Source organism: Monodelphis domestica, chromosome 8, assembly GCF_027887165.1.
Source record: "Monodelphis domestica isolate mMonDom1 chromosome 8, mMonDom1.pri, whole genome shotgun sequence".
Lineage (NCBI taxonomy): Eukaryota > Metazoa > Chordata > Mammalia > Didelphimorphia > Didelphidae > Monodelphis > Monodelphis domestica.
The window spans coordinates 81,287,994-81,432,172 of record NC_077234.1 but is presented as its reverse complement, the minus strand read 5'-3'; the positions used below and the strand labels follow the sequence as shown (position 1 = coordinate 81,432,172).

Sequence of the window (144,179 nt, the reverse complement as noted above, 5' to 3'; positions counted from 1 at the left end):
AATACTACTACTGGGTCTTTTCCCCAAAGAGATCAAGGAAAGAGGAAAAGAACTCATATATTCCAAAATATTTATACCATCTCTTTTTTTTGTGTGTGGTGACAAAGAAACTAAACAAATGCCCATCAGTTGAGAAATGCCTGAACAAATTGTGAAGGAATACTACTGTGCCATAAGAAATGATGAACATAATGACTTTTTTAAAAACTTGGAAAGAACTACATGAGATAATGAATAGTGAAATGAGTAGAACCAGGAGAACATTATACACAGTTTTGAAATTAATCCCAGGAAAACAACTTGTGAATGCTACCTTCCAGAAAATGAACAGAAAGGTGAAATAAGAAAGACTTAATTTATATGTATATGTTGGCTGCCTTGAAGATGTCTTTTGTGATGAGCGAGGGTGGAGAGAGACTTGGAAACTAGTGGATATGATTTATTATGTAGATGGAAAAAAAGTGGTATAGACTAGACAATGAGGATTAAATAACTTCCCCAATATCACATAGCTAGGAATTGACTGAGGCACATTTTGAACTCAGGAACTCCCATCTTTAGGCTTGGCTTTCAATCCACTGAGCCACCTAGCTGACCCCAACAGCTTTTTTTAGTATAGCTGAGTTGGGGAGGAAAGACATAGAACAGTGATGGTGAACCTTTTAGAGACAGAGTGCCCAAACTGCAACCTTCACACCACATGTAAGCCTTCCACCTTACCCCAGACAGGGGTAAGAGGGGTGGGTGATGTGAGAAATGTCCTCAGGCACACATGGAGAGGGGAAAGGGAGCAGGCCCCTCTAGCACACTTGCCATAGGTTTGCCAACACAGACCTAGAATGTTCTATTTGTGAACACACTAAGAAGTCAGGATATAGCAAAGGCAGGTAACACATCAAACCACCATAAAAGGCAGAAGCTTTAGGAAGACAGGTTGATACAGACAAATAACTTGGTGAAACTCCCTGTATCTGACTTCTGGATGCAGTGCTGACCTTTGGGGATTGGATCTCTGCTTCTGTACCAACCACTGCTGCCTCAGCCGCTTTAACGCTGGCACTCTTGAAAAACATCAGTTTCTGACCTGGGTTAGCCTCTAGGATTACTTTCACTTGGATATCAATTTAGGTCCTGCCCCACATCTCTAGGACAAGTGATTACTTCAATCACTGGCATATTTTAGTCTTAAAGGGCATATAACAGCAGCTATTTCCTTCTCCCTTTAAAGGTCAGCTATTTTGGCACCAAAGAGAGAAGCAACATACCCTATACATTTGTTTGTTGGAATCAACTTTCTGCGGTCACAGATAGTTGCTTAGACCCAACAAGGATATCTGCCTGACCAACCTGACACCTGGCACAATGCCTTGGACATAGTAGATACTCACTAAATATTTGTTTAATGAATGAGTGAATCAAATGAATCTATTTTATCTAACTGTACATTGTCATAAATTATGAGCTTTATCTACAAAGTTACAGAAGAACATGCCAATTTTAATTCAAAATAATGAAATGTCATGAAGTTTTTCCCTCTATGATCTGAATAGTTGCCTATAAAGTTCAAGTTATATGGTTTCTAATTATCATTTCTTTTACTCTCACTCATGGACAGTTTCATCTTTTCCTTTTTTAATTAATTCTTATTTAAACTGTCTGTATATTTGCATAATCTCCCCTGACATTAAGTTCATTGCCCAATGGATAGAACATTCATTTCGAATTCTCCACATACTTTGCTTGTCAGTCATTATGTCAACTGATACATCGTCAAAGATTCACTACATATTCTATTCTTATGGTTGTTATTACTGTCATTTATATGCGGCTTCTTTTCAAAATTCTTTATAAATTTTTAAATGTTCCGAGTACCAACATACTGACAATTGACGGAATTACTCCTATCTGAAATCTATACATGCCAAATTTCTTTAAACGGTCCATGGTCTCAGTTCCAATTTTAGAAAAGGAGAGTCGTGACATAGTAGATCATAAGAATGTCATTCTGCTTCTCTTGTAACTTATATGGCCAGGGTTTGCTGAAGGAACTTATTGTAGCATGGTTGCAAAGTCTAAATGAAGATCTGAGTTATTCAAAGAACCCTAAGAGTATTTGCTCACAAGGGAGAAGAGCTCAACATACAGGTAAGGATAGAGAATGTGGATTCATCTGAAACTACTATGCACAGTAATATGCTAAAAAAATGGAAAACACCAAATATATATAGTTACCTTTCAAAATATAAGATAATGAAACTAACAGAAGACCAAAGGGAGATCTTAAATAATCTAATCTCAGAAAAAGAAAAAGAACCAACTTTAAAGGGACCAACAAAAGAAAAAACTCTTGGTTCTGTCTGATGGCTTTGTAGGAATGCTCTATCAAACTTTTAAGGAACAACTAATATCAATTCTACACAAATTATTCTCAAAAGTTGAGAAAGAGAATACTGTATCAAAATTCTTTTTAGGAGACAAATGTAATTCTAATAACTAAATCAGGGAAGGATAAAGCACAAAGGAGCTATAAACCAATATCATTTGTGAATATCAAATACAATATTTTAAATCACATCATATAAAGCAGACTATAGTGATTCATCTAAGAAATCATTCATTATTACCAATTTGGATTTACATCAGTGTTGTAGGGATAGCTAAACATTGTCAGCATAATTACAAAACAAAAACATCCAAAACCACATCATTATCTTGACAGAGGCAGAAAAAGCCTTTGAAAAACTCTGGAACTGAAATATGCTAACATGCTACAAAGTATAGTTATGGAGAGATTTTTTTAATATCATAAAAATATCTCTCAAAAATTCATCATAGATACGAGAGAAAAGCAAGGATGTTCATTTTCCTACTATTAATTAATTCTAGAATGTTAGCAATAGCAATTAAAATGGGAGAAAAATTAAAACCATAAAGACTGGCAAAGGAAATAGAACTATTCCTATTTAATGATATATAGGTTTTCTAAGTAAAAAATCCTAGGGAACTAGTAGAGAATCTACTCTACTAGTAGTGAAACAATAGCTTCAACAAAGTTTTAGGTTATAAAATAAACTTACAAAAACAGTAGATATATAATATAACATATTATATAAATATATATAACAATATATAAATATAATAACAAAATCTAAAAGGCAGTTTAGAAAAGGAAATCATATTCAGAATAACCACAGAATACATAAAAATCTGGGGCGCTAATCTACAAAATAGTAAAAATAGCTATATGAAAGAATGTTCCAAATCAGAAATAATAAGAGAAATATAAATGAAAATAACCTTGCAGTTTCCCCTCACAATCAGTAAATTGTTGATGATGATAACATATGAGAATGGTCTGTGTCTGAGGGATCCTGGGCAGATAGGTACACTAGTGCTTTGTTGCTGAATCTATGACAATACAACAGTTTTGGAAAGCAAGTTAGAATTATTCAAATTCATTATTCATTTATAAAACATTCTTACCATTCTGTAACTTAGTCCTGTAGAAAATATTGATTTGTTCGTGTTTTCAGGTTTGTGTCTCCACCATTACTTCTATTTCACTCCTGCTTTCATTCTTGCCTTCTCATGTAAATATTGAAAGAAATAATTTAATGGACTATTATTTTGTTGTTTTTGGTTTCTAAATTTTTTTTGCCCTTCTTGTATTTCTGTTCCCTGGAGTGTTTGAGGGGAAAATAATTTAAGTTCATTTTCTTCATAGAAATGTTTCAAACATCTCTCTCTCTCTCTCTCTCAGATCCATTTTTCTTCATGAATAGTTAGGCTCAGATTTCCAGAATAGGTCACATTGAGCTGCATCTTGAGCAATTATGCTCTTAGCAACTCATTATTCCATTCCCTCCCATGTTTTTTGATGAATGTAGAATAATCTTGTGCTACTGGAGCTTCCTTTCCTTTGTATTTGAACATCTTTCTTCTGATCACTTGTAGAATTTGTCAGTGGAGCTGTTAAATTTAACCTCTATGTATCATGGAGTTTTCATAATTTTGGTGCTCTTGACTGTACCAATATAATGTTTTAAAAATAGTTTTAATGTTACATCTATCATTTCTCAAAGGAATACTTTATAGAACTGAATAAAAGAATAACAAAATGTATTTAAAGAAACAAAAGGTCAAGAAAAGGAAAATAATAAAAAGATAGGAATGAAAGGAGAAGAGAATTTCTAAGCATCAAAGCAGAAGATACTAAGACCATTTGGTATCAGTTTAAAAATAGAGGTAAATCAATTAAACAGACTAGAAAAAAGAGAACTAGAAATAATGAAGCTCAATAAGCTAAAATTTGATAAATTGGGAACCTAAATATTACTTGGGAAAAAACTTACTATTTAATAAGAACTTCTAGGAAAACAAAAACAGTCTGCTGGAAATTAGGCTATCATATTGTATTCCAAAGTAATTTCAAAATGAAGATGTGACTTGATTATTAGAGATCTTACCATTAAAAAATGTGTATTTTTCACCATTATGAGTAGTCAATTCATTCTTACCCAAAGGAGAGAGGCAATTACAAAAAATAAAATAGATAATTTTGATTATAAGAAATTGAAAAGTTTCTGTACAGGTAAAATGAACACATCTAAAATAAGAGAAGCAGTCTAATGGTTAAAACTCTTAGTATCAAGTTCTCATACAAAGGTTTGATATGCCAGTTATATAGATAGCTAAAAGATATGTGTATATTAAAGCCCATAAGTCATTTCCCCAATAGCTAAGTGATCAAAGAATATGAAAAACATTTTTCAAAAGATTAATTTTAAACTATTTAAAGTCATATGAAGGAATGCTCCAAATTACTAATAGCAAGATACATAAAAATTAAAACAACCTTGACATTTCACCTTATATCTTATATATTGCTGCCGTTGACAAAAGGTGAAAATGTCATTGTTCAAGGAATCATGGGCATTTATCAGCACTAGTGAATTGTTTGTGAGTCTATGACAGTACAACCATTTTGGAAAGCAATTTGGAAGCATTTAAATAAATAAATAAAATGCCCATACACTTTGTCCCAGATTCTCCTACTAGGTATATTTTTCAAGGAGGTCATTGATAACAAGAAAACCCCCATATATGTATGCAAAAATATTTATAGTGGCACATTTTGTGGTTGTAAAAAATTGGATACAAAGTAGATACTAATCTATTGGGGAAGGGCTAAATAAATTGTAGTATGTGAATGTAATGGAATATTATGTGGTAAGAAACCATATGGTAAATTCAGAGAAGCAAGGAAAGATCTACATGAAGTGCCATAGAATGAAGTAAGCAGAGGCAAGAAAAAAAATATACAAATATATAGTGACTATAACAATGTAAATGGAAAGAACAACGAAGAAATGGAAAGTGAATGTTACAAAATTACAAATAGCCCCAAAGAAGAGATATGGGAAGGCAACTCCCCCTCATGCTTTGCACTGGTGGCAGATCCATAGGTGGGCATCATTGCATATATTTTCAGATATTTTGTAGATTTCAGTGTTAAGTAAATGAACTTTTATTATGATCATTAATCATGGTGAACACTGATAATAGTTTAAAAGAGAATCAGATGGGCTTAGGGGATCGAGTGATCACTACAGCAAATCTTATGAATAAATCAATCCTACTTATTTTTTTTATAAAAAAGATCACCATTCCCCATCATCAAACAGATGTTTGTACCTTTGAATATCAGATTTTGGTGAATGGTTTGGAACTTCCCCAGTATATCCTCTTGTAAGTTCTGCTCCATAGTTTGAACAACAGTGGATTCTTATTGACAGTCCTAATAGCCTGAAAATAGCCAATCCATTCTGAATCTTATGAATTTAATATATGGAGAAAACAAATAGACCCTTGTACAATAATTCTTGTCTGGACATCAAATTTTTTTTGGCAATTTTATCCATTCAAAACATGGCAGATGTAAAGTAATTATAGGTGTGGAGAGCACTGTGAAGAACTGGGAAGTAAGCAAAAAGTGAAAAGGACAAATGAGCCATAGAAACAGCTGTAGTGTCATACTAAATTTATTTTATAGCAGAGGCCCTCTGACCTTTATTCAGAGTTAGAAACTCTGATTTTACACACAGTTCTAACAATCCTGATTTTCTGAATTCCCAGAACTAAAGCAGATAAAATGTACTAATTTATTTTTAATTTTTAAAATTTTATTTAATTAGATGATTTAGAATATTTTTCCATGGTTATAAGACTCATGTTCTTTCCCTCCCCTCCCCCACCCCTTCCCATATCTGATGCACAATTCCACTGGGTTTAACATGTGTCATTGATCAAGACCTATTTCCATATTATTAATATTTGCACTAGGGTGATCATTTAGTCTACATCCCCAGTCATATCTCCATCAACCCATGTGATCAAGCAGTTGTTTTTCTCCTGTGTTTCTTTTCCCACAGTTCTTCCTCTGGATGTGGATAGCGTTCTTTCTCATGTTTCCTCAGATTAGTTCTGGATCACTGCATTGCTACTAGTAGAGAAGTCCATTACATAAAATGTACTAATTTAGAAGAAAGTTAAGAACCTAATAAACCTTGGGTAAAAAAAAACAAAAACAAAAATCCAGCTGTAAAAAACTCCAATCAGTAAAGGAGAATGAAGTCACAGTCCAATACCATAACTAGTGTTTATAATGTTGATCTGGATCATCCAAAAAAAAAGGTTGAATTATGTTAAATATATTTGACTTAAGAGCTATCATGAAGTGTATAATACATTTTAGTAAGTTTTTCATATATCATCATCATCTTTTTTCTTGTCACACAGCAGTATAAACTTTAGTTGGCTGAACAACTTTTTTTTTTATCATAGAATTTTAGATTCAGAATGGACCTGAGTAGTCATATAGTCCAACCCATACCCATAGAAACAATCCCTGCTATCCTACTTTGGTTACAGCCCTCTATGGAGGGGGCACTTACTATTATCTCTGATACAGTCCATTAGATTTTTGAATAGTTCTAATAGGAAATTTTTACTTTTGTGCTATTAGGAAGAGTTTGGGCAAAATGTTAATATATCATTTTTTTAGCATTATGGTACTTTTGAATGCTAAATCTTGGGGTAGACTTAGTCCTGGGTAGTTTTACAGAAAGAAAGGAGAGATGGTCTTATAAAGACGTATTTATCCATTCCATGCTCACAGCAAGGCAGCATGTAGAATATACCTCTTTTCTCAGCAGTACCAGATGAATGAAAGGAACTTGAAGTAAGAAAATCTCTTTTATATACCCAAATACGTGAGTTGAGACAGAAATAATTAGCAATCATCCCTGATTATTTAGTGGCTGGGAAGTCCCAAAGTACTAAAAGTGGTAGTAGATACTCAATACACTTTTGCTGAATGTAGTCTGTGTGGCTGAACCACAATCAGGGCTCCTATGCATCCTCCAGTCTGATTTTTCTTAGTCTAAGATAGGGAGGGGAAAGGACGATGGCAAAGGATAAATAGGAAGTACCAGCATATAATGGAGATAAATCCTTAGTGGCATATGCTCCAAAGTATTTTTTTTTTTTGAGACTAAGTCTCTCCTTCTTCTCTAGGTTAGATATATGGTGTCACTCATAGCAGAATCCATTGCAGAATGGGAAGTTTGCCTTGCTGTTTCTAAAAGGCACAGGCTGACCCCCTCAGGCAACATGTTGCTCCCCTAGTCCCAAAAGGTTCACCATGTTGGCGTAGGACTTCACGTGGACATTTAGTAGGTTTAATTCTACTGTGCCTCAGAATATCTGAATTCAAGAGATCTACCAGCTTCATCCTCCCCAGAAATAGGTATTACAGGCTTGCACTACTATGTCTAACCTCCAAATTGCCTTTGATTTGGGGTTATTTGTGTGTGGAATAAGTTTTCAGCCCCTCAAAAGAATCTTCCAAGTTTATTTTTCTTGGATACTGAATTTTTTAGCTTCATATGCTTCAACTGAAATGGGAGCCATAGAGAAATTCATATCATATTTTTTCAGGATCCTTTATAACTTTTAATGGTCTTTTGGGATATTAGGGGACCTTCCCAATAATATCTAGAGGGAAAATGTGGCTCATTCCAAAATAGAGAAGCAGAGAGCTTTCTACTTATGTGCCATCCATGCCTTAATATTTGAAGGAGACATATTTTTGTAGTATTTATTTTTCCTTTCTCCTTGAAAAACAAGAGTGAAGGTTCTTTTTCATCCAAGCAATGCTTTAAATAACCCTATCCTCTGTTTGCCTCACAGGAAGGAGAATAAAGATATCTCCTCATGACTCTCCCAGGATAAGAATGTTCCCAATTTACAATATGTAATTAAAAAATTAAGTAGTGCAGGTTGAAGAATATTTTATGATGAGAAGTGTTTTTTCTTTTATATTTCTCAAGTGATTCCCTAAGTTAAATGACTATGAGTTTCTCCTTAGTTTAGAATCCCAAAATGCAAACAATTATCTTTTAATGAATGAAATTTCTGTAGCTATTATTAATCTCTTCCTCAGTTTTGGAAAATACATTCCCCAAATAGTTGTAAACATTTTCAAAAAAACATATGGTTTCTTTTTGTGACAATAGTCATGCCATGTATTGTTTGGTTCCATGTGACACTCTGGGAAAGGAAACTCTTACCAACAGATGAACACCATTTTATGTTGAATAATTTCTTGTCTATTTTCTGAGGACACACAGGAATATGGTGGAATTTCTGCTTCCTGACTTGTTCCACTCATTCAGTAGCAGGGCTAGATTTCCAATTCATTTAACTATATAGAATTACAACAGGGTTCAAGTAAGATGGGTAAGGACTATATGCAATGTCTATTTCTGTATGTTAGAAAGCAAGGGGAAGGGAAGGAAATACGCATTTTTAAAAGCGCCCCTATGTGCTGGACACCATGCATAGTGCTTTTCCAAATGTTTTCTTTTGGGATGCTCAAAACAACCTTGCTATTATAACCATTTTACAGTTGAGGAAACTGAGGCAAAAATGTTGTGATTTGCCTTGGATCACACAGTGTCCAGGACTAGATTTAAACTTAAGTGGTATTGACCTAGGCTTAGGACTCTACACATGGTATTTACCTTGGCTTCCTTACCTGTCAAATGAGTTGGAGAAGGAAATGGCAAACCACTCCAGTGTCTTTGCCAAGAAAACCCTAAATGGGGTCATGGCGAGTTGGACACAACTAAAAAGAACAAACAACAAAGACCATGAAAACCCACCTGTTCACCTCAATAAAACAAATGAGACCTTATTACCTCTAGTGTAAACTCTTCCTTCAGCATTTTTATTTGACTGACGTCAGGATGTAGAACAATGTATATTAGTGTATTATATGTAAATAATCTCTATAAATAATGTATATACTATAATTAGGTGGGTAACAGTGATAGAGTCTAAATATTTAGCATAGCATGTATATAAGTTGTATATAAGATTAGGTTATAGATTAGACTACAGACTTAGATAATAGTTATAATAAGTAGGTAATAGATTAGGAGTAAGTTAAGTTAAACATAGCGTAGACAATTAGTGATATATAGGAATAGACTTAAACTGCATTTGCAGATAGTAAACTTTTAATTGTTTATTGTAAAGCTGATGCTGAAATTGTGTTTAATGGAAATATATATAGATAAGATAGTTTGCAAATAATAATATATATGTAAAATATGAAAACTGTTTTAGTTAACTTAGCAAGAGTAAGTAGTAGTAGTACTAAGATTCAAAATTTCTTTGTAATGGTTTTGTTCAAATATTTATTGTACTGAATTTATTGTAAAACCCTAAAACTACCCTTACCCAAACTTTTCTGCTTAGAATTTCTTAGAGTAGATAAAGTTAGCATAGAATAGTGATAGAATAATTGAGGAAAGTTTATTATTGTGAGGGGAAGTAGTTAGAAATTAGATTTAGTAGATTGGTAACTATAATAAAAATAAGTGACCTTGGGAAGGTCACAACAAAAAAAGGAGGACGATTGTGGAAAGAAAACTAAAACAAGTTCTGAACTTTCTGCCACTGTGTTGGAACAAGCAACAGTAGGAATATTAGAGAGAGAAGAAATTGACAAGACTAACAGTTGGTGGGGGAAGGGACAACTGGGAGTGGGAGTTGGTATTGTGACCAGCACTTCTTTCCTGGCCTGGGAAGTAAGAGGAGCTTTTCTTCCCAGTCTCTGGATAGAAGTGCCTCTATTTTCTTCAGCCTGAAGAGACAGGCCCAACCAGATCTGAAAGTCAGAACTTTTCTTGTTGCTTGATCCCTACTGCTAAGATTTTGAAATTAAGAAAACTAGCACAGATATAGTGTAGACAGGAATAAGAGAAACCCTCCACCAGGCTGTGAGGCCTGGCCTCAGCTTCACTGCTGAGAGAGACTGAAACCTTATCTAGGGAAATCCCTCTTCCCTCTTCCCTGATACCTCTCCAATCCGAACTGGTTATTAACATTTATCTTATTTGAATATCGCAGTCAGATAAGTGGACTATCTTTTCAGGGGGCATAGAGGGAGCTGAACCTCAGTTCAGTCATTCAACTACAAATGGTCCTTATCAGACTCCTGAGTCTGGGAAAGGCTTGTCCCTCAGGAGGGTCCGTGTTTACCTGCTCTGGGGAATCTTTGGCATTAATCCATAGAGAAGACATCCCCGCAGGCTATCACAAATGACCCATTTCTTGAACACCCCATTTTGTTCAAAAATAGCCTCTTGGCAGGGGGAATCTCTCTCCTTTTGCCTCACTGGAAGCCATATTCCCTCTCTCTCTTCAACTCCTCCATTCCCTGCTACAAACCTTCTGTATCCCCTGTTCTTCATATCCACCCATCTTTCCCTATAAATATTACACCTCTAGTGTAAACTCTTCCTTTGACATTTGAAACACTTCATAACCTGGCCCCTTCCTACTTTTCCAGTCTTTGTACACAATAATTCTCTCTAGGGTCTGGCCACATTGGCTGTTGTTTTGCACATGATGTTTCATGTTCAATCTCTTTTTTTCAATCCTTTTTCTTAGACTTTCTCCACCCTTGGATGTTCTCCCTCCTAACATACCTCTTAGAATCTGTGGCTTCCTTTAAGACTCAGTACAAGTACCACCTTCTTCAAGTGGCCTTTTACGCCCCCTCTATTGCTAAAATTCTTAAGGCTCCCCCCTCACTACTCTATTTTTTTTGAATTGATTTATTTCCAGGTTGTCTCCCCCATTAAAATGTAACCTTGTTTTTTTTGTTGTTGTTTTTGTTTTTTTGGTATCCTCAGTACGTAGCCTGGTGCTTGGAACAAACTAAGGGCATAATTAATCTCTGTTTGCTTGCTTGATTCAGTGACATTGCCTTACTGTTTATTTGTAGCATCCAATCATACTCATTATAAAGTTAAGGAGATTTAGGAAAGCTTAATATCCTCACCTCCAGTGCCTTGCACAGTGCTTAATTTGCAGTCTGTTGAACAAGTGAGAGAATGCATTTTATATTGAAAGAAGTGGCTTTAGTATTCATTTGTGAAACTGAACTCTGGGCTCTACCCTTAGTGACTTCTCAGAGAGACAATTGTTATCTTCATTATTATTCCCTTGCCACCCTAGACCTAAATGGTATATTATGTTCAGGAAAGCATCATACAAAAGGCAAGCTATCATTATGAGGATTATTCTGCAATTTTCAGGAGTGACAGTACTCCTGGCACTCATCAGAAGCACTGGATGCCAAATTCTAATACCCAGCTGAGCTCTTCTGTCCTTTCTCCTTTCCAAAACCTCGTCCTTTCTTTCCTTCCAAACTTATCAAGAAGAACCTTTTGCATGATGTCTCTGGATTAGAGTGATCCACAGTAGCTTTCCTGGTTCTTGGCTAGCCAATGTGCCTATTTTATTTTAGCCCAGTTCTGACAACAGGAAACAATGATACATTGCATGCTTTTGGAGGAGCTCGTGGAGAAGCAATTTATAAGTGGAGAGAATTTGAATCAGTGCAGTCCTGTTGAACAGAAAAGCCTTAGCGAAAGTATCTGAGAATCTCTGTTAGGGTGAATTCTCCAGGTTCTTGGAGATAAAACTGTATTTGATCAGAAGTTTTCCCAAGTCAGCTAGGTGGACCAGTAGGGGATAGAGGTCTTACTGAGAATCAGGAAGACCTGAGTTCACTTACTAGCTGGGGGACCCTGAGCAAATCATTTAAAATTTTATTGCTTCATTTCCTCATCTGTAAAATGGAGGTAATAATAAGCATCAGTCTAGGGATATAAGACCAAAAACAAGATAACATCTGTAAATCACTTTACAACCTTAAAATGTTATATAAATGACATCTATTACTATTACAAAAGGTCTTTTTGCAGGGATAGGAAATGAGAACCTTGATACTATTTATATGATAGAATGGAACCCAATAGGAAATAGTTACTGGGGTGAAATTGAGTATAATATCATCTAATAATGTGCAGAGGGGTAAAAAATTGGTCAGGGAGGAACAAGCATTTATATAGCACCAGATACTGTATTTTTTACAGGAAAATACTATTTTCTCCATTTTATAGTTGAGAAAACTGAGTCAAAAGGAAGTTGAGACTTTCCAAGGTTATATAGCTAGAAAATATCTGAAACCAGATTTGAACTTGTGTTCCTGACTAAGCCCAGTGCTTTTTCCACTTTTCCACCAGCTGCCTCTGAAACACACACACACACACACACACACACACACATACACACACACACACACACACACTTTTGCTGTCTAATCAACAGTAGTCATCATTCTGGCTCTGGCTCTGGCTCTTGGTTTCTCTCACTTTTTTGCTCTAGTCATGCTTCTTCCTCTTCTATTCTTTTTGCTGCTGTTCCTCACTTTCAATTCTTTTCTTCTATTTTACTGGTCTTAATTCTATCAAGAACCCAGAGTTAATATTTTTGCTTCATATGTTGCATATTTAAGGTGACCAATAAGTAGTGGCCCCTGCTAAGAAGACTAAGTAGCCCTCATGAAGCTATTGGAAAAAACTTCACAGGCATCAGTTGGGAGAAAGTCAGTCCTATGAGGTCAGATATTTGTTCCTGATTAGAAGGAAAGCTAGAGAATTGTTTAGAACACAGACAGACCTGAAGAACTTCCCTTAGATGGACAGAAGATGGGAAAAGCTGTTGAGATGGGTTGTGATTGATCAGACTGGTTATTGCTAAAAAGCTTTTTATGTGTGTGAGGGCAGAAAGACCTGCTCGAAGGGTTAGCTAGTCCTGGGATGGGTAATTATAAGGAGTGGGACATGGAGGGCTAGAATTGGAACTAGAAAGATTTTGGATTGAATTCTGCCTTGAATCTTGACACTTCCTAGCTATGTGATTGGGAGCACTTATCCTTTCTGAGTGTCAGTTTTGTCACTCATAAAATGGGGATAATAATTGCACTTACCTTAGAGGGTTGTTGTGAATACTAAATAAATAGTAAATCTAAAATACTTAGTAAATCTTAAGTCATAAGTCAGCTATTATAATTGTCTTAATAAATGGAGATAATAATCATAGTAGCTACTTTGCAGTTTGATATGAGGATAAAATGAAACATTGTCAGTAAAGTGACTTGTAAAGTTTATAGCCCTATAAATCCTAGTTGTTAATGGTTTAAAAGTTATAGTGAATGAGCAAGCCCCACATCTTGATGCCTCAAGGAGGGAATTAGTAGTAGTCTATGGGCTCACCATCAAGGACAAGTCTGTGTATTTCTGAATATGAATATAATTTGGAATAATAAGCATGATTCAGTATTTGAATCATGTTAACTATTTTTTTTTTGCAAAGCTGTTAGTCCAGAAAAAAGGCACATATCAATCAGGCACCAAATTATTGTTTTAGACAGTAATAATAAGGTAATGAGTAAGAATTTCTTTTATCTAGTGACAGTGTGTTTATCTTGACTAATAGTAAAATTTCGGAATAGTACAAGATTTTGAAAAGGTTAACATTGCCAGCTTTAACATAGTTTGTGATAAATGATATCAATGAATGATTCAGTTGAGAAGGTTACTTTAGTGTGCCAATAAATCTTTAGGAATTTTTTCCCATATTTAAAAGCAATCGTTCTGCTTTTTGTGTTTCCTAAACTCACAGCATTTGATATAGTGCTTTTCTCTGAGGATTTCAATGTAGTTTTTAGACAATTCTATTAAATAAATATTTATTAAAGCACCTGTTGTGTACAGTGCATTGTGCTAGGAGCTGGAAGAGATAGAAGTTTAGATCTGACATGATTCCTGCATAAGAGAAGCTTATGCTCTGGATGAAAGCTATGACATATTGATAAAGTAGAATATAAAATAATATGAAATTGATGCTTTTGAGTTGGGCAAACAAGGTGCTTTGTGAGATCCAAGATGGGAAAAGATAGTTAATTTCCTAAAGAGGCAGGTATAAAAGGCATCATTTCAGTTAAAGAAATAAAGGCAATAGTTTGAATAACAGGCAGTCCTCAGCAGTGATTTAGAGAGTCAGCTTAGACCCAGGAAGACCTAGGTTTAAGTTTGGTCTCTGCCACCATATCTGGATCATGGTGGGTGTGAGGTTTAACTCTTCTGTGTCCCAGGCAACTCTCAGTCTAAGTTAGAGATGAATTGTCAATCTATGTGAGTGGAGGGAGGAGGGAACTTTCATAATAGGAATTCCTTATACTCAATGAAATCACAGGTCTGAACAAAATATATATTTATGTATAAATCACAAGTCTCTGGTCTTTAAATGAAAACAAATATCCCAAAGTTTACATAGGTTGGTATATATATGAGGAGCAGAATTAATGTTCCATGTACTATATAATGTTAATTCCTTAAATCCTTATTAGACTTGACTCTGTATTTGCTCAATTAACTGCATTTTTGCATAATAATCTCTCTCCTTTCTTCCTTTCTGTTGGGGGTGATTTGGGGGGTAGGAAGCAGATGCATTTCTCTTTTAAGGATATTTTTAGCATATTGCACAGTGCTAGTGAAATGAGATCATTGAAGGTGCTGAATTGAGACCCTTTACAGAGACTGAGAGCATTCTCTTTCTCCTACTGCCTCTGGTTTTTAAAAAAAAATTAATAATTTTACACTTTAGAGAAAAAATTTAGAGTCTCTGCTATAAGATTTCCTTTTCTGAATTCAGCTTTCAAAAAAGTATGCCTGAAGGTCACAGATGATGAATGCCTGGGCATCAGGCTATTAATATTCCCACAGCGTGCTTATGCTAAGTGGCATTATTGTAGTATACACAGGAAACCAATTTTATATCATTTTCCGGTATCCTTAAGTGTTTACAATAAAATTCCATTAAAAAAGAGAGATTAATATCACTGACAACTATTTATATTTCATGTCACCAGAGATGGGGATGGACTAGAGATTAATAAATATCAAATTATTTTCAGGATCATTTATATTTCTCTCCCAAAGAACACCCCCATACTGTTTAGGAACAGACTATACATCTTTTCAAGAATGCCAGCTATAAAATGTATGGGGAAGTGGAGGTAAGGGGGCAGATTGAAGGAGAGGATTGGGAAGGGGAGCCTTTCTATACAGAGTATCTCAAAAATCTTAATGTAGTTTTAAGTTAAAAAAAAACTGCACTAACCTGTACTTTGATGATATTCATTATATTCATTCATTCATTCATTCATTCATTTAATAGACATTTGTTAGAATCCTTCTACATTTAATTCTCTATGCTTGGTGCTAGGAGAGATTAAAATAAAAAAAAAAAAGATGAATAAGAAAGACTTGTTGGCCTGATAAGGGGAGATAAGATATCAACCCTGACAAATAAGTTAAAATGTGACAAACTGAGGAGGTGGTGGATAGAGAAGCTTGGCTTTGGAGAAGGAGGAGTGGACTGACAACTGCTTAGGAAAGCAAATTGTTAAATTTTGAGTCTGAGTGTTTACACCTGGACAGAGCTACAAATCATGGTTTGATTTGTGGTTTTGTTGATTGTCTGGACTTAAAAAAGTGATGAATAAAGTGTTAATAAATGCAGTTTCAATTTAAAAGTATGTTCAGCTTTGGAGATTTGGTTGTTAAGTCTTTAACAGCACCCCACTCACTTCTTTGGCATCTAGAAAAATCTGAGTTCGAGTCCTCTGTCTCTGACATGTATTGATGATCTGATGCTGAGCACTTTCTTTAACATCTTAGCCCCCCAGACAACTCTAAGACTAGAATTAGACTAGAATTTTTAGTATTGTTTTTAGAGGCAATGTCTTGGAATAGATACAATCCCTTATTTGGAGGTAGAAAGACTGGGGTTCAAATTATGCTTTAAATGCTTATTATTGGTTGTGAGATCATGGGCAAGTCATTTCTCCTGTTGGAGTCTGTTTCCTCTTTTCTAAAATTGTAGTAATATTCTTGTTCTTGCCGTGAACGCCTTTGATGAAGCTTACATGAGATAATGTATATAAAGTGCTTTGGTTATTTCAAAGTGCTACATAAATAATAGTTATACCATTGTTCTAATTTGAACAGAAGTCTATTTATAAGTATGTTTTTTCCCTTTGGTCATTTAAATTTATTTAGTATATTTCCCCAGATTCATGTGAGTAACTCTGAATGAAAGTTAATTTGCATCTCTATTCATTGAAATATTTTAATGATAATAACATCCACAAATTCTTTCTTTTAAAAATTATATTCAATGAGAAAGATTTGCTAAGTTCTGATGGCCTCTTTGGAAGCATTAATGTTGAATATGCAGTAGGAAGCTTCTCCTGACATGCATATTCTCTTTCCAGCCTTAGCTTTTGAAATGGCAGAAAGCCCTGTCCAAAATTCAGTATCATTACATTTAATGGAAAGCCATTATGTAATACAATGGAGCTTAAGCTGGTATTTGTCTAATTAGTTCTAAAAGCGCATCTTGCTGATTGTAGGATCTCTTCAAAGGGAAAAGGGACAAAAGCTTCTGCCAGGGAATTAAGTCGAAACCAGCTGAATATTTCTGCACTCTGATTTCTGAGTCTATTTATTCTCTGTTCTCAGGGATAATGCAAGCAATGTTCTTTCCTCTACAGAAGCAAAGGGTGAAATGAATGAAGGGAAGAGTCAAAGAGAATGATGGTGGGTAACTCTTAGGGTAATAAGACATCTGTCAGGAAGACATTTCCACTAGAAATCTTGCTTCCTCTCTGCTCTGGAGTATTATGTTTTTCCCTCTTAAATATACTTTCAATTGAGAAAATATTAACCACTTGGTTTCTGTGGTATTAATTCAGTGAAAACATTCTCATTTGTTTAATCACTTCTCAAAAATAGGATGGTGAAACAATTTCAGGTTTTGTCCTTTTATGTTCTAGATCTGCTAGAGCTGGAAGGAAATCTTAGAGACCATGACATCTAACTCTTTCAATTTACATTTGGGGAAATGAGGTTAAGTAGCTTGTCTAAGGTCACACAAGAGTATCATATGTCCCGATGAGAGCTTTTATTTTAATCTTGTCAGCATGCTTGGCCATTCAGCTTTTCTTCTGCTATTCTATCAGCTCTTAGAAGGCAGATTTTGCATTTTTATTGAAGTTAAATAATTACCTTTATCAACAAGATGCTCCAGATATAGGACAGTACTATAGGAAAGACTAGCTAGTAAATAAGAATACTAAAAATACTTTGTCACCTCAAAGGATTTTATCATGAAGTGAAAGTGATCATTGTACGCATGGTAAGATGTTCATGGGGCAGGATGCCAAGGACAGCAGTGACCAAAGTCAAGTGGGATTCACTAGAAAAGGCTCTCTGGACCACTTGAGTTTTGAGCTTGATTCTTTGACAGCTTCTTACAATGGGTTTGAGGGGATCAGAATTGTATGTAAAAGCACTTCATGAATATTAAAGTTTTGTGTAAATATCAGCTGTTATTATTATAATATACAATATATAATTATGATGATAATTATATTGTTATAATATGTTACGATTGATGGACAGTTCAAATATGCTATCACACAATGTCCAGAGAATATGAGGAAAGAATCTGGTACATTAGGTGGACTCCATCTAGAACAGATTTGGGGATATTTTGATATCAGAAGGCATGGATAAGAGTTGTGCATGAAAGGATGACACTGATGGGTGGGACAGCCTATGCACATCTACACTGATGAAGAGAGGGCTACATTCATGAGATCATACCCTAAGCTGTGTATTCTACATGGTCTAAGTACCATGTATTCTGCTGCCATGAGGTGATTCTTGGCTTAGTTGCTTTGTGAATTTTCTAGAATAGCTGCTCCATAAAGAATTGTGCCAAGATTTTTTTCTTAAAATGAGAGATCTTATTCACAGTAACAGCAATAATGTATGATGCTCAACTGTGAATGACTTAACTATTATCAGCAATTCAAAGATCCAGGAAAACTCCAAGGGACTCATGTTGAAAAAGGCTATCCTTTACCATAGAAAGAACTGATGGAGTCTAAATGCAGACTGAAGCATGCCATTCTTCACTTTATTTCCTCCATGAATTTTTCTCTAGAGTAAGTGTGTCTTCTTTCACAATATGAAGAACATGGAAATATGTATTGCATGATAGCATATATATAATCAATATCATATTGCCTGCCATCTTGGGAAGGGGGAGGGAAGGAGCAGAGGGAAAGAATATGGATCACAAAATGTCAGAAATGATTATTAAAAATTATATCTACATATAATTGGGGAAACATAATAAAATTATATAAAAATAAAATATATATGTCATATAAAAAACAAATGCACACAGACTTGGGGGAACTCTTATTCATTCCTGTGGAAAAATAACTGAAGAGCCTGAATATTGGAAAGTGTAGGATTAATATTTTAAATCAGGGAAAAGATGAGTGTTTAATAAAATCATATTAACTAGTTATCTTAACTAAGTTTAGATATTGAAGTACATTAATCAATTCATCAGTCATTCTCTAAGACTGTCCCCTCCACCCAAATTATCAGGGTACCTTCTGAAGATGTTCCTTTTGGTATCTATAAACTGATCATTTATTTATTGCCTACTATGTATCATGTTTTGTGTCAGGCACTGAATGGTAAAACTCTAAGCAGGAATTGTCCAGATGGAGTTGGGGTAATATTCCTTAGCTCTCTGATTCATATTGGAGAAGGAAAAGAGGCCATAGCTGACAAAGTCAATATTGAGGTTCAGGATGAAACCAGGGAATGGGGCTACTTTGTTTGATTCAGAAAGGAAGGGGATGGTAGTCAAAGTCTGAAGGCAAATAGAAAATGGAAGGAAAGGTGCGTGAGGAAACAGAGTTGTAAAAAATAGAAAACCAGTTTGCATCCAAAGAATAGACATGAAAACATAATTCTCTCTGTGCCTTTGTAGCATTTGGGATCCCCGGGTGAGGAACACTGCATGTGATATCAAATTTCTTTGTTGTGTTGATCAGTTTTATGAATTTTCTTTCCTTTTCAGAAAATTTTCTTATTATAAGGATGGCTTTCTGGGGATGGAGAGGGAATACTACAGAGGAAGATTAAATATTTTCACTAGGAGAGTTAAACATTTAAAAATCTACAGACTCTATTTAGACATTATAAGATGCATCATGGATATGTATAAATATCCTCTAGGTTTCTTCTGGGGCTTGAAGGACAAGTCATCCAGCTTCCTCTCCCAAGGGGAACTTGAAATAAGAGTTGGAAACTGTATTAAGGCTAGAAATGGAGAGGAGTGGAGTTAGCCAATAAACACTTTTTAAGTACCTACTATGAACCAGGAAATATTCTAAGTGTTCTATAAAGGTCAAAGACAGTCCTTATACTCAAGAAACTCACAGCCTAATGGATGAGACAACATGCAAACTACATTTAAACAAACCTGCATACAAGATAAATCAAAGGAAAACAGTATCATGAAAGAAAATTGGATGGCGGGAGTGGGGAGAACATCGATACACTGGAAGGGTAAAGAGGTTGGAGATAGGAAATACTCAACTCTTATGTACTTTGAAACTGACCCAAAGAGGGAAGAACAATCCAACCCATTGGGGAAGAGAATAGATTTGCTCCCTATAGGGGAGTAGAAGGGTAAAAAACAGACTGGTGGGGAGGGAAGCAGTACAAGGGAGGGAGAGTGAATTTTAAAAAGACTACAGGGGAAAATAAGGGAGGGAATAAGAAGGGAGGGGGGTAGAAAGGGAAGTACAAGGGGGACTGATTTAAAGTAAATCACTGGACTAAAAGGTAGAGCTGAAGAAGAAAGGTTAGAATTAGGGAAGGATATCAAAATGCCAGGGAGTCCACAAGTGACAGTCATAACTTTGAACGTGAATGGGATGAACTCACCCATAAAACGTAGACGAATAGCAGAATGGATTAGAATCCAAAACCCTACCATATGTTGTCTTCAAGAAATACACATGAGGCAGGTAGACACCCACAAGGTCAGAATTAAAGGATGGAGTAAGATCTTTTGGGCCTCAACTGACAAAAAGAAGGCAGGAGTGGAAATCATGATATCTGATAAAGCCAAAGCAAAAATAGACCTGATCAAAAGGGATAGGGAAGGTAATTATATTTTGTTAAAAGGGACTTTAGATAATGAGGAAATATCACTAATCAACTGTATGCACCAACTAATATAGCACCCAAATTTCTAATGGAGAAACTAGGAGAATTGAAGGAAGAAATAGATAGTAAAACCATATTAGTGGGAGACTTGAACCAACCATTATCAAATTTAGATAAATAAAATCAAACAATAAATAAGAAAGAGGTAAAAGAAGTGAATGAAATCTTAGAAAAATTAGTATTAATAGACATATGGAGAAAAATAAATAGGGATAAAAAGGAATACACCTTCTTCTCAGTACCACATGGCACATTCACAAAGATTGACCATACATTAGGTCACAGAAACATGGCACACAAATGCAGAAAAGCAGAAATAATAAATGCAGCCTTTTCAGATCACAAGGCAATAAAAATAATGATCAGTAATGGTACATGGAAAAACAAATAAAAAACTAATTAGAAATTAAACAATATGATACTCCAAAATCGTTTAGTTAGAGAAGAAATCATAGAAACAATTAATAATTTCATCAAGGAAAATGACAATGGTGAGACATCCTTTCAAACCTTTTGGGATGCAGCCAAAGCAGTAATCAGAGGTAAATTCATATCCCTGAGTGCATATATTAACAAACTAGGGAGAGCAGAGATCAATCAATTGGAAATGCAAATAAAAAACTTGAAAGCGATCAAATTAAAAACCCCCAGCAGAAAACCAAACTAGAAATCCTAAAAATTAAGGGAGAAATTAATAAAATCGAAAGTGATAGAACTATTGATTTAATAAATAAGACAAGAAGCTGGTACTTTGAAAAAACAAACAAAATAGACAAAGTACTGGTCAATCTAATTAAAAAAAGGAAGGAAGAAAAGCAAATTAACAGCATCAAAGATGAAAAGGGGGACATCACCTCTGATGAAGAGGAAATTAAGGCAATCATTAAAAATTACTTTGCCCAATTATATGGCAATAAATACACCAATTTAGGTGATATGGATGAATATATACAAAAATACAAACTGCCTAGACTAACAGAAGAAGAAATAGAATTCTTAAATAATCCCATATCAGAAAATGAAATCCAACAAGCCATCAAAGAACTTCCTAAGAAAAAGTCCCCAGGGCCTGATGGATTCACCAGTGAATTCTATCAAACATTCAGAGAACAGTTAATCCCAATACTATATAAAGTATTTGACATAATAAGCAAAGAGGGAGTTCTACCAAACTCATTTTATGACACAAACATGGTACTGATTCCAAAACCAGGCAGGTCAAAAACAGAGAAAGAAAACTATAGACCAATATCCCTAATGAATATAGATGCAAAAATCTTAAATAGGATGCTAGCAAAAAGACTCCAGCAAATGATCAGAAGGGTCATCCACCATGATCAAGTAGGATTTATACCAGGGATGCAGGGCTGGTTCAATATTAGGAAAACCATCCACATAATTGACCACATCAACAAGCAAACCAAGAAGAACTACATGATTATCTCAATAGATGCAGAAAAAGCCTTTGATAAAATACAACACCCATTCCTATTAAAAACACTAGAAAGCATAGGAATAGAAGGGTCTTTCCTAAAAATAATAAACAGTATATATCTAAAATCATCAGCAAACATAATCTGCAAAGGGGATAAATTAGATGTATTCCCAATAAGATCAGGAGTGAAACAAGGATGCCCATTATCACCTCTACTATTTGACATTGTACTAAAAACACTAGCAGTAGCAATTAGAGAAGAAAAAGAAATTGAAGGGATCAAAATAGGCAAGGAGGAGACCAAGTTATCACTCTTTGCAGATGACATGATGGTCTACTTAAAGAATCCTAGAGATTCAACCAAAAAGCTAATTGAAATAATCAACAACTTTAGCAAAGTTGCAGGATACAAAATAAATCCACATAAGTCATCAGCATTTCTATATATCTCCAACACAACTCAGCAGCAAAAACTAGAAAGAGAAATCCCATTCAAAATCACCTTAGACAAAATAAAATACCTAGTAATTTATCTCCCGAGACAAACACAGGAACTATATGAACACAACTACAAAACACTCGCCACACAACTAAAACTAGACTTGAGGAATTGGAAAAACATTAACTGTTCATGGATAGGATGAGCCAATATAATAAAAATGACCATCCTACCCAAACTTATTTATCTATTTAGTGCCATACCCATTGAACTCCCAAAAATTTTCTTTACTGATTTAGAAAAAACCATAACAAAGTTCATTTGGAATAACAAAAGATCAAGGATATCCAGGGAAATCATGGAAAAAAAAACACAAATGATGGGGGCCTTGCAGTCCCAGACCTCAAACTATATTACAAAGCAGCAGTCATCAAAAAAATTTGGTACTGGCTAAGAGATAGAAAGGAGGATCAGTGGAATAGACTGGGAGCAAGTGACCTCAGCAAGACAGTATACGATAAACCCAAAGATCCCAGCTTTTGGGACAAAAATCCACTATTCGATAAAAACTGCTGGGAAAATTGGAAGACAGTGTGGGAGAGATTAGGAATAGATCAACACCTGACACCCTACACTAAGATAAATTCAAAATGTGTGAATGACTTAAACATAAAGAAGGAAACCATAATTAAATTGGGTAAACACAGAATAGTATACATGTCAGACCTTGGGGAGGGGAAAGACTTTAAAACCAACAAGACATAGAAAGAATCACAAAATGTAAAATAAATAATTTCGACTACATCAAATTAAAAAGCTTTTGTACAAACAAAACCAATGTAACTAAAATCAGAAGGGAAACAACAAATTGGGAAAAAATCTTCATAAAAACCTCTGACAAAGGTTTAATTACTCAAATTTATAAAGAGCTAAATCAATTGTACAAAAAACCAAGCCATTCTCCAATTGATAAATGGGCAAGGGACATGGATAGGCAGTTTTCAGATAAAGAAATCAAAACTATTAATAAGCACATGAAGAAGCATTCTAAATCTCTTATAATCAGAGAGATGCAAATCAAAACAACTCTGAGGTATCACCTCACACCCAGCAGATTGGCTAACATGATAGCAAAGGAAAGTAATGAATGCTGGAGGGGATGTGGCAAAGTAGGGACATTAATTCATTACTGGTGGAGTTGTGAACTGATCCAACCATTCTGGAGGGCAATTTGGAACTATGCCAAAAGGGCGATTAAAGAAAGTCTGCCCTTTAATCCAGCCATAGCACTGCTGGGTCTGTACCCCAAAGAGATAATGGAGAAAAAGACTTGTACAAGAATATTCATAGCTGCGCTCTTTGTGGTGGCCAAAAATTGGAAAACGAGGGGATGCCCTTCAATTGGGGAATGGCTGAGCAAATTGTGGTATATATTGGTGATGGAATACTATTGTGCTAAAAGGAATAATAAAGTGGAGGAATTCCATGGAGACTGGAACGACCTCCAGGAAGTGATGCAGAGCGAGAGGAGCAGAACCAGGAGAACATTGTACACAGAGACAAACACACTGTGGTATAATCGAACGTAATGGACTTCTCCATTAGTGGCGGTGTAATGTCCCTGAACAATCTGCAGGGATCTAGGAGAAAAAATACTATCCATAAGCAGAGGACAAACTGTGGGAGTAGAAACACCGATGAAAAGCAACTGCCCAACTACAGCGGTTGAGGGGACATGACAGAGGAGAGACTCTAAATGAACACTCATAGCAATGGGTTCAAATCAAGAACACATGTGATACCCAGTGGAATCACGTGTTGGCTAAGGGAGGTGGTGGGGGGAGGAAAAGAAAATGATCTTTGTCTTTAATGAAGATTGCATGGAAATGATCAAATAAAATATTATAAAATTTAAAAAAAAGAAAGAAAATTGGAAAGGTGTCTTGTAGAAAGGATTTTAGTAGAGACTTGAAAGAAACCAGGAGGCAGGGATGATAAGAGAGAGTATTCCTGGCATGGAGAATGATCATTAGAAATGCTCAGATATGAAAGAATGCTAGCCACATCCAGAGGAAGAATTGTGGGAAAAGAAACACAGAAGAAAAACAACTGCTTGATCACATGGGTTGATGGGTCTATGACTGGGGAAGTAGACTCTAAATGATCACCCTAGTGCAAATATTAATAATATGGAAATAGGTCTTGATCAATGACACATGTTAAACCCAGTGGAATTGCACATCAGATATGGGAGGGGAGGGGGAGGAAGAGGAGGGAAAGAATATGAGTCTTGTAACCATGGAAAAATATTCTAAATCATCTAATTAAATAAAATTAAAAAAAAAAAGAAATGCTCAGATATGAAAGACTGGGTATCTCTTTATAAGCAAGAAGCCAATGAGATCACCAAGTAAAATAGGATAAGAGAAGAGAAGAAAGCCTAGGATAGAGTCCCATGGGACACCCAACTTTAGATGCTATAATCTGGATGAAGATCCAGCATAGGAGGCTCTAAAGGAGTAATTAGACAGGTGAGAGGAGAATTGGAATGTAGAATGGAAATTTAGAAAAGGAGAAGAGGGTAATCCACAGTGTGAATAAACTGAAGAGAAGTCAAGTGAGGATGAAGGTATAAAAAATGACTATTAGAGTTGGGAAATAAGAGATCATTGGAGGCACCCATTGAAGACAAAGTGCTTGGTCACAAAAGAGTGGAGAGATATGAGGCAATAGCTGGTAGGAATGAACAGATCAAGTGAAGGTTTTAAGTTGGACAGCACCATGTTTCTAGGCTGGGGGAAGCAACCTATAGGAAGGCAGATAATGAAAATCATTGTTTTATTAGAAAAAATCACAATTATGCATTTTTACAAAGGAAAAAAGGCTAATTGAAATACAAGTTCATTCAGAGATAGTTATCCTTTTACTTCTTTGTGTTCTTTCCAGTTTCAACAGCTGATTAACTTTGCCAATCTTCATTCATTTATATGACAATTTGGAAGTATATTCCCTAAGTATAAGATGTAAATATTTCACTTAATTGTTTTATCTCTAAAACTGCCCTATACTAGGACAACACACAGATTCGTGGCTTGGTTACTTCTGCTATCTGGGTGTTTAGGAATAGGAGGAAACACCTGGACAGGGATGTTAAAAGAATTTCCCCAACTTTGAACTCATGGGGTGATGGAATATGGTAGAATATGGTGTCCTTTATGCTAATTATGTATTGTCTTTGGATAAATAGCTATATTAGGTTTTATATTGCTCATAACCTGGCATTTGCTGTCATCATTGAATTCTGTTTAATTCTGTTTTAATACAGAAATTATTTTAGCTTTTCCATGATCTAAAGAGCTTTTGACAGATTAATCACTGGTGAAAATACTTGGTTGGCACAGGCATTCTCAAATCAGTGATATTTGTTTATGGATCACAGCTGGCTAGGCAGCTATGAAAAGGAAGGAACAAAACCAACCTCAGTCAGCATATTCCTCTTTCTCCTCTTTTTCTTTATTCTTTACCCTCCTGTACATCTCAGTCAATTCAACAGTAAATTTAAAATACATCTTAAAACAGATTCTATAATCCCAGTCACTGTACTAAACTCTGGGGACATCTACATTCTTATCCACAAGGAGAATACACTCTCCTTTTTTCCCTCTCTAATTTTTGAGAGGTTGAGGGGAGTTACTATTTGAATCAAGACTTGATATTTCAATAGAAGATATTTCAGGGTAGAAGTAAACTCAATGAGATTTTTTAATGGAGAAGATTGCTAATGATGGTAGGCTAAGATAATTAGATGCCATCATCCTAATTTAGTGCCTTCAACTACCAGAGATCCTTGATCTACCCAGACAAGAGTAAAAGGTATAATTCTAGGATCTCAGATATGGAGTTGGAAAGGATTGTTATCTAGTTGAACTGCCTCATTTTATAGAAGAGGAAACAAGTCTCCAGAGAGGTTGAATGACAAAGTCATGGTCACACAATGGTAGAAGAGTTGGGATTTGAATTGAGGTTCTATGACTCCAAACCCATCAACTTTTCTTTTGTACCACCCTGTCCTTAGTATTTGATATTGGTAAATAGATAAAGAACAAAGAAGGCTTCAACATGGCAACCTTGTTGGTATAAAACCACTCTGGACAAAAACCATACTTTAGAGGAAAAAATGCTATAGCCTTTAATAATAGAGACGAAATCCTAAAAGAACAATCACATATCACACAACTCTGACTAATTTCTTTGATAACTAACTTATGCATCAAGGCAGCACTCATCTTTAACAAGATTATGTCTCTGCATTACTCTTGTAGGTGTAGAAATACCAGGTAATGCCACTTCAGAAATTTGGGCCATGAAACTTGACTGCATTTTACTCTTGGTTTATGGTTTACCCCATGAGAAGAAAGTCATGGAAGGACTATATTGATTATTGGTGAGTAACTATTAAAACAAGACTATTAGAATGGGGAAGAAACCTTAGAGGATACCTAGAATAACTGATACCACATAAATGATTGTCTCACCTTTGATGAAAATTTTTTACTATAGGGCAGGAGTCAGGAAGGGAAAGGACTTTTAGGACTTTAGAACTTGAATTATTAGGAAGTCTGTCCTTACAACAAATATAAATTTGTCTCTTTGAGAGTCTAACCAAATGGTTTCTTTTTCTTTCTTTTTTAATTTAAAGTTATTAGTTTTTAAATTTTATTTTACTTTAAGATATTTTATTTTCCCAAATACACATAATAATAATAATAATAATAATTATAATAAAAATTATAATATCAAAATTGTCTCTGTCTCTTCCCCCTCTCAGAAATGGTAAGCAATTTGATCTGGGTTATACATGAATTATCATGCCAAACATACTTCCATATTCAACGAGGTGTTTTCTAATTTTGTCCCCCAGGGTCCTAATAAAATATGTTAACTTCTTTACCATGAGTTTCTCAAATACTTAAAAATCATTTTTTATGTTGCCATGAATTCTGTTCTCCAGACTGAATACACCAGTTTTTTCCAAGCAGTACTCATATAGCGTAGATTCTTGGTATCTTCCTATCCCGAATGGCTTCCTTAGGATGTTTTCCAGTATACCAGTGTCCCAAAACAACAAAACACTCATTGCTAAATACAAGATTTCAGTTATGATCTGATAAGGGCAAAGAAAATGCTGCTTGAGATTGCATGGCATTTCTTGTTGGTCATATCAAACTCTTGACTCATATTAAACTCAAGAAAACTGTCACATCTTTTTTCAGACAAATTGCTGCTTTAGACATATATCTCTCAATTTGTGCTCATGAAGTTGATTTTTTAGACCCAAGTAAGACTTTATATTTATTGTAAAAAATTTAGATCCAGCCCAAATGTTCTGTTAAGATCTTTTTGGATCCTGATTGTCAACTAATGTATTAATTATCCTTCTAAAATATTATGTCATTTGCAAATTTGATAACTATGATGCATCTTTATCCAAACCACTGACTATGTTAAGTAGCAAGCATAAAGTGAAGCACAGATCACTGGGGCATTCCAATTGTGACTTATTTCCATGTTGATTCCATGCCAGTACTCTAAAAGATCTGTGATCTCCTTTGTGTGACTGTCCTTCCAACAATGTCGATGTTAGTCTATATATTTCTCTTCATCGTAGTTGACTCTGGCTCATAAGCTCACTAATGGGGTCCATCCAAAAAAATTGCTTAAATTCTCCTAACATTATGAGGACACCATTGAAACATACGAACTATTCCTTGGCTATATACTTTATTCTTTTCACATGAACACTATCTCTTTTACCATTATGCATTTTGTTGTTGGCAAAACACAGCTTCTCTTTCTCTTAGTTTCTTCAACTGTAAAATGGGGATATAACCACAACTATCTTGTAAGACTGTTGTGATGATCAAAGGAGGCATTTATTTTTAAAACATTTAGCATGGTGCCTGGCACCTAGAACACACCATATAAATGTTTATTCCTTTATTAATGACTACCACTTGATCTCACCATTGAAATAATCACAAATCCTGCTAACTACTATTTTCTTAACCATATTTCTACATTTTTCCATAAAACTAATTTGAATGACTTTGTCAAATGTTCCACTTGAAGCAAGCTACATTTATAGCATTATCCTGATCTCTCAATCTAGTATAACTGTCAAAATGTAAGTAATATTAATCTGGTGCAACCCTATTGAGATGAAACCCTTCTGGTTCTTTGTGATTACTTCATTTTCAAGGTGTTCCTAACACTCCTTGTAATATTATTTTAATAGTCAATCTTGCTGGCCTATCGATTTTATTCTCTCTTTTCCTGAAAATTGAGATATTTGCACTTCTCCAGTCCTGAGACATTTTGCCCATTTTACTTTTTAAAGATCGCAAATTGTGGCTCAGCAATCATGTTTACTATTTCTTTAAAGGCAGGAAATAACTTCCATCTTATATCCCTGGTCATTTCTGAGTAATTGTGGCAAATACTGCAGTGTTCTGAACCTTCTTGGTATCAGCTTTTGGAAAATGATGAAATTTTAAAGTCTCTAAATCAAGTCTATTGCTGAAACTATAAACTGATCCAACTATTTTGGAGAATGATCTAGAATTATACCCAAAGAGTTATAAAACTGTTTATTCCTTTTGACCCAGAAATACTACTATTACATTTGTTTCCTAAGGTGATCAGGTTAAAAAAAGAATCTATGTGTGTGTTTTTAAACCCTTATTTTATATCTTAAAATCAATACTGTGTATTAGTTCCAAAGTAGAAGAGTAGTAAGGGCTGGGCAATGGGGGATAAGTGACTTGCCCAGGATCACACAGCTAGGAAGTGTCCAAATTCAGATTTGAACCCAGGACCCCCTGCCTTTAAAATATTTATAGCTCTCTATGTTATATTAAAGAACTGGAAACTGAGGGGATGCCCTTCAGTTGGGGAATGGCTAAATACTTGGTGGCATATGATTGTGATGCAATATTACTGCTCCATAAGAAATGGTAAGCAGGTTAATTTAAAAAAAAATTTTAGAAAGTCCTAAATGAAATTATGAAGAGTGAAACAAGCAGAATCTAAAGAACATTATATACAGCAACACAAGTATTGTCTGAAGAATAACTTGTATAGGTCCATCTCCAGAAAAAGAACTGATAAATAGAAATAAGTAAAACATAGTTTTATATATACACATGTCATTTTGCCAAATGATGCCTTCTCTAGTGCTGGAAATGGAGGAAGGAAGGGAGGGAGTTACCTGAGAGTTTAAATGTAATAAAAAAATAGATTTAAAATTTTCAAGATAAATCAAGTCACAGGAAGGAGTGGTGGGAGGGGAGGGAAAGAATATGATTCTTGTAACCAAGGAAAAATGTTCTAAATTGACTAATAAAATAAAAAAAGATAAATAAAGCCAGTAAGCATACATGAACACTTCTTATGTACCAGGCACTGTGGTAAGAGCTGGAGATGCAAGGAAAGGAAAAACCATCCTCTGACCTCAAGGAGCTCCCATTCTGGTGAGGGAGACCACAGGAAAACAACTATGTTAGGTAACATGAATGGCCGTGTCAGTTCCTGGGCTTGTTTCAAATCCACTCCAACCAACGTTTATTAAAGCGTCAAGTGTGTGGAAAGTACTTTTCTAGATGCTGGAGTGAGATAAAGTGAGAGTGAGCTAATAAAGGGAAAAACCATTCCACTGATAATAATCCTAGAATAGCATTCTTCTTTGACATGACCTTTCTTGTGGAATCTATTTTCCATATCCTCCAATCTATGAGCAGTTCTGGAATAATCCTCCATAGCCTGAACAGAAGTGGTGATGCGCGAATAGCCCAAAGAGTGGCACGTGCATCATTTCCTCTGTTCTACTGACCCTGTTGGCAAGAGTTTTCTGACTGTGTTGAAGGAAGCATTTCTATGAAAGAGGCTGTTCCTTTAATTTCTGTGATGTGCAGTGATGCAGTCTTACTCTAAAGCTTCGCCTTCAGACTTTAAACGATCTAAATTTTAGTTAATAAAGAGGGACTATTAGAGAGCTTCATTGTGGATTCGCTATGCAAGGTGATTCTGAAAAAGCAGTGTTAGAAATCCCTCAATTTGCAGTTTTGAGGCAGATCACACAGCTCACTAAGTGATAGAAGCCCTCATCAAGGCTTGATGAGGCTTCACAAATTTAAATTCATGTAATTCAATTTAACTTGGTTCCACAAAATACCTATTTACTCTGTGCTAGGCTTTATGCTAATACAAATAACAGGGAAACAATCCCTGACCTCAAGGAGCTCAAGTTATGTTGGGCAATGACGGATGATACTGGTAAGAAAAGAGATGTCAATAACTTAAAATCATTTAAAGTCTTAGTCTTTTCTGACGTGGGGGTGGGAGGAGAAGTGAGGAGGGGATGCTTAATTATATTATGGATCATACTTGGATGCTGTCAATAGCATAGTATAAACTTATTTGAGATCCTCCATTTTGTTTAAAATAGACACAAAGTCACTCTAGATAAGAATTTGAGTTAGTGGATTGACACCCTCCAACCCTTTGATATTCATCTAAAGCAACAATTTTAAATATAGGTCTATACAGGGTTGAGGGCTGCATCCACTGGCTTATTGGGATGTTAGAAAAAGGAGTTAATTTGCCACTGATTTTTCCAGATCTCAACCTCATCAGGTAACATTAAATAGCTAAGGGACAAGCAAATCTTCAGTTTGACTAAATTTAACTGCTGTAAAATTACTCTAATCCTAGGGTAAAAAATACTGAAGTGCCTGCCTAAAAGGGAAAAAAGTATCAGGAACTCATAATGAATATGAATACTATACTACTGGACATATATATGTATATATATATGTTTACATATCAGAGAGTTGAAGCAATTATTTGAATTAAAAAATCATGCTATTAAGGAATCAATGACTCTGGGATCTTTTTTTTTTAAACCTTTACCTTCTGTCTTGGAGTCAATACTGTGTATTGGCTCCAAGGCAGAAGAGTGGTAAGGGCTAGGCAGTGGGGGTCAAGTGACTTGCCCAGGGTCACGACTCAGGGATCTTAATACTAACCCGTTACAATAATTAAATTATCTAAATGATTGCATAGTTCTCTATTGCCCTCTGCCCATGTAAATTAATCTAGCATATTTATCAAATATCGTGTGTCCTGATCAGTATTTTGAATAAATTAGTTATTCTTGAAAATAACTTGATAAATTCTCCCAAGGATCCCTCAATTATTTTATTTTTAATCAGGGATGAGTTTAAGAAAGTTGAGATAGACAGCTCTGTGATCAGTTGCAGAACAGCTGCACCACTGGTTTGTTGGATGGTGGGGGTCTCTAAGGGATGATACTGTCCCATGGTACTTCTCCTTGAGGAAGCCGCATTGAGTGATATGGTAGTATCCCCTTCACCAATGGGCAAGTGCCAGGATATAAAATGGGAGGAATGGACCTCTGGGACTAAAATAAAACTGAACCAAATGGTGGAAACATGTTTGACTCCTTAATTTATCTAATCAGAGATGACAGCCGCCATGTAGAACATTTGCTCCCATTCTGCATGCCATTACTGATTGCTGTAGAGCTATTTCTAGGCGCCACTCCAAATTTATGGGAGATGAACTAACAGAGGATTTGGTTACAGCCTGGAGTCACTGCATGAACTGTGCTAGACTGCAACCACTGCAAAACTGTCCTGGCAAAATGTACCTCATGAGTACCCCAAGCATTTCAAAATCATAATATTTAGGGTTAAATAGTGCTCTCTCTCTCTCACTGTTCTCTCTTCTCCTCTCCAGCTCATTCTTTCCCTCTTTTTCTTTATATTCTACTTTGCTAAGAAAGGAAAGTTACTAGCACAAAAATTGGAATTCCTGATTCAAGATTGTTTAGAAAAATGTTGAACCAATGCTAATAAACAAATAATTGAGTTTTTAAAAAAAAAAAAGCCACTTTTATTCATCATAACCAAGCAAATATGTGTTTCTCAAAATACAGTGTTAAATAATGAGTTCATAAAACTTGATGCCTATTTGCTAATGGAAGAAATAATAAGAAATATAAGTAATAGTTTCTTTTCACAAAAGATAATCTACATAGTCTTAGGAGAAGATCACAGTTCTAGTCTATAGCTCTGGATTGCAGGTCTAATCGCAACTAGTAATGTGACTAACCACTTAACTTATCTGTACCTCAGTTTCTTTGTCTGTCAAATGAGAATTAAATAATATTTGTTTTGTGTTTGGTAAGTAGAGATTTGTAATTGTGAAATGAGTTATTTGATGTGGAAATTCTTTTAAAACCCTTATAAATACTTCCACCAAAGCTATGAAAGTTTTACTTATGTGTTTCTGTATGTCACAGAGGAGATGAGATGTGAGATTCTTGAAGATCATATCAGAAGAGGGTAAGCTCCGTTAGGATATGTTAAACTAGAAAAGCTTTGACTATGGACCTAAAAAGAATATGTCATTTCTTTAAAGCCAGGGTTTCTAACTGTTTTTGTGTCATGGGACCGTTTGGCAATCTGCTGAAAGCTATGGATCCTTTTTCAGAATAATGTTTTTATGAACAAAGAATAGTAATACAGAAGATTGCAAAGAAAATCTATTATGTGGAAATGTAGGTATTAAATTAAAAAAAGTGCACAGATGCTTGGCTCTGTTTTAAGAACTAGCCTTACTAAATTAAAAAAAAGTTATATTAATGTCTTGTTTTAACACCAAATTAATTTCCCACTATAAACCTACTTCCCCCTACATTTTAACAGAGAAAAACAACAAAACAAAAACGACTGACAAAACAGTTGTGTTTGCCATCAAAGGCAATATTTTGCACTGATACTTCCCCATCTCTCTGGCAATTGGAGAGAAATGTGTTTTATCATTTGTTCCCTGGTACCAGGATTGCTTGCTGCAGCAAACCAGAGTTCAGCTGGTGTTTTTTTTTAATGTCATTTTAAATTATATTATAATAATTACTGTGTAGGTTGTTTTCTTCTTACTTTGATCTATATTATTTGATTTGTGTCTTCCCATGTTTCTCTGTATTCCTTGTGTTTGTTGCTTGTTGTGGCACAAACATATTGTATTACTTACAAGAAAGAGGCGGTGAGATTTCAGGAAAAGTAGGAGTATGGAGGTGCAAAAGGATAGACTAAAATGTAAAGGGAGAAAGTCTTGCCTATCTTATGTATAATTGAAAATCTGTTACCCTAAAAAAGAACTACCTTTCTGGGAACCCACTGACTTCCTGTCCTTAGTACTTCCTGTAGAGGATATTAGCCAGTAGGTAGTCTTCTTGGGTCTCCTTCTTGGGCTTGCAGCCAGCATAGTGGTGGTGGTAAACTAAGCTCGGGGATTTTAAATGGGCTAATCAGCCATGGGCACATGGTCTTTTATTTTGTATCTTCCTTATTCCTTGATTTCTAATGATCATTAATAAATCTCCTAAATTATAATATTTTGTTATTGAGACCAATTTTAATTTTTATACTTAAATAGTTCAGTTTCATATGAAGAGATAATGGGAGACAATGAACTTGCAAATAGGGAACAGACTATATTCTTTTCTTTTTTTAATTATTTTTTCCTCAATTACACATGAATACAATTTTAAATCATTATTTTCTTACGTTTTGTGATCCATATCCTCTCCCTCTTCCACCCGTGGGCCTCCCCAAGACAGCAGACATTATTTCATAGGCTATACATGTACTATCGTGCAATAGGTATTTCCATGTTGATTATGTCATGAAAGAGGACACATTGCTTATACCAGAAAGAAAAAACTCATGAAGCAAATGAAGTCAAAAATAGTATTCATTGATCTGCATTCAGATTCCATCCATTCCTTCTATGGTGTTGCTAGCCTCTTTCATCAGGAGTCTCTTGGAGTTGTTTTGGGTCCTTGCGTTGCCAATAATCATTAAGTGAAATGAGCAATAACAGCAATAATGTACAATGATCAACTATCTGTGAATGACTTAAATATGAACAGCTTGTTTCTTTTTTTTAATATATTTTATTTGATCATTTCCAAGCATTATTCGTTAAAGACATAGATCATTTTCTTTTCCTCCCCCCACCCCCCATAGCCGACACGTAAGTCCACTGGGCATTAGATGTTTTCTTGATTTGAACCCATTTGTTGATAGTATTTGCATTAGAGTGTTCGTTTAGAGTCTATCCTCTGTCATGTCCCCTCAACCTCTGTATTCAGGCAGTTGCTTTTCCTAGGTGTTTCCACTCCCATAGTTTATCCTTTGCTTATGAATGGTGTTTTTTTCTCCTGGATCCCTGCAAGTTGTTCAGGGACATTACACCGCCACTAATGGAGAAGTCCATTACGTTCGATTATACCACAGTGTATTAGTCTCTGTGTACAATGTTCTCCTGGTTCTGCTCCTCTCGCTCTGCATCACTTCCTGGAGGTTGTTCCAGTCTCCATGGAACTTCTCCACTTTATTATTCCTTTTAGCACAATAGTATTCCATCACCAACATATACCACAGTTTGTTCAGCCATTCCCCAATTGATGGGCATCCCCTCATTTTCCAGTTTTGGGCCACCACAAAGAGCGCAGCTATGAATATTTTTGTACAAGTCTTTGTGTCCATTATCTCTTTGGGGTACAGACCCAGCAGTGCTATGGCTGGGTCAAAGGGTAGATATTCTTTTAGCACCCTTTGGGCATAGTTCCAAATTGCCCTCCAGAATGGTTGGATCAGTTCACAGCTCCACCAGCAATGAATTAATGTCCCTATTTTGCCACATCCCCTCCAGCATTCATTACTTTCCTTTGCTGTTATGTTAGCCAATCTGCTAGGTGTGAGGTGATACCTCAGAGTTGTTTTGATTTGCATCTCTCTGATTATAAGAGATGTAGAGCACTTCTTCATGTGCTTGTTAATAGTTTTGATTTCTTTATCTGAGAACTGCCTATCCATGTGCCTTGCCCATTTATCAATTGGAGAATGGCTTGATTTTTTGTACAATTGATTTAGCTCATTATAAATATGAGTAATTAAACCTTTGTCAGAGGTTTCTATGAAGATTTTTTCCCAATTTGTTGTTTCCCTTCTGATTTTAGTTATATTGGTTTTGTTTGTACAAAAGCTTTTTAGATTGATGTAGTCAAAATTATTTATTTTACATTTTGTGATTCTTTCTATGTCTTGCTTGGTTTTAAAGCCTTTCCCCTCCCAAAGGTCTGACATGTATACTATTCTGTGTTTACCCAATTTACTTATGGTTTCCTTCTTTATGTTTAAGTCACTCACCCATTTTGAATTTATCTTGGTGTAGGGTGTGAGGTGTTGATCTATTCCTAGTCTCTCCCACACTGTCTTCCAATTTTCCCAGCAGTTTTTATCGAATAGTGGATTTTTGTCCCAAAAGCTGGAATCTTTGGGTTTATCGTATACTGTCTTGCTGAGGTCGCTTTCCCCCAGTCTATTCCACTGATCTTCCTTTCTGTTTCTTAGCCAGTACCAAATTGTTTTGATGACTGCTGCTTTGTAATATAGTTTTAGGTCAGGGACTGCAAGGCCCCCATCGTATGTGTTTTTTTTTCATTATTTCCCTGGATATCCTTGATCTTTTGTTCTTCCAAATGAACTTTGTTATGGTTTTTTCTAAATCAGTGAAGAAGTATTTTGGTAGTTCAATGGGTATGGCACTAAATAGATAAATAAGTTTGGGTAGGATGGTCATTTTTATTATATTGGCTCGTCCTATCCATAAGCAGTTAATGTTTTTCCATTTGTTCAAGTCTAGTTTTAGTTGTGTGGCGAGTGTTTTGTAGTTGTGTTCATATAGTTCCTGTGTTTGTCTTGGGAGGTAGATTCCTAGGTATTTTATTTTGTCTAAGGTGATTTTGAATGGGATTTCTCTTTCTAGTTCTTGCTGCTGAGCTGTGTTGGAGATATATAGAAAAGCTGATGATTTATGTGGGTTTATTTTGTATCCTGCAACTTTGCTAAAGTTGTTGATTATTTCAATTAGCTTTTTGGTTGAATCTCTAGGATTCTTTAAGTAGACCATCGTGTCATCTGCAAAGAGTGATAACTTGGTCTCCTCCTTGCCTATTTTGATGCCTTCAATTCCTTTATCTTCTCTAATTGCTACTGCTAGTGTTTCTAGTACAATGTCAAATAGTAGAGGTGATAATGGGCATCCTTGTTTCACTCCTGATCTTATTGGGAATGCATCCAGTTTATCCCCATTGCAGATGATATTAGCTGTTGGTTTTAGATATATACTGTTTATTATTTTTAGGAATGACCCTTCTATTCCTATGCTTTCTAGTGTTTTTAATAGGAATGGGTGTTGTATTTTATCAAAGGCTTTTTCTGCATCTATTGAGATAATCATGTGGTTCTTGCTAGTTTGCTTGTTGATGTGGTCAATTATGTGGATGGTTTTCCTAATGTTGAACCAGCCCTGCATCCCTGGTATGAATCCTACTTGATCATGGTGAATGATCCTTCTGATCACTTGCTGGAGTCTTTTTGCTAGTATCCTATTTAAGATTTTTGCATCTATATTCATTAGGGAGATTGGCCTATAGTTTTCTTTCTCTGTTTTTGACCTGCCTGGTTTTGGAATCAGTACCATGTTTGTGTCGTAAAAGGAGTTTGGTAGAACTCCCTCTTTGCTTATTATGTCGAATAGTTTATATAGTATTGGGATTAACTGTTCTCTGAATGTTTGATAGAATTCACAGGTGAATCCATCAGGCCCTGGGGATTTTTTCTTTGGAAGTTCTTTGATGGCTTGATGGATTTCAATTTCTGATATGGGATTATTTAAGAATTCTATTTCCTCTTCTGTTAGTCTAGGCAGTTTGTATTTTTGTATATATTCATCCATATCACCTAAATTGGTGTATTTATTGCCATATAATTGGGCAAAGTAATTTTTAATGATTGCCTTAATTTCCTCTTCATCAGAGGTGATGTCCCCCTTTTCATCTTTGATGCTGTGAATTTGCTTTTCTTCCTTCCTTTTTTTAATTAGATTGACCAGTACTTTGTCTATTTTGTTTGTTTTTTCAAAGTACCAGCTTCTTGTCTTATTTATTAAATCAATAGTTCTATCACTTTCGATTTTATTAATTTCTCCCTTAATTTTTAGGATTTCTAGTTTGGTTTTCTGCTGGGGGTTTTTAATTTGATCGCTTTCAAGTTTTTTATTTGCATTTCCAATTGATTGATCTCTGCTCTCCCTTGTTTGTTAATATAAGCATTCAGGGATATGAATTTACCTCTGATTACTGCTTTGGCTGCATCCCAAAAGGTTTGAAAGGATGTTTCGCCATTATCATTTTCCTTGATGAAATTATTAATTGTTTCTATGATTTCTTCTTTAACTAAACGGTTTTGGAGTATCATATTGTTTAATTTCCAATTGGTTTTAGATTTGGTTTTCCATGTACCATTACTAATCATTATTTTTATTGCCTTGTGATCTGAAAAGGCTGCATTCATTATTTCTGCTTTTTTGCATTTGTGTGCTATGTTTCTGTGACCTAATGTATGGTCAATTTTTGTGAATGTGCCATGTGGTGCTGAGAAGAAGGTGTATTCCTTTTTATCCCTATTTATTTTTCTCCATATGTCTATTAATACTAATTTTTCTAAGATTTCATTCACTTCTTTTACCTCTTTCTTATTTATTTTTTGATTTGATTTATCTAAATTTGATAATGGTTGGTTTAAGTCTCCCACTAGTATGGTTTTATTGTCTATTTCTTCCTTCAATTCTCCTAGTTTCTCCATTAGAAATTTGGGTGCTATATTATTTGGTGCATACATGTTGATTAATGATATTTCCTCATTGTCTAGAGTCCCTTTTAACAAAATATAATTACCTTCCCTATCCCTTTTGATCAGGTCTATTTTTGCATTGGCTTTATCAGATATCATGATTACCACTCCTGCCTTCTTTCTATCAGTTGAGGCCCAGAAGGTCTTACTCCATCCTTTAATTCTGACCTTGTGGGTGTCAACCCGCCTCATGTGTGTTTCTTGAAGACAACATATGGTAGGGTTTTGGATTCTAATCCATTCTGCTATTCGTCTACGTTTTATGGGTGAGTTCATCCCATTCACGTTCAAAGTTATGATTGTCATTTGTGGACTCCCTGGCATTTTGATTGCCTTCCCTAATTCTAACCTTTTCTTCTTCGGCTCTACCTTTTAGTCCAGTGATTTACTTTGAATCAGTCCCCCTTGTCCCTTCCCTTGATGTTTCCCTTTTTAGTTCCTCCCTTTTTCTTCCCTCCCCCTCCCCCCCTCTCTTTCCCTCCCTTTTTGTTCTCCCCCTCCCCCTCCCCCCCTTGGTTTTCCCTTCTCCTTACCCTTGTTGGGTAAGATAGAATTCAAGATCCCAATGGATCTGGATGTTTTTCCCTCTCAGAGTTGATTTCCCTGAGATTGAGGTTTAAGTAACCCCCCCCCTCTTCCTCTCCTTCTTATAGGAGTTTTCTTCCCCTCCCCTTCCCATGTGAATCTTTGTGTGAGAACGATTATTCTATTTGGTCTTTCTTTACCCCCTATTTATACATTACATTTTCCCCACATATTAGTATACATAGATTGATAGAAATGTAGTCCTTATAGAAGAGAGTTTGAGTAAAAGAAGAAGATAACATTTTTCCCCTTTCCTTAATATTTACCTTTTCAGGTATTCCTTGCTCTTTGATTTTCGGTACCAAACTTTCCACAGAGCTCTGGTCTTTTCTTTGCAAAAAGTTGGAAGTCTTCTATTTTGTTGAATGCCCATACTTTCCCTTGGAAGTATATAGTCAGTTTTGCTGGGTAGCTGATTCTTGGTTGGAGACCCAGCTCTCTTGCCTTTCTGAAGATCATGTTCCATGCCTTACGATCATTCAGAGTAGAACTTGCAAGGTCTTGTGTGACCCTGATTGGCATTCCTTTATATCTAAATTGTCTTTTTCTGGCTTCCTGTAGGATTTTTTCTTTTGTTTGATAGCTTTGGAATTTGGCAATTACATTCCTGGGAGTTGTCTTTTGGGGGTTTAGTGTAGAAGGTGTTCTGTGAGCTCTGTCAGTGGCTGTATTGCCCCCTTGTTCTAGGATCTCTGGGCAATTTTCTTTGATTATATCTTGTATCACCATGTCCAGTTTGGTGTTTATTTCTGGCTTTTCTGGGAGTCCAATTATTCTTAAATTTTCTCTTCTCCCTCTATTTTCCAGATCTATCACCTTGTTGGTGAGATATTTTATGTTCTCTTCTAATTTCTTGGTGTTTTGGCTTTGCTTTATTAATTCTTGCTCTTTTACACGATCGTTGTCTTCCAGCTGCCTGATTCTGGCCTTTAAAGCCTGGTTTTCCTTTTCAGTTTCATCATACCGGTTTTGTAGATGCGTGAATTTCTTTTGCATTATTTCCCACTTTTCCTCCCAGAAGGCTTCCATCTTTTTGGTCATTTCTGATTCAAATTCTTCATAGGTTTGTGGAGAGTTTCCATTTCCTTTGGAAGGTTTTGGAGCATTTTCTTGTATATTATCTTCTATCTGCTCTGTATTTTGTATTTTGGCTCCATAGAATGTGTCCAAAGTCGCCCCTTTCTTCTTATTTTTCTTGGTATTTTGGGGCTTCTGTGCTTCTGTGGAGTTTGCCATCTCTGAATGTGGAGGATTAGCTTTTCTTGTCTCTGTCTGGTGTTCAGAGGCTTTAGTCCTGGGCAGATGGTTCTATGAGCTTTCCCTGGGTTAAACTGAATATGCCTCACTGGAACTGGAATGGAAGGGTCGGACCACGTTGCTTTCCGGAAGTTGCCTTCAGAATCGCTGGTGAGGCTGTTTCGTTGGCCTGCGGGGGGATGGGCTGCAGTTTCCCCAAGCTCAGAGGGCAGGGACTTTCACTGAGACTTGGATAGCAGGATCCAGCCCGTGAGGCTGTCTTGCTCCAGGCAGTGACTTTCACTGGGGCTCGGATAGAAGGCCCTGAGGGTTGTTGTTCCGAGGACCCTGCTCTCTGAGCCCGGCCGGGCTGCGGCTTCCAGGAGCCTTGGACTCTGCGCTCCTACCCCTTAGGTCCGAGTGATCTCGGGTTCTGGCTTTTGAGGGGAGCCATACCTTTTGAACCGGGTCCAGGTCCAGGAGGAGGGTTCCCAGGGTCTGTGCTGTTGATCGTTTTGAATTTCGGCGCCTTAGGAGCTTACAGTTTGAGATCGGTCGGGAAGGGTTTTCCGGAGATCTGAACTTTAGCTTTCTCTAAGCCGCCATCTTAACCGGAAGTCTCAACAGCTTGTATTCTTAACTGTGTTGGGTCACTCATCTGCATGAGATCTTAAATGGAATATCAGAAAGGGGAGTCAAATTAGGAGGGATCACCCCAAGGCAAGGAAGAGTGTCTTGTTGAGGAAAGGAGCTTTTAAACTAATAAGGATGATCTAACAGGAGAGTTTAGACTTCCCCAGGTCAGCAGGGTGATGCAGTGGATAGAAAGCTCCTGGGTCCACTGAGCAGTAGAGCAATTGCCCATTACTGATGCCACATCCCAGAGCAAACTTCAGGGGGACTTTCTTGAGTCAGAAAGGACACAGAGGTTCTGCAGCTCTGGAAGGGAATTGTTAGGAGGAGTGTGTTCTCTTCACTGGTGCCTTATTACCATTGTACTTTATTAATTAATTAATTATTTAATTCATTCATTCGTTTATTTTTTTGCTTATTCATTCATTTATTAATTAATTAATTCATTTATCTATTTGTTCATTCATTGATTATTCATTAATTTGTTTATTTGTTTTTATATATATATATATATACATTTTTTTTTTTTAGCGTGGTAGAATGTCCCCAAATACCATTGTACTTTGAATTAATTGTGTGGCTACTCTTTCTTCTTTGGACTCTGTACATTTACGGGAGAGTGTCCCTTTGTTTTGCAGTGGGGGGATTTGCTCTGTGATGTGTGAGAAAATGTCTTTGCTAAAGAACTGATTCTCTTGGATGAATGTTATGGGAAAGCAAATTGGGGGGCTATAAACTAGTATTAGAAGGATAGCCACCCACAGCATTTTCCATAGGATGCTCAAAGCAGGAACAGCTTATATTTGTGTAACTTGGAGAGTGAGTCCAAACAAGCATTGTGATTTGATCCTATACAATTTGCTGGCCAGTGAGTATTTATTGAGCCAGCTGGCTCTAAGTCAAACACTGGCATATGAGACAGAACATACTCATGCCTTGACCTTGACTTGCAATATTGCTGCATTTCAGAAATGATTTTCTTCTGTGGTAACCAAAACCAAGATTTTCTAGTTTCTGCCTAATTTCCTCTTCACCCCTTTCCATAAATAAGGTCCTCACATACTATTTGGCCTAATTCTGCCTAAAGCTGTGGGGTCAAGAGCATGGGAATCTTTCCAATCTCTTTTAAAATTTTCATGTCACTTTTTATGTTTTGGTCTGTTTATTGAATATTAGGATCAGATCTATTTGTATCAATGTCTGCCTGTTTCCTGTTTGAGATGATGGATGGTACCTATATTAATTAGAAGTAGCAAAATGTGTTGGTTTATGTGCCTGGATGGATGAATACTTAGAACAAAGAGGAAATGATAGACTCTTCCTAACTGTCCCAATGATTTTTAATATGTTGGACATAAGTCTAATAGAATCAGTATGTGCACAGCTCAAGGTTGAGACTTCTTAAAGGCTAACAAATCTGTACTTTTAAAAATGATCTAGCCCAGTGGGTGATATCCTACGGTTGCTGCAGGGACACTGTAAGAGGAGTAGGCAATAAAAAGAAGTAGGGCAACGTGGGGAAGCATCCTACCTTTTGACAGGCATGTTGGATACTGGTGGAGCTACACAGAAAATCTTAGAATTTAAGAAGCTGAAACTTGGGGATGGATGAAGATCTGTTCGATAATGGAGTTGCCATGACTGCACCAGCAGAAATATAACCCCAGGCTGTTGATCCTGCCTGCCACTCAATAAGTACCTCTGGCCTGGTAAGCCTTTCTTGTGTAGCCATTTTCAGTGCTTTGTCATTTGAATGCCACATTTTGATCAGGTGGTCCTATCAGTTTGAGACTGTTAAGGGTAAAATTAGGGTTGTTGACTGAATATATTATACTAGTGGTCACCAGGGAATGAAATTCAATCCCAATAAAATATTCAAGTCAGTTTGGGATTTTTATGGTGGTTTAATTACAATAGAGGGAAGAAATTAAGAAGAAGAAAAGAGAGAAAAGGGAATTGGACTGCTCTGGCAAGCCAGATAGGAGTTGGACATCAAGGAAAGGAGGAATGGAGGAATCAGTCACCTCACCTCCAAGCCTCAAACACCAAAACCTGCCAAGACGCCAAGAATGCCGCCACGAGCTCCCAACGCAGGAAAAACCCAACATCTCCAAGAGAGAGCCCAAGTGAGAGAGGAAGTGACACGATGGTAGCTTAAGCTTTACTTAGGACAGCCCAGGGGGTCTGTCAGTTGTTTTTGATTTGTCACTTGCTAGCATGTTGGTCATAGGCTATCCTCCTCAACACTTAATCCTTAAGTAGGGGTATATACATTCATAGTTGCTAGAATTCTAAGACTAAGCAAGGTGGAGTAATTTAAATTCACACACAAATGGCCAATGAATTTTGCTGCTCTCCTTCCAGCAGGTTTTCAAAGGATGGTTTGGAGTAGTTGCAATCTTTGCAGAGAAAATGTTAAGTTGGTATTGTTTCTATTCTGAAGAAGATGGTCATGATGTTGAATGGCTTACAAAGGCCATTTCAGGACTTATAACTATTAGGTTCCAGGAAAAGGGATATTTTTAATAAGATTTACCCTCAGATTAGTCATTAGACAGCACACTGATTATATGCACACTTGCGGCTAGTTGTCTAACTCAAAGCTAATCAGAATCATTATTCTCTCCAACAAATCTGGATGAGTGCTAACAGAATAGATAACATAAGAAGGAACAAAATAGATCTCTGGTATTTATACAAGACAGCAAAGCCAGATAATTTGGTCCACCAAATCTGGTCTGGTGGTCTTTGTTAGTTTATTCAAGTTGGAGAACTGCCAAAACTACTTCATCTTGTATCATGCTCCATATATCCAGCCTGTGTCTCTAGCTCTATAACTCCTGCTAAGATCTTTCAAGCCACATCTGGCTACTTAATTTTAGAAATTGATGGAGGAGTTAGACTATATGAAAAATCATTGATTTATGTTGCAGTGTAAGTTTAGTTGCTGGCCAGAAAAAGCAAGGGGAAAAAAAATTAAGGCTCATTCCAGCTGATCAACCCTTAAGAATTAATCAAATAATGAAATGGTTAATGAGTTGTATAGCAGAACATTTTCTTCTATTATTGTGTACAAAATGGAAGGCAAGCATTCTTGGATTGATTTCCTGACATGAATCTGTGGTGCGAAACAGTTAAAAATTAATTTCTAATATAGTTCTACTCCTTATAGATCTATGCTATAATCACTTTCAATTTTAAAACAAGCTTCAGGCAAGATTTAAATACTTAGGTATTCTGGTTTATACAAAACTTTTAGATTCATTCAAATTAAACTTCCTTTGCCTAAATGACCCTAATCATTCTAATTTAACTAGATGGAGCTTATTTCCTTATAACTGTGCTTGTCATATTGAATCTTATCTGAGGAGATGAGCTGCATGCCAAATTGATAATATCTATTCCAGATGTTGCCTTGCCACTTTTCAGTCAAGTTATTAATAAAAATTGCAGTAACTCCTTGTCTCTTTTTCTTCTCTTATATTCACTAAGAATCAAAAATTTCGATTAAGGAACTGAAACTCTTCAGGGCTACGTTGGTGGTTATAGAAGAGGAAGATGATTTTATGAATTCTGATGGTGGGCTGTTAACCATATTATGAATAATGGCACACTAGGGGTCTGAGGCATAGAATCTCCAACAATCTTCACTCCTACAGCTTCACTACCACACAGATTTATGTCATTCCTAAGAACCTGAATTCCAAGATTCCATTTTCTAACTACCAGCTCCTATTCTTTGACTGATTTCTCCCATCCCCTCACTCATACTAAACCACTCTTTGCTCTCACCAATATCTGTAGTCCTTTAGGTCTTTCCTAGTCTTAAATCCATCATCTTCATTCTGGTTTCATCTAGTCATTTAAGTTCCTTTTTGGGGGCCCCTTTCCAAAAAGGATTTCTTTCAGTCTCTTCATTATGCATCCTTTCTGTCTGCTCTAGACCCCTATTCTCTAAATCATGAACTCTAATTATCTGTTCTCTCTTTTCTCTGTAGTCCTTATGCAATCAGAATGTCCAAGGTATCCTTTCTAAGGTCTCCCCTTTGACAAATTTTAATCACTTCTTTGTAAAATTTACTTGATAGATTCCCTGTTTCTATTATGCATCATTCCTAGAACAATGCCAGTTACTCCAGGTGTGCCATTGTTGTTTCCATTTGCATTATTTTAATTACTATGTATATTATTTTTATGGCTTTGCTTACTTTACTTTATATTGGTTCAGACAGATTTTTCCATTCTTCTCTGTAGTCATCATATGCCTTTATTTCTTATTGTATAATATCCCATTATATTCATGTACCATAATTTGTTTAACCCTAACTGATGGGCATCTACTTTTTTCCTCCATTCATTTCTTAGCTATCATGAAAAGTACTGCTATAAATATTTTGGAATTTGGGTTTTTTTTTTTTTAGAGTCTATGATTCAAATCTTTGTCAGAGAAGTTTGACATAAAGATTAAGTTGCTAAATTCTAGCCACCATATTGGAAAATATGGTGGTCTAGCCACATGGCAAGGAGGGAAGGGTATGTAGGTGTCCTCAAGACCCAAATCTTTCTGTGATAAAGTAATGAGGGAAGAGTTGGAGACTAACTCCATCTCCTCCATGGCTATTTATGAATTAGAGATGTCTTGGGATATCCAAAGAAGGGACTGAATGATGAGATAACAAGGGATATATAAGATAATGGGTCAGAGGAATTCTTTCTCTTTGGCCCTGCTTGTTCTCATTGGTACCTGTTCAGACTGGGGAGGGAAGTTCAGATTATCATGAGTATTTAACTTAAAATTAAGAAATATTGCCTCTCAAGAATTTCAATCATTACAATACTGTTCTTTAAAAATTTGATAGAATTTGATACAATTCTCCTGTCAGTCCATTAGATCATGGGTTATTTTCTTTGGTATATTCCTTGCAGGTAGGTCTTTTTCCATTTCTTAGATAATAGACTATTTAAGATTTCTATCTGGTCTTCTGAAAGTTTGGATATTTTATATTATTGAGTGTATTCCTCTATTTCTTTTGTGTTCAGTGTTGTTAGCATATAAGGATGCAAAATGTTATGATTATTCTTTTTATTTCTTCTGGTTTTGCTGATTTCATTTTGCTCATTTGCTTTTAAAGATTTGAGTTTCTGTTCTCATTTTTAATCTGATAGCTAAAGGATATCATCAGTTTTATAAATCTTTTCAAAAGACTAGCTTTTAGTTTTATTATTTGTATGGATTTTTTTTTTGCTTCCAATTTTTTCTATTTCCCCTCAAATTTTTATTCTCTCTTCTTCTGTGTTTATTTTAGGCTTATTTGTTGACTAATTTTTAAATGCACATTCATATTAATAATCCTTTTCTATTTTACATTGTGAGAATGATTTCCCCTCTGATAAATGCTTTATCTTCATCTCAGAAATTTTGGTATGCTTTTTCATCATCATCATTTTTTCCATAGTAATTAAAGGCGACATATGAATTCATTCATTTGGCATATATTTTCTATTGTAAAAATGGAGAATTGAACCCTAGACTTCAATTCCCAGAAGTCCTTGGTATTTCCCAGAATTCCCTATAATCTCACCTGAGTCTTCACCTGGGCAAGATCACAATTAGTATTTAACTGGCAATAACGCCTCCCTTGCTCTCTCTCTTCTCAGCCATTGAAATGAGATAGTGAGTAAACTTTGAATGGGCTAATCAGCCCTGGGCATGTGGTTTATTATCTTGTATCTTTGATTTCTAATAATCCTTAATAAACCTCATAAAATATAATATCTTTATTATTAGATACATAATTTAATTTTTATAGTTAACCACTTGAATGAGAACTCATTCTTTTTTAAAGATAGCCTAGATAATTTTTTTACACCACATTTCTCCTGTGCAAGCATCTCTTGAGTCAGCTCACTCCTCCTGACCTTCTTGACCAAGATCAATGACCTGGTCCTGGCCCTGCCCATCAGGCTCCTGCTCCTGGCCTCTAGCCATCTTGTTCACCTGGCCCAGCCCCAGCCCCAGCCCCAGCAACTCTGGCCTCTGACCCAGATCACTCATCACCCCAGGCCCAGCCCCAGGATCCAGGCTGCTGGTAGCTGCTCCTGTGTCTTCAGAATCACAAACCAACTGGTAAGAACTGGGGTGTTCTTTCCTTAGGCAACAATTAGCCTCCATGTGGCAGGGGACCACGAGGAGAAGGAAGAGACTTTTCCAAATAGGAAGTATTGCGTATTCTATGAGAGAGCAGTGCATTTCCTATTTCAAAGGATATTTTTTGAGTGCACTGATACTTTTACTTATCTTACCTGAAATTTAGGGGAGAAATTCATCTCCCTGCAACTCTTTGCCATTTGGGCCTGCCCAATTTGAGATTCCTAAAACCCTCCAGAGTTCTGACAAAAGGCATTTCAATGGATAAAAAACAAAACAAAACAAAACAAAACAAAAAAAATCCCCCAAACTTTAAAGAGACTGGAGGTTATATTTTTCAGACTTTTCAGATTCCAATGTTTTATAAAAATCTCTGTATTTTATTGCATTTTTTGATTGTTTTGTTTAAGATTTAATTTTGTTGGTTTTAAGTTCATATAGGAATGTATTCAATACTATTCTGTTACACTGAATCATTTTAATGTACTGGATTTTAACTACTGTTATATTCTGTTGCTTTTCCCCTATAACTGTACTGAACAAATATTATTGAATAAGCCCACATATAAAAACAGCCTTTTTTCTATTTTGACTTTGTAAATTGTCACATAGAGGATGGATCTACTTAATAAAAAACTGGTTACAATTGTATAACAACCTTTGGAAAATTTAATGAGCTAAATGTCTCAAATTGATTTTAAGGGGTCTTTAGACAGGATTTTTAGATTTTTTTTCAACAACTCTGATCATTTTGCCTGCCTTTAACAGAAGGGAAGGTCCATTTTATTAGCTGAAGTGAAATACAATTATAATTCCCACCTCCCACATTTATAAAAATGTGAATAGATGGGACATCACAGTCTCATATCAAAGGAGCTGGGAAGTTATTCCCAGGGCATGGTACCCCTGGATGGTTCCCCAAAAGGGAGCATTTCTCATTTATAACTCTTCAGCTCACTTTACTTCCACCAGAACAATCTAGATTTCTTGATGATGTTCTAGACCCAAATAAGTTTTACTTTGTTTAAAAATGTATTTGCCAAGGTTTAAATACTGCTACACCTGAAAAACATGTGACAAGTAAGTATCCATTTTCTTTTTCTTTAAATGTCATACAGCAACTTATGTGAAATATGATAATAGGTTTGTTTGCTATTGTAATTAATTGGGTTGTTGTGAATTTGGGGGATTTTGGTACTTTTTAAATTTGCATTACATGTTGTACCACTGTTCTTTATAAAAAACTATTACTTTGTGAAATTCATTTGCTTGGACTCACAGTGGAACATGGCCAGGTATGAAGAGGAAATGGATCTCAGTTTTGGTGAGAAACCTTGTATTCTACATTTCCTTAGCTGACAGTGTGTCAATGATTATAAGCCATATTTTTGAATTTTAAAACTCTTTTATTATTATATTTTTCTTGCATGTGCAATATACTATTTCAGGTTTTTTAAATTTTTTCTCTCCTTTATTATATTTGAAGCACATGCTACCAGTATTAAGATTTTCTTTAACTTTTTTGATTTAGCAGTAATATAGGTTCAAAATATATTTGCTATGTGAATGCATACCCCAAAGCTTGAGACTATAAAAATGATGCCACTGATTGTTTAAAAAAAAATTATGGGACTTTGCTTAATGACTCTGTCTGATTCCAGGACAATAGAATACAAAAAAGAGCCATTGCACAGTGCCAAAGAAGCACAAAACTAAACTGCATAGTGCTAATTGAGCACAAGGTCAAAGAGACCAACCAATCTGGATGGAGTTGATGAAAATTTTGAGCCATGACAAGAGGACTTGAACATATTTGTTTGGGGTTCGAGGTTGCGGCAGTTTAACATGTGTTAAAGGCAGGTCTTCCTTGTTCCACATTCAACCAAGTATCTCAAATTTGGCTCTTACCTGACTCCTATAATCTAGTCCCTTTTCTGTCTTTCATAGTGTGGCAAACTTTCTGTAGTCCTGGCTACTGATTGGGTAAATGTTTAAATCATTTTAACTGGGCCCTGATTCAAGGACCTGTTACAGATTTATTTTTCCGTTTCTTAGAATTTTTACACATAAGATTTTGATAGTCTATATTTCATCCAGAAATTATCTTTTTTATTTGGATTTTTAAAATATTTTTTATTTCTCTTGCCAATTGATTCATATACCTCATAACTCAACCATGCATCCCTAAGTGATCCCTGTGTTTTTCAATCACCCTCTTGGGGGGGGGGGAAATGTATAAATCTTATTATTATTTTAAATTACAAAGTTTAAATTCCTTTTGAGAGAGAAATTTTAGGTTAAAAAACATACTACCTCTCCAAACCCAGAAAGTGAACTGTTTGGAGAATTCACCATGAATAGATGCCTCCACAGGCAACATGCTGCACCAGAAGTTCCAGAGTGAACTTTGGGATGTGGTGATTTGAACTGGGTGGGGTTGAATGCATTTATTTTGTATGTATACTCTAATGCCAAAGGGTACTGCCCCCTAACTGGCTTTTTGTCAATGTGCCTAGCAATTATTGGTTTTGTTCTCTTTTCCTCTTATTCTCAAATTATTGTAATTTCAAAGTTTGTATGTTTACAAGACCCATCTGAGAGACTAGTCTTCCTTAGGCCTCAGGGGAGAATAATGTAAAAATGGAGATTTGAACCCTAGACTTCAATTCCCAGAAGTCCTTGGTATTTCCCAGAATTCCCTATAATCTCACCTGAGTCTCCACCTGGGCAAGATCACAATTAGTATTTAACTGGCAGTAACGCCTCCCTCACTCTATCTCTCTTCTCAGCCATTGCAATGATGTAGTAAGTAAGCTTTGAATGGGCTAATCAGCCCTGGGCATGTGGTTTATTATTTTGTATCCTTGATTTCTAATAATCCTTAATAAACCTCACAAAATATAATGTTTTTATTAATAGATACATAATTTAATTTTTACACTATGTGCATAAGTTCTGGGTAGTTCTCTTCATTTCTCACATCATAGTATTGATTTTTGTCCTGTCTTCTTCTTCTTGGAGACCTATAATCCTTAGGTTGTCTCTGCATCTTGTCTTTGAGATCACTATGTTAAGCTTGCAACATGAGCATTTTTAATATTTTTATTTAGTGGTGTTTTTGTTTTTTTGCTTTTCTTCTTTTATATTCTTACACATCTATATTTTTGTTTTCTAATATACTGTTCTTTTTGCCATTGTAGATTACATTTTTTCTATTCTGCCCATTATTATTGCTATGCAGATCATAAATTCTGCTCTCATGAGTCTCATTTCTCTTTTGAACCACTCTGGAGCATCAGACTGAGGTTCCATGCTCCTTCACATTCCATGGCATCCTCTGTCTTTTCAAGTGTTGGATAATTTTCCTTTGAGTCTATTCATACTTAAACTTGTAGATATTTTGGGGCCATCTTTCCTACTTTTTTTTCCTCTTTGTTTTGCTGATTTCTCTGCATACTTTTAAGGTCTTTCAGGTTTTTTTTTTCTTCCAGAGATCTTTGGTAATTTCAGTACTTTTCTTTTTTCCTGATTTTCTCTGATTCAATTTCTGAGTGATTCCTTTGAAGATGGTTTCCTTGTGGTCTTTATCTCAAAGCATCTCAGTCTCCTCACACCCTAGGCAATTCATGGTTCATCAGCCTAGGTCTTTGCTTTAAGTGATTTTTGGGTGATCAGAAATGGCCTCAGTTTGGTGCTATGCTTGTTTCTTCATGTTTTGTTGAGGGGTGTTTCACCCCCATTCTCATCTCCCCTTTTCCCCAACATACATGGTGTCTTATCCTGGTTCTTCTGTTCCTTAGTTCTCTGGCCTGGCACTGAGAGCTTCCCTGTTGGTGCTCTAAGATTGCATTCTCCATTTTAGGGGCTTGCTGCCTGCTCTGTCAGGACTTAGGCAAACTTCTATAACCTTGAGTTGGGGGTCTCCACAACACTAGATAGAGGGAGGGAAGTAGATTTTGCCATAAGCCTGTGTTGGATTCTTGTTCTGCTAGTGTTGGAAGAGTGAGGCTGAGCAAGCTCAGGTTCAGTGAGTCTATTCATGGGTTTTTAAAAACATCCTTTTGGACTCTCGGTACCTAAACCATGGAGACAGCTGAAGTTCCTTTATCTTTGGTGAATGATTTATGTTTCACAAAGGCTTGAGAAGTCATGGGGATCAAAGAAAATACACAGAACTCCATCCTGTTGCTCACATGGCCTGAAAGCCTCTTTAGCTAGTCTTTCCTTAGTTTAAGTAAGTTATATATGACAACTACACTTATATTACTAAATATATAAATATACACAATAAATATATAAATATATTCTTATATTTTTCTAGTCTTTCTTTATAGTGAACATACATTATAGTTTATTATAATTCTTAAATCTGTTCACTTCACTTTCTACCAGTTTCTGCTATCCAATATTCTCTGAAATAAACCTTTGTAACTTCTTAGAGTGCCTTAATATTATATATATGTATATATTAATATTTCACAATGTGTTCAGCCATTCCCTAATTGTCTAAGAAGCAAATAAAATACTCCTTAAGATTCTAGTTCTTTACTTCCCTTTCCCTTCTCCTTCTTAACAGAAGTTAAATATAGATTGTTTCCTCTCTGGTATATTTCCTTTTAACTCTCTTACACTCCCTACCTCTGATTTTTTTTATTCTGTTGATTTCAGTCTATTTCTACTTCATATTCTTTGTGTGTGTGTGTGTGTGTGTGTGTGTGTGTGTGTGTGTGTGTGTGGTGTGTTCAGCTGTCCCAAGTCTATTTCAGATGAGTGAAGTTCATCCACTACATCCCTCATGCTAGTATATTTTTCTCATATTCCTCATTTTCAATAAATAGTATGTTCTACTTGTTTCCTCCTCTTTTCCATATGTATATTTCTTTTATCCTTACTTCTCTTCCTCCTTCCAATTCTCAAAACAAAACCATTCCACTCTCAAGAACTCTGTTTTTCTTAATTTCCTTAATACCTTTTGAAGACATTGTACTTATGAAGGACACTTAGTTTTTCTCGCCTAATAAGACTGTTAGCACTACATCATATAGCTTCTAATTGCCCAATCAAATTTACCTTTCTAAGTTTCTTTGCATTCTTGTGTTTGTATATCAAAAATCCTACTTTGCTGTGGTCTTTTTATCAGATTTGCTTCAAAGTCATTTATTCTACTTAAATTTTTTTCTTTATAAGACTTTTAGAAGCTTTTCAAGGTAAACTATCCTCGCAAGTCTATCTCTTTTGGCCTTTAGAATATTGTATTCCAAGACCTCCTCTCATTTAACATAGAATCTTACAAGTCTTGTGAGAACCTGATTATTATTCCTTGCTACCTGAACTGCTTCTTAATAGATACTTAAAGCTGTCTTGGATTTCTGGGTTTTGGCTATTATACTCTTGGAACTTTTACTTTTGTGGTTTATTTCAGGTGATCAGTGAATTCTATCTTTACTTTGCTATTTATACTTTGTATCTAATAGATTTGAGCAGCTTCCACTTATGATTCTGTGGCACCTGGACTTCTACCTAATAAGTAAAATAAAATGAGGTTATTTCTCTGAGTATAACATCTTGTATTTATAGGAGCACACAATCTATTCATAAATTCTGCATAGAAAGATAAGGAACAGGAACTTGGCAGAGACTTATAATAGAACAGTGTCTTCCTTCTGATTGACCTGACAGCACATCATTTGGATCTCTTCTAGCACTCCTGATTGGTGGATATTTTAAAAGAGGAAGTGGACTTAAGAGATCTCAGCTCTTTCCCCATTACTTTCATCATAGGGAAGAGAAGAACTACATTTCAGGCTCACTACAACTCATGGAATGTCAGCTAGTTTAATAAAACCCAACTTCTTCTAGCAATCTTGGGTTAGAAAAACACAAGTTGTCTCAATCAGATTTTTTGCTGATTCTTTCCCTTATTGTTGTAAGGATAATTGTAGTGTTTTGACTTAAATCTAAATGATTGATCACCAGGGAAAATTCCCAAATAATAAAATGCCCAAGTCAGCTGGGAATTATGGAGATTTTAATTAATATAGCGAGAAGGAATTAAGGGAGAGAGAGAGAGAGAGAGAGAGAGAGAGAGAGAGAGAGAGAGAGAGAGAGAGAGAGAGAGAGAGAGAGAGAGAGAGAGAGAGAGAATTAATTTAAACTGTTTTGGCTCAGGCTGAGCCAGGCAGTAGTTAAAGGCCTTGGCCAAAGTGGCATCCCTGAGTCTAAGGGTAAGGGACTCAGTCTTATCACTCACCACTAGACCGTCTCCAAGCTGGGTTCCAGTCCTCCACTGAACTCAATCTCCTTAACTGAGTTCAGAATAATCCTATCCTGAACTGACTTTTAGCCTCCTTTTAAAGAGAATTTTTCTCTTATGTCACCTCCCCTAAATTTTACATCTACCAATCACAGTAGACACTTTTTTCCAGGACTGCCCATTCTTAGTTCTCACCACTCTTTAGTTCTCACCTTCTCTGGCTCGATTATATCTTCTGAGATACTTCACACTTCTTTGCTAAGCTTGCCTTTTGTAAGTTACTTGACCTTTTTGTGATTAATTTAACCTTTACAGGTACTTAACACCTTTTTGTATTAGATCTAAAAATAGACAGCTTAAGGTTCTAGCTTCAATATAAGGTATGAGTTAAGTACCTTCATTGTTCAATCAGGAGTTCACAACTTTATCTTCCCCTAAAGTATATCCAAGTATGGGTGGAGTAATGTAAAGTTCCTAAGACATTCCTGATTTTTGTTAGACCAAGTATCTCCATTGTTACAATAAGGAAATAGCTAAATCAAATCTTCTAAAGTACCATCTGAGTAGTTTTTAAGATTCACATTGTAGAGTAGGTCACCTAAATCTAGATGATTTGTCTAGTAAGGACAAAAGGGCAGGAGCATGGGGAATGTGAGGTCAGGGGAGGGTGTATTCTTGTTTCTAGATAAAAAAAGTAGAGGTCTCCACCTTGCCTTAAGAAAAGATAAAAGTCTCTCCCCAGTTAAATGCCTTCAGGACTGTGAGTGAATATCTTTCTGACTCACCTAAGCCCTTTAGAAACTGCCTGAAAGGTTGGTGTTTGAGGGAATGGGTTCATAAAAATATTGCTAATAATATATTAACATTAATTTTCCTCAATATCTTGAAACCTAGCATGTAGGCATCTTAAAAAACAAAGTTTTTAAGTAGTCAGAGATTCTTAAAAGATCTCTCCTTGACCTTTTTTTCCAGGTCAGCTGTCTTGCCATATTTTATATTTTCTTTTTTCAATCTTGATTTTGTTCTAATATTTATATCTCAAGGAATCACAGATTTCTATTTGGACTATTCTAGGTTTGAGTCCATTATTTGGGTAAAGATGATGACTTTCTACTCTAAGCTATTTGATCTTTGAATTCTTTCTTCAAGAGCTTATAATTTTATACTTATTTTCTTTAGCTCTTGCTTCCTACTTCCAGGCATTTATGTAGTCTTTGATGAAAATCCATTTTTCACCCCACTGAATCACCACAGAGTTTTTGTGTGGGAGCTCTTTGCTCTTGTTACCCTGGGACACAAATCCCTGAAAGTTATATATTTTTGTGGCAATCTCTGCTTAGAACTCCCAGAAGTGATTATAATTTCTCATTAGATTTATGTTATGTTGTCTGATATGAACTTAAAGGGTTTTCTGGTGGGCTTGAGAGAGCTGAGTAATCTGCCTCTGTTTTAAACAGCCTTACTTGACTGTAAGTGCACATTCCCTCTTTAACACTCTTTTAACTAAGATCATTGCCAGCATCACAGCCCCACTTACTTTTTCAGTTGTGGAAGATTAGTGATCATGAATGGAAGAGGATAAGGAGGCTGTGGTTCTACTTTCTTTTGTGTGCATCCTTGAGCTTCTTTCTTCTGGGCACTGTTCATTATGACTGCTGGCCCTCTTGTTTTCTTAATGGGTTTCTATTATTTTTCAAAATTGAACAGGGCTTATGAGCATTTGTATTTCTTCTTCTGAAAGCCGAAATGTTATTTTTACTAATACTTCAAGGTATCCAGGGAAACAGTTACAAGGAATAAAGTTCCTTATATCACTTCATAAACTTGTAAAATAGTTGAGAATTAAGTGCTCTGTCTTTACTATTACTGAGCCACATTTAAAAAGATGTTTTTCTTAAATTCTTGGGGGGGGGGTATAAAACATTTCATAGATGCCTTTATCTTAATATTGTAGCCATTTATGGAAGTAATACACCAGGCATTGAACCTTCTCTTGTACCAAGAGTAGTTAAGCCAAAACACCTGAAACAGTGACCACCCAGGACAATGGCTATAACATTCTGCCCTATTAGGTATTTTTCATCAATTTCCTCTTTTAAAAAGGATTGGTTTTTTTTTTTCCCCAGTGGCTTGGACTCTGGCTTCCTTTTAGTGATTTATTCACTTACATTGTTGTAGTCATTGTGTTTTTTTGTTCTGCTCCTACTTTGTGACAATTTGTATCAACTAATTAGATATTCTCATGTTTATCTTGAATTCTTCACATTTTCCATTTATGCACAATATTCCATGATATCTGATGGGCACCCATTTTGTTTCTAGCTCTTTGGTGTCCCCAAAAAATGGACTGGACATTTGTTATCTGCCTTTGACCTCCTTGAGCATATTTATGCATTAGGGGAATCAATGAATCAAAGGGTATGAAGAATTTGGGCTTTTCTTAAATAACTTCATAATTCTATATTAATATGCAGAATGATTGGATCAACTCAAAGTTCTAGTAATAGTCACCTCCACTTCTAAATGTTCCCTTTTGTCTCTTAAGCCAAGGTTAATATCTCATTATAGTTGCCATTTATGCATTCTGTGAAAGGTATATTGACTCATAAATATGAAAACCTTTAGTGAAAGTAAATGTATTTGTTTCCCACATTCCCTAGTCATCCTAGCAGGGACATATCCCACCTTTAGTGGTGCGGTACTCTTAATCGGGAAGGTTTTAGTTTATGGAAATAAAATTCCAGGCTCAAACTCTTACTGGGTGAGTAGAGTCTTCTTGAAAACTTTAAGAAAAAAATCAGTATTTTTGTTCAAATGTGTAAAAGTAAAAAAAAAAGTGGTTTTTCTAAAAGCATAAAATAGATGTGTGAAGTTTGGAATTGAACAGATTTTCATGACCTACTCCAATTAGTGCTATAGTAGAATTTCTTAAGAGACTTATTGCTCATATTCCAACTAACAGAGAGCAATAATTAGTTTCAGTGACTGAGAAAGAAAACAACCATCCCACTAAGAAGTGCTAAATTTCCTTTAAGAAAACACTTATTTTATTTATGGAAACATAAAAGGCAAAAGAGAAGGTTCTATCCTTAGAGAAATTAATTGTGTGCAATGAGCTTAGTAGATGATTCTTATTTAAAGTCACCACGGGAAAAGAAAATTCATACTACAATGGAAATTGATATCCACAAAATGAAAAATCCACTGGAAAACAGTAACAAAAGCCATTGTTAACTGTGCAAATGAAATGCTCCTATGGTTTCTTTCTCCTGCTTTTGGTAAAAAAAAAAACAGCAAAACATGTCCCACCAATATCATCTTGTTCATTTTCCCAATACTAATACATGAATGAGGCCAGTGCTTTTTCCTCTTCTCGTGGGAAATTCTGTTTGTTAAAATGTCATGGTTGGCTCCATTCTTCGGAGGCATCTACCTTATGTGGTACCTAAAGCATCATCTGAGCCAACAAAGGTCTGATCAGTCTTTGGTCATAGGGTAAATTCTCATCACTGTTCTGAAAAGGAGCTATGAAACGGAAGCACCTCTCAGATAGGAAGGAATCAAGAACCTGGACGGGGGAAGAGAGTGAAAGAAAATGGAATCTTTGAAACAGGAGGATATGTAGCCTGAGCTTGGTGTCATTGTGATTCAGTTCAAGGGTCTAAGGAAAGATTGCACCTTTCATCTAGAAGGAACGGTTGTTCAAGAGACTACTTACAAATGAAACATTAGAACAGTAAGAAAAGAGAACAAACTTTATTGAATCTTTTTTAATATAAAATTTTATTTTTTCTCAATTACATGTAATAATTTTTTAACATTCATCTTATAAAAAATTTGAGTTCCAAATTCTCTCCCTCTCTTTGCCCTACCCTATATATATGACCTTACAAAGCACATTTCCACACTGGTATTGTAGAAGAAGATGAATATTAAAAAAATAACATGAAGAAAAATAAGAGTCAAAAATAGTATGCTTCGATTTATATTCTGACTCCATCAGTTCTTTCTCTGGAGGTGGAAAGCATTTTTTCTTGAGTCCCTTGGAATTGTCTTGGATTGCCTTATTGCTGAGGATAGCTCAGCCATTCATAGCTGATCCTCCCACAATATTGCAATTACTGTGATCTTGAGGATCAAGCTTAATAACAAAAAATTGCTTACGTTAATTGTTATGCTTTTAGGATTAAAAAGTACTTTGCATTAGAACATTTCATGTGATCCTTACAACTGCTCTGTAAAGTAGACAGGGCAAGAATGATGACTTCTACTTTACAGATGAAGTCATGGAGGCTGTGATAGGGAAGAGTAACATCCTTAAGGTTATGGGTCTGTTAAGTGTAAATCTGACACTCGTGCCCATATTTGAGAACCAGATTTAGAGCTAGAAGGGATCTTGAAGATGACCTAGCTCCCTTTTAAAAAAATTTTATAGGTGAAGAAATTGGGGCTCACAGACTTTAAGAAATGTTCAAAGTTATTGCTGGTTGTAGGGAGCATTTGAACTCAAGTCTTCAAACTCCAAATCCAGTGATCTTTCCATAGTACCACACTGTGCCTTTTCATGACATTATGCTATAACCTTAGTAATGAGTCATGAATATCTTTAGCAAATGGAAGATCAAAGAAAAACGGGTCAGAGATAAGGCATGAGGATAATTAACTTACAGAATTGCCCCTGGTGGCTAAATATTTGGAATCAAAGAGAAGGAAGTGCCTTCTTTATCCAAGAAGTGTGTCGAGGGGCTTAGGTGGCTATGGGCTAGAAATGGGGTACACAGAGGCCATATCTGGTGAAAAATGGCCAAGAAACAATCTGACTTCACTGTCTAGCATCCAATTTATATACAGAAGTGTGAGGGTAGGGAAGGAAATTGTGGACTTACTGTTTCAAATTTAGCTATTTTAGCCAAACCAGCGTTTGACTCCGTTAAAATTAGGATAGGGAATGTTCATTCTATAAAGGATTGTTTCTATCATTTGTTTATTGTTCTTAGTCACTTGGTAAAAGCTCAATTTCAAGAATCCCAATTTTGTCTGATTTGAATTCAAGGGTCAAAAGGATTTCTTTCCATCCCATACCTCGATCAAGAGAGACGGAAACATTGGTGCGTCGTCCCAAAGGCCAACAAGGGAGGCTTAGTGGACCAGCTCTGAAGATGAAGGGGTTGCTGTGGCAGAAGGAAGGGACAGGATTGGCTGGAGGCAGTGCTACCATCCCACAGATGCGTCACTCCTCTCCACTCTAAGATAGACTGCCATTATGACCTCTGCCTTTTAGTGGAAGCAGATGGACTTATTTTTGGGTTTTCTAGAGTCTTTCAGTGACCTGATAGGAGAGCAAGGCATGAATCCCAGAATTTGAATCTTAAGAGTGGAAGAGAAATCAGCTAATCTCATCTATTTCATAGTTGGAAAATTGAGGTAACTGGGATAAGGGCATCTGAGGTCACACAATTGGTCCATGAATCCATGCTTCCTGACCCTCTAACCAATATGTTTCTTACTGCACAATAATAGTATTTCTGCTCAGGATAACCCATGCTTTTCTTTTTAATTCCTAGTCTTTTTGTATGGATAAAGACTCATGATTTTCTCACTGATTCATGCTATGTTTAGAGATGTTTCCTGTGCTGGTACTAGTTCAATAACCATTTCTAGGAAGCCTGTACAACATCCAACCTGTAGCAAACTTCTACTTATCCTTTGACCTTCTAACTTTTCTATTTAGCTGTATTCTGGAGCAGATGAAACTCCAACTGCTGACTTTGAAACCACAGTTAGCACTCCAATAATAGCCTAAGAGTCATGGAATTAGAATCTTAGCCCTTGAAGGGGCCTTAGAGAGCATCTCTTCCAAGCCTCTCATTTTACAAATGAAGAAATAGCCTACCGAGGTAAAACAAATTTGTAGCATCGCAGCTTTAGTTGGATGGAACATCAGAGGCTGTAGAATCCAACCCTTTAACTTTATGGGTGAGGTATCAGACTCAGAGAGGGAAAGTGTCAAGTCTGTCCACTGGAATTCAAAGCTAGGGCCTCTGACTCCAATTCTAGCCTCTCCCACCCCCAAGGTAATACAGGAAGGACATAGAGAAGACAGGACGACTCGGCTTCCTTTTTGCTGGTTTTCTCTACCATGAGGAATGATGTTCAGACTAGGAAGTATGAGGGGAAATGTCCAACTAAAACCCAAGCAGGAAAGTAAGAGGCCCGACATGTTTTCAATATGGCTGTGATGACGTCTAAACAACTTACATACTGGACGTAGGAAGCCGTTGTTATTACTTCATGATTTTGGAAAAATCATGGAAAATTAGGAAAGGTGTCACCAGACTGAAAACAGCAAATTTGTTCCAATTTTGAGAAAAAGGAAAAAGATGAAGTTTTCAAACCACAGGCCATGGAGCTTTGAATCCCAGAAAATTTCTAGAATGTGTTATTAAAAGATTATTTGCAAGCATTTAGCGGGGAAGCAAGATTCACTGAAAGCTGACATAGATTCATCAGGAGCAGCTTTTGCTAAACCAAACTCATCTCTTTTGCTAGATTCTTGGATTGGATATATAGAGTGATTTAATGGAGTCAAAGATGACACTCAAGTTGCAAGCTGGGTATCTGGGAGGACAGTGGCAACCTGGTCAGGAAACGGGATGTTGAGAAGAGAGGAGGGTTTGGGGGAAGATATTGATTTCTGTGTCATACACGCTGCATTTAAGATGCCGATGGGATGTCCAGTTTGAAGCACAAAAGGCAAATGGCGATGAAGGAGTAGAGTTCAAGAGAGACTAGATAACTGAACCCCTGGGAATGGATGAAATCTTCAAGCAAGAGAGTAAAGAAGGAGAAGAAATGACATTCCAGGTCAGAGCTTGGGGAACTACCCAAGAATAAACCATAGATGCAACTTGGATGATGAACAAGCCGATGAACCTGAAAAGTGGTTGGTTAGATGGGAGAACCAAGAGAGAATGAGGTTCCAAAGACTGTGAGTACTGCCTAGAGGAACACTGCACAGGGGTCAGGAAGGGTCCAGTGAAGAAAAGGTTTGCACACTTTGGAAAGGGCAATTTCAGTTGAACGATGAGGTTGGGAGCCAGATGACAGAGTGGTCAGAGGGGAGAGCTCCTAATGGAGATGGCGTTCTCAAGGATTTTAGCTGGAGGAGAAATATAAGCATTTTCTTAAAAGATGGGGGAGAAGTGGGTGTATTTGTAAGGAATCAGTAGACAGGAAGAAATTGTAGGGGAGGATGAGAGTGGGGACACTTTCCCAGAGAAGTCAGAAAGAGAAGGATTCAAAAGATGTGCATAGAAGGGTGAGTTTTGGCAAGAAGGATCACCTCTTCACCTGAGACCAGAATGAAGGAGATAATGGGAGATGTCTGCGTGGTAAGAGATGGTGAGCAGGGGAAAAGAGGAAGCCTTTTTAAAATGACCTTAAGGCATGTGGCAGAATCAGGACACTAATGCATTGCTGGTGGAATTGTGAATTGATCTGACCATTCTGGAGGGCAATTTGGAACTATGCCCAAAGGGCTATCAAAGAATGCAAACCTTTTGATCCAGTGCTACTAGGTCTACATCCCAAAAAGATTTTTTAAAAATGGGAAAGCACCTGTTTGTACAGAAATATTTATAACTGCCCTTTTTGTGGTGGCAAAAAAACCATAAACTCAAGGGAATGTCCCTCATGTGGAGAATGACTGAACAAATTGTGGTATATATTGGTGATGGAATACTATTGTACTCAAAGGAATAATGAACTGGAGGAATTCCATGAGAACTGGACCGACCTCCAGGAATTGACGTAGAGAGAAAGGAGCAGAACCAGAAGAACACTGTACACAGAGACCAATACACTGTGGCACAATCAAATGTAACAGACTTCTCTACTAGCAGCAATGCAATGATCCAGGACAATTCTGAGGGACTTATGAGAAAGAACACTATGCACATCCAGAGAAAGAACTGTGGGAGCAGAAACACAGAAAACATATGATTTATCACCTGTTTATTTGGGTATATGATTTGGGGTTTTAGTTTTATAAGATTATTCACTTAAAATATGAAAAATATGGAAATGGGTTTTGAGTGATAATACATGTATTGCCCAGACTGGATTGCTTGTCAGCTCCTGGAGGGGAGAGGGAAGAAGGAAGGGAGACAACACGAATCCTATGACTTTGGAAAACTTATGTGGAAACTGGTGATTAAAATAAAGAAAAAACACTTAAAAATAAAATAAAGTGACAAATTCTTGGTGGCAAGGTCCTGAGGGGAGAATGAGAGGAGTGAACTAGGGCTGAGGTAAGACCTGAGCCTTGACAGGACCAGGGGGCAAGGAATGAAATTATCTCTAGGGATTATCTGGTCTTCTGAGAGCAATGACAAATAAACACATAAAATCAGTCAATCAATTATTACTAGTGCATCACCAAAGTCTATATCTTGCAAAGCTCAAGAAGAGACACAATTTTGAACTTAACTCTACTGACATCTACTGGAGATAAGCTAGTTACCATTATAGCCCCAGAGGTAATGCTGGTGTTTTTTACTGGAAAGCATTTTGATTAAAATTAGTCAGGGCAGTGAAGGCCTGCAAAAGGAAATAGCATCAATGGGTGAATCAAAATATAAGTTCCTGAATCACTATGGACCAAATTTAAAGACAGGTTTGTGAAACATGGAGATATGAATTTTACTATTACAGAATCCATTAAAGGGTAAAATAAATGAAAAAAAAAAGGAAAAAAAACCTTTTACCTTCTGTCTTAGAATAGATGCTGTGTATTAGTTCCAAGGCAGAAAAGTGACAAGGGTTAGGCAAAGGGGGGTAAGTGACTTGCCCAGGGTCACATAGCTAGGAAGTGCCTGAATCCAAATTTGAACCCAGGACCTCCCATCTATGCGTGGCTCTCAATCCAATGAACCACAAGGCTGCCCCCAATTCCATTCTCTTATTTAATATTTATTGACATTAGGAAGTGCTGGAAAGAAAATTTGTTACAAATGATCCAAGGATGGACTAATTCCTAGAATGTACATAACACTCAGGAAATAGAAGATTAGAAATAACGAGGAGTAATACTTGATTTTCCTTCTTTCTAAAACTTTGTAGACACATTGATTCTAAGCAAGCTACTGTCATTTTGGCGTCACAGCGGCTAAGTGGCTGGGCTTGGAGTCGGATTCAAATCTGGCCTCAGACACTCGCTATATGATCCTGGGCAAGCTGTTTAACTCCTCTTTGCCTCAGTTTCCTTAACTGTAAAGTGGAGATAATCACAGGCCCTCCGACAGTGCTGCGGTGCTTAACAGAGTGCCAGGGATACGCCCCTTTCCCATGGGGGTCTGCCTTGTCAACAGTGACCCATTTCACACTCATAGATTGGGAGCTGGACGTACATTTACCCCAGAGATGTCAAACTTGGACTGTAGGGGGCAAGTGGCCTGTCAGCCTCAGAAGGGCCAGATAAAAATGTGACTGGAAAATGTTTAGCAAAATAAATACAATTACAGCAGATGCGAATGTGGACTGGTGGCTGGCTAAGTCGACGCGAGGTCTTCAGGGATCTGTTTCTGTCCAAGTTTGAAATCACTGATTTAGTTCAACCGTCTCATTTTATAGATGAGAAAACAAGGGCCCGGAGAGCGAAAGGGGTTTGCCCAGGGTTTAGCGCCCTTCCTCTGGAGTACCTCACGATATTCCTGCCGAGGAAGAGGACTCTGTTTGATAAAAGTGACTGATACCTCATGGGCGTATCAATAACCAATAATCAATTAACAATAAGAAATCATTTTAAATTGATTTTGGCTATTTTTTAGGCTCAGTGGCTGAATTGAAAGCCAACTTCATCCCTTTGAAGTTCTAGAACATGGTAGAGTGGGATGAACATTGGCCTGGAGACTCACACAGGCCTGCATTTGAGATTGGGCTCTGACATGTTTGAGCCTTTATTAACCCAGACAAATCATTTAACCTTGGGGCTTGCTTCCTTTTTCTGTGAAACTGGAATAATACTCAATAGTATTTACCTGCATTGGGTCATTGGGAACAAAATGCTCTCTATGCCTTATAGCCCCGTGTGTGAATGGGTTACATTTATTTTTCATTATAGATTTCAATATCATTATAGAATAACCTCACAGAAATCTGCAATTATGCTAGCACGAGTGTCTTCTTCACAGATACAGACCCCTCTGAGACAGGCGCCAGGGCCCAGGAATTCCTCATTCTACAGGTAAATGGCAAAAACATTTCGCTGTCTGGTTGAGAAGAACATGTACCTGAATGTGTTTACACTTAAGAAAAAATACTCATGTCCATTGTTTCTTCATTCCCTCCCCTCCAGCTTACTGACTGGGGGAGCAGAGAAGCATGACTGTGTGTACAACAGGTCAACTAACAAAAATGGATTATCATGAATATTAAAGCATTTCTTGGGTAAAGCATTGAAAAGAGAGGAAGATGTGTCAGTGTAGAAGTACTGTAAGGGGGAAAAGGGGTTATTTATAAAAGGGTTGGACTGGATTATTTCAGAGCATGGTGGTCAGGAATTTAATTAATTCCAAAGAGATTTATTTACAATTTATTTACATATTGTAGAAAGAGTGATGAAAGAAATGAGAGAGGATGAGGTAAGATATCTAGCCTAAACACTAAGTAATTTATTTCTGGCCCCCTGGCTCAATCCAGGCAGGGGAGTTTAGTCCTCAACCAGCCTTGGCAAAGCCAAGGACCCGGACGTTTCTCAAGAGGTTAGGTCTTCTTCTTCAGAGAAAAATCCAGCCAGTTAAGAGTCAGCTTTTCACTCTCCACATTTTAGCCTAAGGAATGGGGTCTCATGTCCAGTCAACAGATCCTTCTGCCCCTCTTCACTAGCCTCTCAACTTGAAAGCATGAAGAATAGAATTCCTTCAGGAAGTTGTCACTCCCTTTTAAAGACATTTTCTCTTGCATCACTTCCTCTGTCTTCCTCTAATTTTACATCTATAAATCACAGTTGACACTCTGCTCTAGGACTTCCCAGTTGATTCTGATTCATCACCCACTATTGCACATGTGGGTCACAGACTTCCTACTCAATGATTAAGTGGGATGTTTACACTTTTGGTGATTAGATCTAAAAATGGGCAGATCTCCATGTTCTAAAAATAGTCAGGGGTTACAATTTAATCTTCACAATCAGAGGAGAGTTAATTAATTTTATTGTTATAATCAGGGGAGAGTTAAATTTAATCTTCATAGTACTAATACTAAAATGCAAAGGGATGGACTTTGGATAAAGCTGTCCTAAGACAGAAAAATGCTAGGGTTGTGCATCAGAATTTGCCTAGAGATGACTAGCATGAAGAAAGTCAGGGATGCCTGTAGTTTGGGGACAGAGACATGTGGGTTTTAAAATTAATAATCATAACTAGATATTATATTTTATAAAGTTTTATTAATAATAACTAAAACAAAAGAACTGCCTAACTTCAGCCTGGTCACAGGTCCAAGAGAGGAAGAAATAGGAGTTACAAGCATTTAAATACAATCACATAAAATGTGGGGATGCAGGAAAAGGGAATTTTTGGAAATACTAAGGGATCTCTGGTGAATGAAGTCCAATGGCTCAAAATCTCCATTTATACATGTCTCCCTGTGATCCTATTGGGAAATCAGTTTCCCCAAAAGGAGCATGGAAACATAATCAACTTAAAAATTTCAATAATTTGTGGATAAAAAGAAAAGAGAACAAAACCAATGATTACTAGGTTGACAAAAAGCCAATTTGGGGACAGTCCCCTTTGGCATAAGAGTATACATTCAAAACAAAGGCATTTCAACCCCCCATAGTTCAATTCACATCCCAAAGTTTACTCTGGTTTTTCTGGTGCAGCATGTGGTCTCTGCAGGCATCTATCTTCATGGCGCATTCTGGATTCTGGGAGGGGGTAGCAAGTTTCTTATCCTAAAATTGCTCAAATTTAAATCAAAGTTCACAAAAATAACTTGTCTTTCCCCCCACCCCCACCCCCCGGTGAATTATAACAAACATAGGGATCTCTCAGGGATACATGGCTGAGTTATGAGGTACATGAATCAATTTGCAAAAAAAAAATAAAAAACATGAAAAAATCCAAATAAAAGAGAAAAGTAACTTGTGGATGAAATATAAAATATAAAAGTCTTATGTCTAAAAAAATCTAAGTAAAGGAAAAACAAATCTATAACAGGTCCTTGAATCAGAGCCCAATTAAAATGATTTAAGAAATTATGCACTACCCAATCAGTAGTCAGGACTATAGAAAGTTTGCCACACTATGAAAGATAGAAAAGGGACTCGATTTCAGCAGCAAATGGGAGCCATGATGGCAGTGAAAAGTAGGTACTTGATAGAATGTGACTCAGAGGAAGTCCAGCCTCTGACATGTGTCAAAACGGCTGCAACCTTGAACCCCAAACAAGTTCAGGTTCTCTTATCTTGGCTCAAAATTGCATCAATCCCACTGGGATCTGGTCTCTTTGACCTTGTGCTCCATAGACACTATGCAGGTGCTCTGTGTTTCTTCGGCACTGTACAGTGGTTCTTTTGTATATTCCCTTCTTCTGGAACCAGACAGAATCATGAAGCAAAGTTCCATAATTTTTTAAACAATCAATGGCATTATTTTTATAGTCTAAAGTTTTTTGGGTATGCAATGACATTAGAGCAAATATATTTTAAACTTATATTACTGCAAAATCAAAAAAGTTAAAAAAAATCTCAATACTGGTGACATGTGCTTCAAATACAAAAAGGAGAGAAAATAAAAAACTGAAATAGTATATTGCACATGCAAGCAAAAACAATAATAAAAGTTTTAAAAATAAAAAATATATAGCTTAAAATCAGTGATACTGTGTCAGCCATGTGCAAGTACAAAATGATTTTCAAATAAAACAATAACACAATAGATAATGCACATTCAAAGAAGTGCCAAAGTCCCAAAAATTCACAATAGCCCAGTTAAGTACAATAGCAAACAAATCCACTATCATATTTCACATAAGTTGCTGTATGACATAAAAAACCCTATGAACTGATAGATATTTGTCACAATTTTCATAGATGTAGTAAATATTTCAACCTTAGCAAACATATTTTTAAACAAAGTAAAACTTATTTGGGTCTAGAACATCATCAAGAAATCTAGATTGTTCTGCTGGAAGTAAATTAAAATGAAGAGTTTTGCAGGAGCTTTTTTTTTTTTGGCTTCCTGATTCATAGAAACACCTTGGTAGGGACATTTCTTTGTTTCTCTACCTTTAATACAACATTCTTTATAATATATAAATATTTAAAAAATCATCCATTCAGAAACCACTAGTTACTAAAATTATTTCTGAAGACCCTTTAGAATTACCATTTAAATTCTTAGCTCATTAAATTCTCGAAAGGTTGCACACAATTTAACCAGTTTTGTTGAAATCCATCCATCAACATCTATGTGACAATTAACAAAAGCAACATGTGATCTTCGATGGATTTAGTGGCAAGGGTTTGGGGCAAGATGTTCATGGGCTTATACAATGATATTTTGTTCTTCAGCAAAGGTAAAGGTACAAATTAAAGATCAATATAGGCAAAACATAGCTTAAAATGATTCAGTATAACAGAAAGATTTTGATTAAATTAAAACAGATAAACTTTTTTTTCTTTTTTTAAATTTTATAGTATTTTATTTGATCATTTCCATGCATTCTTCCATGCATTAAAGACAAAGATCATTTTCTTTTCCTCCCCCCCACCCCCCGTAGCCAACGCGTGATTCCACTGGGTATCACATGTGTTCTTGATTCGAACCCATTGCCATGTTGTTAATATTTGCATTAGAGTGTTCGTTTAGAGTCTCTCCTCTGTCATGTCCCCTCAACCGCTGTAGTTGGGCAGTTGCTTTTCATCGGTGTTTCTACTCCCACAGTTTGTCCTCTGCTTATGGATAGTATTTTTTCTCCTAGATCCCTGCAGATTGTTCAGGGACATTACACCGCCACTAATGGAGAAGTCCATTACGTTTGATTATACCACAGTGTGTTTGTCTCTGTGTACAATGTTCTCCTGGTTCTGCTCCTCTCGCTCTGCATCACTTCCTGGAGGTCGTTCCAGTCTCCATGGAATTCCTCCACTTTATTATTCCTTTTTGCACAATAATATTCCATCACCAACATATACCACAATTTGTTCAGCCATTGCCCAATTGATGGGCATCCCCTCGTAAAACAGATAAACTTAAAAAAAGTTAAACCTTAAAGCAATCAGTAAATACAATAATATAAACCAATGAGAAGGTGCAGACAGGCACTGTAGTAAAAAAAATACTTACCAACCCCAATAGACTTGTTCTCTATTATTATAAACTCAAAAGAGTTAGCAAGAAACTTCTAAATCTCTTTTAAAGGTTCCTTCCCCTCCCCCATATTATCCATTTAGATTGCGTTTGTCAGAGGTATGAATTTCCTCATAGAAGCACAGGGCAGAATCTCCACTCTGCATATTGAGAGCAGTTAGGACTTTTAGAATTTTGTCAAAATATTTTAGATTGGTTTGCAGTTTAAGCAGCCTAGCTTATGGCATATTCTTGAGGATAAGGAAATAAAGTGGGAAATCTCCAATGAAAATAAAGATTCCCAGGAAAAGAATTAAGCAGACACAAACTGCACATTTGAGCTCTACCAACTCAAACTGTTGTTTCAGAGTTTCAAGCATGCTTTGCAATAGCATTTTTCCTGAAAGAAGATGAATGGGGTTTGTTTAAAGAGTAAACAGAAAGAAGCAAAATTTCAGGGGAAAACAATAGCATATTTGCATGAGAGAAAAAATACTTCTTCTTGGTGTTTTGGGTCAAGAGGAAGTAGGGGAAAAAAACAGGCTTATTCCCCAAAACTGACTGTTCTCCCTGTGAAAAACCTTTAGTAACAGACTTCTAAACTAGGAGTGCAGGATCAGCTTTAAAAAAATCTGCTTGAAAATTAGAAGGCGTGTGGTTCTTTTTTCCATGCTGAAAAATGGCTATGGCAGGTTAGAAAAACATGCGTGGAGTGTGGAAAGGGTTTGGGGCAGAAAGATTTTATACATCACCCTCTGTGGAAAAAAAAACCAGATGGGATTGGCAGGCTCATGGCGGGTCTGGTCTCCGCAAGAGGAGGCTCCAAGCTGGGTGGATAGCATTGAGGAATGCTGGCCAAGCAGATGAACAGGAGAAACTGCAGGCAGCTGCAGGCGGCAGGCGCAGGAACACCCTGCCACTGGACCCTCGAGGTGGGCAGTGACCTGGCAAACTTACTATCTTTATTGTAAGGCTATCTGCTCAAAAATTTTTGAGAATTCATAATCTCTTCATGGTAAGCCAAAAAGTGGGTTTTAAAATTAATAATCAATAACTGAATATTATATTTTATAAAGTTATACTAATAACTAAAAACAAAAGAACTGCCTGACTTCAGCCTGGTTGCAGGTCCAAGAGAGGAAGAGGGAGGAGCTACAGCCACTTAAATACAATCACGCAGGAAAAGGGAATTTTGGGAAATACTAAGGGACTTCTGGGGGATGAAGTCCAAAGGCTCAAAATCTCCATTTAACAAATGGTTTTATGATTCCTGAGCAATAACAGCCACAGCTCCCCTGTGTGGTTCTTGTTCCTGTGCCAGAAGCAATCAGATGAAGGATGTATCATCTCTGACCAAATTTGGTAGAGATCTTCCTTGGGATATATGTTACCAGAAAGGGACAGGCTTCCTAGCATTCTTAAGAGGAACCTCAAATTTCATGGTGTAGCAAACAAGAGGCCCTGGATATTCCTGTATAACCTATGGCCTACTTTCTTCATATTGTCTATTTTATTTTTTAAGCCGTGGGAGTCAGTACTGTGTACTGTTTCTAAAGTTGAAGAGTGGTAAGGCCTAGGCAATGGGGGGTTAAGCGACTTGCCTAGGGTCACACAGTTAGGAGGTGTCTTGAGACATATTTGAACCCAGGATCTCCCATCTTTGGGCCTGACTCTCAACCTACTAAATCACTCTGCTGCCTCCTACCATTTAATGAACATGCGTTTCTGTCTTTCTCAAAGCTGCTTTTTCTCTCTACCTGTATTCCACACGGGGTCCAGATGAGATCTCCATTTCAGAAGGGTGGATGCTTGGCATCTGACTGCTTATATAATAGCCTCAGTGGGTGGTTCAGCTTTATGCTGTGACCAGCCTAAGGGCCCTTTGCTGCCCTCTGTGAAGTCTGACCACTGGAGCACTCGGGGCTCTAAGCTGGCTTTTGCTAGTTTGTTTTTAACCTCCTCGAGCGTTCAGACACCTCTTTGTATCACTTTGTTTGGGAACAGGCAGTCTAGAATGAGGTGAAGGGCAGAGGAGAATCTCTGGGGCCTCCATCCCAACCCTTCTAAAGCCGTGACATGAACAGAAAACCTTCAGAGGGTAAGGGTCATTATGGGCTGAAGGATGCTGTGAAATAGCCTTACCAATAACCAGCCTTGCTTAACTAAATGGCAAGTATGGAATCCTTTGGGTCAGACTCAAGAGTCCTTGGTGATAAATTTAAAACAAACCTGTTTGCCAACAATCAAAAGTTACTGGCCAAATCTTATTTGTTCACGATCCTGTTCTATTCCCCCCCAAGATGTCAATAGTTATAAATAATCTGTGTTTAGCTTTTAATGATTCTTCCTAGCACGCTCTATTTTGATAGGAAGTCCCAGGGATAAATATTTATTTCTAGAATACAGTTTTGAGTATTTGCAGGCAGGTCAACTTTTACCCCCTCATCACAATCCAGCTACCCAAGATGTATCCAGGGGAGGAATCCTGAAAGCTTTGAAGGTGGTTGTGGAACTCACGGACATTCTTTCCCTGCCATAGTGCAAGATTATGTTTAGACTTCAGTAGATAAGCCACAGAAAAAGTAATAAAACCTTACCATTCATGGTTTAAGCGTAACAGGATAAGATGGTACCATTTCTCTTAACTCTATTACTAATGGATTGGAAAGTTTTCCATAATTCTTATAGGGGAAAAGGAAGAGATGAAATGTTAAAAGGTCATGGAAAGTGAATGACTTCTTATTAAAATTAATTATCTACCAATATTAACTGCTTTGGGCACCTAGCAATCTACATTAGAGTGTCAAGCATAAAGTTTTGCAGCATGTAAACTGCAAAATTTTATTGTCTATCTTGGAGATTTGTAAGCAAGGGGGAATCCTATATAATTTCTAAAATTGTATTTCAGAGATACAATCAACAAGGACCATCAAATTTTACCAGAAATCCTCCCAACATTTCCTTAAAAATGTTTTTCTTGTTCAAGTTTCATCATGAGAGAAACTCAACAATTATAATGGTGCTTTATAAACTGATTTAACAAACAAGTCTTGCATCTGCTGGCATAATGACAGAGTGCCTCATAAATGTTTTTTCTGAATACTTATTTGTGGCACAATAAAACATTAACTGAAGATTTATTGTTACCATGGCTATAATTTGAATGCAGATGAAAAGTTAATATAATGTAGAGATGTGAAATTGAACTAGTTGACTATGTGCAGCACTGCTTAGACTCATCCTTCTAGCCTCATTATGTTACCTCTTTGTTTATCATGTATTCCGTTTTCTCCTATTACTTACAAATTTGTCAAATAAGTCCCTGAGGATAATATTGTGAAAGAATTTTGGAAGGCAGTATTTGGGCATCTTATACAGTGAGACCAATGATACCAATATGGACTCTGGCTTAAAACTGATGATGTTCTCACATATTATTAGGTGATAGGTTTGAGTATAAAGGAGGTGCAATGTAGCAATTAAGTATGAGAACCCAAAGAAGCAGATATTGCATGAAGCTTTTAATAATACTGTATTCATGAAGTATTAAGCTTAGCCAAACAATAATTATGTGTCAATCATGATCTTTTCTTCAGTGAAAATCTAGAGATGGTGAGGTAAAGAGAGGAGAGAGATCTTTTCTGAAATGCTAAGACAGAAAAAAGATTGAATAAATCAAATCACTATGAAAAAGTCAGCTCTAGTCAAATCTGTTCTCTAATATGAGGACCAAGTTTTTGTTTGTTCATGAGACTGGGACTTCGTGTCTTTGTGATTCCTCTTTCTAAAGTGGAGAAAAGAAATTGGGGGGAAAAAAACAGAGGAGGAAAAATTGGATAGCATGAACTGTGATGTGTTTTGTGGCTGAGTCACAGGAGGCGATGGCAATATTACCACTGATTCTCATGATTTAATATTTTCTACACTTCATTTCCCTTTCTCAAAGATAAGAATTAATTGGCATAATTGTATAATTACCCTTAACCTGAAAAACAGAAACATTTTGAAAAAATGGAATCAAATTTATTAGAAGATGCAACTTAATTTAGGGCCCCAAATTAACATTTTTTATTTTGGAAATTCTTTCTTAGCATTCATAGGAGCATTGAAATGTCTAGCCTTTTACCAGAGAATCATCTAGCAAATATAGGCATGCTACAAAAATTATGTTTAGTCTATTCCTAATCCTTTCTCTCTCCTTTAACATTGCCAATTCAAGATTCATTTAGGAAATAATCCATAGGGCCACAGAAATGAATTTCTAGAATTATTGCCTCATTTGTTAACAACAGGATGGTGGTTCACATGTGAAACTTGAAAGACACTCTTTGTGGCCTGCAGGCTGAGGGAATGAACTAGAGAACCTTTTAAGGTTTTTGTACACTGTAGTTATAGTTATCAAACAAATATGCACACCCACAAAATTAGTTGTTGCTCAAAAGATTTTCTGTGTCAAAAAATACTGTTTTGGAAAATCAGTTATGGTACAAGATGAAGGTCAGAATAGAGAAAGGAGGGAAAATAGCATTCCTTGATCCAACTTTTGTGACTAAAAGAAAAGAATTTGATTTGTGACAAGTTTTGCAATAAAATACACATTATCATGACAATATTAAAAACATTTATTGAGAATCAATAAGTTAAAATAATTATGTATGTCTTCTTTTCCCCAAACATAAAATAAACAAAGGAACCAAATCAATTTATGGGAAGAAAACAGTTCTTCTATAAATCAAGGGCATATTTGTGTAGAAATAGAGTGCTTCGACTTTGACGGTATCCTTGTTATCTACTGGAGAAAGTGAAAATGAGACGGGGAATGTTTATAGTAAAAGTAATAATGGAAATCTAGGAGAAATAATTGTAGGTATGTAAGAGATCACTTTTGTAATTTTTACTATCTGCTTATAAAAAGTAAGGTATTTTGAGATCTACAAAAGAATACTATGTGGTGGCAGTGAAAAACATTTTCATTACTTCATGGAAATTATTAATGTTCAAGGTGACATTATATCTAACTTCTTCCACCTAAAATCCTACCTACCACAATGGTTTCTAATGTGATATAGTTACAACTGGCATCAAAGGGAAGAAAAAAGAAGGGAAAAGACACTAGGCTCACTAGAGAGAAACGGTCTTTAAAAAGTTAATTTTAGAGACCAGGCCTAGAGACGGGAGGTTTTAGGTTCAAATCTGACCCCAGACACTTCCTAGCTGTGTGACCCTGGGCAAATCACTTAACCCCATTGCCTAGCCCTGACCACTGTTCTGCCTTGGCACCAATACAAAGTATTGATTCCAAGACAGAAAGGTAAGGGCTAAAAAAAAATGTTAATTTTATACAGTGATGAAAAAATAGCTCTGAAAATTTCTCATTACTGTAGACAGGAATATATCATAAATAAATACTAACATTTTAAATATATATGCTAAACTTGTTTCACTATCTTAGGTCCAGGAAGAATACATACCAAAAAAAAAGAAAAAAAAACAAACCCAAGACAAGGAAATGTAAATGAATTTTCATGTAATTAACTTTTAGGAGGTGAGGTTTTAATAAAAATTCAAAATAAAGTTCATGGGACACAAATAAGTGCAAAGATACTTAAAAGCAAAACAAAATAAGCAAATAAAATTAAAGCCATGTTCCCTTTTGTGAACTGTTAGAAAACTTGAGTTGAGGTTTCCTACTTTTTGCTGTCTCTGATTCTAGGTAAAATGAAAAAGATGCCACAAAATTCAACACTACCAACTAAAAATCTCACTTAAAAATTTCTAGCAACCACACTTCAATTGTATGATTTGATTAATTCAATTGTGTTTACATCAAGGGAGGTTTACTAGCCTTTTATCTTAAGGTAATTCATGAATTATTTGATAGCAAACGATTTTAAAGTTACACACCTAAGGTGTTCATGAAGAACTTTCTTGAAACCCTTTTTTGTAAAACAACAAAAACCCAGTTAAACTAAAATCCAAATATCAAGTAGAATTCTCATTGAAAACACAATTTTCATCAAAATAGAAGTCTACTTGGAGTTAAAAGTGTCTGAAGCAGTAAAAGTTAATCATTGCCATCCTCTCTCTCTTTTGCCTTGGTTAGCAACTGTTTATGGAGAAGTACAAAAACAGTACCGCAGACATGGAGCTAAACCAAATGCGCTTTATTATTCTTCACAATCAGCCAAAGGCAGATTAGCATTGCTGTGCATTACATTTTCTTATTACTATAACTGTCCACACAGCTGATCTGAAACCTTTCAAAAGGAAGGTACAGCTTACCCACAGCACTTTAGAAAGATAAGGGGGGGGCAGGGAACCCCCCACAATTTGCACAATCCACAGAAAGACTTACCAGGAAATTGTGTAGGTTAAGTGTTTTTAGAGTCTATTAACAGCAGTATTTAAAGGTTTAAATTATGTCCACTACTATTAGCTATTTTTAGGCTACAGGGAAAATAATAAGGATGTCAACACCAGGGGCCAGTTTGTAGCTCAAATGACAGATTTCAACAGAAGCAGCTTCTTTTTGTTCTTGCAGGGAGACACTGGTCAAATATATACATTCTATTTTCTTAAACTCTTTTTTTTTTTTAAAGCCCTGTAAGAGTCCCAAAAAGCTATAGAAAAAAGAGAGTAAGAGGCAAGGTCCAACTGATCCTTCCAAGATAGCAGTAAAGGAGAGTGTCCATAATCCATGAGTCAGGGGAAGAGCCACTGGTACCGCAAAACCATCCCACATCTAATTCTGAAGACTCAGAAAATGGCAAACTGTAACACACAAATGTTTTCTACTGGGGAAGTATTTTTTTTAATGCGCATATTTTTGTTATCATGAAGTCAGTGAAACAAGTTTTTATTTATGATTTAACAACTCTGTAATTTGTGTTTTATCTGCTCAGGAATCACTATATTTTAGTTAGTTAGTTTTTTTTTTTTTTTGGCTAATGGCCATAGGTAACTTTCTGCCTAGTTTATCAGAATCTTGGTTTCCAGTTAAAGATAGGTAGCATTCAACTCACTTTTATTAGAAATATGGCAGAAAAATGCCATAAAGACAAAAATTAGAAAAACAAAAGGCCCGTGGGCATTTAGTAGAGGCTCGATTTGTTCGGTGGGGTATTAAGCACAAACATCCAAATAAGCCCACCAGAGTCAAATCATTTGCCCAATAGGGGAAGCCCAGCTTTGTTTACTCATGAGATTAGAACTAGGTGCAAACCAGGTGCCTAAGACTGTTCTATTATTTGTGTTGAACAAAATCATTAGGTAATTTGTTGCTATTGTTCAGTCTTCTCCAAGTCTTTGTGGCCCTATTTGGGCTTTCTTGGCAAAAATACTGGAGTATTTGACATTTTCTTTTCTAGCTCAATTTTATAGAAGAAGACAGACCTCAGGCAAACAGAATTGCCCACTCACACAACTAGTAAATGTCTAGGGTCAAATTTGAACTCAGGTCCTCCGGATGCCTGGGTGAACATTTTATCCACTGTGCCACTTACCTGTTCTCATTAGATAATACCACAACTAAATAAACAGATGCTACCGAAGTCTGAGGGGCTCTGTTTTCAAGAAGTTGGCTGGCTGAATTTTCCTTGACCTTTGCAACAAAAGTGGGATAAGTCCTATCCTATTAAAATAAGAAGGTCAGGCTCATATAACTTGATAGAAATTAAAATACTCTACAACATTAGCAAGCAGTTCTAAAGCACAGTGATCACAAAGCAAGTAAAATGGAAGAAAAGGCTCAGGGAGGTGAAAAAAATCACAATATTAATAAACAAAAATATGTCTCACTGATCTCATGGTAATGAGCATTCCAAAATTCAGAGCATTTACCTAGAGCCAAAAATAATAAACATTTAATTATTAGCATACTTTGAACTTTATCAAAACATTACAGAAAAATTTTTAGATTAACATATATTTAATTTTTTTTTTCAATCTGGGAATTCTATACAAATGCTAGCTTATATCCACTAATAAAAATATGAGTGCATTAAACTCTGAATAGACAATGTGAATTTAAGAAAGGTATTCAGGTATCTTGGTCTAGCTTGTGACTTCTGCAATTTTCCAGAGGAAATATATCTCTGTCCCCTATAATAATATCTTTTCCACAGTCCAAAGGAAAATGAATATTTAAGAAGTGGTACCTTCCACTAACAGTTATTTATTAATCTTTTAACTACAATTCAATTTTTAGTACAGTAATGAGAACTGTATGAACATTAAATCACATTGAAAATATTAAATGAATAGTTTCTTACAAGTTCTGCAATATACATGTTTCCAACAAAATACCATACGTTTCACTCCCTTTTAGGAAAATAACCAAAAGGTATTTTTTTCTCTCACCCGTCTACATAAAGAAAATGCCACAAAAGATATCAAGCAGATTAGTGTGGAAAAGACCAATTATTTAAACACAAAGTTTGGTCTCTTGAGTTGAGAAAGGCAGGTGAAAAGCAATGACTCACTGTAGCTTAATGTCGGCATATGTAGCAATGGGCATGCAGTGAGCTGTAAGGACATGTTTATTAGCCTTTCACAGTTCAAAAGCTGGAAATCTGGCTTTTGCAGGAACGAGAAGGTCAGACAGGAAATAAATTGTTCCAGCCATTCCTGAAGAAATCAAAGAGATAAAGACATATCATATTAAGGTGACTTAGTCCAGCATAGTTTTCTGTCCTAGCTTTATTTTGAAATTAAGAGAATAACCTAAGCAGAATTAAAAGCATCTTCTCCTCATTATATGTTAGCCACAGCACTAGAGTTTCTTAGTTCCCACATATAGAATATGTGCATGCTTTACTTATTTGTTCATTACTCATAATGCAAGGAAATCAAGAACTGGTATAATAATTTTTTTCCACTAAATGTGAAGGGTGGGGGGGATAGCTGAAAAATGAAAAGGACCAGAAAGATTACATTAACTGGAGAATCACTCTGCTGGTGAAAAAAATCAGAAAAATGTCTTGGGGTTCCAAATGCATATTTATATTACGAAGAAAACAAATAATGTGAAAAGAATACCTTCAAAGAGGGAGAAAGGTGTATCAGGAGTCCTGCATCCATGTTCTCCATAATCTAGACACCATTCGGCAAACTGAAAAGGAAAGATGTGTCAGATTACTCACAGTACATGGCAAAACTAATCAAGATTGCTTCTCAATCTTCTTCTGAAAATCCAAAGCATTTATAGGGAAGAATACTGTTATCTAATGCTATTGGAACTCCAAGGAATGCTGAGACATTTGTGGACCAAAGAAGAGGAATCAATGAGCTGTCTAAACAATACTTAGTTATATAGAACTAAACTTCTTGAAGTCAAGGATGTTTCACTTTTGTTTCTGCAGCTTTAACATTTAAAGGACTGACTGACTTAAATTTTTATCTGAAAGATTATAAATGAATTGCCAAAGGAAGAAAGGAATAAAATTAATAAGCAAATCCATCTCTAGCCCCGGTTAGACTGTGAAATGAAATAATTTGTTTTCTAAAATGAAAATTTAATTTAATAAACTTTAAAAAGGCTTCTAAAAATTTAACCGTTTCTCTGGAAACACTACAAAAAAAAAGAAACTAGAATAAAGCACTTTTTGTAATGTTTTGAAAAGATTTTTTTCTTTGGCTATTCTGAATATTTACCTTACAAGCTCTGTATAGATATTTCAAGTCAGTGGTGAGGTTGTATAATGTCAGGAAAGCATATGCATTCCCTGCAGCACCATGGCACAATCCATATCCTTTTTTGAGTAATCCAAACTTCCAGATCACATCAGCACATTTCAAGGCATCAGTAAGATATTTCTCCTCTTTGAATACCTGTAGGCAGTTAGGAAAATCCAGTATTACTGTAAATGATAATTTTAACTTCATTGACAACTAAAATATATACTAGATGCAGAAAAAAGAGCCAAAAAGATTTAGAGTCTTACATGATGGGTAAAATCAAAGATGACAAATTTAGTAGAGATAAATAAAGTCCTGAACCTAGATTATTAAAGTTAACTGCAAAAGTATCAGGTGGGGAGTGTATGCTTACATATTTACTTCTGTAAATGAGACCAAAAAATTCTGGTAGACTGTATGCTCAACAACAGTGTGATGTGGTAATCAAAAAAGCTGCATTTGTCCTTAAGCTGCATTAATAAAAGTGTAGTGTACAAAATGAGAGAGATGGTCCTACTAGACTGTCAAAGTCTATTATTACATCTTAAAAACTATGTCCATTTTAGTGTGTCGTGTTTTAGGTAGAAAATTGACAAATAGGGTCTCAACTGAGAGATGGTAAGTGACCAGGACAGTGAAACCTATGTCTTATGAATAATAATTGGAAGAATTTGGAATATTTAGCTTAGGAAAGAGTCATGTAGAAGATGGACTGGGCTTATTCTACTTAGCTATAAGGAACAGAATAATAATCACTAGGTAGGTCTTATAAGAGGTACATTTTAGGCTCTAAAGAAGAACTTTCTAACAGAGTTGTCTAGAAACAGAAAAGACTGCCTTTAGGGTAATGAGTTCCTGGACAAAGGAAGTAACTATAATGAAAGTAGATAATTTCTTTGTCCAAGATGCTGTAGTGGTGGAGGTGAAGTATGGGGGTAGAGGGGGACATTGAACTAGATGGCTTCTGAGGTGCTTTCTATTCTAACTCAGAGGTTCTGCGATTCCTCTACCAGAAGCTGGGGATTAAGAGAAATGGAGCAGGAGGGAGGGTCATAGAAATGAGATCCAGTGACTAAATGATGTTACATGAATGGTAACTAATTTTACTAACACTCAGTGGTTCTACTTATATATTAAAAATGAATGTGACTTTGTACTTGTAAAGGTTTTTTAGAGTGATGGATGAAGTAGCCATTAACATCATCTAATTCATATCAAGCTGTCATCATTAGTCACCTCCTATAGAACACATGGCTTCTTTCTTCAGTGACAAAGATACCCAGTCACTAGGAAATGAGGTGAAGGAATATTCAGGAAATTTCTCTCAAGTGTTTACTCCTTATTTTGGAGAACACAATGCCATTTATGTTTCATACACAATAAGAGCTGAACATTCACTTCATAAAAAATGAAGGAAATATACAGAGGGCTCATATAATTATTAGCTACATGTAGGCTGACTTGCTTTATCCTTTCTACCTTTCAAATTCTGGCCAAAGAAGCAGAAATACACCTTTATGAGAATATTCTTCAACATTTCATATCAAACTGGATTTTATGAAACCATAAGGCATTTTCTTTTTTTTAATGGCTTTGTAGTAAGAGGAAGAATGCTAATATACATGTAATAATTCAATGTTAAGAACAGGTACAGATTACTATGTGGCACAGAAAAGGGTAATTTGAGCATTCTAGACAATACTCCAAAATGTTGAATTTGGTTGTTGAAGTTGGCATTGTCTATAAACAATTAGTTTCTATCATTTATAAAATACATATTACTATACAAACAAATACTTCCTTAGGTATAATAGGCTAAGCATCCTTCATGGTAGTCTTCTCCCCCCCCCCCCCCCCCCCCCCCCCCCCGCAAATCTTGTTTGTAAGGACAATCAAGTATATTCAACACCACATGGACATTAGGAGTGTGCTAGGAGACCCTTTTTAAAAGTCTCTCTTGGCAATGATACCTGATCCCTTTAATTTTGTGTTATTAGTTTCTTGCCTTAAGTGACACATTTGGAAAAAAAAAAAATTAGCTCTTAGGTAAAGGCCTTCTAAAGAGAGGGTTTTTTACATTCTTTGAGAAATTATTAGGAGAAATTTCACTTTGTGAGAGTTAATGAAATTATAATTTAGCTTAAAGTTGTTGTCAATTCCCTTTCTTAGGATGAGAAAGAAGTCTGTACCTTGTGTGCTTGAGTGAGCATGTAGATAACCCCAGGGGCCCCATGGCACCAGTGGACAAGGAGATCTCTGGAATCATCCACACATGGAGGGTAGTTGCCAGAAGGAAATTTCAGCTGGCAGACATAGTCAATGCTGGGCTTGACCACATTATGCAACTTCACTTGGCTTATCTGAAGGCTAGGCTAGGAAACAAAATGATACTTTAGATCCAAACAGGCTTTAACATACATTTCCAAATTAAGAAACAAAGGAAATTTATTATATACTTGAAAAATTCACTTCCTTAGATATTAAAGGAAACATTTATGTTCAATAGTATTTATACCTCAACTTTTAAAAATCAGCTTCATTGTTAAGACAATACTGGTCTGTTTATTAATCCTACTGAAATGAATAATCCTACCTTTAAAAAGAAACTTTTCTACCTAGGTCTGAGAAACAAATTTCAAGGGCATTTTAGGTTCTAGTTGATCATTCTTTTTTCCTTTTTCAGATCTCTTTCTGTACCAGGAGCTCATTTTTTTAAGTTTGAAGAACAGAACATTTCTAATTAGCATTCAATCCAGCCCTCAGGAAATAGTAAAGGACTGTTACGTAATTTTTGAGTCTAGGCTCTCAGTAGAATTCCTGAAGAGTCAAGTTATATTTCATGGACTTGTCCATGTTATTCTGCTACCTAAAAAGCCAGAAAAAGGCAGAAGAAATTTATTATGCAGTTGAAAATTTTACTTCCTTAGACATTTAAGGAAGTACTTGCATTCAACAGCATAAACAGCTTTTCAATGATCAGCTTCACTGAAGGCTTGTGTGGGATTTGATTTTATTATATTCCATTCTGCTATTTAACCAGTTAGTATTTCTTGTTCATCACTAATTGAAACAATCTTTTCCATTATAACATAGAGTGCTTATGGATTAATATTATCTTTGCTAAAATCTCTTCTCTTTAGCCATAACTCTCAACTGTATAAGAACATCAACAAATGTTGAACTTTAAAGGAAGCTATGCAACTTGTGGGAAGTCAGTCAATAGCATTTATTAAGAACCTACTATATGTCAGGAACTGTGCAAAGCTATGGAAATACAAAGAAGGGTAAAAATAGTCACTGCTCTTAAGGAACTGATAGTGTAATTAGAGAGACCTTATTCAAAATCTTCTTACTTTACAGTCCACGTGAATTCTACTTGTGCCAAGTCTATCTTACTTAGGAAGGTATTTCCAAACAGCATTAGGTTCTGAGACTTATTACACACATAAAACTTAACTATTTTTTTCAAGTGAATTACACAAAATCCATCGAATGCCCCTTAAGGTTTGTTATCTGAAACTATGCTCAAGTAACATGTGCTCATTTGTTTTTTATTGATTTTCTTTTTCCTGCGGGGTTCGTTTCAAGAGATTGTCCTATATAATGAGAAACGATTTTCTCAATTCAAGACATTCACCAAAAAAAGTGAATGCATAGCAGGAATGTGTAATATAGAAGTCCAACTCACAACATTTTCAGTTTCCATAGTTCTGAGGAGGTTTTATACACTGCTATAATTTTGATGGCTTTCCAAATTAAAAAAAAAGTATAATGCTTACCACACAATACATACAGGTGTATATACACATAACCCTAATAAGCATTACATATGTGGAATATGCATGTATATATACACATACATATATATGCATACATTATATACACACATATTAATCTGAACCATGATTTCATCAGCATAGATGAAAAAAGTGTAGGAAATTTCTTGATGTGGAAATTTCCTCCCATCGATGCAAAAATGATGATTCATCTGAGTTATCTGGGCCACTGAAAGATTAAGTGACTTGCCCCATGGTCAACAAACCGTGTGCAAGAGGGAGGACAAAAACCTTACTTTACTATGTCTAGTGGAGTTTACTGGCACTAATGTGCCATGGGGTGGCCAGTGAGAACATTAAATGATTATAATGGGTTTCTCAGAAACAATATATGCACAAAGTTGTCCTCATCAATCTCACTGTCTTTTATATTATCATATTACAACCAAGTCTTATACTGACATTGGAATAACGACATTAGGGCTCTAAATGACCACCCATTTCAGTCAGTTAAAGGTTTTGTTCTGCACACATTATTAAGTAACACAAACATCTGTGCAATACTTTAATAAAGAGTTCACTGAAAAGGGAGCTGCTTTTATCAGTAGCAGCCTCATTCAGAACAAAGAGCCAACAAGTAAAGTATTCCACCTTACTATTCCAAATATAAAAGAGAAAAGGGAAAAAAGGGATGTTAAAGACATTTCTTAATTTATGTTTAAGCCACTTTTTCATTTGTTTTCCTACTGTAATGGCTTCTCAAAACAGGAAGGGAAGTATTTGTCTTCTGATCCCCAAGACTCCAGCTCTTTCCTTCTACAAAGCATAATTTCTCTGTTGCTCTGTGTGTGTGCTTGGGGTGTGAATTTTAAAACTAATCCACCCTAATCAGACTGTTCTTTAGAAGATTTGATTTAGCTATTTCTTTATCAATAACAATAGAGATACTTAGAATAACAGAATCAGGTCTTGGGAAGTGCACATATTCCCCACCCTCCTTAGTTTAACAAGATTAGGAAGGTCTGCACCAAACTCAAAGATTAAGTATCTGAGAAAAAAGGCAAGAGACATGTGCAGAAAAAAGTGGACAGACCCCTGGGCTGTCCTAAGTCAAGCTAAGCTATCATTGGTACAGATGAAATGCAGGAAAGTGACGTAAAACCGTCTATATAAGGCACGTCACTTCCTTTTTCCCTGGAGAGGCAACTCTGGCTGGCAGTGTGCTAGGCGTTTCGACATCTTGGAGTGTTGGTGGTGAGTTTGCCTTGAGCTGATTCAGGGTCAGGCATCTGGGTTTAGCCCTTCTTTTTCTGGAGTTCCAGCTGACTCCTTCCTCCTTCATCATACTCCAAACCCTTACTTCCTTATCTCCTGATCTCCCTGCCCGATACTAGCCAGGTGGAGGGGGGCAGAGGGAGAGAAAAAACCTACTCCTTCTCCTTCTTCCTTCTCCTTAATCTCCTCCACTATCAATTAAATCATCATAAAAAATTCCAGCTGACTTGGGTATTTTATTATTTGGGATTTCCCCTGGCAACCACTTAAATTTAGATTTTCAGTCTCAACCATAATTTTAACCTTTACAGGGGGGAGGTTGTGGTGGTAGATATAGACTGTACTTCATCTAGCAGGCCAGAGATTTTGTGAGAAATAATATTCAACCTCTTCTCTTGACAGATCTTAACTCAAATGACAGAAGACTCCTTAGAAAGAGTTTTCATTCCTTTTCATATATTCTCTCGCCAAAATGGCCTTGGATTTTTTTTTTAAGCTTTCTAATTTAGTCTCTGCAAATGCCTTTTCACTGCTGCGTCTTGTCCATGAACCAGCTGTTTACCACTGTTCCCTCACCAAACTGTATGCTCTGCCACCCAGATGAACCCACCATCTGTAAATTTTAGGGTTCCTTTGATGACTTGGAGTTTTAAGAACATTAGCAAATCTAAGTAGCACTACCTAATCTAGTCCACCACAATTCCTTATTTATAACCTTAGGTGTCAGTAAAGATCAATTTAAAACTCTTTTACCTCCATAATATTGTTGCCTAAAAATGTATCCCTTATTTAAAACATGGAAGTCAAGGCTTCAAAGCAACAGTCATAAAAACCATTTGGAACTTATTAAAAAAAAGATCAATGGAATAGACTAGAAAAGGGAGGCTCAGAAACAACAGAATTCAATTAAGCCAGTTATTAGTTTTTATTTGGAAAAAAAACTGCTGGGAAAACTGGAAAGCAGTTTGGCAGAATTAGGCATAAGCTAAGACTTTGACCATATTCTTCAACACATTCTACATGGAAACATAACCTGAAGAGGTCTTCATTTTTCTTTTTCCCTCCTGTTTTTTATATGAACTTAATATTAAACTTCATACTATAAAAATTAGCTAAAAGAGGTATATGATCATTTTTCTCTTTTTTCAGTAGAAGTATTCTTTAAAAAAAAAGGGATAGACATAATCACAAAAGATAAAATAGTTAATTTTGGTTACATGAAATTGAATAGCTTTTACACCAAAAAATTAAATCACCTAGGATAAGAGGTTAAATGATTGATTGATGAAAAGGACAACAAAAACCCTGCATATCTATACACACATGTAAATACACATATACTACATAAAGATACACATATACATACATACAAACATATAAAAAATCAAAAGCCATTCTCTAACAGATATGCGGCAAAAGATATGAATAAACAGCTCTCAAAAGAATTGCAAACCACTAACAACCATATAAAAGAATGCTTCAGAGCACTAAAAATGAGACAAAATCAAAACAAAAAAAAGCCCTGAAGTTTTCAACTTACACCCTGCAAATCAGCATCATGTCAAAAAATGTTTGGAGGGTACGCTTGTAGGAAGATATGTATACTGATGTATCATTAGTGGAGCTGTACTTGATATAATGATTTTGGAACACAATTTGGAATTGTACAAATAAAGTATGATGTTTATACTCTGATTCACAGGTTCCATTACTGGGTTTATAATACAACAAAGCTATTGATAAGAAGAAAGTCTCCATATTTACCAACATACATATTTCGTCACTTTTTGTGATGGCAAAAAAATTTTGTGAAAAAAAAAAAAGCACAGGCATGGCTCAAAAGAGATGATATAAGAAGATACTCCTACTCTCTTAAAAGATATGGCAGATCCACATATGGTGCATACTGTGTATATTTTCAGACATTTCTGATGTGCCAGTGGGTTATGCTTATTTTTTTTGTGTGGGGAGGGTCTCTAAAAATACTCATTATATAAGAGAGCTCCAGGGAGAGTCTCGGAAAAGATGCTGGGAGGAAACTATGGTGATATGAAAACAAAGAATATTAACAAAAATGTATTAAAAATAAAACAAAAATTCTAAGTAAAAGTAATGGAATTTACTTCTTTTGGTAAATATCTTAAATAAATAAAAGAAATGATTTCTAATTATATAAGGCACAACTCTTTAAAATTATGGAATTGCCTCTGCCTCCAATCACTTTTCTCTCATTCTCCCAAAATTATGCCTTCATGGAACTAATGAACCTATGCTGCTTATCAGTGTCTGAAAAACGGGGAAAACAATTTGATAATTCTTAATTTAATCATTCCTACCTGCATCAGATAGTAGTAAATACCTGCCAGTCCATGGGCAGCCCCTACATAATATTCTTGATACCATTCGTACATCAGTGGTGTCTTTGAAATGAAGTTTCTCTTTCTGGCAAGATTCTCACCTGATGATAATATCATTTCACAGACCTGTAGGAGGGAAACAAACATGAATAAATGAAACATTAGAATAAAAATATCTTGGCATGGGATAAGGAATTTGTGTTATTAAGAAGTATGGGAGAATTAGGGATATGGAAACTAGTCTTTGGATATTATTATAATTTTGTACATGAAAGCATTCATAGTTCTTTTCTAAAAACAAAACAAAGATGAGGGTTCCTAAATGCTTTCAGGTAATAAATTATCTGTCAGAAAAAAAAATTTACATAAAGAAGGTCTATATGTACAAAGAGGAATCTGACTCTAATTCTCTGATGAAAAGGGATAAAATTCTTTAATGGAAGTGACATGATTGCCTTTTGGTATCTCTATATAGGAAGTTCTCTAATAGCTCTTAATATTATGTAATATTTCTTGAATGTGTCTGAATTTGAGAGACCACAGGTAATCTCGCTATCTCAGAATACCTTGAGCCACTGAGTAAGAACAAATTCATATTTTGGAAAAACAGTGAGCAAGTGGATTTCATTAATAGCATTAAACAAAAAGTCAGTAATCAGAGAATTGTAAAGGACAGGGGTACCTGTTGAATATGGTGCCGAGGTATCTTTTCTTGTCCAAAGTTCTCATTCACAAAAAGTAAAGCATAAACATAGCCCATTCGTCCATATAGCATTTCATCAGGAGCTCGGGGGTCAAGCTTATTCAGGTGGAGTAGGCTGAAAAACAAAAGAATACATGTAAGGGAATTGGATGGAATGGAAAGGGAGACATGTAAATAGAGCTCTTTCTGCAATTAGTTCTGTCTGGGGCTTCAGGGAAGTTATATATACCTTAAGCTAAATATAGTATTTAAGGATCAAATACAAATCACCAGTAGAATCCTGACTCACAAAAAGTATACAAGCACAAATGTGTTTCTGATTAGCAGCTTTGTGGTTCTAACCTTTATTTAGTTCTGCAAAATGAAGCCACAAAAAATTGTTCTTGGCTCTATGAGCCAGAAAGAAACAGCATAGCATAGTGGATAAAGAGCTGGCCTTAAGAAGTCCTGATGTCAAGTTCTGCTTCTGACATACATTTGGGTAGTCACTTAAAAGAGTTAAGTCTCTTAAGGCTGCACTATGTAGTGAAGGTCAGATAGGCACTGGTAGAGGGATTTTCCTTATTCAAAGGTTTTTAATACCAATAAAATCTCCTATTCCTTTTAGCTTTAAATCTATGATTCTGGATGCAAAAATCTTTTGATGCCTCAATTTCTAAGTGTAATTAATATTGAAGAATTTATATTAGAACTTCAAAAACAATTTTTATGTTATTGTTAAGACTCAAAAGACTTCAATACCTCTCAAGTATTGTTTTTTGAAATGCAAAAATTGAATTCTAAATGCATTGCTCTAGAAGCTTGCCCTGTGGAATGGTAAAACTTCATGGAGAAAAGAAGGATTACACCAAATTAAAATAAAAAGTACCAAGGGTGAATGGTTTTAAAGAAGGATCCAGATTAATTCCTGTTATAATTTAACAAACATCCTGAATATGTCATGTGCTAATAATACTAAGGGCTAACATTGTGTGGTACATTAAAGCTTACAAAATATTTTATATATATTATCTCATTTGATTCTCATAACCACTTTATGAGGTAGGAGCTATTATAAACCTCCTTTTAGAGATGAGGAAATTGAGGCAGAGAAATTAAATAACTCTGCCCAGCATTAGACAGCTAATCAATTGGACAGAATTTAAACCCAGGCATACCTGAATCCAAGACTGCTATTTTATCCAATGTACTACTTACTGAAACAGAATAAATTGATTTAAATGACCTAAACTATTTTCAGATTTATTTAACTCAGTCTACTGAAGGTTGACACTTGAAAACTATTAGAAGGCCAATATATAACTGAAAAACTTCATTCACGAGTAGTCTTGAAAAAAATGTATTGGACATGCTTAAAAAAATAGGGTTGATGGCATTCTCATTAAGAAATTTGGTGTACTGTCTTTTAAAGTAAGTGGGCCAAGTTATACAGGACCTGAAGGTAACAGTTATATGTTTAAACCAAAAAATAAGCTTATCAAGGAATCGGGTCATCTGAAATATTTAGCTTTAAGGGAGTAATAACTAATAGAGGGCATATTCTTCTAGGTGTAGGAAAAAAAATGGCACCAAACTTAGTTGCCAAATCAAATATTTATAGCTTGTACACACAATCCTTCTGTAGCTAAGCACTGGAATCTATGGTTTTTTGAAAAAAAAAAAGTCCTTTGTCTCATAAACTTTTGGTGTTAATTTTACCCCCCCAAAGCTGTTATGTCAAATCCCTCAGCCTAATTAATAAACAAATTGCATTTTTTCCTACTAGCTCATAGAGTCTAGTTCCCTATAAAGATATGAATTATTATTTTTTCCTAAAATGTTATGATAATTTATAAATAAGCAAGACACATTTTAGGATATCAACAATGTTATGAATAAAAATGGGCATCTTTTGGCTTTACAAGAATTCTTCAAGAATGCTAAACATTTCCTTTGTGAGTAGTTCTAGGTTTTCTTGTGTCTGTTAATTCAGTAATACTATTCAGGAAAACTACTAAGATAAAATCTATTTGTCAGTTATAAGCTAATGGAAATTCATGCTCCATAATAAAGATATGACAACAGATGCTTTTAAAATACAAAATGTGAATTGCTTTGAATAGATATGACTTCTTCCCCTCCTCTTACCCCCAGCCCTCTTTTTTTTCATCCTTTATCAATGATGGATTAGGGAAGAATTTGACTTTGAAAAGTCAAACATTATTAAGGCATTAATAATTAGAGCCTTTCACTTCTCACCTCCATGTTGTCTGGTGCATTATTTTTAGAATTTTAATTTAAATTTTTTCCTTTCCACATTTTCCTTTTTGGATGAAACTGCAGCATGTGTTGCTAATGTTTGTCTTGTATGTGTGTGCAAACAGTGTAAAAGTTTGCTTACAAATTACATTCCACCCCATGAACTGTCCAGATCTGATCAAAAGCCCTTTGCTGTTAGAATTCTATAACTATCTAAGACATTAAACCTGTGTTGTTATGTGTGTTGTCTTTCTTTAATTCATTGCATGTTCACAGGCAAGTAGTACATCTATTTGTACTAGGCATTCATATTAACTATACTCAGAAAATTTTGGCAGCAGCATCATTAGAACTCTAAAGCCAGATTAAAGTCATACTAAGATTTTGTTCATATGAAAAAAAAAATACAAAATGTGGTATAGTGGAAAGAGAATTAGTTTGGAGTCAGAGAACTTGGGTTCAAATTGTTAGATCTCTGTGACTTTAGACAATTCATGTATTTCTATGTGCTTAAATTTTCTCATCTAAAATTGGTGGTGGTAGGGAATGGGGTGATCTCTACAAAGGTTTCTTCCAGATAGCACCATGATTCTATGCTTCTACAAAGAATTACAAATGAAAATAAGACATGGCTACAAAACTTTAGCAAGAGATCCAAAGTATTAATAGTCCTTATGTGTCATAAAAATACCAAATTTTTAAAAATTAAATGCCTTCTAGAAGAATGTTTTTAATTAGTTGACAAATTGTCAAGAACTTCAATGAAGCCTTTTCCACTGCTGTTCTTTTTCCACAGATTTTTCTAAAGTCTCTATTTTCCAGAGCTATGAACTTTATAACTGCCAATAGATGGCAGTACAAAATTAGAATTTTGACTAGCATGAAGCCAGTCTTATCATCTGTCATATGAAAGTTCAACAAAGAAGTGGATATTCTCTAAACACTTCATAATAAAGGATAGTATCCTATTAAAATTATCCTCTACAGTTTTGGAGAAAATAGTTATCTCATACTTGTTTGGTTTAAATTCAAGTCATGAAACTCTTCATTTGAGTTCAATCATTAAAGGCAAGGTTTTTCTTTTAATTACATGCTTTATATTTTGCACAATGGTGCTAAACTGAAGACATAATGGCATTTATAAAGCATAATGGATACTTTTAAGTGTTTTTGAAACCTTAAAATTCAGGAGCTGATATCTGCTTCTCCATTAATTTGTTTTGAAATGCTGGTATTGACTGTAACATTTTTTATCACAGGAAATAAAATCGAAGGAAAAATAAAGAAACAATTTTGTTTGTCATCACTCAGACATTTTTCAGAGTGTCTAGTTGTTTGGGGGAATTTCTGGATTGTACAAGGAAATCATTTTAGGAAGTTTTTCCAAGAAGCATTTTCCAGACATATTATCTTATAATAGGAGATAAAAACCATAAAGTAAAAGTTCTGGATCATCCTCAATTAGCTACAATCAATTATGTAAGAATTACTTCCATGATTATAAAATGATAATAATGACCTTCATTTGGGGTCATGTTTTGAGGTCTCTGAGTAGAAGGAGTTAGATAGTAAAAATGGGTATAGGATAAACTAGGAAGCATAATGACTTGTGCTGCTTATTGTAGCTTTTTGTTTAAAGTTATGTAAGGTTCCAACTTACACAAATTCTTGTAGTATACTTTGACATTGACACTAAAATTCTTCATTCCCAAAAGACGATTTATTTAAAACATGTTAGAGGGTCTGGCTAGGATGTGATGCTGGGAGCAGAACTTATTTCACTACACAATACAGTTTGGGTGTTAAATTTATTTTATCAAAGGATTGTTGTGTGGCATACTAGATGGGAAATAGGAGGAAACAAAAGGGAGATAACTTAGAAAAGGAGAGAACAGAAATAAGTACATAAATATCAAATAAGTGTGAAGAGCTCAGTTTTCCTCAGCTGTGATAAAAACATTAAGATAGATGGGCTCATCAAATACAAAGTTCTGATGCTACTAAATGTGTAATGAAGTGATTTATGGTTTTGTTAAAAGAGAAGAAATTATATAGAATCTGAAATTTATTTTTTCAAATTATTATAAATTCCCATGCTCTGTTATAAAGTCTTAAAAACCGAGAAGAGAAAGCTACTGCCTTAATGAATGCATTTTCCTATCACATACCCACATTTTGTACTCCTTGCCTGAAGAGAAATGCTAAAAAAAGATGGATTAAAATTTTGATAAAAACTGTTTATGACTTTGGTGGTCATATTAAAACTGGAATATATGACATTGGGCTTACCTCATCTATTATTTTGTAATCTATAAAAATGAGTCGTTAAAAAAGTTTCTAAAGGACTCTCACCTCACTTAGCTGAAAACTGAAATAGTCTACTTCTGGTTTTTATATTCCAACTTGCATTGAACATGGAATAGTACTCTTTGTGGCCTAATGTTAGGCAATTCAGCCTCAACAGAAGGAAACCATGCTAACTAGCTTTAAGGGTAATCAGTACTTCTTCACCTGTCATTGCTACCTAACCTGGGCCAAACTAGTTGGTGAGTATCACACAAGGAGTTTCCCAACTGGACTAGGAATCAAGTGATTTGGTTCTATTCCTAGCAGTGTCACTAAATCGCTGCTAAGCTGTAAGCATACTAATGTCAAGATACTCACTCTGAAATAGAAACTATAGCCTAATTACAAAAAGGGACTTGTGTATGAGTTACTCAATGATCACAATAAGAATACTGAACTTTGTAAATACAAGGCAATGTCATTAGGATATTCTTAATCCGCCACCCCCCCCCCATTCCCACTTACTCATGTAAAACATGTGCAATTCGTGATCTCTAGACATGACAATCCTCCCCCAAAGAAACTTACCGAGTGATGCAGTCCTCTGCCTGTTTCTCATTCCCCATCTTGTGGTAGACTACTGCTCCCACTGCTAATGGGCCACCATCCCCACAAAGGAAGGTGATAGTGCGCTTGGTCAGGCAGTTTAAGCTCTTTTTTATGTATTCATGGGACATCTGTAAGTAGACTGGGTCTCCATATACATCATAGAGATGTAAGTACAGTAAAGCAATGCCTGGAAAGGAAACATTTGTTAAGGTAGGTGAGGTTCAGCTGATGTTCTCATTGGTACATGTGGGGCCTGGAGTTAGGAAGAAACTGAGTTCAAATTCAGCTTCAGACACTTAAAATCTGTGTGATCTTGGGCAAGTCACTTACCCTGTTTGCCTCAGTTCCCTCAACTGAAAAATGGGGATAACAGCACCTACCTCACAGGGTTGTTGGGAGGATCAACTGAGATAATATCTGTAAAATGCTTAGCACAGTGCTTGGCACATAGTAAGGATGATAAAAATGCTTATTCTCTTCTCCTTTCCTTTACTCAAAACAGAATGCAACAACTGATTTGTACATTCTTCTATCATCTCCAGGATGATGAACACATAAGACACTCAATAAATATTTGTTAAATAACCAAATTAAAGAATCAAAGTTGAATGATAGTAATGAATAAGAACTCAATAAAATGTTTTATGGTTTTAAAAATAATTTTCCTCACAACCAACCAGGCCATGCATGTAAAATTATCCCCACTTGATAAGGAAACTTAAGGGAATTTAAGTGACTTGCCCAGGGGGTGTAAGTGCCAGTAAGTCGCAGATCATCTAGGCCAACTCTTTCATTTTACATATGAAGAAACAGAGGCCCAGGGACATTAAGTATCTTGCTCAAGGTTGCACAGTGACTAAGTGGTAGAGCTGGGATTTTAACCTCAAATGTCAGAGGACATCTGGGTGGCCCAATAGATGGAGTGCTGGGCCTGGAATCGGGAAGACCTGAGATGAAATCCAAACTCAAACACTTATTGGCCATGGGACCTTGGACAAATCACTTACTGCATCTGCCTCAGTGTCCTTATATGCAAAAATGAGCTGGAGAAGGAAGTGGCAAACCACTTCAATATCTTTGCCAAGGAAATTCCAAATAAGGTCTCCAAGAGTCATATACTACAACTGAACTACAACCAAATATCAAGAGCTGAGGCTTGAACCTACTCTGCTGACTTTGAGCTCATTGCTATTTCAATGACAGCAGGCTGCTGCTCATCAAAGAAAATGGCAAAATATTGATCCTTACTAGCATTGACTAACACATCAACACTTTTTTCCTTTCTCTAGACCTGAAATTTTATCAGTGTAGGGAACTCTTGGTGAGGAAACTCCCTCTACCCAATGTACATTAACAATTTTTCTTCACCTTATATGTAGGCTTAGAGAATTGCCAGGCACATTTGCTTGGGGTCAAATGGTCAGTATAGAGGTGAGAACAGGACCCAGTTCTATCAGAATCTGAGGCCAGATCTCTCTGTACCATGCCATGATACTTCTCTATATCTTCCAGTGATTAGACAGCCCAGCTCCAAGTACAAATAAGCAGGCATCTGTGAGCATAAAAAGAGAAACTTGCTTTATGCCTCAGTAAGAAGAGCTCAGTTATTCTTTACAAGATGATTTTCTTCTTATAAGATTAAAAAAAAAAAACACCTCTCCTCTCCTATCCCCATCTTTTTATTTGCTACAGGCAACATATAATATAAAAGTTATTCAATCTCTGAGAAAGTATATTCTATTTTCTTTCACTTCTTTTCTATAGGTACTCAGTTACATCAGTAGTGACACTATCAAAGCTGTATCAGTAACTTTGTCTTTGAGTCTTACTCTATCTACTCCTTTCTTAGCCTACTCTTAAAGACCATACAAAACTAAGGAATCTTTAGGAGGCTCTTATTCCAAATGCTTACCACAGTAGGTAGAACTTCCCTTCTAAAGCCAATTGGTCTCATAAAAAGAGTATGAAGTAGAGAACCTACTCGCCTGCAGCATTTCTAGAATTCTCATTTTTCTCCTTATGGTACACTTTCCATTTCATTAACCATTTCTAAGAAGACACAGGTCCTGTGTTTAAGTCTAAATTAATGGAGCCCATCTCTGTGCAGATTTCAATGCAGGAAGAATGCAGCCTACAAAATCACTTTCCACTGTACTGAGGCCAATTTTAAATTTAGATCGTTTTCTCATTTTGCATGGGTAATCTCCAAAGCTTTGTGCTACAGACAATTCAATTTCACATGTATATTAAGGACAAATTTCCATTTCCTGCCAAAGTTAATAACCTTGTCCATTCCTTTAAGGCAGCTCAATGTTAGTAATTCCACAAGCTGATGATCAGAGGTACCAGTGCTTGGAGTTTGTACGTATAATAAGCACATGAAACTGTGTTTTGGGGTAGGAAAAAAAAATCTCTTTTCACAAGTGATCAATGTCAAGTGCTTCTCCTTGAATGAGGTCCTTAATAGGTTTTATCTCCATCCACCCAACTCATATGAGAGTGGTAGGCTTTAAATTGTTACCTTTTCACTATGCAGGCAGCTCCTATTCCCACTGCTGTCTCAACTGCCCTAATTAAGTAATGTAAGCACCATGGCCAGATATCTGACATGACTGAAGTCTAGGAAAATAAAAAGGGATTAAATACAAGCCTCATGATTGTTTTCCTTCTACAGGCTTTTTCCATCTCATTTTCAGCGATTTCATTGCGCCAAACACATCAATTTTTCTTTTAAAGGAACTTGAGCTATCTGAAAGCTTTAAATGTAAAGTTTGGCATATTTTCCACAAAACACACTAGATAATAATTTCTCACAATATTGTCATGTTTTAAGTGAAATAGGATAGCAATACCCTTGTTAAAGAATTTATAGTTTAGATATAAACAAAATGTTTCAAGACAGAAGACAATTAGAGTGGGGGAAACTAAAGGAGGTTTTTCCAATTTTAGTAATCTATCCATCTAAGATCCAAGTTTCTATCTTTAGCTATACTTTCTATGTACTCAGTTTTTACATTTCTAAAATAATAGATCTTCTATTTCCTTCATTTTATTCATGAGATCATAAAATATTAAAAGTAAAGCATAAAAATGTTTTAAACAAAAAAAGGGGAAAAGTTACCAATTATATTGGCAATAAAAATAATAATGTGGCCAGATAAAAAAATACAAGGCCAAATAAAAAGCAATTAAGCAAATAAGCTGAAGTTTTTAAATGCAATATTCTATTCCTACCAAATTGTAATAGTATAAGAAAGTAAAAAGAAGCATTTTAAATTTTCAGTCCTTTAACGTCTAGAAAACCTTGGGTGAAATGGCTTAAACTTGACATCTATATTGCTTGAAGCATTAGGAAGCTTCATATACTATCATCACATCATTTCTATTTGACCAAAAGTTTCTGGACAGGAACAGCAAGGGATTTGAAGGCTGAAAAGTAGGCATCCCTGCAGGGTTATACAAGGAAAACTTTAAAAAGTTCATATTTCCATCTATCCAACTTATATGTACATTGCTTCTGGCCCCAAATAATGCTTTATAAAATTTTTACATTTGTGAGCAATAAACTTACTTTGAAATTAAGAAAAGAAAACCTTATAGGTGAATCATCACACCCCTCCCTCCCCAAGTTAAAAGTTAAACATTTAACCTAAGTCTCTTGCCAGAAGCATGTTTCAATCAAGTTCACTGGTCAATGGAGAAGCAAAAGGAAAATATTAAGATCCCTCAAGGAGACTAGAAAATTACATTATCTTCTTTTTGTGGCAAGTGAAAAAGAGAGAGGGAAGAGAGGTATAGTGTTTTTGAGATTAGTCAAGTAGAATGCTAACTATCCAAGGAAGAAATGAAATGCTGCAGTCATCTTCATTTTATAGCTACCTTTGGCTCCAAGGCAAAAATTAAAAAAAAAAAGTTTTCTTTCATTGTCTTAATTCCAACTTGAAATTCCTATCTAAGATGGTTTTCAGAATTGATTACTTAAGGGAATTTGTGTAAAATCAATAACCAAAGAACTTCACAGCAACTTGTCAAACTTTATTCAGTAAATACAAGTGGCTATAATTCCCTATTCCCTTTGCATGTGAAACTTTCACAGTTTAGAAAGGACCTTCAAAAGTAATTTAGTCCATATTCTCACTTTACAGATAAGGAAAATGAAGCACACAGTAAAGTGACTTGTCCATGGGCACCCAAGTTGTAAGTGGCAGAGTTAGGATCTGAACTTAGTTCTCTTAACATGAGCTTCTAGAGAGTAAACCAGTATGATTGGTTCACCAAGTGTTAGCACATATATCACGTAGAGATTTTCACTTATTTTGAAGACTTAGATGGCACAGTGGAAAGCTTGTTGGATTTGAAGTCAGAGGCTACTTACTACTGGTGTTAATCCACTCTTATGACTATCTTTTTCAACTCTCTATCTATGGTCTTGTATAATAAAATATATATAATATACATATATATCACACTCAAAGCATACTTAATATAATTTTATCATTCTTTGATTCAGGAAATACTTTAGCATCTTACAGTACTCTAGGTCATCATTACAACCATCAATTTCATTGCAGAATACTACCAAAGGAACAGTATGAATTTTTTGTCATTTGGATTTTGATAAGAGTTTAATAGTAGTGTAGTATAATCAAAGAACTTCAACATTTTATTTTTAATCCAACTGGTGGATGTCTAAAGCATGGTTAAGAGGGATTAATGATTGAAAGTCTAATATAAACAAGATAAAAGTTGTGATATTAAGAATATGAATGCTAATGAAAATTACAGGCCAGTTTTTGCTCCAAGCAAATGAATGTGACCATATAAACACTTTTAGTGGCATTTACAATTAAAGGATGCTCCTTGATTTATTGTTACTGCTGGATACTTAGCTGTAGAAGCTAGGGTCAATGTTGCTTTTCTAAAGATGTTCAGAGGTTATCTTCTCTTAAATGATTTTCTCTTTGCATTAATGCCATTGATACTTCAAGGAGAATTTTCAGCAAGCAGAAATGCTCTTCTGACAGTGAATTGCAGTGAAATCACCTACTTGATTTCTGGTTAATCAAGGTGCTCATTTTCCTAGTAAGAGCAATTGAGATTAGCTATGAAGACATTTCAGGTGATAATTCTAAGGTCAGAATATTAAAAACTTAGAATTTACTTTTTCAGAGGAAATCTTGAACCTCTGATATTTCCTTTGGTTTACTCTGAGATGCAGCATCAAGAAAGGAGGGAAAATACCTCCTACTACAAAAAGAAAAGCCCATATACTTTGCTCAATATTAAGCATTAACATTCTCAAACAACTTTTCTGAAATTTTATTCTGACTTAAAACAGTCAACTAAAAAAAGTAGTTATGAGATAATAAATTTAGGGCTGAAAGTGGCCATGGTAATCTAGTCCAGAGGTGTAAAAATGCAGGCTGTGGGTCACTTCCCAAGTATGGGATGAATTAGACTAAAATGTAACTGGGAAATATATAAAATTTAAAAACTAACAAAAAGAACATAGGTTATATTAACATGATTTTATTAAGTCAAGGATCCTTATGGCCCTATTTCTATTTGAGCCTGACAGCACTGATCTACTCCATACGATTTATTTTACAGATGAGGAAACTTATTTTATTTCCATTTAAATAATCACATATCCCCAAAGGTTAATGTCAATGGGTGTCTGCTGTGTTGTATAAAATGGATTTTAATTTCCCAGATATAATCATGATAACCTGTAGGGCAAATGAAAATTAGATATGTGTGCTCTTATATTTCTGCAATAAGTCCCTAGGATCTGCCACCCATCATGGTCTAGAGTAAAGGATTAGTTTATGGGAAAAGAACTAGGTCTGGAGACATGAGGTCCTTGGTTCAGATCTGGCCTCAGACACTTCCTAGCTGTGTGACCCTGGAAAGTCACTTAACTCTAATTGCCTAGCCCTTATTTCTCTTCTGTCTTCTAATTGATATTTAATATTGATTCTAAGACAGAAGGTAAAGTTTAAAAAAAAAAAGGCAAAAGTACTGAGATATCTGTGTAAAAATATTGTTTTATCCATTACCTCTGTTAAAGGGATTTTCTTAATCTCTCCCTCTGTCTCTTTAAGAGCAGAAGGATTTCTAAGTAGAAGGGAACTGACAGGTGTCTGAGAGAGCTCTGAAGATTTCATTACCTAGGAGACAAGGAAGATATATAAGGAAGGAATTGGGTGACAGTCGGTCTTTTTGCCTCTGGACCTTGAGGGAGGTCTCTAAGGCAAAGGTGACTGGAAGTTTTTACTACTAGCAGATGGGATAGAGAAATGAATTTAAGGAGTTCATAGGTGATGAATGTTTAGTTATTAATATAGGTAGTTAGTGAATAAATTTCTAGGTAAGCAGTATAGGTAGTTAGGCCTGGTTTGCTAGGCAGAAGAACCTGTCCTCCAAGACAGAGTAGGGTTTTTTAGAAATTTTATTTAGGATAATCTCTCTTTCATCCTTTCTATTTTCTATCTGTACCTCTCAAATTAAACTAAGTGTTTTATCAAACTTATCTCCTCACTTTTGTCAAACCCCTACCAAATTAATCCTTAACACCTCATTAATGAAAACTATTCCTATTCTCTGGATGAGACAAAGATTGTAGGAAAAAAAGTCTTGCTCTTTCTAGAGTAAGAAAAGGTCATTTTAATACATTATTTGGATTTGGTATTAAAAGGTATTTTATTGTTAAGCAGGACACATCCTTTTTATGTGGCTTATTCTTTTCAACACATATTTCTCTTGAAGATGTGACAATTCTCTTTAAAAAAAAAAACCAAAACCCTTACTTTCTGATTTAAAATCAATACCCTTTAAAATAAAAACATTCTGTGGATGGTCACACCTTCAGTCATCAATATTTATAATTTAACATCTTGATTAAGTTCATTCCTTGGCAAAAGTTACTTAAAATTTAAATGTGTGCTGTGAATTTCAAAACTACTCAACCCTGTTCAAACCATTCTTTAGGGGATGGGATTTGGCTATTTCCTGATCAATAACAATAGAGATACTTGGAATGACAGAATCAGGTCTTGGAAACTACAATCTCCACCCTACTCAGGGTAACAGGATTTCGGAAGGGCTGCAGCAAAGCTCAAGATTTATTTGAGAATATGGCTTTCAACAGACATTTGCAAAGGGGACAGACCTCTGGGCGGTCCTGGGTTAAGCTAGAGCCACCATTGGCACAGGTGAGAGATAGGAAGTGAGGTAGAGGACAGCTGAGGAGTTCTGGGGACTTCCTGTGTGAGGGAGAGGAGGTTGTTGGAGCCTGGTGCTTGGAGTGGAGGCCCTCAGACTGTTTCTCCATTTTGGTCACGTGAGTGATAGGGACTGATCTCTTTTCTTTGCCCTGGCTATCCAAGGCCTTGGGCCTTTGGCCCAGCCTAAGCAGAGTGGGTATTTAAGCCCTATTCCCTTCTCCCCCCTTCCCCCCCCCAATACTTTTCTTCCTTCTGTTTGTAATTAAAACTCCATAAAAGGTTGACTGCGGACTTGAGTTTTCATTTAGGAATTACATAGCTGAATTCCTTGGTGACCTTAAATTAATATATATCAGTCTTTTAAAGTGATTTCCATATCACAGTGCATGCACACATATATGCAGATGCACACATGTACACACACACATCACTGACTAGTTCTATAAGGTTATAAAGCAGAGATGTGACTTGGAAAAAAGTAAAATTTTAAAAATCTTAAATCTATTCAAAGGAATAGATGACATGAAAGAAGAGCCGGGGAAGCCCCCTTAGGAATTATATTGCTAACAATCCAGCTTAATATTTTCCTTAATACAGTTCTGATGTGAGTTGGGTGATAGATGAAGTTATGGTTAAAAGGTGTTCAGATTATCTCAGAGCCTGGGAGATACTGCTACTAATCATGGCCACCAACTTGATTCAAGCACTCTGCTTTCTTCCTGTCATATTACTGACCGATGGACAATCTCTCATGCCTGGAATGTTTTCCTCACATCACTTCCTGCCTAAAACCTTTCAAAGTTCAATTTAAAAGTTAATCCCTCCATAGTCTTTTCTGAACCTAACAATTGGAAAAGATTCTTCCTAGGATTTTGAAGACCACTTTATTCTTGTTTAATTTTGCACTATAGTTATTTGTGAACTAGTAAAAGGTCACCACTGGACTGAGAGGTTTATGAAGGTAGGGATAAGGGGTTTTCTTTTCTTTTTAATCTTCTCATACTTAGCATAATATTCTGCATATAGATGCCTAATGAATGTTTCCTGAATTGAACTGAAAATGTGACAAGAGTTTGAACTAGTATAGTAAAAGTGGGATGGAGACAGAAGGGAAGCCTGAAAGATATTAAAAGTCAATATTAATAATAAAGTCAACATAAATATTAAAAGTCAAAAGGAATTAGTGATTGACTAAGTTTATGGGATAAAAGAGGGATTAATCAAAAGTTATTCCAAGATTTGAGATGGAGAGATTGGAAGAATGGTAGTACCAGAGGCAGAGACAAAAGGTTTAGAAGAGTCCACTGCAGCATGAAAAATTTTATAAATTCTATTGGGGTAGTAAATTACATTTCTCCAGACTGACTTCAAGCTATTATATCCTGGAATGCTTACAATGTTTGTGAGAAGTGTGGCTAAAACTTGAGGGGAACCACTTAATGCAAAATTTAAGAATTGTGTTCTCTTAAGCGAATAGAATTATATTTTGTCTAAAGAGCACAAAATTCTTTACAAATATTATCTCATTAATCTCAAAACATTGCTTTGAGGAGATAACTGACTCTTATTAAAAATGTTCACAATACTTTATAATTATAATGTGCTTTAAATTATTGATTAAACATTCCTAATGTCTAGTCCTATGAAGTATGAAGGCAATTCAGGAGTGGTCCATTTTTAAATGGCTCCATTTACTGTTAATAAGGCTAATGAAATTATACTTTAGAAATGAGGAAACCAAATCAAGGGTTTGTTTTTTTTTGCCCTGCTACTAAAATTCTAAGGGTGAGATTTACCTCTAGTGCCTTGAATCAAAGTACTTAAATGACAATATAATTTGTGGTTGCTGAAAAAAAAAAGTAAGAGCACAAAAAGAAAGAAGAGAAGTACCAGGCCAGAATTTTAGATACACAGAGTTAGGGGGAATGATGGAGAGCAAGAGAATCAGAAAACGAGACAGAGCAGTAATCACACAGAAAGGAAGAAAATCAAGAGACAGCAATGTCATGAAAATCCAGAGAGTAAACAGGAAAGGGTGGTAAATAGCAACAAAAACTGCAATGAGGTCAAGAAGAATGCGGGTTGAGAAAAGGACATCACATCTGGCAATTAAGAGACCATTAGTAACTTGGCAGAGAACAGTTTTGGTTATATGACAAAAGCCAGATTGCAAGGGTGGAGAAGTCTGAGGAGAGAAAATGGAGGCAGTGGATAAAAATAGCTTTTTTCTAGTGGGTTGGCTATGAAAAAGAAAAGTTGAAGGATGATGACTGGGGTGGGATGGGGTGGATAGGGTTAAGTGAGAGTATTTTATTTAAGATAGGAGATATAGGAATATGTTTGTAGAAACTAGTAGTCAGGATGAGATTGGAGAGTAGAAAAAGGTGGTGCTAGGGGGTAGGGATGACTGTAAAGGAATCTTTTGTTACGGAGAACAGATGTATGGGTCTTTATAAAAGACTTCTATTTTGCATTTCTGTGATTCTTCCTTTAAAAAAAAAAAGCATTTACCTTCTGTCTAAGAATTGATACCATGTTGTTAGTTCCAAAGCAGAAAAGTGGTAAAGGGTGGGCAATTGGGGTTCAGTTGACTTGCCCAGGGTCACACAGCTAGGAAATATCTAAGGTCAGACTTCTCTAGCCCTGGCTCTCTATCCCAGAGTCACCTAATTGCCCCACAATACTGTAATTATTTTCTTAAGACCATCTATTTATTTTATAAATACACCTCAGTGATGTAAATTCTCTCTCAGAGTATTACTTCAGTTTTGTAGATAATTTCCTCATAAGTTATATTAGGTTGGACTACTGAAACATTTTCTTTCTTTCTTGTACTTTTAGGGAGCAAAATTGTGTTGAGATTCTAAGTGCTGCTAAAGTTGAGACACTGAAAGTGCTCAGTTAACATCAGTACTATATATAAATATTGCATGGCAGTAGAAAATTTTTAACAGAAGGGGCAGCTGATTGTACAAATTTTAGTTATAATTTTGCCCAATCTGAACCTTAAAAGTTCAATAATTATTGGAGAAAATGTACTGGATTTCAAATCGGAGGCCTTGAGTTTGAACCCTACCACTGTTACTAGTGGAGTAACTTTGGGTAAGCTAACCTCACTTCTCTGCTCCTTAGTTTCCAGTTTTCAGATCATAAGAACATATGATCATAGATATTGAGCTGAAAGAGACCTTAGAGGCCATCTACCAGGCTTTTCATTTTTTATATTTTGGTAATGAAGGTAAGAGAGAGGGTAAATGGTCTGTCAATGTCATGTAGCCAATAAACTGTAGATTCAGGCCTGGAATCCAATCTTTTGGCCCTAATTTGACTATATATTGAACTGCCTCTATAGTCTGTGCCTAACCAGGATTTTTTAGACTTCTGAAAGTGTTTAATCCTGGGATAAAAGTAGACATATCAAAATAGACTGTGTGACTAGAATAAAATATTATCAAGCTGAGAAGGGACAATCAAATATTTTCACCATACCTGTCCTTTCCTTTCATTTTCTAAGTCATGATTCTAGGGAAGGAATGAGAAGACATTAATCTGCATCAAAATGAATTTCTGCTCCATGTTTACCATCCAGGAGATTTTATTTGGTTTCCAAAACAGGTTTTCTCAAGTAGTCAACAAAAGCCAAATGGAAATTCACTTATATGTCAGATATACCACTTAGGCAAAAGAATAGTTAGAAACAAAATCTAGTTTGGAACAAATTATTAAAGGACAAAATGTTTTTGCTTCAATGTGAACATAAAAAATGACTTGCTAAAAATAAACATGCTTAAATGTAAAAAAAAATATTCTCCAGCTTTTAGTTTTGATTGTCGAAGGAAAACTAGAAAGGTGATGAACTTAAATATTTAACATTTACTGTTGTTCATGATTTTCCCAGAGAACCAAGTAAGAAGTACAAAAAGGCACTGTTTAATATCCCATATGTCAGTATAGTTGGGAAAATGATGGATTTGGGGTAGATGTGGACTCTGTGATTTACTAGGTTTAACCTCAGGCAAGTCACTTGTCCTCCCTGAGCCTCAATTTCCTCTAAAAAGATGTTGGCCTAGATGATCTCTACAGGCACCATCAGCTCTACTGTCTAATTAGTGTCCTAATTAGGCATTAAGTGTTCATTAAATTGTTAATTTATGTCTCACTTTCTCCACTACGATATATGACTTCAACCATATTTTTATCATTCAGTGTGCCTAGCAGAATGCCTTCATTGGTGCCCAATAAATATCTGTTTAATAACTGATAACCAAATATCTTTTTCCTTCTCTGTTCTTTGAGCTCAAGTCAGATCAAATATGCAAATAAATGGTTTGAAAAGTTTATTTAAGCCTTCTACCAGCTAAGTCCCAATTCAACCAATATTTGGTGGTTTGAGAAGGATCAGTAGTATCTGTGAAGGTCTTATGAGTCAAGAATGCCAAATATCTCATCTCAGGCTTCTACTTCCTGTTCCTTGGCTACTCTTTAAGCATTTCTACATGAATTACTCTAAAATTGGTATCTCTAATTTGGATTTCTCTCCTAATCTCAAAACAATGGCTCTCAATTTATGCTTAACAGGAATTTTTTTTTTTTGCAGTTTTGTGGCAGGTATTTGCAAATCCTTAAAAATGTCTTTTATGGACTTAAAAAAAATGTATTGCATATTGTTTTCAAATGTATATAAGTATTGTGTTTAATAAAGTAAAAATGTATTTTAAAGAGTTAACTGAATTCTAAGTACTTTATTATTATTAATTTCCTTAATAAATATAGTATTATTACAACTTTATCAGATGGGAATCTGAGAAATTTCTAACAATAAAAGGTGTGAGTTCCTTATCCACAATCTTACAAATGGAAATTTTCATACTTTAGAAGAGTAAGAAGATTGGGCTTACAATCAGGGGAGCAGGGTCAAATCACAGCTTTGCAAATTTGACTCTGAGCAAGGCAATTAACCTTAAAATGCTTCAATTTTTTCATTTGTAAAATGAGGAAAATACTTGTGCTTCAAGGGTTACTATGAAGTATTTTTAAAAATTCTATATTAACATTAGCTCTATTGGCATCTCAGATTCACAATGTTTAAACCAAATGTATTTTTGTTCCCAAATTTGTTTTTTTATTGACTTTCCTATTCTGTAAATGGTATCACTATTCTGTCAGTTAGTAAGATTTGAAACCTTAATCTTTGACTCCTCTCTCCAACCCTCAAGTCCCAAATTCTATCAGCCATTATGTCCTGTCAATTACATGTTAGAAACTTTTCTCATGCCTAACCCCCTCTTCTTACCACCACCATCATCCTAGTTCAGGCCCTTATTACCTTTTGCCTGAAGAATTTGAATTTCTTTAATACCTTGATTCCCATCTCCAGAGTCTTCTTCACTTCAACCCATTACTCTGCCACCAGATAAATCATTCTAGTCAGATGATCTTATAAATATCAAGCTTAAAACCCTTTGCATACTTCCTTCATTGCTTTCCTCCTCTCAATATCTCAATTAAAATCTTAATTGCCTTCCATAAAATTGAATCCAAAAGCCATCAATTTGTATATGAAACCTTCCATAATATCACCAAGTCAGAAGTGATCCTTCCCATTTCTAGTATCTTATTCAATTCTCATCTTCACATTATACTTATTTATACATATATACATTTACATTAATTTGTGTATTTGTCTTATCTCTCCTATTAGAATATAAGCTATATATTAGTTTACTATATAAATATATATAATACTACATAAATATATAAACTATATAGTTTGTAAACTTGGGGCTGGGATTATGATTTTTAGCTGTTTTAGCATGTAGCAGTGTTGTAAAGAGAAGTATTACTAAGTATTCACTGAATAAATGCACACAGTCTTTCAGCATGCATTCACCTTTTTGGCAATAAATCAGCATTAATTTACTATGGTAAAGTTTTGCGCGTCAGCCTCTGGCTTTGGATATTAAAACACACTGAGGAAAACCAAGTGTTACCTACTGCACAAAAAAAACCAGCTACTTAAAATAGAGCACAGAGAAAATAACTCTCAGGTTCTCTCTCAACTCTGGAGGCAAAACCATTTACCAATTATTGTAAAAGGTTATAATTTAAGTGTTAATGAATTCCAAAACGCTTCCTTTATAGTTCTATGTTCTTTATCATATTCACTCACCCTAGAGGCAATATGCCTCCTGTAAATTTGAAGGATGTTTTGTTCAATTCATCAAATTTAGCACGAATTACTATCTTTAAAGAAGACCTGCTTATAAAGGGAATCAAATGACAAAATGAAGTCACTAGGCTAGTTTATGCTATTCCTTTTGGATAACCCAGGTATCAGGAACAGCTAAGATCCACATTATAAGGCAATTCTCAAAGGTTATGGATTTTGCAAAGTGGAAGGATAAATCTCTTAAGACATAATAATAATGTGGTCCTTTTGGACTACTAATTAATATTGTTGTTTGAAAATATCATCTGGTAGTTAAAAAATTAAATTTGTAGGAGCAAGTTGGGTAGCACACACAGTAGAGCACAAGGTCTGGAGTTGGGAGGATCTGTGTTTAAAATTGCACTCAGGTACTTGCTAGCTGTGTGACTCTGAGGAAGTCACATCCCCCGTTGCCTAACCCTTGCTTCTTTTCTGTCTTATAATTCATACTAAAACAGAAGGTAAGGGTTTAAAAAAAATATATATATATACCAATTTAACAAACATTTGTTAAACATGAAAAAAATGAAATAGTTTTTGTTCTCAAGATTATATTTGTGCTGAAACCGGGTGGAACATGTACACATAGTTAAGTAAATACACAATATTTATAAAGTAAAAACAATAATTTGGTGTAATGAGTGTGTGTGGAGGGGTTGGGATGGGTGAGGGCACTAACAATTGGAGGATCACAAAAGACCTCATTACCTTTTTGTCTTTTAACAGTTAGATACAGACCCCACCAAAGTAGTTGCAGGACACTAGCAAGGAGATTCCATAGGAGAGAACATAGAAGGATTAAACTGGAAAACTAGCATCTTAAATCTATTGTCTGCATATGTTATATATCACTAGGTACGGTATTATAGTTCATTGCACATTTCAAGAGAGGGATTTTTGTGAAAAGAGCTGAAGCTGTTCATTTTCTGTATCTCTTATTAGCAGCTTTAAGAGCTACCAACTGATTTGAGACTACTGGGTGATGATTTACAGGAGAAGATACTCAACAACCCTGTTCTACATAAGCAATTATGAGAAAAAGCTCCTGTCTTGGCCCAATTAATTTTCTATTCAGCAATCACATTGAAAAAATTAATATAGGATTAGGAAGAAAAAAATTATACAAAAGAATGCCAGCGGATTCCATTTTCTTTAGGTGCAAACCATTGGAATCTTTCCAAGGTTTAATTTAAATTCTAAAAAACTTTCACCCTGGACTTTTTAAATACAATGTATCCTTGCTTATCCTTTCAGATTCCCTTTCATGACTTTTACCTGGGAACCTTAATTCGACTTACTATAAAATCTTCAAAATCAATCAGATTGATTAAAAAGTTCTACACACTGCCAATGTCATGCTGTCATTGCTTGAACTTCCTTATTCTGCCTTCATGACTTCATGTTCTCCATTCTAAATTTAGGCTATAAACTCTGAAGGTGGGAAATGCAACCAACCTATATTATCAAATTTTGGGGTACTCAAATATCAAACAATAAAAATAAGGAAAAGGATGACTTGTCCAGTATTCTAGTAATAGTTCTCTCTTTATTAAGGAATGCTTTTCCCATTTACCATCTGAGTGACAACTCACATTAATAATGATAATTCTGTGCTATACAATATCAAAGCATTTTCTGAATCAAAGATTAAATTGTGTTCAGTATTTTTTAGATTTATTAATATTTTGTTGAATTCTAGTTCTTTGAAAATCAGTAATTATTGCATGACATAGAAGTTATTATTCTCTTACCCAGAATAAACACAATAGCTCATCTCTAATTATGCAAGATGATCACTTAAAAAATTAGTATTTAACTTCCAAAATGGGCAGTAGATAATAATGGATTTTTTGCTTATAAAGTTTTAACCATCTGTTATTCATCCTGAAGGCAGAAAGCCAGGTATATAGCTTTTATGTGTAACTGAAATTAACTACGGACCATATTAAAATACCAGTTATATATATATGTGCCAAATTTTAAAAATATAGCAGTATGTCTGAAGCCCATTAAAACCTCTACTCACTTTATTGCATCCTTCACTGTTTCTCCAAAAAGGCAAGAATATATTGAGTGTGGAAACTTAGTCTTGAAGTAAAATTGTCAAGAAATTTTTTCCATTTTATTTAAATTTGTCCTTAGGAATGACTATACATCAATGTCACCAAAGACAGTACAGAGTATGCCTGAATCTATGGGGGAGTTTTTTGAAGTTTACTTCATAGAGGGTAGTGAACAACATGAACTTTTAGGAATTCTGCTGAAAAAGTCTAAACTAAACTTTTAGTTGAAGTCCAAACTATCAAGTGAGAATAAAGGGTGTTAACATTTATGATATGAAACATTTGCTTATCACTGAATATTCATCTCATCTCTGGCCTTTATCTTCTTTCCTGAGACTACTTGGGGAGCCCTATGTTAGCCTGGGACCTACATATCCTGCCTCTAGCTTCCTTCCAGGGTCTTCTGAAATGCTACTGAGGCCATTTCTCAATTAGATCCCCCTCGAATTGCCAGTTTGTGATTCCTGACCAGATTCTCCCAGGCTATCCTTTTGCCTGCTACATCTGATGCCAGCTCTCCCTAGGCCTCACAGCATCATAACCTGCCACAGGTTGGACCTCAAAGGAGAAATCTTGGAAACACTAATCATCTGCCTCTTCAACAGACCTCTCTTTAGCCACTGCTAACTGCCTGGCCTCATTCCAAAATGTACAGCATACTTCCAACCCTATCTAACTCTCCTCATCCCAGTTGATTCTGAATTTATGTCTGTCACTACAAATTCCACCTCCTAAGCCCCCACTGCTTGCTCTCTTACTCCCATCCTCCCCCCCCCCCCCCCACCAAGTGTCTATTTAACACCTCCTCCCCACTCCCAACTTCAAATGTATAACCCTGCAGCTGGTTCAGGGAAGGCGGCTCAGAAAGTGCTAGTGTGGGAAAAGGCTGGCTAGGGGAAGAGGCTTGCAAGGGGAACAGCTAGCTGCTTATGGCTGGTACCTTTTCTTTCTCTTCACTTCTTTAATTATTTAAAACATATAACTTTAATATAGGGTCTCCAAAAAATTTTAATCTTCACACACCTTAATCCTGCTCTCACATTAAGAGACTTCAATATTCATACTTCCTCAAAGACCTTAACTTCTCAGGTCTTCCCATAACTTACTCCCCCACCCCACCTACAGACAGATGGTCATATCCTTATTCTTGCCACTACTCACAAGAGTTCTACTTTCATGCTTATGAATCCTGAAATTCCTTTATATAATCACAATCTTTTATCATTCCCTCTCTCTTATGATCCCTAGTTCCTTTTTAGTCCTCACTGTAACTTTCAACCCTCCAACTCTTCTTTACCTAGTTCATTAATCCTGCAACATCTATGCTTTCCTCCTTTTCCTGCTCTCTCTTTGGATAAGAATAAGCATTGTACAGGAAGAGGAAGTATAGATGAGTTATGATCTGATTCTTTAAAGAATATGTCTTGCTTTTGTCATTACAGACCTAGTGGAGTATTTCTTTTCAGTTATATCAAGGATGTTTCCAAATACTGTATATGATGCTAAATTAGAATCTCAGGTTTAGAGCATGAGCAAAGTCTATCACCATAAAAAGATATACCATAATTTCTTATAGATTTCATGTACGATGTTACCAACAGTCATGCATATTTAATTAAATTAAATCAGCATCAGTACTATATAAACCTAGAAAAGAAAATGGGGCAATTATGTCCAAAGGATAAGAAATATGGATGATAAGTGGTACACAAAAGAGGAAAAAAACCAAATATCTTTAGCAAGACTATAAAATATATCTGTAATTGAATAAAATCTTTAGATACACAATTTAATTACATATTCAGAATATGTTTAAACAGTACTGTGAATACGTTTGTTATAATAATTTTGTATGAGCAATAAGATTGCCTTCTTATGAAAAGATAAGGTACTTGGTAATACTTGCTGGGAAAAATGGCACATTTTAGTTCCATATTATACTAACAATTTAGTTTGTCTTGTAAACAGGTATTGCAAAGCATTTTACTTATCAAAACACTAGAAAGTGTCAGGACATTTGCCTCAAACTAATAAACAAATTTATCTAGATGATGGTATTACATTACAAAGCACTAAATAGTCAGCAACAAAAATCACACTCAAATGTTTAGTGTAACAATTTACTTCATTTAGTCATTATTTAAGCTGCAACAAATGCTATGGCTATAAAGAAGGATAAAGTAAACTTGGCATATTGGTACTACATGGGCAAAACAAGTGAGTCAAAAAAAAAAACCCTATCCTACAAAGATGTGTCTTCTAACTTGACAACAAAATTATTTTTCAGTGTTTGTGACAATTCAAACTTTGGTTTCAAGGCAGTTTTAGTGACAAGGACAAACTGCTTATCAAAAGTTGAAATATGAACTCCATCGTCTACTTGGAAACTCTTAACTCTCTGACACTATGACCCTGGATTTTAACCAGAATTGGTGATTTAAAAGTGAAAGTCATATTATAAAGCCTTAATTTCACTTAGCCATCTTTCACATCTTTTTCAGGATTTTCTTCTTTTTAAGGTAGGAACAGAGAATTCAAAATCTAAACCAAGTCACTGTTTTGACTTAACTATCAGGAGAAAAAAACAATAATAAATTTCACTCACATAGATAATATTTGTCAGAAACAAGACTTGAAACCAGTTTTTGCCAACATCCCCCTCCATCATTCTGTATCTCTTGATAAGTATGAACAACAAATCTAATTTTAATATTTACTGGGAAAAAAATCTTTCATATGCCTAACTTAAATTCCAAATACTGTTAAAGCCTATTTCTTCTTGTTCTATTTTCAGAGGAAAAGTAAAGTATGAGGTCTAAATTGGGGTATTTTTCAAGACTATTGGGTTTCTTTTCAGACTACTTCCTCTAGGCAAAATCTCAGTACTTTTACTTTCTCTCATTGGTTCATTGTATAACAACCCTTTAGTCATCTTTGTAAATTTCCTTCTAAACTGTCAAGAGACTTTGAAGTTTTGAAACTCAGGAATAGACAGAAACTTAGTATGATCTGCATTAGGTAAAACAGAAAGATTAATTTATACAGCCTCCATACTATATTCACTAAAATGCCAGGTTCAATTAGTGTGAAACAACTGACACATGAATTCTGTTTTAATAAGACATCTTTTAGCTGAATTTCCCTGGGTCTGATCACTCTCATATCTTGCAGCTAAACGTGTTCTTAGACCAAGTGTCCTTACCACAACTAATTCTGTTTGTTTCTTAGTTGACTTTTCATAGTAATTTTTTGCAGCAGGCCATTCCAAAGTGGTTCTCACCTGTGAAATTAAAGAACATGCTTTCTCTACAATCAATGAGAACATCAAATATAGGCTACAACCTAATGGCTTGCCATAGTGGAATGAGCACAAGTTTTGGAATACCAACACCTGGGTTTAATGTTTGCTTGGTATGTCTTAGTTCTATAACAAGTGGATTCAATCTCAGTGAGTCTCTCTAGATCTTGTAAAATGGATCAGACTTCCACTACCTATTGTACACGACTGTTGAGAGCAAGGTGGTTTGTACATTTTAAAGCATTTTATAAATGTTTATGATTTTTATAATTATTCTACACAAATGCAATTTCTGAACAAAAGTCATATTTCTTTTAGGCTCTGCTTACCAGACTAATAATGATCTGCTAGTAACAATTCTTTGAAAGAAAACAAGTAAACCTATAGCTTATTCAACTAGACAGTAATGGTCTGCTAATATTCTTGTTTTCATGTAAAAGACATCTCCTTGCAAGGTCTTCATACCTGCCCATCCAGTGTAGATGGTGCAGTCCCGAGGGTCAGCTGATTTTAGGCCTACTTCCATCTGCTGAAGAAGGTCTCGAATCTTATTGTTTATACGATGTAAGAACTCCGAAGTAAGCTGTAAATATCATAAAAGGAAAAAAATACATGTAATAACAAATATGGGATGCTTGACTCCTGGTAGTGTAATGGACTGAGGGTTGGGCTTGGAGTAAGATCTTAGTTCAAATTCTGTCCCCACTGCTTACTAGGTATGCATCTTTGGGCAATACCCATAACTTCTGCTTGTTTCTCCATTTGTAAAATGGGAATAATAGCATCTACTTTGAAGGGTTGTTATGAGGAACAAGTAACATAATATGTATAGACCTTAAGATTGTATATAAGTATTATCTACTCACATTAGAACATAAGCTCCTTCAGGGAGCAGCTGGGTAGCTCAGTGGATTGAGAGCCAGGCCTAGAGACGGGAGGTCCTAGGTTCAAATCTGGCCTCAGACACTTCCCAGTTGTGTGACCCTGGGCAAGTCACTTGACCCCCATTGCCTAGCCCTTACCACTCTTTCTGCCTTGGAGCCAATACACAGTATTGACTCCAAGAAGGAAGGTAAGGGTTTAAAAAAAAGAAAGAACATAAGCTCCTTCAGAGTAAGGATTATTTCATTCTCTTTATTTTTGTATTTTAAGAGTCTAGTGGAGTGCTGGTAAATACTAGGCACTTAATATTTGTTAACTGATTCTTGAAAAGAAATTTTCCCAAATAGGAAAGAATTGACTATAGGAACACATTTTTCTGTTTGGCTAAATTGATCAATTATTTTTTAAATTACTGAAGAGCTCCATTTGTTAAATTACTGAAGATGCTTGCTATTTTGGGTAGGCCTTGTTAAAAATCTTTATTTTTTTTTTAAACTCATACTTTCTGTCTTAGCATTACTTACTAAGTATTGCTCCTAAGGCAGAAGAGCAGTAAGAGCTAAGCAACTGGGGTTAAATGACTTGCCCAAGGTCACACAACTAGGAAGTACCTGAAGCCAGATTTGAACAGTCTTCAGGGCCTGGCTCTCTTATCTTACTGAGCCACCTCATTGCCCCTGACATAATGTTTTCGAACCTTCTTAAAAAGTTTCAGGTGAATAATCATAGTACCTATTTTCATAGAATATGTGCTCACTGAGAGCAAAGACTATGTTTTTTTGCTATTTTTTTTAATACTCCCTAGCACTGAGCACAGTGCCAGGCATGAGATAACATCTTTATAAATGCTTGTTAATGATGATAAAGGCACTTTACAATTTATCAAATGCCTTTTCCTCAAGAACCCATGCCATAGAGTAAAAGTCTCAATATTCCTAAGTAATGCATTGGTGATAAAGGCTCAAGAGAAGTTGCCACTTGTCCAAGGTGACAGTGTTGAAACTGATATTCTCCTAAGAATACTTATCTCCACTATATAATACTCATTCTCAGTACTGAGAGATGGACAATACCCCTTTTCTTTTTGTTTCTAATGTAATTCAACAGAACAAAGGTTTCTCAGATTAAATAAACCAAAAAAAAAGTCAACAATAAAATGGTTTAAGTATTTTCCACAAAATAGGAATTCTTTACAGTTTAATTCTCCATGTATTATCTTCCCTATTTCTTCAGCCTATTAAACTATCAAGTTACAATGATTTTAAAAATTTAAGCATTAATTGGAGGACATTTACTGTATTTTATTAGATACACAGTAGCACTGTTATTTCCCCTAAAGATATGTTTTAACTACTTTTGCTATAAAAACTTATAAAGAGTAGTGGGGGAAGGGAGGAGGAAGCTAGGTAGCACAATGGCTAGAACGCCAGGCCTAGAGTTGGGAGGACCTGGTTCAAATCTGACTTCAGATACTTCCTAGCTATGTGATCCTGGGAAAGTGACTTAACTCCATCTGCCTAGCTCTTGCTCTCCTGTTTTAGTGTTGGTACTAAGACAGAGTAAAGGTTCTTTTCTTTTTTTTTTTTAAAGGATAGTAGAGTAGGAAAAAAAAAAGAATGTCATTTAAAATTCAACTACCAGTACCACACAACTATCGACTATATATAGGGAAATCATTTCTTAGCTGCACTATTTATAATCTGTAGAGCAATATCCAATGTTGTATTTCACTAAAATAAGAAATGTCCTTCAAGTTTGTAACAGGTTAAAAGCTTAAAAATATATATATATATATATTTTTTTGAGATGAAATGTAGTCATATAAAGTCCATAAATCAGAGCACATGCTAACAATGAATACATGCAATCTCATGTACCTAATCAACATCTCTCTCTTAATATATATGTATATATACACACACACACACAGATTATATATATATATATATATATATATATTTATCCTGTCTCACTTCACTTCAAGAAGAAAGGCATTGAACATAATGGACTTCTCCATTAGTGGCAATGCAATGTCCCTGAACAATCTGCAGGGATTTAAAAAACACTATCCACAAGCAGAGGACAAACAGAGGAAAAGCAACTGCTTGACTACAGGGATTGAGGGGACATGTCTGAGGAAAGACTCTAAATGAGCACTCTAATGCAAATACCAACAACATGGAAATGGGTTCGAATCAAGAATACTTGTGATACCCAGTGGAATCGAGCACCGGCTATGGGATGGGGGGAGGGGAGAATGATCTTTGTCTCCAATGAATAATGCTCGGAAATGACCAAACAAAATAATGTTATTAAAAAAAAGAACAAGTGAGAAAAAAATTTGAGGAGGAGGAGGAGTGAGGAGGAGGAAGGAGGAGGAAGAAGAAGAAAGGCTAGATGGGGACATTTCAGTTAGAGAACTACATTTTCTGCCCAGCCTGTAAAATTTAATAACAGTGATTCTATGATGTAGAATAGTAATCATTTGTAGCAGGTCATTAAATAATTAATATCGCGGCAATAACCTGAAGAAACTCTCAAAGACTAGCTTAAGAGTTAAAGATTTCAGTACACTCTTTTATTCTTAGAATACTGCTTTTTAGATATACTCAGCTATCTGTGTGACTAAAGCGAAATCTGAGGGTTATCATATTAAAAAGGGTAGATCTCTGGTGTCTGATCCTCTATGTTTTAATGTTTTTGGAACTGGTTCTAATTGTTTGATTTTGTTTTCTGGAAGCTGTCAGGAAAAGTGTGTTGTGCAATAAATTGTGATTATTGTTTTGAGTCTGGGGAATCTAGCTTAGATTTAGCACAATAGTGATGTGCTCTATTAAGTGTTTGGTTCCTGACTTTCATATACTTTTAAAAGAGGAAAGAAGAAACCTTTGATGGTTTAGAACTAATTTATTATGGTGAAATACTGGAAATAAAGCAGAGTAAAAATATAAAGAAATAAAATGACTTAACAGCATAAAATTAAATACATAACACCAAAAGAATACTACTTTCCTCCTTAAAAGAATTTTACATATAAGACAATCTAGGACATGAGTTATCATTTTGCCATGATGGCACACCCTACAACCTCAGGGCCTTCAGTGCTGAGGTTCTGGCATGAAATAATGTCACATAAGCAATCTTTAGCAGCTTATGGAACAAGTCAGGACCTATTTTTGGGGCTTCTAGATATTCAGTTAGCCTAGATTCAGAGTTAATCTTAAGTGGCTAAATGGAGCTCAGGTTTTCAAGATTGCAAAGACTTTCAGCCCTTTTTTCTGTACCATAGAATTGCAAATAATTTAAGGGTCTTCAAAGATCATTTGTACTTGAACTTAAAAATGTATAGCCTTTCGGGGGCAGCTGGGTAGCTCAGTGGATTGAGAACCAGGCCTAGAGACGGGAGGTCCTAGGTTCAAATCCGGCCTCAGCCACTTCCCAGCTATGTGACACTGGGCAAGTCACTTGACCCCCATTGCCTAGCCCTTACCACTCTTCTGCCTTGGAGCCAATACACAGTATTGACTCCAAGATGGAAGGTAAGGGTTTAAAAAAAAAAAATTTTTTTTTTAATGTATAGCCTTTCTAGCATCCCTCACTAGTGCTAAGGCAGTCACCATCTGAAGATACTCATTTAGGGAGACTGCCCAGTTATCACCTCCAAGGCACCCCTTTTTTACTTTTAAACAGTTCAGAGTATAGCAGGTTTCTTTTATGTGGTATAACTCTGACTCTGGAACTTCTAACTGGTACTTTTACTCTAGCCCTTTGGGTCTACCAATTCCATTTCTATGACAGTCGCTTCAAATCTTTGAAGATCCTTTTAAATCTAGATTCATTGGGCTAAACATCCTGAATTCTGCCAGTGTTTCCTTATTTGACATGGTCTCTGCAGTCCCTTCACTAGGGGAAAGTCATGGCTGCCAAATAGTGAGATTACATTTTAGGCATGGAAAAAGAATGAGACATAGCAAAGAGATCAACATTAGACTACTTTATACCTCCTGAACTAACCTACCTTTATAGATACAATTTACTACAACTAAGTATGTGTTTTAATAAAAGGTTGAACTATGGAGCTAACTTGACAGTGTGCTCTATTAAGGTGTTTAGTGGTCAATAAATTCTAGGGTAGTGTGGTTTTGGGATATATGACTGTTACTCTCAGAGAATAGCAGATAAAACAAAATTGCTAAAAAAAATTAGTTTGTGTTCTGTCTTAGAACCCAATACTAATACTGTGTATTGGTTCCCAGAGAGAAGAGTGGTAAGGGCTAAGCAATGAGGGTTCAGTGACTTGCACAGTGTCACACTGCTAGGAATTTGGATGGAGTACCTTCCACCTCTAGGCATGGCTCTCAAACCCTTGAGCCATTTAACATTTGTGTTTTTAAAGAATGAATTCCCCAAAATAAATACTTTTGGATTAGTTTTTTAAGACTGGTTACTCTTAAAAGTATTTTTACTTACTTTAAAAATTCTGTTTACCAAATAAGGGATTAAAGTATGCATATTATTATTCCCCAAACACTTTCAATTTTCATTTTTGTATGACCTTAAGTAAATCAAAGCAGCTCCTAGAAGTACCTATAAATTTAGCTAATCAACTACTTTATCAATGAGTAGGGAAAGAGTTAAGGAAGAATGAAGAACAGGAAGGACTTTTTAAGCCTTTTTAAACCCAAATTTTAGGTCAATCTAAAGAATTAGAGTTTTAATTAAAAGACAATCCCCAACAAACAATAAGACACATCAGACAAGCTTAGCATGGTACTTGGAACATAATGGAAAGTACTTATTAAATGCTTACTGACTGCTTGTGTTTTCAACGGCGTATAAGCTCCTAATAATGCCCAGTTATAAAAGGTAAAGCTGTGAGAGTCATCAAAAACAATAAAACTACAACCTGACCTTAAAAAACCTAGCACTAAAAAACCAACCCTTATTCTTCAAACCTGAGAGGCAACAAAAGGCAGAGAATGAGGAACAAGGAATGGAGGGTGAGGTGATGGAGGAGAGATGGGCTCTCTTGGAGAAAGATATTGGGGTTCAGGTCTTGCCTCTGACACATATAAAATGTAGGGGCCAAGAGAAAGACTAGATCTATAAATTGGTTGAATTGCTGGGAGTTCCACATCAGGAGTGAAATCAAAAGTCTAGGTTTCCTCAAAAAAAAAAAGTCTTTATACTTAATAAAGCAAATGACATGTCCATCTAGTCTTGTATGAGTTATTTGAAAGCTTTCATGTGGAAAAATTAAAAAAAAAAAGCTTGATTCCAAAAATGTTTTTGTTTTTATATATAAGAGTTCTGGACTTGGAGTCTAAAGACAGGAGTGCAAATCTAACCTTAGACACTTTTACTATTTGTGATCCTGGGCAAGGGAAGGGAAGAAATAGTTTTCCTTTTTTAAATTTAAAGAACTAACTTCTGTCTTAAAAGGAATTCTAAGTCATAAGAATCACAATTGGAGTTAAGGGACTTGTCCAGGGTCACAGCTAGGAAATGTCTGAGGTCAAATTTGAACCCAGAACCTCTGGATTCCAGACCTGGTGCTCTCTCCACTGTGCTACTTTGCTGCCCAGGAAGAAGCTATTGTCCAGCAATTACATGTTTACTGATGAATTCAATATTAATCATGAGAAAACTGACCTTAAACAGCTACAAAGTGTCTGAGACAAGCATGTGAACTCAGGGTTTCCTGACTCCATGTCTGGTTCTGATTCACTGCTCCACAATGCCACCTTACTTAAAACCTTCATGTCACTTAAGGTGTCTCACTCAATTTCCTCAACTGTAAAAATGGGGATAATAACAGCACCTACTTTCCCAGGTTCCTTTGAAGATAAAATGGGATTAGTAAAGTGCTTAGCACAGTTCCTAGTACATAGCAGGAACTTAATAAAATTCCTTCCTTCCCCTTCAATTGCAATACTCTGTAAACTATTGATTTTCCTGGCTTCCTTTTAGGTCCAAAATAAAATCCCATCATCTACAGGAAGCCTTTCTCAATCCCTTTTACTTCTAGTGATTTTCTTCTTTTAATTATTTCCCATTTATCCAGTATAAACCTTGTTTATACATATGTTTACATGTTCTCTTCCCAGTTAGACTGGGTACTCCTTGAGGGCAGGTACTGTCTTTTGCTTCTTTTATTTTTTTATTTCTTGCACTTAGTACAGGGTCTGAGGAATAGCAGGCAATTAAAAAATGTTTAATGATTGACGTTGTTTCCCCTATAAGATAGTAAGCTCCTTGAGGGCAGGGCCTGTCTTTTGCCTCTTTTTTTGGAATCCCAAGCGTTAAGTGCTATTCCCTGCACACAGTGGGCAATTAATAAGTGTTTTGATTCCTCGATCATTTTCTCTTAACTTACCAGCAGGAAAATCAAACAGTGGAGCCAATGCCCAGTCGAAGTGGGGTGGGAGAAAGTGGAAGGGCAAGAATGGCTCTCCTAGCATCGGCGCCCCATCCCAGTTCACCTCCTCAACACCACCACCCCAAACCCCTCCCAAAAAAAAACTCACCCTCCCATAAGCATCAAAGTATCCCGCGGCCTGGGATTTGTTATAATCGGGATAGGGATTCGTGAAGGCCCGTTCTGCCATGATGCCAGCCGCGAATCTGTAAAACAGGGACAAGAGAAAATGCTGGAGTCGGCAGAAGGAAAGGCTGGGAGTGGGGTTGGGGAGTTTACTAGGATGCCCCTGAGCTGTCCGCACCGTCGGTCGGTCAGTCAGTCTTCGGGCAGGTTCGGGCAGGGGCAGCCGCGTGGTGCATCTCCCATGTAGGGCCTCGCCCGGAGCCCAAGGGGGCTCCTCCAAACCCGCCCCAAGCGAGCCGAGACCCTTCTCCCGGCTCCTTCCCGCTCCCTTCCCCTCCCGAAAGAGCCTTTTTTCCCCTTTCAAAATAGAAACGCTTGAAGTACCAGATCCCCTCCTCACCCAGCAGCCTCCTACTCCAATAACCGAAGCGTCCAGCCCACGCCCACTTTCTGACCACCTGGGCCAATGGGAGTGCCCTCCCACTCCGGAGGGGACCCACCCCCTTGTTGCCAGTTTGTTAAAGAGACAGGAGGAGGATTCCAGGCCTGGTGGCCAGAAGGTTCGTCTAACTGCCTCCCCTCCTTAGACGTTGGGATGGCCCATCCCGCGCCTCATAATTAATCCCTCTTTCCTCCCCGTCCCCCGCCCGTGCGCACGCACGCAGAGACGCACAATGCCCCTCCCCTCCCCGAAGCTAGAGATTTTGTGCTGTTTTTATCGCGAGAGCGAGGACATTTAGCACTACCAGTGCTTTAATGGAGGACTGGGGTTCCGTACCGTCGGAATCCTCAACCCCTGAAGGATGGTACTAGAGGGATGGATTGGAGGTCTTCTTTGATGCTCTGGTTTGCCATTTCCGCTTCGTCTGGCAGAACAGGGTTGGGGCGGGAAACCAAAACATCGCTGCTCCTGGACCCCACCGACCTGAAAAAACTTAAAGCCCTAGCCTGCACCCAGCATTTATTAAACGCCTACTGCATGCCAGGCTCTGGGCTGAGTGCTGGGTACTGCGCCTGCGCGCGTGAGGCAAATCTCCATTTCCCCCTACTACCTCCTGCTTTTGAGGAGGAACTTCCTCCATTCGCCCTTCCCCTTCTTTTCGGCTTCTCGGTAAGCCCGTGAACTGGTTATCCCCTCCGAACCTCACCTGGTGCAGATTAACCCCATTTTCCGACTCAGGGAGGCTGTCCAACTGATTAAGGATCTGAAATCGATTCTTTGACTTATGGTCATTCTCTTGTCAGCCAGTCCAAGCGCGTCACCTGGGTTGACTCCTCTCCAAAACCTCAGAACCAGCCGTATCTTGGCCCCGACCATTCTCCTAGAACCTGGACTCAACCTCGTTTCGGTTGTGCCTATGTGTCCCTCTAACTTGAAATGTAACACTGCCCCTAAAAGTGACCTTGACCGTCCTAATGAAGCTGTGCGGCAGGCAGGTCGTTTTTCTCCTGACTTGATAAAACTAAAAGCATTTCGTGAGCTTCTGTCCGTCTCCTTAGGCAGCTGTGAGGTGTATTGGGAAGAGCCCTGAGATTTGAAGACAGAAACTGAGTTCTAATCTAGATAATAAAATGAAAGAATTAAGTCACTATGTACTAAGTACGAGATATAGCACTGGGAATACAAGAAAGGCAAAAACCGTCCCTGCCCTCAAGGATTTCCCAGTGTGGTGGGGGAGACTGCTTTCTGACCACTGTACTTGGGGTTCGGTGCATCCCTTTACCAAAAGTACAAAGGAGATATAAATTGGAGACAATCCTAGAGGGAGTGCAATGGCATTAAGGGGGATCAGGAAAAAGCTTTTATACAAAGTGGGATTTTATTTAAGACGGAAGAAGCTCAGGTGACAAAGATTTGGAGAAATCATCCTAGGTATGGGAGACAGCCAGTAAAAACAAGAGTTGGGAGATGGATGGAAAGTCTCATGAACAGCTGCTGTATCAGCAAAATACTGGAAGGTTGAAAGGTGTAAGAAGACTGGAAATGTAGGAAAGATTGTTATGAATGGTTTTAAAGACCAAAGGATTTGTTTTTTGTATTTGTAGTTTATCTTGGAAAATCCTATGGAGCCATTAGAATTTATTGAATAGGAGAAGTTGTAAAATAATAGTTAGTATTTATAGAATGCTTTTATAAACATCTCATTTGGTCCTCACAAAAACCCAGAATGTTACATGCTGCTGTTATCCCCACTTTATAGATGAGGAAACTGAGGCAAAAAGGAGGTTGTGAATTCACAAGGTCACATAGCTAGGATGAGTGAAGCAGGGTATGAAGTCAGGTCTTTATGATTCCAACTATAGTACCCTATGGAATCTTCCACTTAACTGCCCTGATGTTAAGTCATTTGCCCACTAGCCCAAAATCACAGCTAGCAAATTATAGAACTGGAATGTAACTCAGCTCCTATGACTAATATTAATTAATGACTAATATAGTACTTTTCACTAAACCAAGCTATGACTATCAACTGTGGACTAGAGAAAATGGAGGAGTGGGTATGTGAGGGAAAAGAGTTTGCCATTTGACAAATTATTTGTTACCAGAAAATGTATCAGGGATTTTATGTGTATTTTGTTTAGTACCAGTAAATTATAAAATATTAAATGAAAATGGAGACCAATTTTAGGTTAATTGAAATAAAAACAATATGTTAAGGATCTTCTAAAAATCATTAAGCATTTAGTGTATCACATCTTAATCTATTTTTGGAAATCCTATGAGATAATACTCTAATAGAAGAGAATTATAACAAATACCTTTAGAAAAAGTTTGGGAAATGAAAGAGGATATGTTAATAGAGTGAAGGCAATTTTAAAGAAAATACAAGGGAAAAGAATGATGAGATTCACTAAAAGTAATTGAATAATGCTGGAACATTATAGAACTAACAGAAGAGTTGAATTAGCAGAAAAATGTGTATATGCATATACACATGTACATATATGAGTATACAAAAATAATTATAAAAATTTAACATTTGCAAATCACTTTAACTTTTTAATACACTTGTACTCCACCCCCTGTAGTAGACTGCCCTGTAGCATGAAGGATATACCATCTCTTTTTTTTTTAAGGAGAAATTTTTAGAGACTGGTGGTTAAATTAGTAAAATACAATAGCATAGGATCCCATCTTAGGTTTAGGCCTGAAGGAAAAGTCTTGTCTGTTAAGTGGATCCAGGATCTTTTTGCTATACTGACTGAATGCTTACTTTGTGGAAAGATGTCCCTGCTTTCAAATAGCTTAAACTAGAAAAGAACCAAGGTTGGGTAACTAGGATGGTCATGGGTCTTGAGATTATACCATATGGGACATATGGCAATTCTATATGTAGAATATGCTATCTATCTATCTATCTATCTATCTATCTATCTATCTATCTATCTATCTGTCTGTCTGTCTGTCTGTCTGTCTATCTATCTATCTATCTATCTACCTATCTATCTATGTATCTATCTATCGAATTTGTTGAAGAAACTGTTGAAAAGAAGACGTATTTTAGCTATATTCAAAAGGCTGTCATGTGAAGGTGAAAATATTTGTTTTAACTATACTTGCCACATGTAGAGCAATATATGAAACTTAGAAGCAGATTGGATTTCAATGTAAGGAAAAACTTTTTCAGCAATTAAAATTATTCCAAAGTAGAATGAACTCCATTAGAAGGCAGTGGGTTCCCCTTAACTGTAGATAGTTAAACAGAAGGGAGGCTTATTGAGGATGTTCAAGAGAGGATTCTTACTTAAGAATGAGTTAGACTTTTGAGGGACCATTTATTATTCCAGTTTTGATTACAGACTAATAAAGATATACAGCACGAATATAACTATAACAAGCATATTAACTGAGTTAGAGACTTGCAAAATGCCTCCAAATGATTATAGTAGATATCATAGAGACAATAGCATTTGAGTTGGAATTTAAATGATAAGGATTAGTAAGCAAGCCTTTATTTTGTGCTTTCATGTACTGTGCATTGCACAAAGGAAACAAAGAAAACGCAAAAATGGTCCCTGACTTTATATTTTCATGGGATAGACAAAATGTACCAAAGGAAAAGAGAATGAAAAACATTCCAGGTATAGGGAACAGCAGGAGGTGAGAAAGCAGCAAGTGTTCTCAGGACAATTTAAATATAATGCATATTTTTCCCTCTGATTATATTTGAGTTGAGAGGAAAAGTAGGGTAGAGTTAGATTTTAGTAGACCCTAGAATACCAGGCAAAGGAGATTAAACTTTATTCATTAGATCCAAATAAGGAGCTACTAGAGATATTTGAGCAGAGGAATGGCTACATATATACCATATTACCATTATGACTAGATAAATGTATTTTAATTAATAGTAACAATAATTTTCTACTAAAGTCCTAAAAAGTTCTCTATTACATTTTAAATATTTCCATTTAAGGTCTGGCTTAAGCATCCTCAATCCCCCCACCCCAATGTAGCTTCCTCTTATCCTCGTGGCTGGAAAGTATTATTCTCTTCCTCTACAAATTTCTCATAAAGCATTACTATTCTCTTTTGAATGTGCCAATGTGTCCCTTGTATCATATTTTTTATGTATTTGTCTTTCTCTCTTCCCATTCACCAGTTAGAAGGAAAGTTCCTTGAGGTTAGAGACTTTTTGTCTTTAGTTTATATTTATATAAGTATTTATATCTTCAGCAACTAAAACTGTGTAGATTGTAAACATTTTTAAATGTTTTTGATAGTAGAGACTTTAATGAAAGTACTATACATTAAAACAGTTACATATTAATATATTAATAGAGGGAATGAGTTTCATATTAGATGACCCTGATTCCACTCTGTTTATTCAAAGTTAATATGAAACTGTAGATGCTAATTGACGATAATTGATAATAATGAATGAATAAGAAAGCATTTATTAAGTTATTTTGTTGTTATTGTTCAATCACATCTGACTCTTTGTGAGGTCATTTGGGTTTTTTTTTGGCAACAATACCAGAACGATTTGCCATTTCCTTCTCCATCTCATGTTATAGATGGGAAAACTGAGGCAGAATGTCAAGTGTCTGAGGCTAGATTTGAATTCAAGAAGATGAGTCTTCTTGATTCTAGATCTGACACTCTATCCTCTGTGCCACTTAGCTACTCTATTAAGTAAGGATTATGTTCTAAGTTCTGGGTACAAAAATACAAGCAAACAAGACAATTCTTTGCCTTCTAAGAGTTTACATTCTAATAAGAGAAGACAACACATAAAAGGAAGCTGAAAGTGTAGTGGGATAAAAAATTACCAGGAAGTGATGAAACCTGATTTCAAGAAAGATAAGGCAAAAAATGTATACCAAAACAGAATCTAGCATCTTAGAGAGCAGAGTCCAAGGTTCCAGTGAGAGGGAGATGAAGAAGATGAGGAAGATGATAAGACTGTAGGTTGTATAGTTTGGAAATGGGCAAGATTCTTCTAACTAGTATGTCAGACTGCTAGCGATTCTGGGATTATACTTCCCTTCTGATCCTAAATTTTTATAGCCGATATTGTCATTAATAGGGATCACATTAAAAAAAAGACCTTACCACATATAAAAGATGGGGAAGGGTGAAAGAGGAAGATAAAGGATGGTGGAAACGTCTCACATCGTCCTTGCTCTTATGTACACATCTATAAGCAAATGGCATTGGGAAATTTGGCCGGGGTCACAGAAAGTGTTTCATGGCAAGAGGTAAACTTTCCTAACTAGCTCTAATCTTAATTCTAAAAAATAATTCCAATTTATCTTTTCTTCCCTCCCACGATTCATCCTCTAGGAATTGATTCTATAACTGTTTTTGGGCCAAATGAAAAGTAGGCAAGCGTTATGTAAGTATGTGTTTGATTTCCCATGTCATCAGCCCAGTCACAATGTTATTCTGAGGCAGCTTTCTACTATACACATGGTACAAAACTTATGGATTGACAGCATCTATTGCCTGTGGTAGAAACAAGGACGTAAACAGACATACACCAATGCACACTACAGTACACTGTTTTAATTTCCTTGAGACAACAGTTCCTATGGCGACTTGCAAGATTTTTTTTCCTTCCTTGTCAGGCCTGTTATTAGTGTGCTGATAGATTGCTTTCTCTAAATGTACCTGCTGGGTGAGTACTGCTATTATGTGAGAAAGCAGGTGTTCTGGGGTTTCCTTGGGAGATTTAAAAGATGGTAAGCACAGGAAGTTGAGCAAAGATGTAAAAAGGCTTCAAGTTGATTATTTTTTCTTGTACATTTAATACTCAGATTTATTGGTTAAAAGTCTTAGTTCATACATAGTTTTACTTTATTGGTTGGGGGCTGTAGAAAGAAGAGAGATTTTTAAACATTGTTGAAAACATTCCTTTGAAATCTTTCTGTTGAGTTCTCAGAGCCAATGCTTGTGCAGTGCCAACTCTGACAGGTCCTACCAAGTAAGAAAGACTTTGGATGTAAGCCCAGGGATGGGTTCTATATCTTATCTGTAGACTAGTTTACCTGTGTTGAAGAAGTTTATCATCAGAACTCACAGGGATTTTTTTTTTTTTGACCACAGACTCTTATGAAGAATTTTCTACTAAGTAACTGAGGAATTATGCTCTGTATCAATAGTTATACACAGTGATAAAATGGTACTTTGAAGTCTTTTATAAATTAAAAATGTAACATGCATTGAAAAGGGAAAAATGCCTATTTCTCTGAATACTAAGGTATCTATTTGGTAGAGAGTGAGAGAGTCTTCTCTACAAACCCACCATATCTGAGAAAATTATGTCCTGTTGTTACTTTTGTTTCTTTAGCTGAGATATGGAGAAAAACACATTTCCAATCTCTTAAATTCTTTTGCAGGAGCTATTGGCCTTTAAATAATTTTAAAATGGAAAAAAAATCTTAACTCTCCTATCTGCCCAATAACTACATTATTTTTATTTCATTCTCTGATTTTGGTGCTACCCTTTCCTCACCTAACACCCATTTCCAATAAGGAATTGGAGTTCAGGTGAAAGTTTTGAAACTTTTTTGAGGCATATAAACCTTGCATTATGAATGGGCCTAACAAGTACCTAAAATATGTCAACCAGTTTATTTAACTGATTTTGTATAGAAATATAGCTAAAATTTCTAATTTCCTATTAGCCACCCTAGGATGAAGTATGCTGACCTTGTGGGCATTTTGCTGGTATGGTTATGGTTACATTATTAGAAGACCCAGTTCTTTTCCTTTTATTATCATAGTTTTAGGCAGAACTTCAAAACTTGTAGTTGGAGAAAAAGTCCCCAATATAACATCCATGAGGGTAGAGACTCTGACATTTTTTATATTTGTATCCTCAGCACCTAGGGTAGTAGATAGCTATTAAATGCATATTGAATTAAAATTGAAATGAAATTTCTCAATTTTGTTATTTCTCTCCCAACAGCCCCATAAAACTCACATGTGTTTTTCCCCTCCACCTCAGGCAGGGCTACCTCAGGTTCAAGGAAGTCTTTAGGTCTTTATCCAGTGAAGTGTTTTTTTTTTTAAATTTTCATTTAGTCAATTTAGAACATTATTCCTTGGTTATAAGAATCATATTCTATCCCTTCCTTCCCTCCCTCCCTCCACCCTTCCCATAGCCCACACACAATTTCATTGGGTATCACATGTGTCCTTGATTAGAACCTATTTCCATGTTGTTGATGTTTGTACTGAGATGTTCATTTAGAGTCTATATCCCCAACCATATCCCCTTGACCAGTGTAGTCAAGCAGTTGTTTTTCTTCGGTGTTTCTACTCCCACAGTTTTCCCTCTGAATGTGGATAGTGTTCTTCCTCATTGATCTCTCTGGGTTGTTCAGGATCACTGCATTGCCACTAATGGAGAAATATATTACATTCGATTGTGCCACAGTGTGTCAGTCTCTGTGTACAATGTTCTCCTGGTTCTGCTCTTCTTACTCTGCATCAATACCTGGAGGTTATTCCAGTTCACATGGAATCCCTCCAGTTTATTATTCCTTTTAGCACAATAGTATTCCATCACCAACAGATACCACAATTTGTTCAGCCAATTGAAGGGCATTCCCTCATTTTCCAATTTTTTGCCACCACAAAGAGCACAGCTATGAATATTTTTGTGCATGTCTTTTTCCTTATTATCTCTTTGGGGTACAAAACCAGCAGTGCTATGACTGGATCAAAGGGCAGACAGTCTTTTAATGCCCTTTGGGCATAGTTCCAAATTGCCCTCCAGAATGGTTGGATCAATTCACAACTCCACCAGCAATGCATTAATATCCCAACTTTGCCACATCCCCTCCAGCATTACTTTCCTTTGCTGTCATGTTAGCCAATCTGCTAGGTGTGAGGTGATACCTCAGAGTTGTTTTGATTTGCATATCTCTGATTATAAGAAATTTAGAGCACTTTTTCATGTGCTTATTAATAGTTTTGATTTCTTTAAATGAAAATTACCTATTTACATCCCTTGCCCATTTATCAATTGGAGAATGGCTTGATTTTTTTGTATAATTGATTTAGCTCTTTATAAATTTGAGTAATTAAACCTTTGTCAGAGGTTTTTGTTATGAAGATTGTCTCCCAATTTGTTACTTCCCTTCTAATTTTGGTTGCATTGGTTTTGTTTGTATAAAACGTTTTTAATTTGATGTAATAAAAATTATTGATTTTACATTTTGTGATTTTTTTCTAGCCCTTGCTTGGTTTTAAAATCTTTCCTTTCCCAAAGATCTGACATGTATACTATTCTGTGTTCACCTAATTTACTTGTAGTTTACGTCTTTATGTTCAAGTCATTCACCCATTCTGAGTTTATCTTGGTATAGGGTGTGAGATGTTGATCTAAACCTAATTTCTCCCATACTGTCTTCCAATTTTCCCAGCAGTTTTTAATCAAATAGTTATCCAGTAAAGTTTTACCTTTGAGTCAGGAGACATAAATAATTCAAAACTAGGACATAAGAAAAAAGCATGGTAATAAAAGTAGCAATATATCATTTCCCTTAGAAACCTGGGGCACACTCTCCTAAGATATCATCATGGAGCAGAATAGAAACATAGGTGATGTGTAGTCAGGACACATTGGTACTATTTTATATAGATTCTGTAAGTCTTGGGGAGCATGGTCAATTCCTTAATACCCTTTAGTTTTTTTTCCCAAACTTGGACTGGGGGCTCAACCCCAGGATTACACAGTAAACCTGAAATTACTGTATAGATCCTTAGGGAAGGTGGAACTCACTGGAGGAGAAAATATTATTGTATGCTCAGTTACATCTTTTCAGTATTCCTTTTTTAGTTATAATTTTATTCTTGGGTTTTATTCCTTTATTCTGTGTTTTATCCCTCATTAGCTTTGTTCTTGCCAGAGAATGAAGATACATAGACAAGAGCCAAAAACGAGCCATCTAACATATCAATTTATTAATGAACCTTTAATATTGAAACTGAGTACCTACAATCTCAGAACTGCCTTTTTTTGAGAAATTTTCTTCCTAATAATTATAACTGTCTAATAGAATCAGTCACTTCAGAAGGGAGTGGGTTCTCCTTAGAAGGCTGTGTTTCTACCATATCAGTAGAAGCTAGATGACCATTTATCACTGATATTACAGGTGGTTTTCTTGTTCAAGAATCTCAGGTTCTCTGTCATATGACTGATCATAACATTATCTAATGATAACTGAGGGGACCTAACACTATACAAAATGAATTAATCTTGGCATCATGTTCACTTTAAGTGTAATCTGAAGACAGAAGGATGTTGTAGCTAAGAAACTCTTGCCCAAGGGTCTGCTGTTCTGATTGTTGATTTCCTTTTCCTGATTACCATTTTAGGGTGGACCATAGCCATGCTTTCATCATTCTCACCTCAGCTCACTCACATTCTCTACCTCCTCAGCAAATCCATACTCTCTTTTCCAGCTCTGCTCCATATGTTTGTCTTCCTCCATTAGAATGTAAGCTTTTGAGAGCAGGGACTGCCTTGTTTGATTGCATTTATATCTCCAGTTCAATGTCTAGCGCATAGTAAGTGTTTTTAATTAAATGCTTTATCCTTATCTATATTGATGGTTGGCATCTGTTACATGATTAATGAGTAGATAGATACATTCTATAATGAAGCAGATGAAATTCTCCCAATGCAAATAACATAAACGTTAAAACTTGGTAATTTAATGCAAAGATGCACATAACGCAGATCAGAAAGAAAAAAAAATTAGGAAATAACTCAGGACCAAGTCAAGTTATCAAGATAAATAAGCACTTAACTGTGTGCTAAGCAAATGCAAAAGATCAAAGGATTATGCAAAAGTATTCTGAATACTTTCCATAATAGGATAGATTGAAATGGAAATACAAATACCAAATAGCATCTTGTAAGTATATTCTGGTCTCAATCCCCAAGAGCTATGATGGTAGACCTAGAGCACACATGCCAGAGATAGCATGCATAGACCTCTCTGTGGGAATGCATGCCAAGGACCTAGTGTGCCTGTCCTTTCAGCACAATTTGCCAAAGTTCCTAACTAGAAAGTCAGAGGGAGGTGCAGCTGGGCTGTTCCCCTCCCCCTCTCCCCAAGCCTGACTATATCACCTGATCTCCTGGGTGGAGTAAGGTGGATGATCAGAATACAGCCAGAAACCCAGACTTCAGAGTCTGTGTTAAAGCTGATTCCCCTCCTGGGATTGAAGAGGATCTAGAATTGAGGGGAACATAGCTCACAGTAGGCACATAACTAGAGGGGAGGAGAGTGCTTGCATCCCTCATCTCCACCTCTGCCCAAGTCTGACTATATCTCCAGCCACCCTACCCAACAGTCCAATAGTACTGTTTCCTCCCTTCCCTGGATGGAGTAAGATGGGGAGGCAGGGTGTGCCTAGCACTCAGTGTGGGGAGGGGCACAGAATGTGGTCTCTGGTGGGGCATGGGCACAGCAATTGGTCTGGCAGGTGGGGTGAGGGTGGGGCCTGACACTCCATCTCTAAAAGATTCACCATCATTTCCCTTGAGCAAGGGAACCTTTCCCCTTCAGAGTTCTTGGGTACCCCCAGGATGTTTAAGTTATATCTTCTTTGATGCCGTCAGCTTAACACTGGTTGAGGAGACAATATGACAGATTATGTTTCTTTCATTTTTATGTACCAACGACTGACTAGCATCCCAGTTCCATTTATGGATTTAACATCAATTAACTTTAGCAAAGGGATATTATACTTCAAAGTTACAAGTACAAAAATATAAACCATTCCTTCAACTACTGAGGAAAATTCTTTCCTATTTTGCCTTCATCTCTGGGAAGAATGGGTTTATTATTGAAGTATTAGGATTACAAATGATGTTATTGAGGTAAAGTTTATCCTGTGGCAAAATACTTTGCTTAATGTTTACAGTGTATCTTCCAGCTCTCTTCCTTGAAGGAAGGTCAGGGGCAACGTCCCTTCACTAGGCCAACATATAACTGCCTGGAGACTAAATAATTATATAAAAATCCATTTATTTATGTTTAACAGATATCAGTATAAAGATTAGTAACAAGGAAAGCCTTAACATTAAAAGGGAAACTAAATATCCACCCACTTTCCTATCTTTGCCTCACAGCAAAGTCTTCAGTTTCTTGAAGCTACTCTGAACTTCTTACCACTATTTAAACCCCATAAAACATACTATCTAAACCCCAATCTATAATACTTATTAAAATAGCTTAATTTTGTTAATAGTGTCTCCCAAGTAAATAGTCAGTTAGCCCAATATGGCAGAGGCTAACTGACCAGACTATAGTTCTGAGATGTCTCCTAGAGTTTAGGTGAACAGACCCTTGAACTACATTTTCCAGCATCTTTTTCCCTTTGTCCCCACATCATGTCCTCATGTTGTATCGATAAAATTGTGTATAGCTCCAACCTTTTGCTCTCTCTCTTCTGTTTTTTTGTGATCCAAGAAGGTTCTCTTTACTGAAGGTTTTTTTTTTCTTTCCTCTACTTCAAGTGATTATTAATAAATATTATAAAAATAATACTTGGAGTATTGGACATTAATTTTTAATTTTACATTTTTGGAGAACCACAAAAGGATAGAATCCTTGAAAAAAATGTTTTTAAGAAAGCCTTTCAGTAAAGAAAAAGACATTAAGTTTGCCCAGTGGTGGGGGCCCCACCCACCACAAGAGCTGAGAGCCAAGGTGTTTCCACATGCCCTGAGCTTTCCCAACCCTGCCTGACTTTAGTTTGCCTGACTTAGCCTGGGGCTCCTTGCTGAAAAGGGATAAGTTGAGGTTCCTGAGTGGAGGGTGAGAACTAGAATCCCTCTTTCCCTTACATTGCCAACAGCTGAGTGCTTGCTGATTGCTACCTTGGAACCCCGGGTATGTTTCTCTTAGTCAATAATCAGCCTGCTAAAGGGTTTGTTTTTTTTTTTTCCTGAGGAGAATCTTCTACCCTCTTAAGTCCCTCACCACATGGCAAGGGAAGCAAGAAGCTTCTTGGTGTTTTTACCCCTGATGGGAAGGGGAAGGAAGGATATTCTTCCAAACCTTTTAACTTTAGACAGTGCATACCAGGGTAGCACCACCTATGGACAGAAAGTAGAGATTGCAAGCATGACCCAGTTTCCTGCCTATCTCAAATAGCTCCTGTTTCCAGAGAGCCTTACCACACTCAAACAGCTCCCAGTTTTAGGATGTCTTTTCTTCCTACTGTTCATCAGTGCACTGGTCCTTGTGATTAGCTTGGGTTTTCTTGAGATTCAGGGGGAAGATTCAGGTCTCTATACCCTTTTATCATTTTGGCCTGCTCAGCCTCTGCAACATACCCAATATGGGATTTGTCTACACTATGCCCAGTGCCTGTATTGGGAACCCCAGAGGTATGACCCAAGTTATCTAGATGGATGATGATACTGGGGAGGGAAAGGAACCTTAGTGAGATCTAGAGGTGAATTTTAAACCTTTTCAGACTCCATTGTTTTATTGATGTTAACTCTTTCAGTTTTATTCCCCTCCTAATAGTGAACAAGTCTTTATTAGAATTGGAGAAAAAAACTCTTGAATTCAATGCCTGTAACCTGTCACACTTACTATATTTTGCTGATTATTTGCTTTAAGGTTTAATTTTGTTTTTTAAGTATACATATTAATCTGATCTATACTCTTCTGTTACACAGAATAATTTTAAGTTACTGTGTTCTGGCCATTAGCTATATGTGCTGTTATATTGTCTTTATTTGTACCTTCCCCTATGACTGTACTAGAAAAAAATACCATTGTAAAAGCCCATAAACAACTTGCACAAACCCTTTTCAGTGGCAAAACCATAGGCGCTTATAGATGCTGGATTTGCCACCAGATCCATCAAGGTCACATATTGCCTAAATGGCCTTTTGTTCCTTTTTGCCTTTGTTAATTGTCACATAGATGATGGTGGATGGACTCCATCAAACTGGTTACAACCTGTATACTGTGAATTTTAAAACTACTCCACCCTACTCAGGCCGTACTTTAGAAGATCTGATTTAGCTATTTCCTGATTAGGAGCAATAGAGATACTTGGTTTAACAGAATCAAGTCTTGGGAACTATACATTCTCCACCCTACTCAGTTTAACAAGGTCAGGATGCCTGCACCCTACTCAAAGATTTAATTATCTGAGGAAATGGCTTTCAACAGACATGTGCAGAAATAGCGCACAGACCCCTGGGCTGTCCTAAGTCAAGCTAAGTTATTGGTACAGATGAGATGCACGAAAGTGACGTAAAACTGTCTATGTAAGGCGTGTCACTTGCTCTCCATCTTTCCCTGGAGAGGTGACTCTGACTGGCAGCATGCTAGGCATTCTGACATCTTGAAGTGGTGTTATTTGTCTGGGTTTGGTGGTGAGTTTGCCCTTGAGCTGATTCAGGTTTGGGCATCTTGGCTGAGCCCTTTTGGAGTTCAGGTTGATTCCTTCTTCCTTTACACTCCAAAACCTTACTTTCTAGATCTCCTAAACTTCTCGCCTGGTACTAGCCAGGCAGGAGAAATCCTACTCTTTTTCCTTCTTCCTTCTTCTTAATCTTCTCCACTATATCAATTAAATCACCATAAATTTCCAGCTGACTTGGGTATTTTATTATTTGGGATTTTTCCTGGTGACCAATTAAATTTTAGATTTAAAGTCACAATGCTAAATTATCTTTACAATACAACTTTTAGAGAATTTAATGAGCTAAATATGTCAATTGATTTTAAGGGGTCTTCAGAAGTGATTTTTCAGGATATCTAGTAGTATCCTTACCTCTGACTGATCATTTGCCTGCCTTTGAGTTGTTTGTAACAAGAGGTAATGGTATGGTAGTTGAAATGAAGTGCCATAGCACTATTGTGTTCCCTGTCTCTGCATTTATTAAAAATGTAATCAATGAGACATCTGGATGGGACATATTGGAGACAGGTCTTTTACACTTTTACAGGCTAATACTAGACAGAAGGAGGTTTCCCAAAGGGCTTAGTTACCCTGTAATGGGTTATGATCTCATCTGATGTGACAGAGGCTGGTACTAGAGAAAAAGTGTCAGGCTAAAGAGTATATGAAATTACCTCAATGGGGGAGGGGCCACAGGAGTGGAATCCAGAGGAGGAGAAGACTCTGGCTGGGAGAGCAAAGAAGATCTCTTGGTCTTAAGCACAAGAGAGAAGTTGGGAAAAAGACTTTCTCCTGAGGGTTACCCATTTTTCTTGCTGGTGACTGGAAATCTTTTCCCCTCAATACTTCCCAATTAAAGGGATTTCTGAAGAGAAACCTGAGCAGACTTTATCGCAGCTCCTGTTGCCCAGGGGTGAGTCAACCTGACTTTCTCTCAGGGGGCTCAGGCTACCAAGGCCCGAGTTCCACCCCAAACTCAAGGAGGGAGGGGAAAGGATTTAGATAGAGACAGGGATCTCCTTTTCCCACAGTCCTTTCCCATTCTTCCCTGCCTGCTATTTCCTTTTGTATTACCTGATTGAGTTGACATTAAAAGTTATCTGTTCCCCAAGCTGAGTGTGAGTGAATAGATCAAAGGGAGACCCTTTGGTCTTGAGTAGTGGAGGGGGATCAAGAGGGATGAGAGCAAATTGGGGAGATCAGCTTTAGCTAAGGAGGGAAAGCAGAAGGGGGAAAATCTTCAAACCCACTCTCCTTTCTCTGAGCCAACCCTAAAACATCAGCTGTTCCCCCTGCACCCCACTTTGAGAGGGGAAGTTCTCCTCTCTTTCCCCCTCTCCATACCAAAAGTCCAAACTTCCCTCAGGGTATAAACTTCCCTCTTTTATTTTTTTTAATACACCAGGAGGTGGGAAGGATTTTCCTGGGAAGTCTAGTAGCTTCTGAATGGGTTTTTATATTTGTACCTCTTCAGCTTACTCTACCTTTCCACCAGAATGATCTAAATTCTTGGTGACATTTTAGACCCAAAAGGTTTTCATCAACCGTGTAGAGGTGTTTATTGTTTGATTGTTTCTGGGCTCCTCTGCCACATTTTGGAATGATGGCAGTAATAGAGTTGGTTAAAAAATATCTCAGCCAAGGTTGAAAGATTGGCTGCATCTGGAGAATTTGTGACAAGTATCCATGAGTTCATAGGTTTTTTTCAATATCACACAGCAAATGGCTATATATAGACTGATGTGAATCATAATGATAGTGGGTTTGTTCTCTAGTGTCATTAACTGGGCTATTATAATTTTGGTGAATATTGGTACTTCTTTGAATGTGTATTACCTGCTGTATTACTGTTTTATAAAGCTGTTAATTAGTAAAGTCATTTGCACTCACACTGTGAATCATGGCCAAATTAAAAAAGGAAATGGATCTAATTTTTGAGGTGAGAAACCTTTGTATTCTACCTCTCCTTGGCTGATACAATGTGTCACCAATTGTAAGCTTTATATTTTTTTATTTTTAATCCATTTTTATTACTGTTTCCCTTGTATGTACAATATAGCATTTGGTTTGTTTGTTTTTTTCTCTCATTTATTTGTACTTGAAACACATGTTACCAGTATTAAGGGTTTTTTTTTTTTAATTTTATACTAGAGTAAGTTTAAAATGACCATTAGCCCTAATGTCAGTGCATACCCAAAAGGTTTAGACTATGGAAACCTGCCATTCATTTTTAAAAAAAAATTATGGGACTTTGCTTAACGATTGTGTCTGATTCCAGGAGAAGGGAACACAAAAAGAGCCACTGCACAGTGCCAAGGGAGCAAATAATAACCTGCATAGTGCCAACGAGCACAATGGTCAAAGAGGCCAACTAATCCCAGTGGAATTGATGAGATTCTGCAACAAGGCAAGAGGACTTGAACTTGCTTGAGGTTCAAGGTTGCAGCTATTTGACATATGTCAGACACAGGTCTTTCCCAGCCACACTTCTATCAAATACTTCACTTTGGCTGCCATCCTGGCTCCCCATCCTTGAGAGAAAAGGTAAAATCATACAAGGGAATGCTATTTCCCAATTTGGTGCTAAAATTTAGTCCCCTTTTCTTTCTTTCTTAATGTGGTAATTTTTTATAGTCCTGACTGCTGATTAAGTAAGTGCATAATTGCTAATACAGGCTTATGGGACATAAATCACTTTAATTGGGCCCTGATTCAAGGACCTGTTATAGGTTTCTTTTTCCTTACTTTAGAATATTTACACATATGACTCTGATATTTTATATTTCATACAGAAGTTACTTTTTCTCTTTTATTTGTATTTTTTAAAGTTTTTGATTTTCTTTTGCCATTTGATTCATATACCTCATAACTCAGCCATGTAAACCTGTGTGATCCCTGTGTTTGTCAATATCCTCTTCGAGGGGGGGAATGTATTATTATCCTATAATGCAAAGTTTAAATTATTTTGAGAGTAATTCTATCTCCCCCAATCCAGAAAGTAAACTGTTTGGAGAAGGTGCCATGAAGATGCTTGCAGAAACCACAAACTGCACCAGAAGATCGAGAGTGAACTTTGGGATGTGGTGAGTTTAACTGTTGGGGGTTGAATGCATTTGTTTTGAATGTATACTCTTATGCCAAAGAGAACTGCCCCCAAATTGGCTTTTTGTCAATGTAGCAATCATTGATTTTGTTTTTTCCCTTTTATCTCCAAATTATTATAATTTCCCTTTAGTAACTGCAATATTGTATATACCTTTAACTCTTTAGAGTTATGTTTTTTATGTTTAAATGATCCATTGGGAAGACTAGTCTCCCAAATGATCACAGTGGGATCATGTGAATTTTGTACCCTTGAACTACATTTCCCAGCATCTCTTTCTTTTTGTCCCCACATTACATCCTACATATATTTATCAGTAAAATGTGTAACTCTGCTCTCTCACTCTCTCTCTCACTCTCTCTCTCTCTCTCTCTCTCTCTCTCTCTCTCTCTCTCTCTCTCTCTCTCTCTCTCTCTCTCTCTCTCTCTCCTGCTTTTCGTGGTCTAGGAAACTTCTCTTTACTGAAGGTTTTTTTCTTTCCTCTATGTCAAGTGATTGTTAATAAACCTTATAAAAATAATACTTGGAGTATTGGATATTAATTTTTAATCTTACAATGAAAAATTGGATATAATCTTAGAGATATGGCAATAAGATTTAGTAATACTGGGAAGTGTTTCTTGGAAAAAGTAGATTTTAGCTGAGACCTGAAGGAAATATAGGAAACCAGGAAGCAGAGATGAGAGGGGAGAGAATTCCAGTTATGAAGATCAGTCAGTAAAGATGAAGTGTATTGTCTGAGGAATAGCTAAGAAACTAATATCACTGGATTGTAGAATATGTAGAAGGGAATAAAGTATAAGAGGAGAGGACTGCCTTAAAAAGTAAGAAGGAGCCAGGTAACAAAAGGTTTTAGAAATCAGTTGGTCAATAAGTTAATAAAAATGATTTTTTAAGAACTTACTATGTGTCAAGAATATTTTTAAGCACCAAGAATAAAGATATGAGAAAAAGATAAATGGTCTCTAGCCTCAGAGAGTTTATATTCTAATGGGAAAATACAACATAATGGGGTGGGAAGGTAAGAAAAGTATGAGTGAAGTAGGGTTGTTCTGGATATTTTCCTACAATGAAACTTCCTAGAAGAACTCACCAATGGAAAAAGGGACCTAAAGAAGTGCAACTGAGGATTTTATATTTGATGCTTGAAGTGAAAGGTGGTAATTGGAGTTTATTGAATAGGACAGTGATGGCAAACCTGTGGCACAGTTGCCAAAACGTGCCAAAAACGGCACATTCTATGCTGTGTGTGTGCACTCAGCCACCCTCCCTTTCCATCCCTAACCCTCAGAGTTTGTTACTAGAAAGGGAGAGAGACTGGTGTGGAACTGATCCCCTTCCCCTCTCCACAACACCTGTTAATTTTTTCACGTTCCCCTCCCCTCTGCCCAGCAGCCCAATGGGAGCACACAGGGGATAAGATGGGAAGCTCATAGAGGGCAGGGCTGGAGGGGAGCAGAGCTCTTGGGCCACTCCCCTCCCCCTTTTTACACTCACGGAGGACATTCTTCACTTCACCTTTCCCTCTGTCCAGCAGCCCAAATGGGAGGGCTAAGCGGGGCAAGGCATATCCAGTATGCAGTGGGGGGAGTGGCATGGCACTCAGTCTGGGGCAGTGGGGTGGGGGTGGTGCCTGGTACTCTATCTCTAAAAGGTTTACCATCACTGGAATAGGAGTATGACATATCAGATATGTACTTTTAGGATGATTACTTTAATAGATGAGTAGAGGATGGACTGGACTTCAGTCAGGGAGACAGACCAGAAGGCTATAGCAATAATAATCCAAGTATGAGGTTAGGAAGGCCGGCACCAGGGTGATAACAGTATCAGATAAGAAAAGGGTCATTGAGAGAAGTTACTGAGGTAGAACTGATAAGATTTGGCAACTGATTGCATATAGCAGATAAGAGAGACAGTGAGGAATTGAGGATGACACCTAGATAATAAATGGAGTGAGTCCTGGGAATGGTGATATCCTTGACCAAAATAAGGAAGTTGGGAAGAGGAGAAGGTTGGGAGGAAGAGATAATTTCAGTTTTTGACATGTAGAATTTAAGTTGTTTAGAAGACATATATTTTGAAATATCTAATTAGCAATTGGAAATATAAGAATGAAGGTCAGGAATGAGGTGCCATCCTTGGGTGGCACCTGCATTTAGTGGACATGATCTAGATGAAGATTCAGGAAAGGAGCCTGAGAAGGGATGATCAGATTAGATAGGAGGGCAGCCAGGGGAGAGATGCAGTGTAATGAAAGCTTAAAGAAAAGATATCCAGGAGAAGAGGTGTGATGGACAAAATTAAATGCTGCAGATAGGTTAAAAAGGATGAAGACTGATAAAAGGCCATAGAACAATTTCATGTAAAAGATGAGGTCAAAAGTCAAATTCCAGAATAAAGAAGAGAATGAAAGGAAGTGAAGGCACCAATTAAGTTATTTTCCCAAGGAGTTTAGTTGCAAAAGGGAGGAGAGATATAGGGTAAAATTTAGTAGAGAAGGATGAATCCAGTGAGGTACATGGCTATGAATCATGCATTACCATAATCTTGGGAAAATAAAAATTTTGGGTTACTCAAAGGGGGAGACCAATAGGGAGATATAAATGATGAATTCCTATAGAAGACCTTTATTAATGATGCTTAATGTATATGACCAAAAAATGTAATGTGACAAACTACTTAATTAAATGAGAGATAATAGAGTCGTCATGTGTACTCCCAGAGTTTTGAGTGGAACTTAATGGAGGATTTATGGGATAGAGAGATTGAAGATGAACAAGCCTAAAGAGGTTCTAATCTGGACCATTATTGGGAGAAGCTGTATCAGTCGAATCTGTTTTCAGACACTTTCTAGTTATGTGATCTGGCCTAATCACTTCATCCTGATTACCTAACCCTTACCACTCTTCTGTCTTGGAATTAATGCATAGAATGGATTCTAAGATTGAAGATAAGAGTTAAAAAAAGATTATACAATGATATTATTGGGTTCATTCTTTTTTCATATCATAATTTCTTGTTATTGAGGACTCCAAGTTTTCTGCTTGATCCCTTTCCCACTAACTACCAGTTCTAAAGTGAATACACATAATGGTGTCAACTAGAAAAAACTCAAAACTATTAAATAGTCAAAATCACTCTTTAATCAAGGAAAAGGGGTTAGCACTACTAGGTTACGACAACAGAGACTGAACAGAGTCTGGATGCCTTGGTCACTGACCCCTGGGAGTGCCACTGACTCAGAATGGACTCCGAGGAACAAAAGAATTTGGGGAACCTATATACCATTTGGGGAGTCCAGGGGCAGGGTGGAGAGATTCCTCTGTATCCTCTGTTGAGGGTTTGGGGAGGATCTGATTAGCATATTCTCTCAGAACCTGGTGGATTGGGCCAAGTTGTCTGGAGAACCAAACAAGGCTGTGTATTGCTGTATCTAAAAGAACATCAGAGGTTAGAAAGGGTCTCCCATAGAACAGTTCAAATGGACTCAGCCCTAACTTTGCCCGGGAAGCAATTCTGATTCTGGTTAGGACAATGGGGAGAGCTTGGATCCAATCAATTTTAGTGTCCTCACAGAGTTTGGTGAGGGCTCTTTGTAGGGTCTGATTCATACGTTCTGTTTTCCCTGAAGATTGGGGAAGATTACTTTTAGGGTGAAAACATTCATGGGAGTCACGGAGATACCACTGCAACCTCTGCAACCATCCCAGCCTGACACTCTGGACACGGCTTAATACCTCTTTCTCCTAATGTTAGGCAGGGACAACTCTACACACATTCTCAGCTCTGAAGAAGTTTCAGAAGACAGACCACCATCCCTTTTTCCCTTACATATTAGGAGAGGGGGGAGATGACATGGGCACTGTACCCCAGAAATGCAGGCAGACTACTATCAAGGAAACTCCCTTGATCCCTTCCATCCTCGAGACTCTGAACCTGGAAACACCCAATGACCCCCCCTCTCCCAGGGTCTTGGGATGACTATCTCTGGACATCCTCCAGACTTAAGACAGACAAAGAGATAAAACTTTATGCCTCCAGGCAGACCCCAGTCAGATGACCACCTCACCCCACCAAATGCCTGAGGGCTTACCACTCTAAGTCACCTCCCCACCAGGGCATAGAATCTGTTGTAAAAAGGTATAAAAACCTCAGAACTGATGTCTTGGGGGGTGGGGGGGAGACAGCCTTTCCTTTCATGCTGTCCTCCAAAAGAACTGCTCCCTATCTTGCTGTACCACCTTGCTATCCTCCTGGCCACTCTCAACATTACTTTCTAAATTAATTAATCTCTTTTTTGCTTTTAAGCTAAGTTTTGGAGTCTTGCATCCTTGCAAAAGGTATACTTCCTGAACCTCAAGGGTATCCTTCCCGCCCATAACATTTTGGCACCCAGAAGAAAGAGGGAAACCCCAGGGGTACGCATCAACCCCCAATAACAATAATACACAGCAATCAATCTTTAGCAATAAACACAGCTCACTAACAAAGCAAAGCCAGCTAGTTGCAGCCGTAACAGATATTTTAAGAAATAGACCTAGAGAGTACATCCTGCTCTCCTAACTTTCAGGCCAGTGTTCTTACTACATCAGATTCTCTTCTGGGGGGGTAAAGGATACCCTCTGGTTAAGCTGGATAGCTTATTTACTTATTTTTTTTACATCTGACTTCCATACAATAAGAACAGAACAAGTATAGTGAAAACTGACTACTCTTTTAGCCAACTAGTTTAAAGAGAGTTTGCTGAGTAATTTATATTTTGGCAGTCCTTGGGAAAACCTTTTGTTCACTTGACAGTAAACAGGCAACCTGCCTTGAGGCACTTCTTTCTCTGGCAATCACCAAGTGGCATTTCAGGAATAGAGGCAGGCTTAGTAGCCTGGAGACTAACCTCAGGGTATTATTACTAGCCATCACTACTTCTTTCCTCTCCTAGTACTTGGAGTAGCTTTTCTCCTAAGGAGCCTTCTTTTTCCTGAGGCCCTCTGCTGTGAGACATTTTCCCTTAGATTCTCCTTCGGGAGCATTCAAACTATTCTATCCATTCCCTTCCCCTCTAGCCCCTTGAGTGAATGACTGAGACCAAACACATCTGGGGGACAGGAGTGATAAATTCTGTTTTGTACATGTTAAGTTTGAGATGCCTACAGTGTATAAAATTGGTGATGTTCAACAGACAGTTGGCGATGCTCACGGGGAGTTTAGAAGACTCTGTAGGATTGGATATATAGATCTGCAAGTAGTCTGCATAGAGATGATAATTGAACCCTGGGGAGTTGGTGAGAACACCAAGTAAAAGGGATTAGAGAAGGAAAAGAAGAGGGACTCAGGACAGAACCTTGGGTTGTGCTTTTTAGCAGAGCCTAATCTATCTTTTTCAGGTTCTTAAAAACATGGCTTTATATATGTAGGTATTTGGATAGTGAATTTATCTTCACAGATGCTTGTGTTCTAAGTCATACATGCCAATTTTTAAAAAGCCAAATGGAGAAAAGCTTGGCAGCAGTGAAAAGAAAGGGAAATACACAGCAGGCACCAATGTAATACAGGATGTTCAAATCTTGAAAATGGAATTAGGCCACTGAATCAGTTTGTCTGACTGTCATGGACCATAGGGATGTGTCCTAGTTCTTTAAAAAAAAAACACATCAATAGTTTAAAAGTACAGGTGTATGACAAAATTCAGTGAGAGGATGACCTAGTGGGAAATCATCGAAATTGGGTCTCACTGGATCTTTACTGAACTTGCTGCTTTGTTGTTTATTTTTCTTGAGCTTGGTTTGTTTGTGTGTGTACACACATGCATGTTTATGTAGTCCCCAAAACGAAGTTCTGTTTTTAGCTTTAATAAGTTTAGATGTATAAAAGCTCCAAACCTACAAAATTAAAGTTCAATTATTTTAAATTTCTTTTATTTTTTTAGCTTTTTGAACTTAAATGATAAATTTTTAATTTTAAAAAGATGAGATATAGCATCATTATGCATGGCACATGTGAAATTTCTGGATGATACTTTTTCAGTCTGATGGACTGATAGAACAACTCAATCACATGATCTATCTCCTTTAGATTTTCTTTTGTAGGGTCACTTTAAAAATGCCATGTATGCATGCATGAAGACCTTGTTCTTTGGATGATTTTAAGACTAGGATTAAAATGTAATCTTTCCATCACTGAGCAGCAACAGATAAAAGTCTTTATGTAAAAGGTTTGGAAATTGACTTGAGTGATATCCAACATAAACCCATATTTATGTTGATATAACAATGTGTGGGGCTGTGTTGTTTTGCCCATGTAGATTATTTGTGTCCACTTGGGTCTGTCTAGATGTGGCTTTTAGTGGAGGAAGACTATATATTTCTACCATCTCCTCCTCCTACCCTTCTCCAAAGGAGATTTTGATTCCTTCTGGGAGGAGATGTGAAGTCAAGTGGTCCAGTCTTCAGAGTAGAGAGAGAGAGGAAAAGAGTGGAGACCCTTCTTCTCAAAGCGGGGTTCAGGGGAGACAGTAGATGTAATGGGTTGGCTCAGAGGGAGGAGTGGGGGTTTGAAGATTTTTTCCCCCTTTTGCCTTCCCTCCTTATTTATGGCTGCTCTCCCAAATTGCTCTTGTCCCTCCTGTCCCCCCTCCACTACTTGAGACCAAAGGGTCTCCCCTTGATCTGTTAACTCACACTTGATTCACAGGTTGGAGAACAGATAACTATTTAATGTCATCTTATCTCAATTAGGGTAATATGAAGGAATAACTGGCAGGGAAAGTATGGGAGAGGAAAGTGGGGAAAAGGGGGTCCCTGTCTCTCTCTAAAACCATTTTCCCTCCCTTCTAGAGTTTGGGGGGAACTCAGGCTTTGGCAGCCTGAGCCCCCCTGAGAGATAGTCAGGTTGGCTGACCCTGGGTTTGGCCCCTTAGCCATAGTTCAGACCAGGGCAACAGGAGCTGAGGTAAAGTCTGACAGAGATTCAAAATACCTTTCTCAGGTTTTTCTTCTCTGAATCCCTTCATTTGGGAAGTGTTGAGGGGAAAGATTTACAGTCACAAGCAGAAAAAAAAGGGTAACCCTCAGGAGAAAGTCTTATTCACCCTTCTCTCTTCAGCTTGACTGAGAGACCAACTCCTCTCCCAGCCAGAATCTTCTCCTCTCCTCAAGATTCCAATCTCCTAGGGCCTCTCCCCTGTCAAGGTGATCAGATCCACACACTCTTCAGCCTGGCACTTTTCTTTAGTGCCAGCCTCTGTCACAGATGCAGGAGATTGGAGCCAGAGACTGGCCATGACCACAACCCAGTTTTCCTTAGAGAAAGGGGGTAATAGGCTAGTATTAAATTTATTTGCTTTCTTCAATAGTTAGTCCAAGAGAAATTTTTAAAAATTTAATTTAATTTTTCTTAACATGTACAACATATTTCCATATTGGTCATTTTTTTTGTGAGAGTATACTTATACAAAAACCCAAAATAAAACCATAAATATATTTATCTGAAAGATAGCATAGATTGATCCACATTCATCTAACTGCAACAGTTCTTTCTCTGGAGGTGGATAACATTCAGGAAAAATATTTTTTAGATTCAAGCCGAGCTCCTGATCTCTATCCTTTAATGGGAAAAGAGGGTCCCAAGCTATATATTAAAGGCTTGACTCTCTTACCATCAAATACCACTTTCACAATGAACATATATAGTAAAAAGCAAATAAACCCATTTATCCAAATAAATAGACAGAAATCAGAGAAAAAAAATACATAGGAGAGAACATATGCCAGATGACATAGAGTGGATGAACAAGTAGGACTTGGGAGTAAGATAATAGCTTAACCAAGAAAGAGAGTCTCAGATCTTATTCAATGGGAGATTCCCCAAAGTCTCTAGAGTATTAGTTGGGAATAGAGACATGATCAAAGTATTGGTTCTTGTACATATTAGCTTCTTCCCAGAGTCTTTATCCTTTCAGAGCTCTAAAGAGTCTTGAATGGCATGACTTGCCTCTGATAGCTAGGACTCAGGATGCCAAGAAGTCTCTTCTGACCAGTTCTCTGCCAACTCTGCCTTCCAATAAGCATATGAATATTAAGATAATTCAAAGAATTAGTCTTGAATTTAAAAAATAAGTTTGTAGCAGTTATACTTCCAAAACTATTAAACTAACATCAACTTTAGGGGGTACTTTCTCTCTGTATACATTTATATACATGTTACCTATATAGGAATATGCAAATACATATGTATAATTAAAAAAAAGATATGCCTTGTTGATGCCATTTCCTTACATTTCCTTAAACGAGCCATTGTACTTTATTTCAGACTAACCTCTTCAGATAAAAAAAAAGACAAACAACTTAGCCAAATTATCTGACAGTGACCACTTCTGACTGTGCATATGCTTTTTTTCCTCTAGTAGTCTTCTGCTTCTCAGCTGTGAAGAGGGAAATGTTTCATATTGTGAGCTCCATGAGAGCAGGGATTGTCTTATGCCTCTCTTTGTATTCCTAACACTTGGCATAGTTCCTGGCACATAGTAGGCACTTAATAAATGCATGTTGAATTGACTTACTGACATTTTCTATTCTCTAGGGCCTTAATTTACTCACTTTGACTTCCCTTTAGTGACCTTTTCATGTATATTATTGTAATTATTCTCTAATTGTTTTTGTCTATTTGAATCTTTTTAGCAGCATAAATTGGATGACTTAAAAATAAAAAAAAAATTAGTTAAATTGATTGTGATTTGTTAAATTTATGGTTGTACTTAATATTAAATTGGTGGTTGCCAGGGCTTTAATTTCTAAATCCCAAAATGAATTACTAAAGTAAAATGTAATTTATGGTAGCTTATTTTATAATAGAGGAAGATTTAAGGAAGAGAGAAAAGGGGAGAGAGAGAGAGAGAGAGAGAGAGAGAGAGAGAGAGAGAGAGAGAGAGAGAGAGAGAGAGAGAGAGAGAGAGAGAGAGAGAGAGAAGTTCCAGCTTCCTTTGAGCCAGTTAGAATTTTTTAAGGCACCAGTCAGGGGAAAGGAGTCTCAAGACTATGGGCCTTTCCTTGAGGTTCACACCTCCAGAAAGGGCAAGGAACTAAGTCAGTCTTTACACTCACCACTGTGACTATCTAAAAGGAAAGTAGTCTGTGGTCTCCTGCACGAGATCCTCCAGAGGTCCAGTTCCACAGCCAAGTGTCTTCACTTCAAGTCTGAGTGTCTGTCTTCCAGTCTCTCCTCAAGTGTCTGTTTTCCAGTCCAACTCCAAGTAACTGCTGATTCCAGTCCAAGACCCAGTGACTGATGATGATCTCTGTGTGTCTCTGTTTCCACTATTTAAAGACCTTTTTCTCTTGTGTCACCTCCCCTAAATTTTACGTCTACCAATCATAATAGGTGCTTTTCTGGAGAAAGGACTGCCAATTCTTTCTCATGTGGGTCATAGACCTCCCACTCAATGTATGAAATGGATGTTTACACCTTTTGTGTTTAGTTCACATCTTTTTTTAGTTAGTTCATACCCTTTTGTGGTTAAAATAGGTAGATCTACTTTAAATACTGGGTTTACACTTTGGGGATTAAAATCTAAAAATCCACTGGGGATTACAATTTAATCTTCAAAATAAAGAAAGAGCTAAGTACCTTCATTGTTACAATCAGGGGAGAGCTAAATCCAGTTTTCACAGATTCTACCCTTTGAGGCATGAGAAAATCACTGACACAATTATTATTTTTTTTGTTTTCAGTGGCTATTGAGGCTCATTAATTCATCTAAGAAAAAATACAAACTCCTCAATGTGACAGGTAAGGATTTCCACAGTCTGGCTTTAACTTATTTTTCCAATTTTCACATTTTCCACTTTCCTGTATGCTCTGTTCCAGCCAAAAGATGCATCTAGCTCTTCACCATGGAAAACATTCTAGTTTTTCTTTTTGAGTACAACCAGCTTATGTTGGGGCCAGTTGAAATCTACTCAAAATAATTTGTTATTAAAATTTCAATGTGAACATTTACACCAGGAAATCAGCAAATGGTATAAAGTCATAACAATGCAGTTTGAACTTAAATGTGTGCCATGCATACTTTGGGGGGGGGCAGGGAGAAATTGTTTAAACCCTTTATTAAATATTTACCAGAATACCACTGAGCATAACCCGTGGAGCTTGGGTTATAACCCATTTGAACTGAGCACCCTAGCCACTTGAGTGTTCTCAGCACGAAAAGGTTTTGGGCTGATGCAGCAATCTGTTAGTCTGTATAATTGCAACAGCGTGATGGGGCAGTATCATAGAGGATGAATCACTGATTCAAGAAGAACGCTCCATTAAGGAGACTTTATAGGAAGTGATTCTATCATCTGAGCGTCTCTCTCTTATCTGCTAAATGAGTGAGGGCTATAGAGGCTCTGTCTTGAAGAGCATCTTGTATATGTGTGGAGAGATCCCTCTCCACCTTGTATGTTTAAACCTAGATTTCTGCCCCCGACTGTCTCTTCTACTGTGTTTCTTTCCCTTAACCAAGATAACCAAATAGCTGTCCTAAGAGACAG

General features: G+C 36.4%; 1 protein-coding gene and 1 long non-coding RNA gene across 6 annotated transcripts; one reads left to right on the top strand and one right to left on the bottom strand.

Annotated features, from left to right (window-relative positions):
• Positions 1-72,120: 72,120 nt before the first annotated feature.
• Positions 72,121-118,194, bottom strand: LANCL1 (LanC like glutathione S-transferase 1). 5 transcript variants are annotated; one of them, XM_007501796.3, is made up of 10 exons: positions 117,805-118,194; positions 116,640-116,736; positions 109,696-109,813; positions 90,415-90,622; positions 85,282-85,417; positions 84,579-84,725; positions 79,381-79,563; positions 77,168-77,344; positions 76,553-76,625; positions 72,121-76,141 (listed from the first exon to the last, which is right to left on the bottom strand). In XM_007501796.3, exons 1-10 carry the CDS (start codon positions 117,972-117,974, stop codon positions 76,065-76,067), a joined length of 1,386 nt encoding a protein of 461 aa, XP_007501858.3. In that variant the 5' UTR covers positions 117,975-118,194; the 3' UTR covers positions 72,121-76,064. The 5 variants fall into 5 exon arrangements, with proteins under 5 accessions (XP_007501858.3, XP_007501860.1, XP_001364295.2 ...); XM_007501798.3 differs by lacking the exon at positions 117,805-118,194 and adding an exon at positions 117,435-117,576; XM_001364258.5 differs by lacking the exon at positions 117,805-118,194 and adding an exon at positions 117,057-117,199.
• On the top strand, positions 117,623-135,145 carry LOC130455943 (uncharacterized). The gene is made up of 3 exons (XR_008914249.1): positions 117,623-117,767; positions 132,826-133,091; positions 133,543-135,145. It is a non-coding gene; the product is annotated as an uncharacterized LOC130455943 (long non-coding RNA).
• Positions 135,146-144,179: the final 9,034 nt, after the last annotated feature.

What these genes read in the sequence shown, in the direction of transcription:
- LANCL1 (XM_007501796.3), bottom strand. Translation starts at nt 117,974, where the DNA reads ATGGTCGGGGCCAAGATACGGCTGGTTCTGAGGTTTTGGAGAGGAGTC. An exon ending in ACTTTGATGCTTATGGGAGG is followed by an intron (nt 109,814 to 116,639) that starts GTGAGTTTTTTT and finishes TGATATTTACAG; the next exon opens with CTTACTTCGGAGTTCTTACA. An exon ending in CTCGGCACCATATTCAACAG is followed by an intron (nt 84,726 to 85,281) that starts GTACCCCTGTCC and finishes TCCCTCCTACAG; the next exon opens with GTCTGTGAAATGATATTATC.